This window comes from Poecilia mexicana, unplaced genomic scaffold, assembly GCF_051168715.1.
Source record: "Poecilia mexicana isolate PSO_F unplaced genomic scaffold, ASM5116871v1 scaffold_2, whole genome shotgun sequence".
In the NCBI taxonomy this organism is placed as follows: Eukaryota; Metazoa; Chordata; class Actinopteri; order Cyprinodontiformes; family Poeciliidae; genus Poecilia; species Poecilia mexicana.
Window position 1 is genome coordinate 28,885,270 of NW_028263371.1, and position 136,524 is coordinate 29,021,793.

The window sequence follows — 136,524 nt, forward strand, 5'->3', positions numbered from 1 at the left end:
CACATATGGAGGAGGCCTTAGTCCTCGATGCAGCTGTCGCAGGTTCAATTCCCGGCCTTGGTGACCTTTGCTGCATGTCTTCCCCCCTCTCTCATTACCCACTTTCCTGTCAATTAACTATCAAATAAAGCCCACTAGAGCCAAAAAAATAATAATAATTTACTTTGCTGTTTTGTTGAATAAGTTTTGAAATTTTGAACCCAGAAACTTAAACACAGAGCAATTGAATCAATAGGAGCTTAAAGTCCAAAATTGCCCGGCAGAAGCCCAAAAACCTGCAAGATCTAGAGATCTGGATGGAGGAGTGGGTCAAAATCCCTGCTCCTCGTCAACGTCAGTTCTCATCAAGAACTACAGGAAACATCTGATCTGGAATTGCAAACTAAAGTTCCTGTACCAAAAACGAAGCTTTGTTTTCCTGGTGTAAAATATGCTGATTTCCTTTTTGTGCTGAGCGCTACACACATCCTCACAAAAAGAGATTTCAAATTGTGCTGAATGATCACAAATACTAAGTTTGCCTAAGTCTGAAGGGTTTCTACACATGGCAAACACCAGCAATTTTCCACTATACTTTAAACCAAACCAATCGGGTGATGCTGTCCATGGTACTAAACAGTAAGTTTGACCTTGTTTAATCATTTAATACTGAAATATTAAAAGACACTATTGTGGAATTGTATCAGAATGAAACTAAATGTGCTTTATTAGCTATCAACAACATGTTATTGTATCATTTTAGATGTGTTTGTGAATGCACCATAAGGTTATGGCCGTTATCCAGCCTAAAAGTATAGTAAAAAAAAAAAAGTGGAAACCGTTCTCTTAATTGAACAAAGGTTACGAAATTCATTTAAAAATGGCAGCCACTTGAGCCGTATTCCGATAATTAACAAGATCTCAACAAAACATGGCTTCCACAACACCATAAATCTCAGCAATCCGTATTAAGATTACAATTGAAATCCTCCTGTCTTCAATACCATCAAAAAAGTTGAAAATATATGCAGTACGTAGCATGCATGAGCTGTTCCAAAACATAGCATACCTAGATATCTTGTAGGTGAGGCATTCCGAAAGAATTAAGAGAGTAAGAACAATTCCAAAACAGCTGCTGCTTGTTTCTAAAACTTATACTGTCAGTTCCAATATGCTTTGAATGAAACCGCAAGAAATACTTCCAGTATTCCCACGACCCCCAGCCAAATAAATATCCTCCCTCAGCTTGACACCAGTGAGAGCTCTTGTCTCCAGATGCTCAGTCTGTCTTGTAACTTTCCCCTCCACCCACCATCACCCTCCCCTTTCCACTCCTGCAGCCCACAGGAGTGCGACGCTACCTGCATGCAATCAGGGCATGCAGATGCGCTGAACGCGCCACCATAACCGGCACGTTCACGTCGCAGTGATGAATGGCCCCCTTCTCTCGCTAATGCAGGAAAAGCATTATCCATCACCACCCAGCCCAAAGGAAAGAGATGCTCGTTTAAAAGTGACATTCTGCTCCCTGGCAGCGTCCCCGACGAGCCATGTGGAAGTCAGCCCGGCTGCAGAGCTACTCATGCGGGAAGGTGCCTCCCTCCCTCCTTCCTAATCCTTCTCAAGTGGGGAATCATAAAGGCACTTCAAGTTCATTAAATACGCCTCACTTTATTCTGCATTATTTAGACCTGTTAGGGATAAATGACACCGAAATGGATGTATTTTTCTTAGTAGCAAGAAAGTGTGCATCCTCAAACGGCAGTAGTGTTAAATTCAAAAGAAAACCTTTTGGATTTTGTGGAATGAGTGGTTGACATGGTTGCAGTAGGTCTGTTACACAAGTCTTTTATAGACTCCTGTTCGTAATTTCTTTGGTTGGGGCATTGCTTTTCTGGCCAATTATTCCTTCTAGTTTTGGGTGCTGTGCAGCCCTTTCTTCTTCACTTTAGGATAGTTGTTGTGACGCGTAACCAGGCAACAAGGCATTGATTTTACAACAGGAAGCAGTGGATTAGCATCTCAAAAGCTCAAATAATAACTAAGTCGGGGATTTAAAAAATGAGTGGCAACAGCAAATGAGGTGGATTTGCAGTCCTTGCCAAAAACCTGATGCTCTAGGAGATCTTGAGCTGTTAGCATACAGCAGTCTTCAGTCAGAGGCCTCTTCTAATTCACTACAAGACTGACTGCTGCTGAGGATCCTTCATGCCCAAGCTATCACCATCCACAAAGAGTTTTGGACACACTTGATTGATCCGAGATACGACAACATTTACTTTCCCATCGGGATACATAAAGTATTTCTGAGTTGAACTGATTTGAATTTAATTTAATTTATAATTTTCCCTCCAGTTCACAATTTAAACATTAGCTGGAGCTAAATCTGAAATCTGTCACCGTTTCTAAATTGCTCGCTTGTGCCTCGTTTTTGGTAGATTTCAGTCAGTCATCAGTCAGCCTAAAACAAACCCTCCAAACTAGGTCACAGCACAGCTGTTTCCAAACTCCCTGATACTGCAGTTGCTGATTTTCCGTTTCATCAGCAGACTCCTGATGTCCAGAAGCAGCCATGGTCACATCGCTGCTGCTGAATATCTCTCTCTCTCTCTCTCTCTCTCTCTCTCTCTCTCTCTCTCTCTCTCTCTTTCTCTCTCTCCAGGGTTCTGGATTTGGCACAAGTTGAATGAAAGTGTTTGGAGGTCAACTGCATCCACCTTATGACATTTACAGCAGGCCGTCGGAGGCCATGAAGAGCTGCTCTCATTCATCAAAGACTTCATCGGTGCTGGTGCCGACCCCAAAATCCATGATCTTCTGCCTGCAACAGGAAGGAGTTTTACACCATCGATTTTCTTTTTTGCTTCTCTTTATTTAAAAACCTCATGCTTTTGCATCAAACGATAAATGATAATCTTGTGCAGTTGCCCCCTTACATATTTATCCCGTGCTTAAATGTTTCAGATATTCCAACTAATTTCGATATCAGACAAAGATAGCCCTAAGAAAACACAAAATAATCCCCGATTCTTTTGGAGAAAAGCCAGGAGCAAAAGCTCTGTTGCAGCTTTTTGAGTTCATATTAATTCAGCGGTTCACCTCAGAGCCTTGTGCAGCAGTGCATGCCTGTCTCGCAGTCTGAGTGCATGAGATATACAATAAGCAATTTAATTAATCTGCATAATATTAGTCCCAGGATGCTGCATTCTCACATAATGTTAGTTTGCCCTAAAGCTGCTTTATTGTGTGCAGAGATTATCACATAAACAGTTAAATATCAAAGTAGAAACAAAGTTACACTTTGTTTGAAGTCTGGCTCTGAGGTTCTCCAACTACACTCCTCCACTTCAGCCTATCTATATCTCCAAATCAACAAACGCCGATACCACAGAGATTCAATCTCATCTTTTTTTTCTTTTCTTTTTTTTTATCTCAGCTACTTCTTAATCAATTGTTCGCCCCCCCCCCCCCATTCTCTCTGTCTGTCTTGGACTGCAGCTCAGGTTCAGTGCAATCTCAGTGCAGAGGACCCTCTTTGTGTTTGTCAAGAGCTGGTTGACAGCAGATCTTATCCCCTGAGCTGTTCTCTTCGCGGCAAAGGAAAGGTGGATGAGTTACTCTCGCTGTAGGTCGGCAGAGATGGACAGTGCAGACTTGACCTCGGTAGGAAAGTGAGGTCCAGCTGGAAGTCTTTCCCGGACAGATACGCCTTTAGATTCTTAGAAAGCATTCGGCATTTATCTAAAGTGTGAAACCGGAGTCACTGGCGTTTTGTCACATCAGTTCTGCACGTTAAATATTTGAAATTTGTTGGAAAATAATTCAAATTCTGTCAGGCTCAGATGAAGAGTGTCTGCGAACGTCAGAGATTCAAATGATAGTGGACTACTGCATCAATATGCTTTAATTTGAACTACTCCAGAATTGTCCAGGTTCGCGTGTTTTCTTCCAGTTTTTAGCTCTGTTCATCTTCCCACCGTTTCTGACCTGATTTATGCTGCCACCACCATGTTGAACCAGAGGGCAGTGCTGTAGATTTGCTCTCGTTTACTGTGAAATTCAAGAAATCGCAAAAAGAGTGACTGAAATCACACAACGCATGGGACAAAAATGATCTGAGGGTTATATGACACTGCAAATGTTTCCCCACACGAAACGCTGTGCTTGAACTGATTAAACATAAACAATATCAAGAGCGACTGGCGTATATTAAAGGCAGCAAAGGCGATTCACCGGGGCGCTTTAATAAGAAACGAGCTCGAAAAGCCGAGTCTCCCAGTGACTTCTGTTCAGCACAATCGAAAGCTTTATTGATCGCCCTCGGTGCTAATAAGATTGGACGTAGCACTCCTAATGCCACCAGTGTTCCTTTCCCACTAAATCAAGAGATAAAATTGGCATAAGCATCCATCTTATCCCCACCTCTTACCGCCTATATGTGTCAGGCGGCAAACACAAAGAGGTGGGCGAGTGGAAAACGCAGCTCTGGGGACAAGAACAGACACACCTAAAGGACTTATAGGGCTCCAGCCGATGCTTGTATGCGGAGGGTTCCTTACAAAAGAAGGCGAGAGATGAGGTTTGTGATGGGCAGGCCGTCACATCTACAAGGGGGGACAAAGGAGCAGGGTGACAAGCAGCCAGTGGACAGAAGGTCCATTTCCACTCACACAAAAGAACCGGGGAGATGAAGCAGATTAGTAGCTCTTTATTCCCTTTGTGAAGGCTCTAAATGATAAGATTTAGCCTCTTTTTTTCCCTTTCCTCTTGTGTGTGTGTGTGAGAGCGGGTAAATTCACACAAGACATCACAAGCTCTCTTATTTATTTATTTTTCTTATCCACTCCACATCAGGTTATATGCTTCGCCTTCACCCTCTCTTTCGTACGCCGACTATTTCTGAGGAGTAATTTATTCCTCCAGAGAAAGCACAGCTATAACAGCTGGTGTTTGAGTCACTTTCCTTTCTTTTTGCTAACCCCCGAATTTACAGTTTGAATGGCGAGGCACTCAGCTTTAAGCCTCTCATCACTGCAGGATGATGTATTTCTGTGAGTTCCCAGAGCTGGAAATTACCCCTTTAAGTGAAAGACAAACCCTGTCGCTGCTGGACAATGTCATCAGCCAGTCAGTTGGGGGCTTTTATTTGGCTGTCAGATGATGCGCTGACGTTAATAACGTCTCATGTGTTGTGATGTGACTTCTAGAGGCAGTTTCTCCTCCCACCTGCATGAACGGGTGTGAAGATTTGGTGAAAAACTTGTACTCACGGGCCTCGTCTGTGTGACTGTTTTCAAACCTTTGCATCTAGTGCCATCTACTGTTCACCTCCCAGCACTACAGGGGATAAAATGGTGTTCAAGTGGACTTCAGAAAACTCAGAGGTTCAAAACCAATTTCTTTTTCACACATAAGCCACTTCTGATGTCATCTCTGGTTCAGAAGTAATTTATCACAAGGACTGTTACCGTTGTGGCTTATAGCCTGAATATGTTTGTGTGTGGTGGCTTTTGAAGCTCTGGCTCCAGCTGTAGTCCATGTCGTCTAAATAAAAGCTTTTCCTTCCACTCAACTTTTCAGAAATATGCTTGAATGCTGTATTCTGCCGACTTCATTAACATTTTCGTTTTGTGGCTAACACTTAGTTTGAATCTTTTTTTTTTTTCATCTGAAGCTTTAATCTCACTTTTTTATTTTAAAGATCTTTGCTTTTAAAAAAGCAACATAGAAAACCTACCATTTTAACACAATAAGCAGAAACAACTTCTGATTCTATAGATCTGCTTATTAATGTGCTAGTGTAAAAGCAAATCAACATGTGAGAAGCAAGGCATGCTAATTGTAATTAAGCAATTTTATGAATAAAAAACAAACTATTTGCTGAATAAATAGTGCAGGGCTGTGAAAAAGTATCCCCCCCCCCTCACTTTTCCCATAAGGCTTTTGGTTTTTGTGTTGTTGTTGTTCTTGTTGTCATGTCACACTTAACTGTTTCAGATAATCGAAAAATGCAACACAAGTAAAGACCATTCAAAAGAAAACATATCCACCCATCTGTCCAGCTGAACTGGTTTGTTATTGCAGGATTTATGGGATTTTGGTGTCTATCACTTGATTGAGAAGCTGGTTCCACTTTGGATACGTTGCCAGTCTATAAAATGATGGATGTATACATGACCATATTGAGAGGTCGGTAACTACTTACATTTATTTACTTCAATAACTTTTTGAAAGCGAAGATACTTTTAGGAGTATTTTTACCTCAATATCTTTGCACACTTGAGTAACGTCTGTACCCTGAAGTTGCTGGACTAACAATCACTGAAATAAGAACAAATGTTTCAACCAAAAATGCATCAGACACATAACTTTAATATAAAGTGACAATAGCTATTTCCTGTCTGCTAAGCCTGTGGTGTCATTTAGGGATCAAGAAGATACAATTAACTTCACAAAGGTGTTCTTCTTAAATTTGTTGCAATTATGTTATTTATTTATTTTAATCTTCATTTTAGCCTAAAATATCAGAATTTGCAGATTATATTTTGTCTGTCTGATGAAATAATTTTGAAATATTAAATCAGATGATCTGATCACTCAGTACTTCAAAAGCCTTTTTACTTTTTTACTCTTACATCTTTGACAGCTATTTTTTTTTTATTTGAGTAATAATATGTTAAATTAGTGGTACTTTTGAGTACTTTATCCACCTCTGTGCTCATCTTCTAATCTTAAATGTTGTGTTTTTATTCGCTTAAAGCAGAAAATGATCACAATTAGCAGAAATAAAGGTTTGGAATCACATTCAGTGTAACGAATCTATATATTTTGTATTTGACTTAGCGGATTAATATACTGAAATAAATAAACCTTTTAATAATATTCCAATTTTTCGAACGGATCGTTTTATTTTTCGTCCACTGGGGGGCGCGGTAAGCTGCCGTCCAGTCAGACGTCGTTGCGTAAGCGTCGATTGCCGAGTCATGGATAGCTGTTGTTTAACACCTGACGCTACAAGGACGAACTGTATTGGAGCTTTTATCCGGCCGGCTGAGAGCAGCAATGACAGAAACACAGCGTAGAAGAAGCTGAAGCTTCAGCTAGATACGGCTGTTTAGTTTTAAAACCGAGGGTGTTGGCGACAACAAACCGGTTAACCTCCCACCGGACGGCTAATCTCTGTTGGCGATAAGTGCAGGCTCTACTCTATATTATCTGAATTGGACGAGCAAGGTAAGGTTCACACATCAACAACAGCGAAACTGAACGTCAAATGTATTTGCAGAGCTGTAAATGCACGGTTGCTACTCATTTTTCTCAGTATGCCGCAGTTTAAATGTGAACTGTTTCCATATTTTGATGCACGTTACTATTGTAGCGGCTCTCGTGGAGAAATGTTGCGCACTTTACTGTGTCTCTTTTCTGTTTAGAAAGAAAAAGGAAACATATATAATATAACAGTTCCCTGAACGCAGCATGCTATGAATGTCAGCATTTATTTCTGTTAATTTTATGGGAAAATCCAAACATTATGTATTAGAATTTGAATACAGCATGACAGGGATTTAAAAATAAACATAAGTAGGTTAAAACACTGGATCTTCATCTTGCTTGTGTTCCACTTTTTAATTGAACGACTGAAATAATCAACTACCTATCTCCTATTGTTTTTCTCTTACATCTGTTCCACGGCTGCAGTGATGGTGTTCATCCAGAGCTACTGTGAGGGAAACATCTCCATCTCCCACACCTGGGTGGATTTGGGTATCTCCCCCTGCTTCCACTTCACCCTCATCTCCACCATCCTGCTCTCCATCTGCTTCTTCCTCGGCACCGTCCACTGCATCTGCTACCAGAAGTATGGCACCCCCATGGAGTCCAAATTCATCCCTCGCTCCCACCTCTACGGCCTCCAGCTGGTCCTCACCATTGTCCTCTTGCTCCAATTCCTGGCTGGGCTGGTGTGGCGAGCGGCCGACGGCGGGGAGCTCCCGGGTTACGTGGTGCTGTACGGCTGCTTCTCGATGCTGGGGTGGTCCTGGGCATTGGGCGTGCTCTGGGTGGAGAGGCGGAGGGTCCCCCTGATGGACCGGACGAGGGGTCACAGCACCGCCCTGCTGGTGTTCTGGGCCTTTGCTTTCTCTGCTGAGAACCTGGCCTTCGTATCCTGGTACAGTTCACAGTGGTGGTGGGCACTGGAGACCAGTCAGCAAGAGGTGAGGCAAAACCTAGAAAAAAAAAACTTGATTTCTTTCTCTTTTTTTTTTTTGTTTTTTAATGACTACAACCTGAAATCTTGTGGAATATCCATGCATTAGTCCCAACTGTCGCACTTAATCTGGTCATTATGATAAATCTCATTTTATTGTCAAACAGGCCAAAGGTTGGATAAGTATTTGCTTTGTGCGCCACTCCTTTTCGAGGTAGCAAACCTGCTTAACATGCAAAGCATTGAAAACAAACGGCGCATGCCGAAAGATGTTTCTCTTTTCTGCTGAGTCATGCCTTCATATTCTCATCTCTGCTCAATCAACTGCTTTTTTTTTTTTTTTTTTTTTTTAGAAAATCTGTAGCTCCACCCATGCTGAGTCAGAGTTAGTCAGCTCATAACAAAAGCTGCTTCTCTAGTTTGCCTGCTTATCGGTCTACTGTGTAAACACTTGTTTTTATTGAATCTCCATGTAACTAAACAAGAGCTGCAGCTAACTGATTATTCTATTGATTATTCTATATACAGTCTGTGTATATATATACACTCTGCTGAGTCATGCCTTCAGATTCTCATCTCTGCTCAATCAGAGCAGAGATGAGAATCTGAAGGCATGACTCAGCAGAAAAGAGAAACAACTTTCGGCATGTGTCGTTTGTTTTCAATGCTTTGCATGTTAAGCAGGTTTGCTACCTCGAAAAGGAGTGGCGCACAAAGCAAATACTTATATATAGCAAATATATATATATATATATATATATATATATAAATGAAAAATCTGATACATTTTATTTGATTAATCAATAGAATAATCAGGTAGCTGCAGCTTTTGTTTAGTTACATGGAGATTCAATAAAAACAAGTGTTTACACAGTAGACATAAGCAGGCAAACTAGAGAAGCAGCTTTTGTTATGAGCTGACTAACTCTGACTCAGCATGGGTGGAGCTACAGATTTTCTAAAAAAAAAAAAAAAAAAAGCAGTTGATTGAGCAGAGATGAGAATCTGAAGGCATGACTCAGCAGAAAAGAGAAACATCTCTTTTATAAACTTTATCTAATAAAGTTTATAAAACTTTATCTAATATGGATATATTTGTATTGTGACACCTAAGATCGGGGTAGCTTGTCAACGAATAAGCCATTTCCTCTGGCAGATCAGTAAAGCATTTTCTTTCTTGTTTTTTGTTTTATTCTATTCTCTTCCTTTCAGCCCCAAATTGACGCTCATTTAGATAAGTAAACATCTATATTTTCTTTGTAGTTTAAGATGTCGTTGAATCTTTCAGGTGGAGTTTGCTCTCTGGGTGATTCGCTACGTCTGCACCGGGCTGCTCTTCTTCGTTGGTCTGAAAGCCCCCGGCTTGCCCCGAAAGCCCTACATTCTCCTTATCAATGAAGACGAGCGCGACGTGGAAAACAGCGCACAGGTGGGAGAGTATGAGCAGCAAAAAAATTTAAAAAAATCTGATATTCAACCTTTTTTAAAAAAAAAAAAAAAGAAAAAAATCTGCATTTCTGTTCCATCCGCCTGAGTCCACAGCAGTGTTTTAGAAGAGGGATGGAAACTTTTTCCACTATTTTTTTATTTTTATTTTTTTTGCAAAACTTGCCCAAGTTCAATGTGTCAGAACTTTTGCATGGGCCTGTATTTCATGTTTGTTTTTTGTTTTTTTTCTGATTTTTAGAGCCTGTTAGGAAGGCCAGAGGAGAACCAGTCCACCTGGCAGGGGTTCAGGAAGAAGGTCCGCCTACTTGTTCCCTACATGTGGCCCCGAGGCAACATCATCCTCCAGCTGCTGGTCCTCTTCTGCTTGGGCCTGCTGGGAGTGGAGAGAGTTATTAATGTCTTTGTACCCATCTACTATAAAAATATCGGTGAGTGAGACCACATGTTTTAGGTGTGTGAGATTTGAGCTGGATGAAAATGTTTCTTTGTCGCCCTTTTTCACAGTTAATGGATTAACCGATGGCAGCAGCTGGCACACCGTGGCGTCCACGGTGGGTGTGTATGTCGCACTGAAGTTCCTGCAGGGTGGGGGAGCAGGTGAGTGCCACCTCTACACGTGTAAATGTTTAGAATCTGAGAGATTTCCTGACTTTGTTACGTATTTTGACGTATTCCACTCGTCCTCTTCTTCAGGCGCCTCCGGGTTCGTCAGCAACCTGCGCTCGTTCCTCTGGATCCGGGTGCAGCAGTTCACCAATCGGGTGGTGCAGGTCCGCCTGTTCGCCCACCTGCACTCGCTCTCGCTGCGCTGGCACCTGGGCCGCAAAACCGGCGACGTGTTGAGGAGCATCGACCGCGGCACGTCGTCAATCAACAGCCTGCTCAGGTCTGTGTATTGTTCGCATCGTGAAATAAACCAAAACAAAACAAACAAAAAAAAAAAACAACTAAAATAAATCTGTTTTTTTTTTTCGTTTCACAGCTACATTGTGTTTAGCATCTTTCCAACCATCGCTGATATTGTAATTTCCATCATCTACTTCGTCACTAACTTTAACGCCTGGTTCGGCCTGATCATCTTTGTTTGCATGACCTTGTACCTCGGTAAGTGCTGCATGTTGAATCGTAACCATGACGATGAACTGTGCCTACAGAGTCTGAAATTAAACTGCTGCGAAAAAGTATTTGCCCCTTAAATTTAATAACTGCTCCTGCCGGTTTCAGCTCACTCTTCATAGCAGAATTGTTTTAATTCAGCCACGTAGGAATTTTATTTTTAGATCAGAACATGCTGTGTTGCTTTTTGAGATCTTTTCGCCTGCTTCGTATTGTCAGACAGATTCTATTTAATGATTTTTTTTTATTTTTTTTTTTTTATTTTTTTATATTCACTCAGATTTGATTAAAAATCTGATTTGACAATCTGAAATCTTTATAGTGAGACAGAAAAGCATAAACTTGAAATCCGTATGGGGAACAAATATTTTTCACAGCTCTGCATCTGCAAAACAATCTTAAAGAATGCTTAGGATGACTTTAATTATCGATGTCTTGTAGCTCTGACCATCATCATCACTGAGTGGAGAACCAAGTACAGACGAGACATGAATCTGCAGGACAACGCTGCCAAGTCCAAAGCCGTGGACTCTTTGTTGAACTTTGAAACGGTATAATCAAATGAATGCAGATGTCGGTCGATTATGTTATAATTATGATGCGAAACAAATATTTGTACGCCTTAAAATCCCCCCACCCCACCACGAGTCAAATTTGTTCTCCTTTTGTCTTCTTAATAGGTCAAATACTACAACGCAGAGAACTACGAGGTCGGCCGGTTTGAAGACGCCATCTTGAAGTATCAGGTAGGTCTGAGGTAGTGACGGCGTTTTCTAAGCAATGTGATGAGAATAGTTTCTTTGAAAAGTTTTGTTACACGCAAACTTAGACGAGGTACCCACCTGGGATTCAGGAGAAGGATTATGCGTTCTCATAACATCGACTATATTAATCGTGTCATATCTGCTCCTGTTTTAGGCTTCAGAGTGGAAGACTCAGGCGTCCCTCGCCTTACTCAATCAAACCCAGAACGTCATCATCGGATCTGGACTGCTGGCCGGCTCTTTGCTCTGTGCCTATTTTGTTACAGAGGGGAAATTTCAGGTGCTAAATCGGTTCATTCTCACCATATCCTGATGCGTTTCTTTTCTTATTGTGACAACGGCAGCCTTCTGATTCTAGGTGGGAGATTTTGTTCTTTTCGGTACGTACATCATCCAGCTTTACACCCCTCTCAACTGGTTTGGAACCTACTACAGGTAAAAATGGGGCTCTACTGGGTTTAGATATCTCCTTATGAAACTGTTTATTTTAAAATCATTTTTTTGCCTTTTTTTGTCCTGCAGAATGATCCAGAACTCCTTCATCGACATGGAAAGCATGTTCAAGCTGTTTGAGGAAGAAGAGGAGGTATGTATGAACCTGCAGAGTGTTTGGATCGGTGGTGTAGCGTTTCTTCTAAATGTTCTGCGTGTTTTCTGCAGGTGAAAGACGAAGTTAATGCTGGAAATTTGCAGTTCAAACTGGGAAGAGTGGAGTTTGACAGCGTCTACTTCAGCTACACCAATGGGTGTGTTCACGTTTGCTTTCATTTTAGTGTAAAGTTGCGTACAAAGTCTGAAAATACTAAAAGATTTTGATCATTTTTACAGAAAGGAAATTCTCAGGGATGTCTCCTTCACCGTTCTTCCAGGACAGACTGTTGCACTGGTATGGTGAATTTAAATAGGGAATTTGTCATTATTAATATATTTCATGTGCTCTCTTATGATCTTCTTTTTTTTTTTTTTTGCTCTCCTTTTAAGGTTGGACCATCAGGATCTGGGAAAAGTACCATCATTCGCCTTCTTTTCCGCTTTTATAATGTTCAGGGAGGCTGCATTCGCATTGATGGCCAGGATATCTCAAAGGTAAGAGTCTGGTATGACACCAGAATTCTTCAAAGTGTTGTCCTATTTTTAAGGGCAAATATAATAAATTTCACAGCTTTTCATCTCAGCTTTTGCATGAGTAAATGTGTAAACTTACTCATGCGAGTTCATATGTTTGCATGAGTAAAACTCAAAAAATACACAGACAGTTTTAGCCAGGAGCACTGCCGAAAGCTGACCAAAAGCAGTAAAGTTATGTATGTAAGGAAAAACCTGGGCATCAACATATTCCACATTGTCAAATCTTGACATAAGTGTGAGCAAACCCACCAGCTTGAATTTGAATTCATTTGAATTTGTGGCCTGGCACAGAGTCTGCGCTTTAATTTAACTTTAGTTTATTGAGTACACACTTGTCTTGTGTTTCCTCAGGAGAAGCAAAGATCTCTTCGGGCGCACATCGGTGTGGTTCCTCAGGATACGGTGCTTTTCAACGACACGATCAGGGACAACATTCGCTACGGTCGCATCACTGCGTCCGACAGCGAGGTGGAGGAGGCAGCCATAGCTGCCGACATACATGACAAGATCATGACTTTCCCTGAAGGTAACCCGTTGAGCTTGCAAGTTACAATTCCTCCCCTTATTTTCTTGTTTGCTTTATGAGTAATTTGAAAAAAGTATATATATATATATTTTTTTTTTTTTTTTTTTTTTGCTATTTCTTTTCACCATGTTGTGGAATTTTCAGGCTATGACACTCAAGTGGGTGAGAGAGGTCTGAAGCTGAGTGGAGGTGAGAAGCAGAGGGTTGCTATTGCCAGAACAATCCTGAAGGCACCTCAGATCATCCTGCTGGATGAGGTATCAGAGCAAAGCTACACGAAAAAAACCTTGAATAAAATACCAGAAGACGTCTGTAGTTTTATAACCAAGTTTCTCTTTAGGCAACATCAGCTCTGGACACGCAGACAGAGCGCAACATCCAGGCCTCTCTGGCCAAAGTCTGCACCAATCGCACAACCGTCGTCGTAGCGCACAGGTAAGAGGAAAACGCAGGAATCAAGAGTTTGACTTGTATATATTTCACGTCTGGATAGGGAAACGAAAAAGTATGGCCCTGGCTTTATTTGTCTAAAAGTTTCATTCATCCAGCCGTTTTTCAAACAATCTAATATTATTTTTGTCACTAATGGACTCCCTTACTTTAAACAAAAAAAACAGGCTGTCCACCATCATTGGAGCGGATCAGATCCTGGTGATCAGTGAGGGTCGGATCGCTGAACGAGGACGGTAGGTTTCTCCCCTGATCCTGTCGCCAACGTGGAGCAAATTTCCCTGAATCGGGATTAAATGTCAACCCGCTCTTTTTCCAAGGCATGACGAATTGCTGTCCAAAGGGGGTCTATATGCAGACATGTGGCTGAAGCAGCAGCAGGCCCACGACTTGGATTCCTCCTCAGACACCGAAGCAAAAGATCGCAAGTCTGAGAAACTACAGCCACCGTCCACCTCTTCAGCCCATCAAGGGCATTGATTGTATTTATTGCTTGAGACAACAAAGTGTGTTTTTGTACTCTACTTGTCAGATTTGATGCTTTATTTAAAAGTAAAAGAACACCGAGCGACGTGGTGATGTTATTTATTTTAGGAAACGTTCCAAGTGTCTGTGCAATGTCAGGTCAGGTAGAAAAAGGGAAGGTGCCTTTAAAGAACTGAGGATATGACACTACTATCAGATGTATGAAAATACACACTCATGTTAAAGCTCATATCATATCTGATATGATTTTATATCGAGATACCGGGGCAAAAGGTCAAAATATTGCAAAAAAAAAAAGCAGCACTTCTGCTACTCGTCAGGGCTTTTTGTCTTTTTGTTCTTATATTTTGCATTTACTTTATGTTGTCTCTCTTTTCTCTCTTCTAACAAGCCATCCATTTTTGAACTCTAAAGAAATTAAAATTTAAGGGAATAAAACCATTCAGCTTAATCAAGAAATGAATAACTCAGCGCGACTGTTATGAATGACAGTGGGGCGAAGTACAAGCTGTCAGGAATTTTCTTTTGTATGTCAACATGTACAACGTTACTTGAGGTAAAACTTTTTAAGTGTACAGTTCAATCAGTTTAGCATAGTGGGGTGTAATAATTGCTTTATTCTCATAATGGTTTACAGAAACAGTCATGCATGTCTACTGCTGTACCAACCATTTCACACCGTCAGGATACACACAAACACAACTATTAGTTCTCAGTATGTGAAATGTAAACATACATTTTGTGCTGAACCATGTTATTTCAACTCTTTTCTTTCTTCTCAATCTACCGACTTGTGGATCTGAAAATGTATACTTGGTTCTGTGGAAATTATAGAAGTGTTTGCCTTGTTATAATAAACAATAAAAATCTATTTTTCACAAGTTCCAGGCTCTAAATGAAAAACATAAATTTCCATTAGATTTTAATGAGAATGTATTACCTTTAATAATTACTGAAGGATAAGGATTTTAAGCTTTAAGAAAAAAAAGAGTGATGCACTTCAAAGTTTGTTATGGGTGTTGGCCGTTGAAATAAAAAATAGTTTCTGAACATCTCCATATAATGAACTCAAATTTGTAAAAACTTAACTTTAATATTTAAATACATAAGCACAAAGATCAGAAAGTATTTTGGTAAAGAGTAGGTCATACCTATTTAAATGATATTTTATGTCTAATAGGGAGAAAAAATAATGGTAAATGTGAAGGATGTGGAGAGAGAAAATATAGAACATGTACTGATGAATTGTAAAACATGAGCCTTAAAGGAAAAAATTGAGAAGAATGGTTGGAAGGACAGGACAGGAATGGAGTCTTAAAAGAATATTAGGAAATGAAGGACACATAGTGGACATGTACAGATTAAGGAAATCATTTATCTTCAGAATACAAAGTTAAAAAATAGTTTTAAAAAATACAGTAGGTGGCGGTATGCACCTTAAAGTTCCTTGCGATCCGCCATTATAGATAGGAAGAAGTAGAAGTATTTTTGGTACGTTCTGGGTTCCGTACTCCTGTGTTCGCAGCGCCCCCTGCCGTTAAAAAGGCCTCAATTTGCCTGAAACGAAAGCAAACACAACACTAGGCGGTTTAGTCGTCACTGGCTATCTGCTGTCAGGGCGTGTTTTCAAGCCAAGTTAAGCTTGGCAGGGAGGAGGCACCAGGCCGAGCAGACTTTATTTCTCCTCCAAATTTGACCTACTGATGCATAATTTACAGTAACTATGGATTTCGACGCGTTATTTAATGAAAACACGTTTCAGTTTTCGGACTTCCAGGAGTTCACGGTATGTCGATGAGTTAGAGTCATGCTAGCAGATGCTAAGCTCGTTAGCTTGCTGATGTGAGTGACAGATAACGCGGAGTGCCTTTTATGGCAGGAGAGAAAATTGTGAAACCGCTATTCAACAAGTTTGAACTCAACTTTAGCACTAATTATTGCTATAAAATTAAAAATAACATGCTATAATCTTGTAACTCTGGTATTTCTTAGTGAGTAACGGGTGTTTATTAGCTGTTAGCCTAGCACGCTAACTAGCGTCAGAGTCTGGGTTGTGGTTAATTGTTATTACAGATGGCTTCCTCTACTGCTGCGGTGTAAAAGGAACATATATTTCCTAAATCATTAGCTTTGTCAGCTAATGTCGACTTTAAGCTGTTTTTGTGCTTTGTATGTGATGATTTTTGTCATGTTGCATTGAATAAAACATTATAGCTCATGTTGTTATTGCAGTTTCTTCCTGGACACCAAAAACTGAGCGAGAGAGTGAGAAAAAGACTGTATTATGGCCTGGACAAAGATGTTTCACTAGATGCCCTTTCTTGCCCTGTTACAGGTGAGTGTTGTCCAGGCTTAGCACCAGGAATACTTACGTGAGGCTTGCGAAAGGGAAATTCCACATTTTTACCTATTGAGTTTTTAATCTTCCCAGGAATACCTAGACCCTTCAAACTACATCTAGATAATTCTAAACTAATACCAAAAACGACTCATCTCAAAACTCATTATTTTATAACTTTATTATAACGTTAGGTTTATTGTATTGTGCTATTTTGCAATTCCACGTTGGCTTGTTATTAATGGCCATCATGTTGACTTTGTGCTTCCAGATATTGCTGTTGAAATTTTCCAAAAGTCTGCCCCGAGCCCAATCCGAAAGCTCCAGAAGAAGTATGCTGCTCATGTTGCAAGGTTAGTTCTTTCCATAATATCACTTGTTTCTAAGTATTACGCCTGTCGTCGTTTTTTACTAAAACACGCTTCTCTCTTGGCTTAGGGAGGCTTGCATCTCTCCGTGTGCCATGATGCTGGCTTTGGTTTACATAGAAAGACTCCGACACAGAAACCCTGAGTACCTGCAAAAGATCTCGTCGTCTGACCTTTTCCTGATCTCGATGGTATGCACTTCGAAGGCTGGGGGGGCTTGGGGTTTGTGGGGGTTGTGGGGGGTCATGTGTCGTTATAAATACGAAGTAGCATTATTAATAGCACGTGTGTGAATTTTAAGGTGATTTTAAATGTTCTCTCTGATTGTTTTCCAGATGGTTGCCAGCAAATACCTCTACGATGAAGGTGAGGAAGAGGAGGTTTTCAATGACGAGTGGGGAGCAGCTGGGAAGCTGGATGTCCAAACGATCAACAACCTGGAGATGAGTTTCTTGAATGCCATTGTAAGTGAGACTGTGTGTGTGTGTGTGTGTGTGTGTGTGTGTGTGTGTGTGTGTGTGTGTGTGTGTGTGTGTGTGTGTGTGTGTGTGTTAATGTTTAATGTGTGTATGATTTATTTTGACTCGTGTTTTTATTCTCTAGGAGTGGAGCCTCTTCACAGAGCCAAAGGACTTCTTTGATATACTCCGCCACCTGGAAACAAGGTGTGTATATCAGTTTAGGTTATAATTTATTGTGAAATATTTGAACGTTTTACTTCTTGTTGAGCCATAAGTAAAGATTGCAGAAGCATGAATCAATACAGTTTTTGACCGAGGGTGTGTGTGTTTTGTTTGAAAGAAGGAAAATAAATTGTAATAAGAGATTTTGGATCTTCATTGTTCTTTTGTTTGTTTGTTTCGCATTTTGGGGGTGGCTGTTGTTTGCAGCATTGCGGAGAAGCAAGGAATGAGACGTGGCTGGTTCACCTACACTGACCTGTGTGTGCTGCTGGATCACTCTGCATGGAGTCACGCCCTCGCTGCCATCTATCAGCACTTTCTAAAGGTTAGAAACCTGTTTAGAAGGGAACAGTGGAGTCAAAATAGAAGAGGCTTTTAATGCAAAGAGAGTAAATTTGTATTTCCCGTGTGTGTTTTCAGGTGTCCTGTATGCTCGGCCTGGTGTATCTGACCGGTGTAGCCGGTCTTATTGCTAGCAGTGCCGTTGTGCACCAGCTCAGTCTGTGCAGAGGCGACCAATCCGCGCTGCCTTCGCCAAACGAAATCGGCCTCCTCCCGACCCCCAGTCTCAGCCCAGAAGCAGCCATGCCGGCCCACCGCCCGCCATGTTGTGTTCTGACCAATAAGTCTCTAAACGGTCAAACCGCTTCGTTTGAAATCAGCCAGCAACACAGACAGAACGATTCCCCGTCGGGTTCTGCAAGAAACTCTGTTTTGTGTCTCTGGGGTTCTCTGTTGGCCTACGTGAGCCGTGCGCATCCTGTCAAAAATCCCGACGCGGAATCTCCCCGAGCCTGGCCGTCTTCCTCCTTCGACTGTTCCGGCTGTCTTCCAAACCTTCCTCATCTTCAGTGTGTACTTCGAAACACCTCGGCACTCCCTCACCTCGGTCCTGTCAAACCCCGTCCTCAGTCGACGTGGCTTTCCTCCGGCCTGATGGGAGCCGCGGGATCAAGCCTGGACTCACACTTTGGGGCGTTTCCAACTGTAGATCTGTTGCCGTGCCGACCTGAGGCTCTGCTCATGCCTGGCTAGAGAGGCGTCGCCCGTTGTCATGCTGGAAACGCCCCTGGAAACCGTAAAAGCTTTTGTTTTCATGACTCACCACTGTCATGTTAAGAGCGCAGACGTAAAGTGGCACTTTTATTTTTACTGAAGCGCTCTTAAGGGTGACAAATCTGCTTTTTCATATTGGGATGAACAAGATTTCTTCCGAATCTCTTGAGTTATACATGATAAAAATAAAAAATAAAAACCCAAGATGGCATCTCATCGGGGCGGTTAGCGTATTTGTTTAAAGGTTGCTAAGCATATCTACAAGAAAGCTTTCCAGCGAGCGCTTATCTTACTAGCTTTACAAGGAGGACGAATTTAACCAGCATAGGCTGTTTCCTAAGTTTTCACTTTGCTCATGCGTACTCTGTGTTACCATTTGTTTGTTCCTCTATCAGTTTGGGTCAGATTTTGGTCAAATTCGCTGCAAGCACTGATTTTGTTTTGTTCAGAGTAAGTAGTTGGGGTTCGATACCTGCAGAGGAAAGTGTCAAAAAGTGGAAGTAGACTACTGAGTGGAAGCTTTATCTGCATATCCAAATGCACCTGTCACTTGTTTCATTGAGATTAAAGACATGCTGTTGTCTCTGCAATATTTAACATTTCCTTCTCTTATGCACCATATTTCATGTTGGTAATAATCCCTGTCGAAGGTCAGTGTTGAAGATTTGGCTTCTGTGGGTTTTGTAGCAGGTTTATTGGCTCTGTGTCCAACACGTTAGAAGAAGGCTAACTGAAGTGTTTCCTTTTTTTTATGCAATCTGGAATTTGCACATTTTGCTTAAATACACCACTTGTCTTTATTATTGCTGCTTTGAACAACATAGAAGAAGAAAAACATATTTTTATGTGCAATTAAGCAAGGAATGGGGGTAAAAATACATTCAAGGTTTGGATTTGATACATTTTGGAGCAGAAAAAACATTTAATTTTGTAAATGGTGTAAAAACAAAATAGGATGAACCCATAATTAATAAATGCTTTTATAAAAAGTGTTTTTTTTTCCTTGTTTGCATTTATTTGAAGTTGAACTCTTAACTTTTTCTCTCTAAATATTCTAGCGTTTATTATATTAAAGCAGCGTATTCGCAGTGACTTAAAGTTGTCATCAGAGCTGATGAGGTGAAGTGAGCAACCCGAGTCCTACTGGTACAGTCAGGTGGAGGTGATGCTGTGGGCTTGATTTCTCTTCCTGGGAACCTTGTTACAGTGCCAGAAGGTTTCAAGTTAAACGGTGCAATCTCAATTGTGGTTTACATGATTTCATGTAATAAATGTTCTCAAATTACGCAGGTTCACCAGGAGAGACAATGGGAGTAGAGGGACACAATGTCCTGAAGGACAAAAAAGCAGATGTCTAGATTTGGGATAAAACAGACGGTCCCTCCCCTTGAACCCATGCCAGCTTCCTTTTCCCCTCCCCCCTCTACTCTGCCGCCACCAGCCTAACACCACTCTGCAGCTCCTAATATAGACCCAACTGGTTTGTAGGAAAGGGTAACAAACCAAACAGTCCCTGTCATTCGGGACCTTTTTGTTCATGGACAAGCAGGATAATGGAGCCTCTTTCACAGGTTTGTTTGCTTCTGAGCTGCCAATGAAATGGATCATTTACAGAGGTTGGATTTTAAGGTCTTTAGAAAATACTCGCGTTGTGTTTCTAGGTGTCGTGTTCAACAGAGGAGGCGAAGGTGAAGAAACAAGGTACGTTTACAAGGACCGCTCTGTTGCAGCTGTGCACATGCAGGCATTTGTACATTTCTTGGTATGTGTTAGTGCGTCACATATTGTTTGCATGCGTCTGACTCCACGCTGATGAACCGCTGTGGGTTCTCCCAGAGGCTGATACCACGGTCTACCTGAACTTCATGAAAAGTCACACTTGCTACGACGCCATTCCAATCAGCTGCAAACTGGTCATATTTGACACAACCTTACAGGTAAGCGTAGACTTTTCCAATAGAAACGTGGACGCCAGGGCTTCTCAATCTGAAACGTATAGAACATTTAAAGAGATTTTGTTGATATCAGGGAGCTTAGGAACTGCATCAAGCTCAAAATCCTTGTAATTCAATTAAAAATCTTCTATTCATCCCAAAGGAAGATTAAATGTTCTTGTAACTCATATTCATAATGTTGTGGATGCTGTGGGCAGGAAGGATTTCCAGTAGCAGTCAGTCTTGCAACTAAACTGAAGAGGCCTCTGGTTGAAGTCTGTTGCCACGTGACAATCTTGTTACTCAATGTTCAGGTTGCAGTAAAATGTCCTGGATGTCAGCGTCAGTTGTTGACAAGCACTTCTAATCCACCTCATTTGCTTTTGCTGCTCCCTTTTAAATCTCTGTCTGCCACCATGGTTGCCATGGTTATGTATCATAGCAACTGTCTGAAAGGAAAAAGAAAAAAGAGGAAAAATCCTTCCAGCTGCACAGCATCCAAACTCAGAGGGAATAATTGCCAAACAAAAGCCTAGAAACTCCATATACAATAATGATAATAATAATGATAGTAATAATAGATTGTCATTTCCATATTAGGAAATGTGTTGGGAACACTGAACATTTTATTCCAAACCAAAACATGAGACGTTTATCAATTCTTTGTCAATATTATATTACACTATTATGCTATTAAAGGAGCAGTCGCCCCTGTTTCTATACGAACTCTAACATTCAGGTACCATTTTAACTAAAAAGTGTTCGACTATTTAGCTTTCCGGTAAATTGCTGAGTTAATATCCAGTCATATCACTGCTTCACATCTGTGTTGTCTGGAGTTCATCAGCACTGAGCGTCCGTTAACAGGTATTCCAGCCCAGGGAGGTCGGACCGCATTCTTCTTTCCTGTTCTTGCAGCCGAAGAGCAACATCAAGATCTGAGGAATAAAAATATTTTATTCCTCAGCTAAACCTCAGCTAAACCATGATACCAGCATCATGGTTTAGCTTTCTGGTTTCTGTGAAGCCAGAAACCATGATGCTGGTATCTGGCTTCACACTCTCTATGGCACCTCTTTCAAACCACTAGTGTAATTGAAACATTACTTGCTTGCTATTGACTTTCGCTCCGTTTTCTCTAAAGGTGAAAAAGGCCTTTTTTGCCCTGGTGGCAAATGGCTTGAGGGCTGCGCCGCTCTGGGACAGCAAGCTGCAGAGGTTTGTGGGTAAGGCCCGTGTTTCCCCGTCTACAGTGTTGTTTAATGTTGGTTTGTGTAAGGTCAGGGGTGTAACTCCACTTCTTCCACAGGTATGCTGACTATTACTGATTTCATCAACATACTCCATTGTTATTACAAGTCACCAATGGTGAGCACGAATATACAACAACTTTAGTAGCTATTGGTGGAGGTATATTTTCTGCTCTTGGATCGTAATTTTTACTTCTTATTTGATGATTGTAAGTTTACATTATTGCTCCTCCACTCTGGGACTGGTGCAGAGAGTGAAACAAAGTTGCGTAAAGGGAAGAGCGGGAAACAGAGTTAGCATTTCTTATTTGTTCGTGTTTCCTCCCAAAGGTCCAAATGTATGGACTGGAGAGCCATAAGATTGAAACGTGGAGAGGTGATTCCCTTCAAAGTAAATAACAACCACTAACAATAACATTATCTTGATGCTAAAATCTCGCTGAATATCTAATTGAGCTCTCCCTGTTTTTGTTTGTTTGTTTTTTATCTAGATGTGTACTTAAAGTCTCCAACTCAGTTCCTTATCAGTATTTCTCCGCAGGCCAGGTGAAAACAAAAAGCTCTTCTTAGAGTAAATTCTCACAGACTTTTCCGCAAAGCATCAGCTTCCTCTCTTACGTCCCCTTTTCCTGTCCAGCCTCTTCGACGCCATCTATTCCTTACTCAGATACAAGATCCACAGGCTGCCTGTCATCGACCCAGAGTCGGGAAACGTTCTGCACATCCTGACTCACAAGCGAATCCTCAAGTTCCTGCATATATTTGTGAGCTAGCCACATCTGCATTAGTGCTGTTATTTTCTGAAATAAAACAACACAACCAGAAAGAGTCTGTATGGGGACAAAAGCGTTTTTCTTTTTTCACAGCACTGTACTTTATAGTTTCCGGGTGTATTTTCAGGGAAAAAATTTGCCCAAGCCTGCATTTGTAAAGAGGCCGGTCCAGGAGCTGGGCATCGGGACGTTCAGGAACATTGCTACAGTCCACCAAACAGCATCGCTTTATGAAGCCCTGTCCATATTTGTGGAGCGGCGAGTGTCGGCACTCCCTGTGGTGGATGGGCAAAGTATGCTTTTAAAGCCAACATTTTACATCTCATTGATATTATCAGCTCTTCATACTGTATCAGCATTCAAGCTGCTTGTTTTCACAGGCAAAGTGGTGGCACTCTACTCAAGATTTGATGTCATTGTGAGTACAGCAGAAAAGATCTGATCTAAGGCTCTGATTTCTGTCTTTCTGTGCCATTGTTTGCTGACTTCTTCTTTTTTTTATTTTCCATAACAGAATCTGGCAGCCCAGAAGACCTATAACAACCTGGACATGACGATGGAGGAAGCCATTCGCAGACGGACGTGTTGCGTTGAGGGTGTGATGAAGTGCTATCCCGATGAATCTTTAGAAACGGTCATAGATCGGATAGTTAAAGCAGAGGTTCGTGTTATTTAGGCTTGTGTTTTGCCATCAGATCAGGAGATCAGGTGCTTAAAAAAAAAAAAAAAAACTTTTTTCTTCTTCTTCCAGGTCCACCGGCTGGTTCTGGTGGACAGGTTGGACGTTGTGAAGGGCATTATCTCTCTGTCTGACCTCCTGCAGGCTTTGGTCCTTACACCTGCAGGGATTGATGCTCTTCTATCCTAGGAGGAAATAAAAGAAGTTCCTCTTTTCTGCCTTTGCAGGCTTGACGTCTGGCAATGTGCAGAAGCAGGTACGCTCTGAAGTTTTTCCACTCCCCTCCACTCTTAGCAACAACCGTCCGCCATCTTATTTAGTTACCATAACTATGGTGTATGTTTTTACTCAACTCCCTTCAGAAGTTACCTAAGATGATGTTTACATTTCTAAAATATAAAAACGTTCAAGGGGTATGAATATGTTTGGGATGCACCAGATATAGTTTGCTATGTTGATTTGTGTCTTTTAGAGAATGACTGAAAGGAGAGAAGATTACCAGGCGATGCCGTTTACAGTAAGATGATGAGTGTCTCCAATCCCATCTCTCATGAGGCTCCCCACAAGACTCAGTTTGCACAACGTGATCAATATGTTTACTCACTGTAATCCTGTGTTTGTATTAAATACATGTGGACAGATCCAGCTGTGTGTGTGTGCGTGTGTGTTTTTGTTTTGTTTTGTTTTATTGAACTGGGGTTCGTGACATGTTCACGCTGACTTATTGCTTTGTCATCAACAGCCAGTAGGAACCCTGACCGCATGGTGCCTCACTCTTGCTTTCTTTAACCTCCTCTGTTCCCCACTTTACACGGTAAACAAGGAGCACGTGACCTTTCCCCCCCCCCCTTATCTGTGACGGCGTTGATGATGCCGCCGCCCATCTGTGCTCCTGCCGTGAGGACGTCAAGTTGAAATGATAAGAAGCTACAGCGGAAGTAGATGTTTTTGAGCAAATGTGAATCAAATACAATGTCAACGATCCATTCGCTTGAAAGAATATTACATCGTGATATATTTAACTCTTTATTTATTCGTTATTTTCAGTTCAATTTAACAGTTAATTCCAGATGGAAATTTAATAAAAAATTTATTAATTACCATCTGGTACCGTTGTTGCTTTGCAGTACAAATAAGTCGAAAAAATTGTTACCTGGGTTCAAACTGCCAATTTATTAAATAATACATTGTGGTATGTAAAATATTCATCTTGATTTTGTTGTCCAAATAATTTTCACTATATAGCTAATTTTAATAAACATGTTTAGATCCACATGTACTGCTGCCACAGAAATAAGGTAAAATAATAATGATAATAATAATTAATTTTTGTGATTATTTAATAAAATAATTTTAATTAAGTACATGGTATAAATGTGTAATGCATATTTATTTTACCAAATAACCTTTTGTTTTGGAATTTATGAAGAAAAAAACATATATGTTCTAAAATGAATAAGTAAATAAACGCTGTTTCATTAATGGAAGAAGAAAATCGGAATAATTTTCCCAAAACCTCTTCCGTAGATTTACTTTTGAATTTGTATACGTTTAAAGCATCTCGCCAGTCTTCTAATCTTTGATTGCGTAATACCATTTTTTAAGTTTAGATTTAGTGTCTTTTATTTTGAAGGAGTCATCCGGAAGCTTTCATTTAGCGTGTTGTCTCGACAGAGACCGTTCCGTATACCCCGTGATCTCCAAAACAACATAACAAAAGTGGGGAAAAAACATGGCGAGCGGAGAGGAGGCCACAAAACGCCCCTTGGTAACCTCCTCTTCGGTCGGCCTGGAGGATCTCTTTCCTGCCGGGACCTCGGAGCAGGCGTGCGGGGACGGGAACCCGGAGCTCGACCGCTTGCGGGAACATCTCCAAGCTTGGCTATCGCCGTACGAGCCCCTGCTGCTGTGGGTGCAGAGGCTGCTGGTCTGGGAGAGGCCGCTGTATAGCGTTTCAGCCGCCCTGACTCTTAACACTTTATTCTGGTAACGATTGAATCTGTGTTTGTCCACGTTTTAGCAATAAAACAGCTTTTAATCGCATTTTAAGCTGATGTCAGCGTAGGTAGCACGAATAAATGTCAAGTGAAGTTAGCTAATCCCATGTCTTTAGCCTAATGCTAACTTAGCTTGTAATTTAAATACAGTTAGCACGGAAAGCTTTAGCCTTGTCTGTTGAGTAATGCATTGTTGAGTAAATAAATAAGTTGTTTCCTACTGAAACACCTGCTGCTGCTCAAACAGACATTTCTTGTCCTGCTGGTGTCGGAGCTGTGGACCAGCTGTCAGTGTCCGACTCGCTGGGCTCCGAGACCATAAATGCATCAGCAAGTTATAAGGACCTGTTTTTGGCTCCACAGGCTTCTATCCTCCACTTCCCTGCGGCCTCTGTTCCTGCTGAGTGTGTCCCTGCTGGGCCTGATGCTGCTAGAGAGATGGAAGCCCAAGTTACCCATCATTACAGGTGAGCCCAGGTCTAACTACTGTTATTACTGGCGGTCTTTTGGGCTTGGCTCTAGCCTATTTTACTGTGTTCATACTCCACAAAGTCGTGGTTCAAGTTTTAAAAAAAGTTTTGTGTTTTTTTAAAACTTTGGAGAGGCTAATCAACTGTAAAAACAATATTTTGTTGTCATGGTTACACATTAGAACTGTTTGAAAATAAAAAAAATGCAAGCGCAAAAACTTGATGGGATCATTCCGTAGTTGCAAAAGCATGGAAGACAAAAATAAAATCCTGATTTTTGAAATCTCCAGCTTTAATTTGAGTTCATAAAGTCATGATAATTGTGATCAGGAGGAAGTTGAGGGTGGAGGGGGGGATTAAGTGTGAAAGCTTAGAGACTTAACAAACCGGCAACCTACGACTGGATTTAAAAGGGTCCTCTGAAGAGCATTGAGAGTCCATCACTGTGACTTTTGTCCTGCACACTGTAGTTTAATTTTATTTAAGAATGTTGTGTGATACAAAAAAAATATTTATCAAACAATGAATCATATTAACTGCACCAGATTAAGGCAGTGTTGTACTAAGATAAGGGAATAATTCTTGATTTCTGATTTTAAAATAAAAATCTGGATAAAACTAACTTTGAATGCACCCATCTGTAAAATTAAGACATTTTTTATGTTTCTTTTTTTATCCCTACAGTCCAACATGCTGAGGCTGAACCTGCACAAAGGTCTGCTTAAAATCACATTTTCTGTGTGTTTTCAGTTTTTCCTTTAAGAAAACTATTTTTCATTTTTGTTTTTCTCTTCTGTATCTGTCAGTGCAGGAAGACGATAGCTTACCACGTTCATATTTCAGGCTGCAGTTTAAGGCAGATTTATTTTCTGCGCAGGTGTTAATTTTCTCTTTCTTTGCACGCCTTCTTTTTTTTTTTTCTCAATTGAAGCCCAACTTTGAGTTCGGAGCATCATCTGCTCAGCGTCCCGGAGCTCAGCCACCACCTCGCCGAGAGCTACCTGACCTGCTGCCTGTATCTGCAGGAGACGCTGCAGTACAAACGCAGAAACCATGGAAGGGTGCGCACAGACACTCTGTCCATTTTAACCAAGGGAATTTGTATATATAATTATAAAATGTTGGTTCTAAAATCATTTTTTTCTGGTTCCCAGTTCTGTGTGATGATGTGCAGCGGCTGCTTTGTCCTCGCTGTGGTTGGACATTATGTGCCAGGAATCATGATTTCATATATCATAGGTGAGTCACTTTGTGTCTAATTGTCATGCAGACACACAGTCGAGCTGTCTGGTTGTCGTGACGAACTGCCTGCAGGAAGATGAGTAAATGCGGTGTTGATAACAATCCGGTTAGTAGAAACAAAAACGTTATGTGGAGAATCCAGCTTTTAAACTGCTGATATCCTTCTAGATCACTTATTATACATTTCTGTCAACATTTATTTTCACCCCTGTTAAAGATGTCAGAAGCTGACTGTGAGAGTGTCTAGAAACTTTAGTCATATATACGACAGAGGTCCTATTTCGTATCGATAAATGGAAAAACAAGCAAACATGTCTTCAAACTAAGACATACGTGTGTCAGTTTTCATAAGCTTTGTGAAAATAGCATCTTGCCTTAATTGCACAGTCAGATCAATAAGAGGCTGCTTACTTGGCTTTATCAGGGGTTGTTATAAATTCAGGAGGCGCTGTTGGCATTTCCCTCACTTCTCTGCAGCGTCTTGCTTTATTAAATCTGTGAATGTTTTTTCTCCATGTGTGCATATTCTCAGCCCTCAGCGTGCTGCTGTGGCCCCTGGTGGTGTATCATGAGCTGATCCAGAGGATGTACACCGGCTTGGAGCCGATTCTGATGAAACTGGACTACAGCATGAAGGGCGACACTGAGCACCGGAAGCACGACAAGAGGAGTGAGTGTTTTTGAACATTTGTTACAATAAAACGGTTAACCTTTCTTTCTTTGTTTTTTTTTTTACTGTTTTTTGATAGAGTATCATGTGTTATTTATTGCATTTATGTCTGTAAATACTTTCCACAGAGGTAAAAAAGGAGCTGGAGGAGGGGGATGAGCCCAGAGCAGAAACAGAGAGTGAGAGTGAGGAAGAGGAGGAGGAATTGTCCTGTTTTGCTCCAACGGTATGGACTCATACTACACAGAAGTTTTTTATATATATATATATATATATATATGACTGTTAAAGGAAGCAGGAGAAAAGTGGAGCTTGGATATATTTTATGCTGAAATCAACTCGGTTGTGAAATTGAGGGCTGCGGTGAGTGTCTTCATTTCGAGTGTTTCAAGTACTGCTACATTCCTGCACCTGGGAGGCGTTTGAAGATGTCACGTGTTGTAATTAGTCACAGGATTCTTCCTAGATCTGATTCAGAGCGCTTAGCAGTTGTTTGATCTCCTGGATTAATTTACTTTAAGTCTCATTGATGTTGCAACCCGGCGTCGCCACAGAAGAAGTATTTTCTTTTTTTCCGTCAATAGTTTAAGGCAAAGACGAGAGTCACGTTTAAACTTTCTTTCTTTTGCTCTTGTTTATTGCAAGGTGGATGTGAAAACGACAGCACTGGCAATGGCCATCACAGACTCTGAACTGTCGGATGAAGAAGCGTCCATATTGGAGAGCGGAGGCTTCCCGGTCTCTAGAGCCACCACGCCTCAACTAACTGATTTCTCTGAAGGTAAGTCTGACTCCTTCAGTCGGTTCTGCAATTATTTTAGTAATCAATTAATACATCAATTATTCCGACAATGAATGATGAGATGTTTGTTTCTAAGGAGGAACTAAAAATCAGGTCGGTAGAATTCTATCAAGTAGTGAGAGATTTGTGTCACTTCTCTGATCCAGACCTGGACCAGCAGAGTTTCCATAGCGACCCGGAGGAGGCCTACCTGCGGGATCTTCCCGAGTTCCCCTCTGTGGAGGAGTTCCCCTCCATAGAGCACAGTCTGCTTCACTTCCCCCCACGACCTCAGGGCGATGGCGGCCAGTCGGACAAGGAACCGCTGAGCCCCGCCACGCTCCTCATCCAGCACCTAGCGTCGCCTCTGCACTTTGTGAACACGCATTTCAACGGACACGGACGGCCACCGGGGGGCGAGGAGGGCGCCCTGCCGGGAGCGGGGGTAAGGGAAGAGGCGGAGGCGAAGGCGAGTCAGGGCACACAGCGCTCCTTGGAGGCTCTGAGCGAGGAGATAGTGAGCACGGCCATCTCCACCGTCGTGCAGAACACTCTGTCGGCGCTGCTGCGCTCCGGCGAGGACCCCTCCCTGGCCGACTTCCTCCCGACTGAAACCCTACCGGGCGCTCTGGAGTCACCCAGCCAGTCCGCCGACACTACAGTGGGAGCGCCGGATCCGGTCAGAGATCCGGAGGACGGGGCTACGACAACAGAAAGCGCAGCTGGCGAAGAGCACCCGGATGACACTCTAGTAGCAACTGAGGAAGAGGACTTTGAGCTTTTGGACCAAAGCGAACTGGAGCAGGAGGACGAGGGTCTGGACAGAGAGGTGGGGGGAGCAGATCCAGATCCAGACGCACCTCAGCAACCACAGTCATAGCCCCACTGGTCCCCCTTCCATCTGCGTTTGTTTTTATTTGTACATCATATCCATAAAACCCCCTAAATATATATATGTCTCTCTCTCTCTCTCTCTCTCTACACATCTATATATATATATATATATATATATATATATATATATATATATATATATATATATATAATATGTATATATCCTGGGAGCTTGAGGGTTCTGCGCAGTTTACTAGTGAGACTCCATTCAGTAAAACAAAACTCTACTGTACCTTTTAAAGGGGACATATTATGGGATATTTAATTTAAGAGCTACCCATTCTAATGTGTTTACAGTCAAACTTCTTCTCTTTATTACTCCCAATATCTTTTCATTTAAAAATCAAAAGCTGGTTCTGATGAACCCGTTATTGATGCAAAGTCTTTAAATTAGCTCAAGTTGGAAAACAGCTCCAGTCTTACAGGTGGGAAGCAGCCAGCACTTTGTCGAAAAGTTTAAATTCATAACATGTTCAGGTAAAATCCCTAAATTTTCCCCTTTATATAAAGTGCTAGTCAGATTTTTACTCATCATGGGAAAGAGTCTCTCAGTCTTGGGACTGTATGTTTGTTACTTTTCATTAGTCCTGTCTTCATTCTAGTGGCAATGAAACCACACCATGATGCTGCCACCACCGTGCTTGGCCTATGGAACTATGGCGTTTAATGAAACTGCTTCCCATGGTGAGTGTACCTGAACCACAAATGTGTCCCCTGGTTGAGGCGGTACAGTAGAAGGTTTGTGTCGGTTTCCTCCTGAATATTTGAGGCAGAACTTGAATGAAGGATTATCGGTTACAGGTTGTGGTTGCCTGGCAACCAGAATCTGGCTCCTGATTACAGTAGCTCACTAGCTGAATCCGTCCGAGCATCAAGTTTATGAGAAGGTAAAAATGATGGATTTAGATTTCTAACTATTAATATATGCTATAAATTATTTAAATTAACAGCCAGCTAGTATAGAAAGACTGAAAGTTTATTTTTATCCTTTTGGCTACCATATTGATTGTATATAGGTGTTTTAATGGCACAGTGTACATCCAGGTGTAAATTGTAGGAAAATTACACGAATCCCTTACTGAACCTCTGCATTTTTGTTTTTTTAAAAAAAAAGAAGCAGTTTTTTTAGTGACTCATTGCCTGCAAATGGCAGCTTTGACATTATTGGATGTTATGAATAAAGAAATGGCACACAAGTGACTTTCATGCGTGGCGAAACAGAAGAAGGATGCAATTTTTTTTCTATTGTCATCTGTACATAATTGGTCCATTTGTGACTGAAAAAAATGTTATATAGGCCCTACATGTGTATAGCTGTCACTGTTTGTTACTGTTCATGCATGCGGTGCATCACGCATGTAGGAAAATCTTGTTTTCAGGGGACGTCGGCTTTTTTTTTTTTTTCTCCCTATCCTGTAACGGCTTGGGAATTGTTACAACAATTTGCTCAGAAATGATCAAGTCCATACAGAGGGGCCTTCTCTGCTTTCATAAACGACTCAGCATCCGACTCAGGTTGTACAAAAGCGAACGTAACACAGCAGAATATGTCTCCGTTTCCTGACCAGTCGTAGTGCATCGTATTTCTACTAATCTCTGATCTGTTCTCTCCCAGTTGTTAATAGTGTAGAAATGGAAAAAAAAAGATGGAAAGTGTATTTTCTGCATGTAAAAACAGCACTCTGTTAAAGTTCTCCTTGTCTTCAGACAAAGTACTGCACAACTTGTGATGGAAAAAAAAAAAAACAACAAACCGTTGAATGCTTCAGGTGAAAAGAGGTTCAGTTTGATATTTTGTTACTAATGATGGAAATAAAAGTTTAATGTTTAAAGACTTCTGTACATGGAGATGGGTTGGTAACATGTGATGCTAACAAAATAATTTTATGTTTAGCTACTATAAAATGTGACATTTAATAATTATGAGGGGGGCGGGGGAAAGAATATATTTTTAATAACTGAAACCAAATGAGAAGGCATTGACCAAACATTTTATTTGTTTTCACGTCTTTCAAACAGGATCTTGTAATTGGGTTTCCTTTTCCTGGAAAACGGAATGAAAAGAAAACACTGTATTAAGTTGGGACTGTATGTAAAAACATGTTTCAGATCGTCGGGGGGGGGGAACGGCATAAAAGATGACCTGAGTGCAGGTTTTAACAATATTTAGTCAACAGTAGGTCATTTGTGTGTGTGTGTTGTGCCAAACCTGCTGCAGCTCATTTGCACAAAGGTCGAGTTCCTCCAACATCTTTCCTTCAACAGTCACACCCTTCAGAAGAGACCATTTGCCCTCCGTACATGTGACCGGAGCTGAGATGATGATGTCATGTGGGAGACTGTAGAAGTCTAAGTACAGAAAGTTGCAACAGTATTCATATCGACGCACGTTTCGATTTCCTGCTGCGTGAATCCGTGCGCCCGGGTCCTAACCTGTGCAAGTTATACCGACTGAAAAAAACTCATCTGGACCATAAGCTCCATCCCAAGCCTTCAGCACTTGCAGGATCCCGTTGGTGGCTGATATTGCGGCTCCCCGCCCGGTGTTTGAAAGCAAGATCTGACGCTGCTGATGGACCAGGGGTTTAAATTCTGTTTCCAGCCATTTTCTGGAACAAAAGGAAGCTTTTACCTTTTGTTTTGCTTCATTGCACATCATGCATGCGATCATTCGGGGTAGATTGCAAGTCAAGGTGCATTGTGCTGACATTGTTTGCACAGGCTGAGCTGGCAGATGTGAACTCTGCCAACTGGGTGGAATTAAACTGAAATGTTAATTTATTTCACTACGATTTCTAATAATTTAGATAATTATTCCATGCAGCTAAAACAGCCCTTTTTCACTTTTATTTATTGATTGATTGATTTAAGTCAGGTACATTTGATGGCCAATCAAGGTCAGTAAAGCAGCTAATGCATTTTTTTCCTTCCACTCAACTTTTCTTTTACACAGTTACACACAGCGTTACGTGCAATTGCAACAGAATCACTTGAATATTTCACTGCGTGTTTAATGATCCTAGATTAAAAAGAAAAAGGATTATTGTAAAACTAGCTGGAGTCTTGTCAAACAAACCTGTCGTATAAAACCCTGAGGACTGGCTGGGAAAAGGAAGGCGGTACCCTGATCGCCCCTGGATAGTTGAAAACTTTCGCCCACCGCAGGTCAATGACGAACCTGCCACTGATGTTCCCCCACACAATGACATCCTTGACATCTGAAGCAGAGGAAGATCAAATTAGGATAACTTGTTTCTTGTTTTACTTTTCTTCTTTTTTTTATGCAGAAGAAGTATAGTAGACACCTGATGGCATCACGCACAACTTGTCTGCGAGCACAGCTCTAACTTCATTCACTAGCTGGGATGCTATGGCAACAAACTGGTGGCTGTTGATGGAAGGAGCGCTCTCCACAAGCAGCGAGCATCTCATGTTGACGAAAGACATCCCGGACACTATCACCTTCACCTCTTTGTCTGCGCGTCCGTCGATGAGGCGCCCATACTCTCTGTAGCGCTCAGATAGGTTTTTAACTCGCTGCTTCCTGGCCTCGTCGCTCTCATTCTCTGAATCGGCATTGAAATCGTCCAGCAGAATGACGACGTGCGCTTCATGGAAAGCCTGTTCCAGATCTGTGTGAACCGTCACCTGTGAATTCACTGTGTTGGATTACATTTTTAAATCTGCACGACTTAAGCTACGTCAAGGCGATGTACCCGATAGAGCAGACCGAGTGCCAAATCCTCAGTGTCCAACTTGAGCGTCTGCATGTCTTCCTCATCTCCGCTCAGGTGCAGCAGATGGAGGGCAACCGTTTGAGCGTCTGGGAACGCCTCATCGGACAGCAGGAATGGGATCAAGATTTGGGATGTTAAGCAGAGAGCGCTACAAACAAACAAACAAACAAAACAACAACAACAAACCCAGAAGAAATGTCAAGGCAAACAGATTGTAGGTAGGGGTATTTCCATTCTAAACATTCATCCTGACTTACCCTGTGATCCATACGTTGCAGGGATGAATTAGACTGAGGCGATGCTGTTCTTCAGCAATGAGGCTAAGTTGTGTTTCCAGATTCTCTGCTACAATTGTCTCCATCTCATCGTCGGGTATTTTCGACGTGACGCCATAGTAGACCTAAGCAACAATAATTGACAATTAATTTAATCTGAAGATTAATTCTTAACATATCCATGGAGTTTGGAACTACCCTTTAAAACACAGGCGTCAAACTCAAGGGCCGGGGGGCCAAATCTGGCCCTTTTTAAAAAAAAGATAAGTTCACAAGATGGTTTGAAAGAAGAGTAATAACATCTACAGAGAAACTACAAGTACTGAAGACTACATTTTCTAAGCATGATAAAGTGAGACCACAGGGGAAAAAAACACACTAACTTCAAAAATATAAAGGTATTTGAAGTAGATTTAAAAGTCAAGGAAGGAGATTTTGGGCTGACTTGAACAATAGCAGTTAATATAATAGTAGCAGTAGCAGAAAAGTCAATAGGTGATTTGTATGTTTAACCAGAGAACATGTCAGTTTCTACCTGGCAATGATCCACAAAGTCATTGTAACCACCCAAGATCATCCCTTTGCCCCCTTGTTCGACTAGCTCCCTCCAAATTAAGGGACTTTCCTCGTGTTTCCAGCCATTTTTATTGCATGTTAATTCAAGCCATCTCTGTAAGAAGAGTAAAAGCAGAAGTGTAGAGACAAATAGGGAAGGATGAACAAGAGTAAATAAAACATAAAAATGATTTATTATGGTGAAATAACAGCATTAGAATAGAATAGATTGGAACAGAATAGAAATAACATAATTGTCTCTCTGAAGGAAATTACCAGCGGCAAAGTGACAGTCAAATCGAAGCAGATTCACACAGAGATACAAGTATAAAAACATAACTGAGAAAAGGATAGATTAAAAAGTATTATTATTAAACATATTTGGCAGAATACTAATGTATATTAATCCATAAAAAATAACAGAAGACTATTACTAAGAAATGGGGAGGGGGGAAAAACTGTACAAATAACAGTAGGGACTGTTTTTGAGTTTTTTTGGGAACAATATAGTCCAACATCTGCTTCCGGAAAACGTCTCCTCTCGGCTTCCGTAATGGATGGCACGATACTTTTGCATTTCTTAATGTCCATAATGTTAACTTCATATTTCTCTCTTTTCACTTACTACAACAAAGGTGCCACAAGTCACATTAAAACCCTGTAAAATGGTAGAGGCATAACAACCTCCCACTCAGATGGCAGGACGGGGATCTTATGGACCTTGAAGTTCGGAAGGGTTCGCTGCAGAGTGTCTGCTAACCGCTCCGCTTGGGCATACAGAGGACAGTCCGCCTTACCTATAGATGTGGAAATTTTTGATACGTCCTTCATGTAACTATTATTATCATTAGAAATATATTCTAAAACTTAAAATAAAATAAGATAAAGGATTACCAGCGAGCACAAATTTTGCCATTTTACAAGGTACTTTCACATCTTAACCATTGAAAACACAAGGCGTCTGTTGCTTGGCAACTGAGGTGAGTTGTTGCGTATATTTGAATCCGTGTAGGTAACATTTTTCATAAATCCTTAAAATATATTTGTAAACTTTTTTCAGATTTCAACATGTGAGAAAAACCAACGAAGACATAGTTTCTGATATAAGCATATATTATTTTTAGGAATTATTATTTTAAATACTTTGACCAACAGCGTGACGTTGAAGTGAAGAGAAGGCGTTGCTGGGGGGACACAATACTGCAGCGCACGCGACTTTAAACTGCACATGGGAATGAACGCTAACATGAGTTAGGCAAGATTTATCTTATTTTTTAGCGTTATTCACTATCACTAAAAGAAAATTTATTTTCGACTCTTTATGGAGTGGCAAGTGCAAAGCCTACAGAACAGTTTTTGCTTTGCATGTGTTTGTGTTCCGTTTAAAAAAGGGATAGCTAGCGAGAGCTAGCTTGTCATTTCCTAACTGGAAGGAAGCATTTGACCTTGTTAGCCGAATACTTTGGTCTTTCCTACCAACACATAATTTCTTGTGCCTGGTTTCTATTTAAGAGTGTTACTGACTAAAATTGGAAATAAGTAACGTATTGCCTGTTTACGTGTCACCTGCTTGATATTAAAATATACATGACCTGCATATTATTTCAGACGAGCAAACAAAAAACAGTTTTATTTACATATTTAGGTAGTTAAACTCAATCTAATTCCACAATATGAATATATGGGTGACAAATGACATCATAAAATGGTGCCTTTGCTGCCGCAGGTTTCCATGGAAACGGACTAGTATCCCAGTGCTAGCATCAATTAAAGACTCCTCTTTATCTAGAAATGGTTTTACAGGCTTATGGGGCGGGAGGCTGAACCAAAGCTGCCTTTCTGGGACTCTTAGTACCACAAGATTCTATTCCTATGGTGAGAAACACAATGAAGGTCTAAAAGATAGCAACAGTCTCGCTACAGAGAATTCACTTTCTACTGATGAACTCAACAAGACAACCTCAGAGCAGAGTCAGAGGACTTCCCCGTTCCTGGAACTCCTGCGTCGCTGCAGCTCCCCATCAGACGTGTTAGACCTCACATCCAAGTACGCGCCCACAAATCGACAGATCAGCCAGTGCCTCAGCCGCATGTGGTTCTCTACAAAGAAGATGTCGGACGAACAGCGGCGCTACGAGTTGCAGCTGATGTTTGAGCATCCTGAATTTGAAAATCTTCTGCAAAGGGCGACGAGGTCTATCCAGTACATGGGTAACGAGGACGTTGCCTACTCTCTTTTGAGTGTGGTCAGCCTGGGGGTGGCTCAGCACAGCCGTGTGATCCAGACCTTCCTTCGAACTTGCCAGGTGAGCAGTCAGAGATTGTCTTCTTCAATTTAAAGACACTCTATTGTTTTCATGTTGACCCTAATTTGTTTTATTCATAAACAGGAGAGACTGAATGACTTTGATGAGAAAGCGCTGTCCATGTTGGCCTCTGTTCTGGAGCGTATGAAGGCTAGTCAGAATGTGAATGCATTAAAGGAAGGCATGAGGTATCACTTGATATTTTAATTTAAGTGTTAGGTAGGATCAGTTGATTTTTAAGCTTGTTTTACAGAGTTTTCTTATGCTTCAGGCTGGTGGTTGAGGTCCGTCTTCCTGAGATTCAAAATGTTTTGACTCTCCAGACCATGATGCGACTCCTGGGAAGAGATGCTCCAAGAGAGCTCAAACAGAAACTAGAGGTAAGTTTGAGTCTTCACCACTTTAGGTTTTCTGATTTTTCTCTTAATTATCTGAAATTGTAAATAAATGTACAGCACCTTGCAAATCTATTCGTTCTTGTTGAAATTTTGTTTTTACTTTCACCCACTTTACAGCCACAAATTCCAGTGTATTCTTGAGGTCATTTACACATAGTGAATTTGCAATAATGATATTAATTGAATATGTTTGTAGCTTTAATTTAACCATCCATTCGCCCATCCATCGTTTTCCAGTCAAAATGCCGAAAAAGTTCAAAACTAACCTGTATTTGTGAAGCACCTTATGTGTTATTTTCTGCTGGACCAAATCTGCCTCGTCAGATTTTCTGTACCCTGTGTGTTTCAGAGAAAGGCTTTATCAATGAGCGACCAGTTCAGCCTCCCCAACGCCCAACACATGACCTTCATCATGGCCGCTGTTGGGTTCCACTCCAAACCGCTGCTGAAAGTTTGTAGTGATAAAATCAAAGGTAACACCTTAACCACAAAGGAAGACTTGTGAATCACTTAAACTGTTGGCAAACTTAAAAAGGAGCTATATTCACTGGTACTGATTGTGTATTTTCTTTCTATTTCTGTGTTTTCTGGCAGAAAACCTTCATCACATTCCTTTTAACATTCTGTACAACATAATGCAGTCCTATAAGGAGCTTCTCTACAGAGACACAGACCTGCTTACTAGCATTTCAGACCATGTTGCCTCCACATTTGACATATGGACCGATAAACAGGTGCTGGAAGAGACATTTATCTTCTAAACTTCTAACTATATTCAGTTGCATAATGATATACCCTCTTTTTTTCAGCTGGTCTTCTTCCTGTCTGCATTTAAGGACCTTCTCTTCTGTCCTACCTCCTTAATGGAGCCTTACACTGAAAAAGTGATTGCCAACCCTGATGCGCTCACCCTTAAACACCTCATGTCTGTCTTAGCGACTTACTCCTCGCTTAACTACGATCTGCGGCATCAAAGACAGGCGTAAGTCACCAACTGTTCCTTAGCAATCAGAATTGTCTGACTAAAGATGTTTTTTTACTTTTAAGTATATATTAGCAAACAAAATTAGCAGATAAATTAAAGTTTAAGTTCAGGTGTAGACTGTGTACCAGTTTAATGTTCAGAGAGAAGTGCTAGATGTGATGAATTAGAAGAAGGTGCAGATTTGTTCCTCTGGTGTCTTGTCGTACCTGGATCACTATCTGACCTCTACAGTTACTCTGACAACAAAACCAAGTTTAAAAAAAAAAAAAAAAAAAAAAGCTAAGGTGAGCATGATTTAATAATTTTATTGTTTTGGACATTAACTTCACTTCATATTGTCAAAGCAAGGGAGCCCTTCAAGTTAAAGTGTGTATAAATGTAATGTGTACACACACACACACACACACATGCACGCACACACACACACACACACACACACACACACACACACACACAGCAGTCACCAAGCTCTTACCATTGAGGGAAAATGCTATGTGCCTCCGCATGTTGTAATTAGGATTTTCTCCAAAATAATAAGTAATATTATATTAAATCGCACATATAGAGCACAGTTCAATAATCCCAGGATGATCTGCACACACTGGGAATGCCAGCTGCTCTGGCAAAACAATCACATTAAGTAAGCATAAATTTCCTACTTTGTTCTTAAAGTTTTTCATAAAATGAAGATGTTACTGGACAATAAAACAGCTATGTCCTCGTATGGGCTGCTTTTTCTGTTTTTCTTTACATTGTTAGAGCAGCATTCTATGAATCAGGCTTTGGCTTTTGCCAACTTCTGCTTGTAGAAACATTGAGGCTAATATTTCAAACATCTAGGAGTTGTATATTAAGTGTTTAACTGCTGCTGTTATATATGAAGATAGATTTTTTTTTTCCTTTGTTGTTTTTCACATCTTTAGGTTTCTTGATAGTCTCAGCCATGCTCTCATCTCCTATCTGCCCAAAATGTCTGAGTTGGAGTTGCTAAAGGCTGCCTACTACCTGTGTGGAATGAATCACTTCCCATCTGCACTCCTGGAGCAGCTCCTGAGCAGTAGTACGCTGGAGCAGCTAGCATGTAAGGATAATCATCCCATAAACTTGCACTGTCTGACAGGTTAGGCTGTATTTCATTTGTGTGTTTGATTTTGCATTTCTAAATTAAACTGTTTTCTTCTCAGCTACAAGTCTCACAAAGAGCAAGGAGAGAATGTTTCAGAGAGTGGACATATGTCTCCGTCTGGACCGTCCTCCTCTTCCTCAGCCTTTGATTGTCCCCCCTTCCGTCCTGGGGAGCCCCACTCCCAACCCGTCGGTTAATCCGCGCCTCTCAAACAGCCTGCAGAGAGTGCTGGCAGATCAGGCGAATGCAACGCTGCAGGAAATGTTGGTGGTAGAGAACTTCTACGTCATAGGTAAAGATCTTGGTCTTGGAGGAAGGACGTTGGCGTGCACGAACTGGTTCAACACACGTGTTTTTATGTTCTCGCTCTCAGATGCTGTTGTAACCAAACCTCTTCCAAACCAGCCATGTGTGACGGAAACAAGTAGCGTTTCCCCAGCAGAGAGCAGTCAAAGGTAAGGAAACGGCAGCAGTAGACTGGTTGGTCTCGCAATTAAGCTCAGCTTTTTTTTTTTTTGGAAATCTGCAGTCTGTGGTAGGTTTTTCTTTTTTTTTTTTCTTTTTTTTTAGTAAACGCTTATGTCATATTGTAAAGTTTGCTATGAAAGTAGGTAATGATGTTTCCAGGCAATGATATCCTCTGTGATTTCTCACATGCAACTGCTGTCCTGCAGATGTTGTAATTTTTGTTCTGTTGTTTCCTCTATTGATTAATAGTTGACACCAGTTTTATTGCATCCATCATAAGTTTCTCCTCATGCAACTTTAAAAAAAAATGACTATAAATAACTCAAAAGACTAATAAAGAGTCAGTCTTTCTGGTGAGACGTCTTTTGGAGATTCAAGTCGTTTTTGAGGGTGTTTCATATCAGCAGCGTAACACGCAACCTTTTTCAGAAGTTAAACTTTATCGCATCTTTGCTGAGGACTTATTCCTCAACAATAAATCAAGTAGAATGTATTCATGAATATATTTGTCATTTTAAAGTCAAAGAACAGCTTAGAAGTTTAGTTTTTTAATGCGTGGGCAGCCCGAGCGTTTTTGTTGATAAAGGAGTTTTTCTTTTTCCGCTGATTGTGATGATTTCAAAAACATTTACCAAAAAACAATTAGTCATTTTTGAATTGTAGACTTTGCAAAGCAGTCTGAGTAGTTACACTGTACATCTTTTTCTGATTTCTATCTCATCATCTGCACTTTGACCCTGTTTTTAAGCTGTTTATTATATTTAGTTTTCGATACAGGGGAATTTAGTAAACTTTTATATTTACTGTCATTTAAGTGTTGGGATTTTATTTCTCCCCTGCTTTTATCTGGATTAATAATTCTACGCCAAATTACTGAAATAAAAACAGCTGCAACTGTTAACTTAGCTTTTTAATTGGAGTGATATTGGTATGAATATATGCGTCATAACACTTTATTAATACTGTCGAACATGAGTTTATTTTGAATTTAGACCGTAGTAAACTGGTAACATTTAATAAGAACACACATTAACAAAATCAACAATAAAGTGTCAGGAAAGATGTTCAGATGACTGCTGAAATGTTTTCTGATTCATTAAAAAGCGAAAACTTCAACAACTTAAAAATCCTGCTTGGGACGAGCAGGAAACTAACCTGAGCTGAACAGAGAAGAGTTGGACAAAGAAAAGCTTGGAACTTAAATAGCTGGGGTATAACTGAGATGGGGTGGCAAAGGTGGGTACAAGGGGCCTAATTGCAAAGACATAAAAGCTGAAGTACAACCAAATAGCTACTGGAGCTAAAAGGAGAAACAGGCCTGACAGGAACCTCAGAATATGAGGACAAATGCTGAAGCATAACACTAAGAAACTAATAATAAGGAACTATAGCAACAATGAAATGGTGCTGAACAAAACTAGACATAAGACTCCAAGCAAAATAAAAGAAAAGGGGAATAATCAAAGTAAACACACTGACTGGAATAACCTTGGCAAACTATTCAGAAAGGGTTTTAAAACACCCAACAATTGTTGCATAAAGATCATGAAAAATGTAAGTAATCATACCGAAGAAGTTTATCTTTACTTTTTTGTTTTCTCCCTCAAAGACATAGCCAAATCCAATTATGTCCAAATCCAGTTATTTTGTTTTTGTTAAAGCTGACACATCTTTTTTTGTATGTTTGCTTCATGTTCTAGAATTGCTGTTATTTATACACCAAACTCTAGTTATTGCTTTGGTACGTCACAGCCCCGGGGGCCCCTCGCTCTCCAGATCCGTCATCTGAAGATTCTGGGATACACTCCTGTCTTGGTGAGACTTTTGTCTTATTGTACCCATGAATCTTCCCTGTTGTCTCTCAGTAACAGTTTGGTTACTCAATTTCTTAATACGCAGCCCATACTTTAGCAATTTATTAAATGTATTGAATGAACATTGCTTTAAGTATGATGTGCTTTAAGTATGATGTGAATTCGTACGGTTTAAAAATCTGTAGGCAGTGTCTGTTTAACGTCTTCCTGGAATGTGACGTTAATAAAATGCGAGCAGGTTGATGTAGATGTGTATGTTGAAATAGCGGCTGGTATCAGATGAAGCAAAACTTAAATTTGTATTCTTCATCTGAAGGTAACGGAGGAGCTTCTACAATCTTTATCTGAGGAGGAGATGACAGAGAAGTTGCGAGGACTCATTTTCCCAGAAGACGCATCAGAAACACAACCACAAGTGGGACATGTGGAATCCTAAACACATCAAACAGGACTCTCTACAAGGCTCAGATTTTATTGTGCAAATTAATTCTTTGTCAAAATGAAAACGTGTATATAATAATATTAATAAAGTGTTTAAAAATGAAGGGCTCTGAATGTATTTTCTGTTTTGGTCGGCACGAAAGAACTGAGACGTTCCTTTGAAATGCAATTTTTTTGTAATAATAAAAACCTTTTCTATTTTTAAGATTTCAAACAGCTTTGTAATGGCATTACAGCAAATACCTGAGATGATCTTTTCTTCTGAGAGTTGCTTATTCAGTCAATATGGAAAAAAAAAACTGGCACGATAAACTGTCAAATGACAAATTCATACGTGTTTTTAGTCATCTGCTTAACTCCCAAATCAGTTTAAAGGCTTCACAGAAACGCTATGCTAATTCCGTCAGTGCTTGTGGTGACTGTGAAAAGAAACTTGCTACTAAATGAAACCAATAAAACCAGCGTGAGCGCTTGCACAGAAACTGCAAGGTGAGCACAGTAAAGGTGGCGCGCCTTTGAAGCTCCGACCTCTGCAGAAAGTACCAACAACCGAAGAGAGAGAGAGAGAGAGAGGGAAAAAAAAACATAAAAGTAGGGAGACAGGAAATGGTGCAGCTTGTTATTTTCAATCTGCTTGCAGCTCCTTGTGTTTATGCTAGTCATCAACCTCAGTTCGGTCTCTGTGTTGATTCTCAGAAAATGAATGAGGACACACGTTCGCAGGAGAGGCGTTGCGCCTTGTTAAACAATTTATTTAAGTTGTGGTCAGTGTTGATCCACAAGGTGTTGCACTGATTTACGAACTCAAGAGAACTCTTTAAATGTGGTTAAGTCCCCTCATTGAGGCACCACCTTCTGTTTCGACCACAAAGATAGGGGTTCCCAAGAACACATCTTTCTTTTACAGTGAGCGAAACAGGAAGTGAGCAAAACCTGACACTGTCTTTAATATACGCATCATTGTTTCAGACGCCCACATAAAGGAAGTGCTGCTTTTGCTAGAGATGAAGACACACAAAAAAAAATTAAACAAAAGAAACTGATTACAGTTATGTTATATTCATTGTAAGTCCTACAGATGAGGAATAGCAAGGAAAATGATCCCGGGCTGTCCGAATCATCAGAAGTGTTTTGGTATAGGATGCTGGACTCCTCTTTTCTTCCTGTGTTTCGCAGGAGGTCTGGGTTTGGTGTTCATGTAGTCGCTCTGGGAATCTGCATCCTTCATTTTGTACTGCGAGACATTCAAAGCAACTGAATCAGTGACTTGAAGCTGTAAATCTACACACGGAAAAGTAGCAGATATGATCGAAGTTTGAAGTCAAGTTGTTGCTTACGAGTTGGAAAAATGTTTTTAAAATGTGTATAATGTAGTTTTAATCCATTTTGGTTGGGAGACTTCTAAAACGCAGGAGATCGTGAACAAACATTTTCAAACTCTTACCATCAATGTGACATACGTCCTGTGCAATTCAGTCGAGAAATGTACAAGAATTAGGGGAACGATTTTTTATTTTTATTTTTTCAAGTGAAGCCATTCTTATTTTGGAACTGACTGATATCTGCAACAAGTCACAGTTTTATTTAACTTGACCTGGTTTTATCTGAGAAAAATATACCCCATATAACGTTGATACTGTCACCGTGTTTCACTCTGAGTCTGTTTGCCATGAGTGCAAAGCAGAAAGACATCTACGCTTTGCCTATTTATTTTTAGGCAATATATTGCTCTTGCAACTTTTACACATATTATTCCATCTTTTCCTAATGTTTTGTAGCCCTATTCAGACAGGCTTTTTTTTTAAATTAGCTTTAAATAAACTCTCTTCTATGCTTTTAGATTATTCCAGCCAGACCTGAATGCTTTCTTTGACGAAAAATACTTCTGCTTTCACATTTTTATATCGCAAATGTCTGACCATTTGACAGATATCTGAGATCCTTGTTTCATAAACCTTTCGTGTTGTCGACACTGTTGGTGGTTACAGCCTTAAAGCTGAGCATGTTAACTTTTAAATATGGTAAAACTGCATGAAAAAACCCTTTAACTGTATTTTTTTCTAGCAGCCATTAGCACCAAAAATGTTGTTTTATAATAAAGTACACATGAATATCAAGGATTTATGTTCCTCTCAGTTAAATAAATACATGCTTAAGCTTTTAATGTCAGGTTCTACAAAGTTACCACCAGTCAGATAATTAATCAAATAACTAACTAGTGGCATATTTCTTGAGGAGCTAAGTATTCCTAAAACATGGTTTTTAAAAATTACATATAATTTAAAGTTGCATTTACTTATTTTTAGTCGTCTGTTTCTAAATAGGATTATGTTTATAGTTTATCAAGTTGTTTCATCACTTATTTTCCACCGTCTTTGTGCGTAGCCTATGTAGATCCATGCAGTATAGATTTGACATGCTGCTCATCATTTGGTTCAGTCACACAAAAGCCGCTGCCAGCCTCATGTTATGCAAAGAAGGTAGATGTTGACGTCAGATATCGAAGAAGTTATTTTGCCTGAACTCTGGGGTTGCACAGCTTTCACATGTGCAAAAACCAAAGCAGAAACTTTTTTTGCTTGACAGCATAAATTTTGGGTGACTGATGTACAAAAAAAAAAAAAAACTGACCGAGCAAAATCTTGTCGTTTATCCTGGGTGTGAGATATTCAAATTTGGAGACTGGCTAGAAGTTACCTTCACGAAACTCCAAACATTTCCAGCTGTAATTATTCACTTCAGCAACTTTTCAAATCTTGTAAAAGAACTGAAGAGAAAGTTGAATGTTTTACCCGACCAGGAAACCAGACATTCTCTTGATTCTGTCAGCGTTCAGTTTTTCGTTATTGCAGTCAGTACACTGCAACCTGCATGCTTAAATTACATTACAAAATGCTTAATTTTTATGCTTAACATTTCTAAATTCCTTGTTAATATTTGCTTTAGAAACATTTGATAATGTTAGTTACATGATGCTGAATTACAATAAGGTTGTCTAACATTTATTAATACCCAATTAAGATGTACTATGGGTTAATTAATGGATAATTACCATTTAATAACTAACATTTAAATGTCTAACGTTTGTTTACGTCTTGGTAGCTTCTAAAGTGTTGCAAACGTTGTTGATAGACATTTTATTATCCAGCTTCTGTTTTTGGTGTTTTTGCTACTACCACAGACGCCTAAATGTTTAGTTACATGGTTATAATGCATATTAAAGCTATTCAAAAGATTTGTAATGGATTGTTAGCAGTGGAGAAACTTTTTTTTACTTTGTTCTATATAAAAAAAAATAAAAAAAATAAAAAAATATATATATACATAAATATATATATTTTTTTACTTTGCACTGGCAAAAAAATCAATTAATGGTTTAGTTTTCTCCTTGGGATGGGTGACATGCAGGAATTACTTACCCAGATAATCAAGGCAGTAATAGTAGCTGCTAGGCTGTAGGTGCTAAGAAGTGCAACAACCACTATCCAAATCCATACAGGTATGCCTGTTTTTTGCTCTTCTGGTTCGTCTGTTTTACATTCTTCTGTTTTGCGCGGGCATCCTTGTCCTGAAAGTACCATATGTTAAAGTTTTCTTTTAAAGTTAATCCTACAGTATGCACATTTAATATTGAAATGATGTCATCTCTGACATATTCACCTTCCTCAAGGATCAGGACTGTACTATTGTTGCTGATGACAGGAGGAGGGTAAGTAACTTTACCCTCACACTTGTAGATGGCTTGCTTTGGGATTGCTTTTCTCGTGAGCCTGAAACCAGTAAGTGTCCCGTTCTCGTCTTTTTCTGGGTGGATGTCTGGATCGGTTTGGTTGCACAGTTTTTGAGTTTTGGGGCACACTTGAATCAACTTCTCGTTCTTGAAAAGCTTATATGTCACGTCAGTGTCTTTGTGCGTGGCTTTGACTTGTCCAGCAGACATGTTTGGGCAAGGCACAAACACATACTTGGGGCTTTCTGCTGTTCTGCATTGCACGTCCCACTGTTGCTCTGAAGGGAAAAACGTGAACGAGATTAAGCATTAGTTCAGTTTTTAGGCCAGTGATCGTACATTTCATTCATGCTTGATTGCTAAATGTATGTTCTGAATTAATATTTTCAAAACATCCTTCAAAAAACTCAAAAGAGCTTTACTAAAAAAAAAAAAAAAGAGCTTCAGAAATCCACCCTTCTTGATATTTTTGGTTTAATTTTGTCTAACAATGGAAATGGTTGTTTCACAGCAACCACACGCCCACAGTGGAATCTGCTTAATATCAGCCATTTTAGGCACTTTTACCTCTCATAAGCATAATGAAAATACAAGTTTGTGAAGCGAGTGGCACAGTTGAGTCACCCAGTGTTGCTGCGTCTGTGCCACCACAAAGTTATGTGTCAAGTTCATTAAACTCCAACATAACTCTGTGTTTGCAGCGAGTGCTTTAACTTTGTTGCTGAATGGTATTTTGCTGCTTTTCTTGAATTTTCTGCTTTGTTGAACACTACATATAAATAAATTAAATAGCAATAATTCAAGACATGAAACCAGACATTATTGTGTTCTTTGGAATTGCCTAACTAAAGTTGATAACCGTTCCTATCGTCATTTTAACCTCTACCGCAAGTCGCAAACTCTTATATTGTGTTTTTAACTTACCGTTGCATCTGCCAGATGTCGTGCAGCTCAGCAGGATTATTAACAACCAGTAAACTCCCATCATGGTCCCGTCTTCTGCACGGACAGTGACGACTTGCTTCCAGCAGAACGATCTCCCCTCATCACCGACCAACTCTTAAGCTCCTGCGGCGAGCTGCATGAAGCCGTGTGCTTGCAGAGGAATCTGATCTGTCGCCTCGATATAGTCAACCCCGCTTCCACGCACGTGTTACATCATATCCTCGCTTTATCCCCGAACGAAGTTCACCCACAGAGCTGCAGTGACTGAAGCTCACGCGCCCTCTCAAGAGAAAACATCCTGTGGCAGAAAACGCCTCCTCTTATGAAGTTTCCGCTCTCTCCTGGGGTTTACGACCTCCCGTGACTTACAGCTTGTGATCATGAATCATGAATTAAACAAAGAAATCATCAGATGTTTGCCTTTTTTTTTCCTGCTTTCTTTTGTGTGTGCTGTTTAACTTCTGAGATTTATTTTGTCAGAGAGTTTATATAGGAGAAATGAAAGTCACAAAACAAACTGATACGTGTTGTTTTTATTTCCTGTATTTTCCCCAGACTTGTTAGAAATAGAACATATTTGCTGGAAAATAAAGCCATAAGGTCGTATGAGTGTGATTCCTTTAAATTTAACACTAAAATAACATGCGGCACAAATGGGTACGTAAATAATTTAAATATAAAATGTTGTGAGGTTTTATGTGGTATTTTATACAAAAATAACACGCATCTAACAAAAAATTATTGCAAAGTCCTGAAGTTGTTCCTGTTTGTCGAAACGTTTCCTTTTGCAGCTTGGATGCAAAATACAAGTTTAGCATCTCTAGTTTCCTGTAAACGGTGCAACATTTGTAAGGAAACTTGCAGATTAGTCTGCTACTGACTCTTGTTGCATGTTGTTTAGTGAATTTGGATGTTTGAAGTTAGCCTGCCACCACCAGCAGTTTGGTTATACGCTGCTGTGAGATGGCATCATGTTCTTCAGCCAACAGTTTAAGCTCCTAAGAGTGGAAATAAGGGATTACCAGAATCTAGTTTTAACATCTCGTTGCTTCGAGATTGGCTCCGTTTATGGCCAAGATTAACATCATCACACTCCCTCTTCCAAAATTTGTTTGGCCAGTGGCAGAGAAAGACTGGCAAGTTTTTTGAGAGTGCGGCTGAAGTTGGCCAGTGCTGTCACTTCTAAGAGTTCAAATTATGACCCTCCAGCATCCACTTCTCCCTTTTTAGTTTGATTTCTCGTAATGTAACATTGTGCAACACATCCAAACATCTCGACTGTCTAAAGTACCTTTCTGTGATTGCACAACTACAGAAAAAAAGGGCAGTGACCCGATCCGTGAACCAGGTGGAGTGAACCTTCTGGTTGACGGCAGCAAACACTCCGCTGACATTTATGTGCCTGACATTATGTGATTTCAGGAAACGCTGACAGGCAGAGAAAGACACATTGATGAGAAATGATTAAGAAACACAAAGTATTATGAGTCATTATCTAAGGAGCATGTACAAGCAAAGCATGTTCAGACCAGGGTGTAGGAGATGGTGACTTGTCTGAAACTTGTCAGCATAAATGTCTCGGTAAAAAAAAAAAAAGTGAGGAGAATCATCCACGTAGATCCACTAGATGGCAACAACTCACTTTATAATCATTCTGCTGGTGGTTCTCGCTCATCCTGTAAGCTTCATTATTGGTACCCAACAAGGTTTACCTCCTTTTAATACCCTGTCTTAACTTAAAAGTGAAAAGTTACTGTCCACGTTTCCATTTGTGTCAGTTTACTTACATTAATAGGTGTTAGAAACCTTAATTAGGAAGAAAATATCTATTTTGTTTGTAGCATTCAAATCAGGAAAGGACAGAGATCCATATGGATGATAATAATATTTTGATCTGCAACACCCACCTCAGACCTGAGGATAGCACCCTGTACATGAAATGATTCCTGCGTCTTCACACAACATGAAATTTTGTGTATTTCATTGAGAGTTTATGTAGTGTATGGAAAATTATACAAGATTTACCTCTCTTTCCTTTTTTGCAGCTATTTTTTTATTTTTATTTATTTTTTTGCAACTTAGCTCCAGATTAGACGGAGAGTCTATGAACATTAATTTTTGTTTCTCATCTCTGATTCTTGGATTTAGGTCTAGATTTTGACAGGGCTGTTTAACTAATCTTTTAGTAGTTAATTTGTATGTAGTACTCAAATAACTAATACAGAAATTTCACCGTAGTACCACTAAAAGCAACCCAAGTACTGCCAGTGGTACATGTACCGCAGTTTGAGAACCAGGGATCGAAATGTTGGGTCCCTGAATTAACACAAAAATATTTTCTGATTTTTATTTATTTTTATTTTTTTCGGCAACAAAAAGAAAAAAAGATTCATGCCCCCAAAAAATACTTTAAGGTTTGTAGGTTTAACGTGACCAGATGTGATAAAATATTTAGTTGTGCGTTAACTTTTTGCAAGACGATGCATCTCTATAGTAATTTCCGACGGCCCCTGAAGGCAGCGTCCATGTCCGTTCCTGGGCTGGACAGGAAACGACGGAGACGCGCAGCGTGTCTCCCCAGCAGCTGCGGGAGAGAAGAATGGGAATGGGAACAGATTTGTGGATTGCAGGCGAGGGAGCGCGTGGAAACATGAGGACAGTTTAAAATAGACTCATATTTTTAAATCGTTAATTATCCACATCGTAACAGGAGTTTGTCCCGATATTTTCTCCCGTTGAGGACAAGGATATTTATTTATTGTCTTGGACAGCACTGAGGGAAAAACGGGAAGCCTCTTTGTGAATCCCATTTCACAGTAAGTGGATTTAATTCTCAATTCTGGCACGTTGGGGACTTTAATCGCTTTTATTCTGTTTTATTAAAGCTATTTATATAGATAAAATGTCATAAATGTCGCTTTAATGTTGTATATCCACATTGTTAGCCCATCCCAAACTGTGACCTCGGGGAAAAGAAAACAAGAAGTAGCTTTCCGACTTTAAAGACACAAACAAAAAACATAACATACATAACATAACATACCAGCCTGTGTGTATGTGTCTGTTTGTTGGCTGTTTTCTGCGTTAGGATGTTTGAATGAGGGGAGTCCGTGTGCCTCATCCGCGGCCATTGAACGATCCCTTTCTCAGGGAGAAGGGCTGTGCAGCGTTTGGGTCGACTGGGAAAAGAGCCGCCGCTCTCCTGGGAGGGACAATTCAACATGAGCTCATTGTTTGGGAGCGTTTTGTCAGTTTTTGTTGGCAAAGCCCGGCTTTGACGCTGCCCGGGAGTATATCCAGGGTGAATTTTAGTTTCTCCCTCTGCCTGCATCATCCAGCTAAACAAAAAAGATGTAGTCTCCACCCTGTCACCGGGAGGAGGCTGGCTCAGCCTCTGGTAATGGCCGAGGAGAATGTCGAGCCAATGTTTGGGCTTTCGCTGCTGAATTTGAGGCAGCGAAATGATAGAAATGCTGTGAAATAACCGGGTTGTGGGTGTTATGGTTATGTTCAGCCGGTGATGAACCATCCCTCCTCTGCAGCTCATCACCACCGGTTTAATCCTCTTTGTTGGGTGACGCTGGCCGCAGCAGGCGCTGGCCGCAGCAGATTGGATAACATTCAGCCAGTTTGACCAGTGGGTCTCTTTATTATGTGCTCAGCTGTCATTGGAGCCTGGAGTGTCCATAAAATGATTATTTATGACTTGAAAATTGTCTTCCACTGTTTTCCACTGAAGTCTTTGAAGTGTTTTGAACAAGAAGAAGATGGTGACCCTGGGTTGACCTTAGTGAGTTGTCATGGGTGATATGACTTCCCACTCAGGGTGCCATGGCCTAAGGGGCGCCATAAGGCAGAGGAAAAGTTTGTTTCACAAAACACTTCAATGTGGGATTTATGCGGCATTTCAGCTACCTCTGAAGTCGTGGCTTTGACGTTAAAAAGTCGAAATTTCAACATGGTGACACCTGTAGTCATTGTTTGTAGTACCTTCAGATTCATTGCAAAACTGACAGCTACAGGAATGCCATGGTGCATCAGTTGGCGTCCTTAATACACGTTCAAGGTGTTAACCCTGCACTCAAACAGAGCAGATTACTGGACGCCGGCCTTGGATATTTTTATTAGAAGCATTTGAAAAAGCAACATTAAGGTGTTGAACCTTGGACAAGCTTTCCGTAAACAAAGTGACACGGAGCTGTGGCTACCTCGGTCGGTGGCTCAGTGATGCAACAGCGGCGGATTGATTTTAAAACCCATCCAGTTCTCCTTCTATATTACCCAGCATTCAGCGCTTTCTTTCTTTTGGTAGCCACCTCACTTCATTTACATCTGTTTTGCCTCTTATTTGGCTTGTTAAACACATGCATTTCTGTGTGTGACTCAAGCTGGCCTGACTAGTTTATTCCCTTCTCTACTGACATTTTTTTTTCCCACAATCTATGACTTTTAATTTATAGCTGAACAACACAAGAAAAAGCCACTAAAGAGCCACTTTGCCCTGCCTTTATTCCCCACAGTGGCATTATAATAGGCCGTCTGTGGCCTATAGCACGCTTGATTTGCATCAAGAAAGCAGTAGACTAGAAGCACATTATTCTGGGCATGGAGACAGTGCTGCAACAATGTAGACCATCCATTCGTTTACAGTGCAGTTAATGGGCTGAAAATAACCACTAGCCCTCTGCATGCTCCCTCTTCAAGTAGCAACGAGAGGAAAGTAGCAGCACGTCGGGATCACATTTCCCTCTTTGTCTTGTCAGAGTTGTGACGTAAAAGATGCCCCAAAACGCATCTGGAAAACTCGCTGATGTATTCCTTCGGGCGCTGTTAGCAGCGTCTGTTTCCTGCGCTCCATCCCAGTCCTGAAGTGCTCCCGAAGACTTTAATTACGATTGGTTTTGTAAATGGAAGGGTCTGTTGGATGTTTGCTGTGTTTTTTTTTTGTTGTTGGAGCCAACTTTTCTTGTCTTATTCAGGCCTGTGAGTTTCGCCTCAACTGGGTTATCGCAGATGAGGAAATGCATGCAAGTATATTGCAATAAAAGTCCAGTTAGGGTGGTATAACAAGATAAAAGCTGCTTGAAGGCATTTGTAAGTTTCACTTTCAGTCTGATTTCCTTCCTGAGGCTACAAAAAATTTATTTTTTCCTTGTTTTTAGCATTCTTGGATTCCCTGGAATGTCGTTGATAAGATAAGAACGACCCCTCTTATGTAAATTTTAAGCTTCAAGAATGATTCTGAAACACAGGATGGGTGATCCAAAAAGCTGCTCATGTTTTTGTGTGTGTGTGTGTGTGTGTGTGTGTGTGTGTGTGTGTGTGTGTGTGTGTGTGTGTGTGTGTGTGTGTGTGTGTGTGTGTGTGTGTGTGTGTGTGTGTGTGTGTGTGTGTGTCAGTCCCTCTAGACCACCCCTCACAAAAGATGAGGCTGGAGGTGCCGATGGTGGTCGGTGTAAGTTTACCCGGCTTGTGTTACAGCCAGAGGTGCAGCTATAAGGGGGATGGCATTTCAAACGCAGCTCAACTGGGAGCTGCGGTAGGGGGTGTAGGAGGGGACCAGAACCTGATACTGGGCCTTGTGAAACTATGCAGACCCCTTGAGCTTTTTCACATGTTTTCAACCAAAAACATTGATGCGTTTCATTGGGGTTTTATTTGAGAGATGGTGCACAATTGTGAAGCAGAGGGAGAAATAAGGTTTTACAAACCTGAAAAGTGTGCTGTGCGTTTGCCTTCATCCACATTTAATCCGACACCAATAACTAAAATTCAATCTGCCTTCAGTAGCGGTCAAGTAACTTTGTGTGATTTAATCTTCATTTAAATCCAGATGTTCTGCGAAGATCTTGGCGTTTTGATAGACAAAATTAGAGAACATAAAGACCAAGGAGAGAAAGGATGAAGCTTTGGAGATGAAATTGGGATGCCACAACCGCAGACCTAGCAAAACAGATCTGCTCAAGTGAGATTTGGGTAAAAACAGGCTGGAAAAGTGGGCGTGTGTCCTCAGCTTCTCCCAGGGCACGTGGCTCCAGCCTCTGCAGGGCCTCGCTCTGCCAACATTTCACTGACCTTTGGTGGTAGCTGCCCCTAATGTCTGCAAACAAAGACAAATGTCTAACCAGGGCTGCCCGTAGTCTGCAAAGCGTCTGTTGCTGCAGATAGCAGGTTGCTCTTCCTGTTGGCCTTTTCATATTCATATACACACACTCCGCTCATTCCCGCTTCTGTTGATGGAAATAAACACTTTGAGGTACAGTCACACCCCTTTTATGCTTTTGTTTGCGCTGTTGTCTGTCCTTTTCCAAGGCATTTACTTACAATAAGGCGCTATGCCTTAAAAAAAAAAAAAGCAGCACGGTTTAGGATCCTAATGCATCATCAGGAAGCGAGGTGTGTCAGATGACCTGCCTGCGCTGAGGCGGGGAATTGATGAACACTTCAGCCAGTTCTCCGCTGATTAGAGCAGGCAGAACGAGGCCATCATCTCGCCCTGCTCTGTGTTTCCAGCAGTAATCTGCAAGCTTGAGCGAATATTTTCTCCTGAAGATGTTTTTCTTTTTTCTTTTTTTTTTCTTTTTTTTTTGCCGTCTTCTGTTTTCTTCATGATCGATCTTTTTCCTGCAGTTTGTCTAAGCAGCTCAGGCAGCTAAAAACGACAGTTTCTCCAGCTAGAGGCAGGTGGCCGATTCTCTCTGCTCTGTGGTGGGTGACACTCTCCGTCCCCCTCCTCACCCTTTTCCTTTATCCTGTACTGTAGTGCAGATGGCCCGTTTCATTCCCGGCTGATTGTCGGTTGGCTAAATGTATCCACCTGAGAGAACATGAAAAACTAGACTTCATATGTGTGACAAATCAACACAAACTAGTGCATACGTTTGAAAAAGAAGCAGAATGATTCACAGTTTCAACATTTTCCCACTAGTAAAAATAGGAAATATTCTATTTTTTTCTTTTATAAATAGCTCAGTGTTTGTCGGATTGAATGTTTTCAAATCTTTCTACTAATTCCTAATTGGATTTAGGTCTGGACTTTGACTAGTCCATTCTGACACATGATATGCTTGGATTCTGATGTTTTAATTGTGATAAACTATATTTTGAAGTTTCTGGTTGCACCTCACCTTGTATGTTGTTAAATTTCCCACCTGCAGTCAGCATGATGGACACCTGAGACAGTAAACGCCTCAGGGGGTTGGCTTTGTGCACCCACCGACAAATGAAGTTGAGCAATCGCCCCAAATCTGATCTCTACATCCAAGATTAATAAAACACAAACCCACTCCCTGTGGGAGTTATCGTCTGGAATTTCAGCGGCTGTATCCAATATCGGCGCGGAGAACGCAGAAGATGTGATTTATGGCTTTTGGTTTCTTTCTTCACGGCTCTGGATTATGCTCCACCACAACAGTAGCGAGGTGGGATGATGTATGGCATGGGTTGTCTGTGGAGTCAGATTCGGGATAATGGCTCCTTGGATCGGAGATGACACGGAATGCTTAAGGCAAGCTGGAGCGCTACTGAGAGCGCGCAAAGTGCTAACTCAGAGGAGAAGCGTTTGTGCTGTCTGGCCGATGCTTATAGACCAGGTGATTCATGAGCTGCAGCTGGAGAAGCAGGATTTATACCCTACTCACTAGATTGCTTTACATCTTATAGTGAATTAAATGAAATGGCGATTACCCTTCCTATTGAGATGAACAGAAGCCGAACCCGAGCAGAGTTCACGTTCTTCTCACCAAACCACAACAGCTTTTCGTCGCTCCACCTTGTCGACTTGCGCAAGCTGCTTCTGTTTTTGTTTTTGGGGGTGATGGAGGAACCACACACAGCTGTAAACAAATCAAACTGCTGTCTCCTCCCACGCCACTGCGAAATGCCCGCCTCTCGGCCTGAAACTCTGAGGTGAGCGACCTCCGCTTGGAGAGCGGCGCGAACGGTTGCTGCGTGAACCGCTGACCTCGGGGTTGAATTCCAGTGAAATCCACCGAGGATTCAGCGTTATTTGTTATTTGGGGAAAATGTAATAGTGGCAGCATTATGAGGCTATCAGATGCAGTTTAATCTGGTGGTATTACTATTCTCAGAGCAGTTCATTGTGTTGGATTTTAGGTACAGTGCCCTCCAAACATATTCAAGACATTTCTTTGTTATAGAATAACTGAGGAAAACCACCTTATTTAAAACTCCCCTGCTGAACGGATACAAATGATCTATTTACAGCAAAAATCATTATCCAACACTTTTAGTGACTGTTTTGTGGCTAAACTTAACTGCTCAGTTAAACCAAAGCGCATCTAAAAAGTTCGATTTGTTTTAAACATAACCCCCAATTAGACCCATCCATAAATTATAAAACTGTAACAGATTCTTCAAGTTGTCCTCTTCTTTAACTGCAGCCACAGAAGCTGTTCTGCAGCTTGACACGCTTACTCGGGTGCAGCCATACATTATTGAAATCCTCCGACTGTTTCAAGTGTTTCTGTGCTTAGTTCAAGCTGCAAACCAGCTCTGATCCGAAAAACTAGGGCTGAGCGCTCTTTAAATATGCACTCCTTGCATCTTCTAACCACATGCGGGAAAGTTACCCCGCTCATGTCCTCGGCAGGCGGCACTTAAGCTGGCAGTGAAACCTCAAGGAAGTGTGGGGGAAGCTGGCTGATTGCCCTGCTCATTGGTGGGAACTCGATGTTAGCAGTGACCCCCGTCAGAAAGGCTGGAGGAAGCAGAGGCGCACCTGTTAGGAAAATGTGAAACACTTTGGGTGGAAGAGGCTTCATCCGAAAGACAACAACTTGGAAGCGGTGAGGTCATCCGTCTTTTTCCTCGCATCGGCTGCCAAAATCTGGAAGCCTCTCTTTCTCACACTCCTCTATGTAGTGCTCTGGATTTACTGTAAGAGCTAACGCTGGCAGGCTGCTCTGTTTTTGTATTTATTTATTTTTTTTTTACATCAGGGTTTATTGAGGACAGCGAAGGAATCTAGAGTTTCACTGCAGTAACCTACAATGCAGAAAGAATCCGGCCAATAAAGGCTGCCGTGCCGTGCTTGCAGTAGCAGAAGTGGATTGGCACAGTTTTTGCAGCAGAATCCCTTGACAGTAACTCAAACTTACAAGCTTAATCTCATAAAGCGATGTGTGTATGTGCGACTGTTTCTATCCAAATCTGTCTGACTAATACCCCAGCAGCTCTGAAAGTGACTGCAAGGTTGTATTGACCGAGTTTCTGGGTTAAGTTGGTGGCTGAGTACCGTTTGTAATCTCTTCTTGCTTGGCTGATCCTCACTCTCCAGTGATTTCTGATTATTTTGGTCCACGTGCCTCACAGCCAACTCCTCTTGGTGAGTAAAGTTTGCCCATTTATCTGCTTTTGGAGCTCAAGGGAAAGGTCGCTGTTGTGTCTTGACCCCCATGATAGCTGCTGGTGATAGCTGGGATTTGTAAAAGCAGTCACCAGGGTCATGCATCTAAAATTTAAGGCCTTAAAATTTCTTAAATATATTAGAAAAGATGTAAATTAGCCTTAAATATGTGGTGGTGGGACCATTTAATCTCATATTCTGTGTAGTTTATTTTTCTTGTGGGACTTTTCTGTCAGGATCTGAGACTCAAGGCAGTTTAGGCTAATGCTAACTAGCTGCTAGCATACCCTTGCTAGCTAGCTATCTCGCTTTTTGTGTCTATCATAGGTAAGTGTAAATTTGTCCCCTGTCTGCTGGACAACATTCGTCTTTACGTATACCTCACTTCTGTTGCCAACCTATCCAAAAAAAACTGTGCACTACTATTAAATACAATACTCAGTTTTCTTTGTATGTGATGCAGATGTCAAATATTATTCATAATAGTCTTAATTAGGTCTTAAATTTGAGTTGTTGAAACCTCAGCCATGAACCTTGAACTTTTTCACTTTTACGTTGACTGAATGTGGAAAAGTTGGAAGGGTGTGAACAGTTTTGCAAGACAGTGTAAATGAGTAGAGATGCGTGTCTTTAATAATTTCAGCTCTGCTCCAGAGCCGTGCCGGCAGTGAGGTTATAGAGTACACAATATTCCCTTGTCGTCAAGCAAAACCCAGGCGCAAATAAATCTCCACAAAGGAGCGGTTCTGATCCAGCGCGAAAGCAGCAGGTCCAAAACGTGGGCTAATACAAGAAGTATTTCACTGTGCAACGTTGCATGCGTGTTATTGCTAAACCCAACCGGCTGCCAACCAACCAGTGGGACCTCCATTAGATCCCACTGGCCATCGTGGGAACATTCCTGACACAGCATTATTCCATAATTCCCACCATGTGTGGTTTTTCCAGGGGGCGAGTGCTCACTAAGAGCATGGAGAATCCCACTGAGGAGTGGAGATGGGCTCACTGTAATCAGAACCAGACTGCATATTGTATGAGGGGAAACAGCTGAAGGTAAATAATAGTAGAGCTTGTCTCAATAACTTCTTCACTAATGGATTTGAGCTCTGATCTCGACAAAGAATCTCACTTTTTTAATTTTCTCTGGTTAAGCTCTACATGTAACATAATTATGTGGATCCTTTTTGTTAAAAAATATTGTTTAAATTGTTATATTTTGCATCTTTACTTAAAAAATAGCAAACGGCGGTGAAAAAAATCTGAAAAATAAACAAAGTTTCTAGAGGTGCTACATAAGTTTTCCACGGTAGGATTCACAACAATCATCATTTAATGACAGTTAAATGTGGATGTGCTACTTCAACAAATAAAGCTCCTGTAATTATTTTCTGCTGGGAGTTGATCAGAGGGCATAGTCGAAGAGTCGAGTGGCACAAATGAGGATCAGAACAATTACTGAAAATATGGTGAAGTTTAAAGACTTCAGAAAATAATATAAAATCTCATTAAGACAGTGGAACCTAAAGCATATTTAATTAAACTGTACTTTAACCAGCCAGTTTATGAGTTAGCTGCCTGTTTACACAACAAATTAGCCAGTCAGATGGGAGCAACATGATGGTTTAGTAGGGATGTGACGCGATATTTAAGTGCCTCAATAGTTCTAGTCAACGTGAAGCAAGTGATGATCTAATGCCTCATTTTCACTGAGCGGCTCGGTGCAGGTTGGTGCGTTTCGGTGCCAGCTTGTGGTCCGATATGACTTGAGAGCTTTTCCACCTCCAGTTGGACTCTCACTCAGTTTTAGCTGTGACATCTAGATGGTAATGTCTAGATTTTCGTGGTCTAATCTGTAGGGGAGGATTTTTCTTTGCACACTTTGAACCACTTACCCCCACTGATGGCCACTTCCAGAGGGATAATAGTCTGTCACAAAGCTCAAGTCCCTTTAAAACTGATTTTCTTACCAAGACAATGAGCTCCCTGTACTCTAATGACCTGCACAGTCACCAGATTTCAATTCAACAGAACCTCACGGATGTTCAGGTGACAAATCTATGGGCCAAAATCTCTGAGGAAAGTTTCTGGATCGAAGAATTAAGTCATCTCATCCCTGTAGCAATAAAGTGACCCAAGAGTTTTATTAAGATGATTTATCTTCATAATTACTCAGAAATATGGGACTACTAACGGTAAACTGAGATGCGGTGGTTGAGTAAATAGTTGGTAAGACATGAAAGTAGAAAGGTTCTGGGTTGACATGCAAACTCCAAGACCCAAAGTTGGTATTCGAGCCCAGCACCTTCCAGGCCACAGTGGAGCGACGACCTTAGCAGTGATTTTTTAAAATCTTTTTTTATTTATTTATTTTTTTGTATTGACCCAATGAAGAGGTCGACTGCACTTGACCTGAAACAAAAGCAATCCACTGATCAATACTAATGCCTTCAGATCGCCGGTCGACTATGTGGCACATCATCAAACGGCTGGCTGATGGTCGCCTTCTGCACCTTTTACAGGAAGGCTGAGGGTCACCGCTGAGCTTCATCTATTTCAGAAAACAGACTGTGGTCCAACTGGACTACAGTGTCTGGTTAAAACATTTTAAAGGGGCAGTATTATGTGTTTTTGATGTGCCTAGTATCATTTTATAGCACGATTAAGTAGCTGTTACCTTTTAAGTCATATGCCAGTTATGACTTCAAAGAAATTTGACTTGGTAAAGTTGATGCTCCTGCTCTTTCTGACACTCCGCCTTCAGGAAGTCATCTCAGCAGCGCTCCTCTATTAAAGCTTTAACAACATTTTTTTTTACCAGCGATGCACTGAGAAGTAGTTCCTATGAGCTCAGTAGATGCACAGTTCCAACAGGTGTTTGCTAATTGCTGCTGGCTAGTCTGAAGGAGCTGAGTGGGGGTGTTGCAGGGGAGCTCAGAAGTTTGGAAGCTGCTGCTCTGAGGTGGAGCTGCACATTGAAGGCGGAGCTAGGTTCACCCAGGCGTTTGCACAGCTGAATGGTTACCAAGAGGGATTAAAGGATTTCTCAAACATGCATCTAAAAAATCAAGGTGAGCCTCCATGTATGTTTTTGAGGAGGGAATGACATTATAACATGATATAAAGCCATAAAAAAGGTGATTTTACTAAAAACTTCCCCCTTAAAACAGAACTTTGGAGAATTGAGGATCATGTTTGATTTGTGTGCTGCTGTGTGAACGTCACCATCTTGGACATGCTTGTAAACCACTGTAGCGCTCTTTCTCTGCCATCATCTGTTTGCTGTACTTTCCCCCCCTACACAATCCTGCCTTTATTTCCTGCAGTGACATCATAACCGCCCCTGCTCTCTCAGAGCCCTTCCCTTCTTCCCACTTCCTGCTCCAGACAGGAAATGAGCAACCCAAAGGCGAACTTTTAGCCCGGGGAGACAAGGACACACCTGTGTCCACCACACTGAACCCTGTGTGTGACGTCAACTGATGACACAGGGGGAGGTGTGTATTTTTTTGGAGTGGGTTGCCTTCACTTTAATTTATATGGACACTTCACCTTCTGAATACACAAGCAAGCTCGAGCTGCTTTTTTAGCACTCCTGCGTCTCGACGGCAAGCCGGTCTTGTTTGTCTGCGCGTGTGCCGCAGAGCCGCCTTTGTTTTCAGCAGCGGAGCAGCTGCGAAGCGGCCCCTTCGCTGTTGTGACTGAGGCCACTGTTGTTCCCTGCAGCTGCGCAGACCCGTGTGTCACTGCCACACCTGTTCAATAGCCTTGTGTTGACTGAGCGATATCGCGCGTCGGCCGTCTGCAAATTACAAGAGCGGCCTGACCTATAATCTACCGGGGCAATTATGTTTTTTTTTTGTTTTTTTTTATGGCACGTGTGGAAGGATGACTCAAGTTGTCATACTATCTCTTTACAGCACTCTCTCTGCGTTGTTGCAGGGAGTCTGTTTGCTGTGAAAGCACACGCTCGGTTTTCTTTTGCCTGTAAGGGCCACATGCTGCGTCCGAACAACAGTTGGCGTGCAGGACGGCAAAAGAAACAGCTGAGGCCAGCGGGAACAGCTTCTCTGTAGTTAGCCACAACATCAGCTGCCTTACCTCTGATACTCCACAACTAAATCACAGTCACAGCTACATTATGATTGAGCATGTTGGTCCAGTATGAGTAAGACTGAGTTGTTTAGCAGTACTTTGTAAATAGATTTGGCACGAAAAGGAGCGCAAATGCACGTCATTCCCATTGTTACATACAATAGAGGATCTATCATACTTGGGGGTTCCTCTTGTCCTCTTCCCCACTTTTAAGTATGGTTGAGAATCTGTGATGCTGTGGGCTTGTTTCTGCTCAGAATGACCTCAGAACTGCCGTAGTGTGTAGAAATGCTTGTTTAAAACGCTTACTTACCCTGAACATGTAGGATTTTTTTTATCAACAACAACCTCCTAATGTATGACTCAGCACTGTAGCGAGTTAATGACCCACTGAAGTGCTAAAACTTGCAGACTCATGAGTCACATTGACACACACCTAACAGTTTGAGCAAGGCTTCTGCTTTGACTCATGTTAGAAATTACTGGGTAAGGCATGGTACCGTTTTCATCCAGCTGTGCGCATTTATCAGGGTAGTTTTCCTCCCTATCAGTTGAACTGTTTTGAGTTAGAAGTATTAGCAGGAACACTGGCTGACTGCTTTAAGAACTTCACAGGCAGCGTTTCTCCGACTATACGAGTCATTTCGTCTGAGCACAGTTAAGTCTCTCGCTCAAGCACCCTTCCCAGTTAATCCTCGGCATTCTTGTGACGGAGAACTCGCTGCGATCCGTTCCAGCTGTCGAGCGTCTCTGCTCCTCTGCAGCGCAAATAGAAACACAAAAGTCCGTCTGTAGCGTTTGACCAAAGATGCCGACTTCAGCGAGTTGACGTCAGGCTCAGTCAGAAACTTGCTCATGTCTGATCATGGTTTCCGTTTTGTTTTTTTGTTGTTTTTTTTCCAGGGGATAAAAGCCCAGCCGCAGAGTGGAGTGGTGGTCTGACCTTTACCCTCAGTAGGAAGAAAGGAAAAGCCACTTCAGAGGTAAGAGTTCCTGTAAATTATAGTTAATAAATGCTGGCATTGCTGTTTTTCCTTGTGGTGAAAGAAAGGGCAGGTTTCTGGAAAGCATCAAGCACAGCGTTCCTATACAGTGTTTTTTTTTTTTTAAGTATGGAATGGGATCCAAGTATTTTCCAGCTCTGAGTGAGTATGGATGGAGAAAATAGGAGTGAGGAAAAAATATTTCCACACCTTGGAAAGTGTGGGAATGGCACAACATTTGGGCAATGTTGTGCCCTTCATTCATGTCCTTGTTTCTTTCCTTCGTTTCTTCCTTGTGTTTTGTTTGTCTTGTGTCCTCCTTCCATTGTTCCACCCTTTTTGTGTCCCATCTTTCTTTCCTTCCTTGTGCCCTTTTTGCTCCTTCCTACTTTCCTTTTGTCCTTCCTTCCATCGTCTTCCTTTCATGGGTCTTGACTCCTTTTCATTCCTCTTTCCTCCCCTATGTCATACTTTCTTACTTTCATCTCTTTTGCCTCCTTCTTTCCTTCCTGATGTCCTCACCATCATATTTTGTCCTTCTTCCTCCCTTTTTTCTTTTTCTTGTCTTTCCTTTACTTTTTTCTTTCTTTTACTCTATTGCTGTCTTGAGTCCTTCCTTGCTTACTTGAGTTTCTTTCCTTTATTCATTACTTTTCTTGTAATCCTTTCCTGCTATCCTCCTTTCTTGTTGTATTTTCTTCCTTCTTTCCATTCATTTTTAGTTTGTTTTTTTTCAACGTTCCTGCCCGCTCTAGAAATATCTGCCATAATTTATAAGTGAACTTTGGTGTCTAATATTTTAAATAAACATAAATTGTGGAGTATCTACCAGATGAATGTGTAGGAATCCTGCAGACAGCTTCCTGTGAAGCTCTATTTCTGGTGGCCTAATGTCCTGGCTATATTGCAGTCTCTCCGACATGCGTGTCTGGGGCTCTACGCTCTCAAACCAGCACCATCAGTCATCTGACTGAGTTACATTTTTAACTAAGTGGCATTCCCCGTTGACAATCGAGATCTGTGTTGTTTGCTTGTTGTTGTGAATTCAGAGTTTGAGGAGCATACAGGTTACGCCCCAGAAAGCCTCCAGAAGGTTGTGTAAATCAAAGCTAAATGAGAGGGAAGGGGAGAGTCTTCCTCACCGAAGGAGCTAATTCTCGACTTAAGTGGAAGCATGTGAGGTCGAGTCGCAGCTGTGGTTCGCAGAAAGATGTTGCGCTTTGTAGCATTTAGAAGTTTCCTCGTTGCTGTCTATGTTTTTGGTTGTCAAACTGAACTTATTTCTTTACTAAAGAGACGGAGATTCTCACAGCATGACAGGACGTCATTCCCAGTTTTCACCAATAAATCTGTTCCACGGAAAAACCAATAAATATGCGCTGCACTTTTTTTTTACTATGGTTGTAAAGATACACAGCAATCACAGTTTGGTATGTATTAAGTCATGATCCAATACGCCATAAGGGAAATAAATAAAACATGATATTTTTTGTACTTCAATCAAAAGTATACTAATTTAAAAAAAAATTGGGAAAGTATAGAACGGACTGGCAATTGGGTTTGATTTTCTTAAAGTAGAATTCGAAGGCATTGTCAACGCCTGGATGAGTAGATTATACAACATTATAACCACTTGATAACAGTCAGTTTTAGGTTTAGACATTTTTGAATAAGATTATACCCATATTTGAGAATAAAACGTGTATAAAAGTTGCTTTTTAGTATCCCAGCTGTACCTGAATGTGTCATGTGCAGTAGTTAAAAAAAAAATCTCCTTTATCAAACTGCATTTTTTTTATATATATTTTTGATACAGAATTGCCCCAAATATTCCTACTTAAAAACAAAGTGACAGTAAAACATAGAAGCCTTCTTTCAACCAGCTGACCAGCAGTATGCAGCGATACTGTGTGCTTCATTCAGCCAGAGAAAAAAAGATAAAGCTGCTGCTTTTCTTCGTCGTTCAGACAGATGAATCTGTGTTTAGACTGCTGACTTAACATTGTGTGACTGTGATGAGCCGACGACTCACGGAGCACAAGACCTTTTGATGGGAGAAGCGAAACAAAACAAACACAAATAATCCACCAGGCCGAGCTTGTGGCTGCTCGCTGGCGATTCACACTGCTTCAGTGTCACTCACAGACTCCCACCAACACCTCCGCTCAGCTGTCCGTACCGCTCGGCACGCCCGTCGGCACGGCCGTGCACATCACGCACAGCTCATCACAGTTATCACGGCAGCTGTTTTCTTCAGGCGCTTTTAAAACGCCACCCTTGAGCCGATCTCTCCTGCTGGTTCTGAGATGGAGCCATGAAGGCCTTTTGGTATGCGATTGTGCGTTCCTGGCACATCGAGGAATGCTGGAGGAGGTATGGCTGGAAACGAGTCCGGCAAATTCTCTGGATCTGCCCGATGAGACGGATAAAACCAAACAGCAGCTGCAGGAGGGATATGGACAGAGAGAGACAGAGATATTCCTCCTAGACACTGACATTTGTTTGTCTTTACACCAACTTCATTGTGATGCACTGTTGCAGATTTCTTACTTTAAAAATGTATTCATTATTTGCATCTTTTATTGTATTTCTAATATTGTGTGTAAAAAAAAAAAAAAAAAAAACCTAAGTGGTTAAATGAAATATCTGCAGAATTTTTCAATTTTATCCAAATAATCATCAGAATACGTGATAAAACAATCGATTACTAAAATAATTGTTAGTTGCAGCCCTGAACTGAAAACATAATGGCACCAACTACATAATGCAGCTCAAATGTTGTTAATCCTTCTAAGAAGCTCAAAATGGCAGCAAAAGTAACCATGCTCGCTCGCTGTGATTAATGTAATTGTTTAATCAATAAATTTCTGTCCGCTTAATCAAACTGACTGCCTTCGCGGGGAAATGCTGACAGAAATATGAAGTGTCGATAAATAACTGTCACGTTCTCTAAAAGCTTTCCAGCGTATTAACATTGTCAGGTGTGTCACTTTTTAATATCTGTTTGCAGAAACCATTGAGTTGAAGCAGCGTTGGTGCTGATTCATTCACACTGCAGGTGCATTCTGGTTTATTTAAACCCTCCCCTGACCAAACGCTGAATAATCCCTGTGTTCCCAGCCTCAGTGCTGCATCATGTTTAAAAGTTGGCGTTAGTGTGTGAACATATTACAGCAGACCACCTGAGCCCCTCTGCATGTGTGTGTGTGTGTGTGTGTGTGTGTGTCTGTGTGTGTGTGTGTGTGTATGGGGTGTATGCGTCTGGACGGAACCTGATCTCTCAACAGGAATATTGATTTCGGCCTGTGCCCTACAGGGAAGCTGAAGCATCCTCTGTAATGTTTGTTCATGAGCGAACAGAGTTGACGTTCTGAGAGCTCTCACCGAGCACAGATCACCTTTTGCGTTTCTTGTTGATTTTATTGCCGATGTTTCCATGCAGACAGACAACAGAACCCAGCACATGATTGTTCTGTTTGTGGTTAGAGGAACTAGCGCAGCGTAGCGAGTGATGAGGCTCGTGTGGCAGAGATCTGTGCGTGTGTTGCCATGACAATTGCTGCTGAATTTCGCCTCGCCGTGATACTGGTGAGCTCGCTGCGTCCTCACACTTCCCACCCACCAGTGTGACCGTGCACTTCCACTATCCCCCTCCTCTCTAGGTTGGGTCTGTGCAGCTCCTGCTCTCCATCTGTCTGTCTCTCCTCTCTCCGGCCCCCCTCAGCTCTTTATGCACCCCTCCTTCTTAATTGGCTGTATAAATCGTCCGGGATCGCTGTGTCATGCCACGCTCGACTGATCCTGACTCCGTATGTGTGCGTCTGATTGGTGGCTGTTGCTCGTGCGTGACTGATGTCGCCAGAGCCGCTGCTTTGGCGATCAGCCCCCGACTCTATTCACAGTCTAATGGTAGCTCTTCCCCTGTTATTGTGTCCATCCATCAACCCCTTTCTTCCTCTGTTGCTCTTAACCAGCTCATCTGTCCTCCCAACAGTCCCTCCTTTATATGTGATCGATGTCGCTATTTTTTACTACCACAGTCCTGATATGAAAACACAGCGACATTAATATTCAGCGGAAGACGGGAGTGTTATTGCTTCTAAGATATTTACAGTATTTTCCACATATCAGAAATGATGCCAAAACAGACGTCAGTGACTCCTAAAGAAGCAACTGATCAGATATTTTGTGGCTGATTACAGTTTTTTTAATTTTTAATTTTATTTTGCATTACTGAAAATGATTACGATCCTCCAAATTTCTTTAAATAAAAGACAACTATACAAAAAGGACAGCATATGTCCTTCAAAAAAGGCCTGTGAGAACAACACAATTTGCTGGACAATAAATTGTCCCAGAAGTTACTGCAATAAATATAAAATTGTTGCTTTGAAACTATTTTCAAGTAATACAATGGCAATGGCAAGCACAAATTCTCAAAGATTAATAGACTTAAAATTCTAATGAACTTTTCACACTGGAACTGGAAGACATTTTAAATATCCAAAACAAATTAAAGAAACATACAATAAACTAAATTAATTACAAAGTCTATGGAAATAAAATTGCACTTTAAAAAACAAGAGTAGTTAAGACCAGTGCACCAGACTGAAGACTGTTTATTCATCCAGCTTCTGGTTTTTAATTTGTCATGCGATTAATTCATTTATTGCTTATTGCGACATTAATTAATTCATTTATTGCTTCTAAAGACAGGTTTCTTCTCACATCTTATATTTAGATTGAATTGTACACAAATACTGACATTTTTAACTTTCCTGTATTAGCAATTTAAATTTAGCTCGCTTAGCATTGCTTACTGTAAACTCCGTCTGGGTTTCCTTCAGAGTAGCGTGACCATGACTGTGAAGTTACCAAAAGACTGTCGTTCATGAAAATTTTGGCCACTTGTAACCGGAAGTCGCCATTTCTCACCTCCGTCTAATGAAACGCAGACAAACCGGCTAACAATGAACTGAGTTTATAGTCATGTTGTTGTTGTAACCACTTAAAGTGCGTCACAGTAGAGCCGCATTAGCCCAGTTGCACTCACAGATGCAAAAACATTGATGTTTGGTGCCTTGCCTACAGGCATATCAACATGTGGCGGGAGGAAGCTGGAATCAAACCCACATCTTTCTGATTGCAGGATGAGCCACAGTTACCCGGGGATTACCCAAAATTGTCATGTACAGAAAGTTGTCAGCAGAAAGTTTTCAGATGTAGGCTTCATCTTTGTTTTTCTAACTAGAATCAGCCCAATATTTATCCAACTCAAACATTATTATGTTACCTTTAGAGTGGCATATCACATTCACTACAGGTCAAAGGTTTAAGTCAGTCACAGTTAGTTAGAAGCTGGAGTTTTTTCAGTTGCACAGTGAGTGGGTAGGTTTGTACTGCCTTATACATTTTCTGTGTTGTTGTGGTTTGGATTTAGTCAGCAACAAAAAAGGAAAGGATAAATAGCTGCGGATATGAGCGAGTGACCATCATCTGTGTTGCAAACATAAGCCTGGAAGTAATTAGACGTTCTCACATTTTGCAGAGAGATCGAATCTGTTTTATATCTCGGTTGCAATGAGACCAAGCATTCAAGACCGGGAGGCTTTGTTCTTTGACGAAGGCCTCGATCTGACAGGCTCGTCACACGCGATATCACAAGATGGACTTTGCAGGCTTTTAAGCAGGCTCATTGTGATGCAGAATGTCATTTGTGATGTCTTATGTCTTGGGATTTCAGTGTCTGTTTTATGACTTCAGTTTATCCCATGCAGGCTATTTTGACAACTAGACGCATATATGTGTAAGTCATGAGTCATAATCTTTCTGGAAGCACATTTCATACTGGATGACATGAGCAGGAGGATGAAATTTATCCCGTCGAGGATGAAAACCTTCAAATTGGACCATATTGTAAATAAATAGCATGTATGTATATTTGCTTATTAGTTTAATTGATTAAACTGTGAGTGATATTCATCATAAACATGCTCAAATCTCCTGTCTTCTTAAAACTGTTTAGTGGCATGCCTTAAATAGTTGACGTTTTAAGGGATGAACAGTAGCACGGGCAACAAAAATATCTAAAAGTTGAGTCTGAAAACAGCAGGATTGCATTAATACAAAAGGGCAACATGACCAGCAACCAAAGAGGGGCCTCTTAAGCTAGCTGCTAGGTTAACAAAAAATTTTATAAACTAGATTAAGAAACTCTCAAGTTTTAATGGTAATTATTTTTTTTGCATGCAAAATGAAAAAAAAAATGCTCCACAACATCTTAAAAATAGTAGCCTAATTGTCTTCAAATGTGTTTAGGAGCATCAGAAGCTAATGTTAGCCGTTAGCATTGCTTTGCCCATATGTTTTCCCACCAGGAGGGTTAATTGCACCACTTTGTCCCCAAATGATTCTCCTCTGACTTTGTACTGGGGAACATCTTAAATGGCCTATTAGCTGTAGTCCTCAGACCTGGCAGATTTAAAGCCACTCCTAGCAGTGGTGAAACTCCTGCATCTGCTGCCAGCGACTTTAAGAGCTTTAAATGTTTGTATCCCACTAAACTCTGAAGAATTCCCAATCTGTGTTTACAGCCAAGCACCGCAGCAGCTATTCATGTTTTCTTACAGTTCAGTGAGTTTCTGTTAATGACCTCTTGTTCCCTACTCTCTTATTTTCCATAGTGCTTCCCTTTAATTTTGGCTCACTTTGCTAGTATTATATAATTTGTTAAGGCTTTTCAGTTGGGAGGTGGCATTGCGAGGGTAATATGAAGGGGGGGAAATGGATATTAGAACAAGATTGATTCAGTTTTCAGTTCATGAAGACAACATTTAATCTAGAAATAGCCTGTTTAGAAATACTTGATGGAAAAATCAGCTCAAGCGGAAGTATCTGGCTACCAAACTGTTTATTTAGTTATGTCAGTTTTCCACGTCTCAGCCCTCGTATTTCCTGTCTGTTTGAAATATGAAAGGATTTATTTATAACCCACGTTTATTGAGCTTTTGGTATTTGAATGTTAACTGGAAACACTGGTCATGAATCAGGCCAGATAGGACAGATACTTCTCTTTCCCAGTTCAGCGAACAGAAAGCAGAGTTACATGGTTACATGTTCAAAACGTTTTTTTGAACATGTAACCATGTGTTTTTTTTTTTAATGACTCCTCATAATGATTGTTCTTTGCTTACGAAAACCTCCAGTGACCCATGCCCGTTGCTAACTGAGACGTCAGCAACTTACCGTTCTTGTAAACTCCCCAGACCTAAGACTACTACTTGTCTGGAACTGAAAGCTGAATCATAAAACTTGTTAGTCAATCTCAAACGACGTTTTAATGGGAACCAAATGGTCAGGGATACTCTGTCGGCATTACACAAACTGAACTTAGCGAGGATTCAGCCAAGAAGACCCAGCCTGACCTGTGATGTAATTTCATGCATTTTTCTCCAACTAATGGAGAGAAGCAGGGAGATCTGGGGCCTCCTGGTGTAGATCTCTTGTTTTTTTGTTTTGTTTTTTTAAATGCACTATAAACTTGGCACAAAAGTAAGAAAAGTTGTTTGCTGTTATGCAGTTCAATCAATTGTACCGAACAAGCTTGATTGACACAAAGGGAGTTTTTTCTTCTGGTACAACGCATACAAATGTATAATCTATACAGATGTATTGCAATTTAATTGAAAGACTTTCTAATGGCGAGAGATTTATTACCAAGAAGCATTGTTATGACAAAGAAACAATCAACCAAACCCTTTGATCTGACATGATGTCAGTGGTTTGGCGCCTCATGTGTGTCAAGTTTGGTGTGAAATTATCCCGCAGGCAGGATAAGTCATTCCAAGTCATGTGACTAGAAGTCAGGGAGTTCGTCACTTATTAACCTACTTTCTCTGGTGACAAAAATACACTTGACCAAAAATCCAACACTTTTAAGCATTTTTTCAGCAGCACGATTCAAAATTTACATACACTATCTGTTCCTTTTGTTACACAGGCTTTACTCGGCGCTCTTCTAATCTTCTTGACACTCTTTGAACTGAACGGCTAAAGATAGATATCTGTTCTTTTCCTTCGCTTTTCCTCCTCCTACCTCTTTGCTGTTATCAGGGCTAAATGCTATACTTTCTCTAGTCTCATGAGAAGAGTTTTTCATTGTAAGAAGACGACCTTTCTGTTTCCGATTAGAGATTTACAAGTTAGTTGGTCTAAGTTTGGTCGGTTTCCCCTTGATCAGCTGTGGCCATGCAGTGACTGGCTGATAAAATTCAAATAGTAAAAAATTAACTTAATGTGTTGTTCAAAATATTTCGATTTCCTAACTTTTAGAAACTGTCAAAATCAGATTCTGCAGGCCAGACCTCAAAGAAAACCGATAATCGGTATGGGCCGGAAGATTGGTGCATCTTATTCTGACAAAAAACACACTATGCTTTCTTCTCTTTATTCCTTTTTTTGTTGATTCATCAGCTGCGGCAGCAGTCGTTCACAAAAAGACCTAGGAAAAGAGACTCCTCTGGGAAGTCCTTTGACCTCTGCTCATTCAGTTTAGACCCCTGACCTGTCCAGATCAGTGTCGGTCATGCTCAGACGAGACAGAATAGCGTAGCTCTGTATCAGGAGGGAAAAGGCCAAGGCTGGCATTCAGTGGTGATAATGCTCCAGCGCATACACACTCTCGGACACACAGCAGCTTCCTCCCAGCCCTGCATCTCGGCCAGGTCATGGTCCATAAGCTTAAAAGCTGGGCCGCAGGTGGTAATTCACTTAAACCTGCAGCAGGATCTCTGGCTGAGGCTGTGATTCCATTAGGATGACATAACTAGAGTCATTGTCGAAGAGTGCTTTGTTTTAGGTTATGCAATAATTTTTACTCTGGGTTTTTTTTTTTTTTGGGGTGGGGGGGTTACCTCATTTTTGTCTAGATTTAATCAAGACTGACACTTCATCTGCTGTAAATTAAATCAGGGTTACTATACAGTCTTAAAAGTATTGTGTCGCTAAATGTGCAGTAACCCTAAAACAAGTGTCGGTGAGTGTCGCTGGAGCCACATGTACCCAAATCAAGAAATGATAATGACTGAATGGTGAACTGGCAAACCACAAGGCCTCAGTAAATGGTCCATTTGATGGCTGTAAGGGTGGAGGAGTCTGGACCTCATTTTCAACTTGTCTTCCCACACCCTCAAAATCCCTCCCCTTCCCAGTAAGTGGTGTAGAAAACAGAAGGACAGCTGGAGTTTCCCGACTCGGAGCGGGTCATAAGGGAAATGAGGAATTCTGCACATCCAGGCCATTTCCTGTTCCGCCTCGCACACTCGCTTGCGAGGGGATGGATGTAATTTCAAACATGCTCGCACCCAGTTTTACTTGGTTTGTTTTTAGGTTGCACATGCATATCCCACCTTCTTATTCAAGCCGATGGACCAAGTCCCAATGCCAAGGCAGGAAGCTATCCATCATCGATGCTGTAATGTGACACTGTAACAAGTGTCTCCCAACTGCAGTGGGGTTTCAGTCTGAGTTGCCGTCCAGTACTGCTTTGCTTTTCAGCTCCAACCACATATATTTGAAGCTTTTACCTCTCTCCTGTAGCACAACAAGGATTTCAAACAGCTTTTCTTGTAGAAGCTCAGGAATTCCCATAAAAGCATAAAAAAAATATATATTTTGCCGGATCAAACGAATGAGGGGTCATCAGAGGGGTTAATCCTGGTTTGGTACAGACCCAGCTGGTGACTGACACTACATGGGTTGGGTAACTGGAGGCAGTGACACCGTCTGAAAACATCAATGGGATTACTGGGGCATATTCCATCAGACGACTCTGGAGGGAGATTGCTGGACTGTATCAAAGATTGACACACATTTACTGTCCATAGATCTTCATATTGTGATTGATAGCATCTCCTCCTCATGTTCTAGTTAAAATAGTCAGTCCTACGTATTAAGACGTTAATGTCATTTATTTGCTTTACGGGTTAAAGCTGTAAATAGTTGATTTTCATTTATGCCTCCAAGATTCTTGCTGTCAAATATAAGTTTATGTACACTGTGAAATTCTAAACTCCTAGGTTTTAAACTAATTCCTTTAATAATCTATAATCACACATATATGTGGTGGATTTTGTTTTGCATTTGATTTGTGATGTCACGTTTGCCAAAATTTGATCAAAAAGTTGTTCGTAAAATAAAAAATCTAAACTCCTGTTAAGAGTATGTGCCTACTCTTTAAGTTTTACTTTTTATTTATGCCATCAGTTGAATCAATGCTTCCTCTTGATTTAACTTTTTGCTGTACAATGAAATGAAAATGGTGATTTTGATTTCATTTATATTCAGCTGATCTACTCTTTTTGTCCACTTGGGGGTGCTGTATCACTAAAAACACCTGTGAAGTCCCTCAGTTTAACACATTTCAGTCCTTATTATGGCCTTAAATGTTGTGTGTGGCCTTTAATCTCTCCTGCATCACTTTCACTGGCTGCTCTGGGATGAACTGGTGTCTTCTCATCTATAATTATCTTCTATAATCTATAATATAGTAATTTCAAATTTTTGTGTGTGCAGATGGATCAGGTGTCGGACGACGAGCTGGACCACGGGGCGGAGGAGGACAGCGACAAGGAGGACCAGGATCTGGACAAGATGTTTGGGGCCTGGCTGGGCGAGCTGGACAAGCTCACACAGGTAGGTAGACAGGCAGGAGGAAATAAGGAAGAGGCTGTATCCATGGCAACCGTAACACTGCTAATCCTGTCTCTGTTTCCTAGCAACTCTCCCCTTCACTTTACATTGTGCAGATATGCAGCGCTGTGTGTGTGAGACACCTAGGAGCGTTGCAGTCAGACGTGGTTGTTATGATCCTCTGTCTTGGTTGTTTTTCAGTGTTTGCTGTTTTTTTTTTGTTTTTTTTCATTCATCACAGAGTCTGGATGACGGTCGGCCACAAAAAGCACTGCAGAAGCCGCCTCTCAGGCAGGAAACGAACATAGCCAACTTCTCCTACCGCTTCTCTATGTACAACATAAACGGTGAGACTCGGGTGTCAAAAAGCAGCACACCAAACAAATAATTTCCTAATTTATTGAGTTCCCTCCATAATGTACCTGCTTCCCCTTCCATCCCCTGTGAAATCTTTTCACAGAGGCTCTGAATCAGGGAGACACCGTCGACCTGGATGCCCTGATGGCCGACCTTTGCTCCATCGAGCAAGAGCTCAGCACCATCTCCAAACCAAACACGGCGTCTCGCAGCCAGAACAAGGGACAACAGAGAGGCCCCGGGGGCCGCAGTGCCAGCACCAAGCACCCTGGCACCAGTGGAGGGGGAAGCAGCGGAGGTAGTTCAGTCTCTTTACAGCGTGCTGCATTTTAAGGAGATTGTGTCATGAGTTACTCCCCTGCTTTGTGTGCAAATCAAAGGTCAGCAGAATTACAAAGACTTGAGTTTGACTCTCTCGGGATAAATAGGTACTTTTAAATGAGTCACTGCGAGGGGAGAATGAGCGCCGGCTTTGTTCTCCGCTGGTTCAGAATAGAAAAGGCCGACCAAATGAGCAGCGGCTCACAGGAAGCAGTCAGACTCTGTCCAGTCACAGAAAAATACACAAAAGGGTTTTTATGAAGGGACCTCTTGATCTTTCTCTAGATTTTGTGTTTTTCGATGAATATTAAGAATTGTTTTTCAATTTGAAATTTAAAAACGAAATCCCTCCACATCCATATTGGCTTCATTAAGGATGAAGTGGTTGAGTTGATAAAGAGGAAATGAAGTTGTGATCCAGTTTTTTTTTATTTCTAGAGATTAATTGTGAGAGCAGGCTGTGTTCATCCATCCGTCTATTCTTTTGTCCATTCATTTCATCGGTCCATCCTGACATCTGTAGATATATCTTCCTTGAACGTGTTTAAGTTTTGTGTTTTTATGAATGAAATGGACAAAAAGTCTAAACTCTACTTGTAAAAAATCCAAAGACAGGGATTTCTGAACTTGTCAAAGTTGACCGTTTTTGTGGTATATCACTTCTGTGTTCTCAGTGTTTTTATTTTTTCTTAAACATTTCCCTCAGGAAGCACAAGCAGCAGTGCCAGAGCGTCGCCGGCCAGCACGGTTCGGGGCGGCAGCACCAGCTCCCGACCTGCGGCCTCCAACATCTCCCTGGACGACATCACCTCCCAGCTGGAGAAGGCCTCCCTCAGCATGGACGAAGCGGCGCGTCAGACTTCCTCTTCGTCTTCTACTTCGTCTTCCTCGTCTTCGGTCTCCTCCACAGCTTTGCGGCGCCCCTCCTCCGGATCGTCCGGTGGCGGGCAGCACCGCAGAACCGGCTCGGTGGGCACGGCCTGCGAGCAGGAGGGCCAGTCGCAGCGCTCCAGCATTAATTCGGCGTGCGCCTCGGCTTCCAGCATGGACTCCCTGGATGTGGATAAAGCAATGACGGGAGGAGAGGCAGATGAGCGGGGCAGTCCGAGCTCGCAGGGGCAGAACCAGACCAGCACAGAGGTATGATGTTTGCACGGAAACCAAAAACAAAGCACACAGCAAAATAACCAAGGGGGATAGTTTGAGTTGCATGTTTTTGGTGTGTTATGCATCCTCTTGTGTAATGAAACCCACTGCAATCTACAGAGTTTTGGATTGCAATGTTAACAGCTTTTTCTGGGCTCCTGGATCTCGCCACTAAACCAGATGAACCTCTAAAGCAGTCTTTCTCAAACTGTGGTCATCAAGGTGCTGCATGTAAATAAGCGTTTATTTGCTGTGATGTGAGCTCAAAATGCGACACGTAGCGTGCTGAGTGCGAGGTGGTGAGCAGCGCTGTGCCCCACGTTGACTAACTGCATCTAAACACCTAAAATAAAATAATAGATTATGTTGGGCTTTCCTCAGACTGAAAGAAAATGTTTGTTTCTACCAAGCAACTCAATTTTCTTTTTCTTTTATCATGCTTCTAAATTACAAACAATCCTAAAACATAATTAATGCACACAACACTTGGAATTAAAAAAAATCATTTTTTGATGTTGTTTTATTGCGGCAATAATTTAAAGTTAGGTGGTCTGTGAGTGTTTAACCTTCAGCCTAAAAAAAGTTTGAGAAACACTGCTCTAAAGTGTTGGTAAGACTCATTTAATCTGGTTTTAGGCACAGCAAATCTCAGCTTTATTCCACGCCTGTAGAAGCTCGAAGAAAAACAGGCGTCCAAAAAAAAAAAAAAAGAAAAATGAAAAATAAGTCAGGTCACAACAACCATGTTATCCTGCATGTCTCCCTCCCCCTCCTGCATGTGTTCACTTTGTTTCTGTTTGCATCCTTTGATTTACCGTTGGCCTCTTCCCACAAACACACACGCACCCGCCTGCCTGCCTGCCTGCACCTTCCGACTTTTCCAGCATGTCACTCTGCGACGGGCCAGCAGTAGGCCGGCCAGACGCCAGCTTGACTTCACCTCCCGCGAGGGTGAAGTGGACCGGGCCACTGTAAGTTTGCGTGTGAGGAGTACAGTGAACTATAATCGTGGAAAATAATTTTTATGGTATTGAAAATGCAGAACATTGTTGTGTGTTCAAATTGGGGTTTGGGGGAATGTTTTACACCTGTTTAAAAAAAACAAAAACATTTAGCAGTTCTTATAAAAAAAAGTCCAATGGTTATTTGTGTATGGATGTGGTTTTCAGATTTTTTAGTCCAATTAAAACCCTTTATTGCAGAGGTACGATCGTAATATTTCAGTTTTGTTCATGAGACAATGAGATCTAGAAACTGCTGTAAAATGACGTGTGAAAGCAGCTGAACTGTAAGTGAAACTACATCTGAATTTTCCTCACACTTCACACAGTCTTTCCTTCAGCTCCCACAGCTGCAGCTAACGACAACCACAACTGCTGAGTGCTTTATTTAGACTCTTCTCTCTTTTTCACGCTGCCTTATTTATTTAAAAAAAAAAAAAAAAAGAATCACAACACCTGCAATTAATAAGCCTCAGATAATCATCTGGCACTGACTTCCTTGTATTTTGTCTCTTCCTCTGCTCTTTCTTTTTGATCTCCTGTTCCTCACCCAAGCATTCCTATCTGGACCGAGAAACCTCACTCATTCTGAAAAGCATAGCTGGGAAGCCTTCTCACCTCCTGACCAAGGTGACTTCCTTTTACACTCCATGATCGGTGTGGGTGTCTGTGGAGTCTCTGCATGCCTGCTGGGGGGGGAAAAAAAAGTCCATCTTTCCGGGTTCCGACACGGTCTGGAAAACTTTGAAATTAGATTTTAGTGTTTTCGACGTCTGGATAACGATGAGAGCATAGGCTCTGGAAAGTTGAATCAGGAAAAGTTTGGCAGTTTCCCATAACAATGTTTCGGAACCCTGATCTTTATTATTGGGGGAAAACCAAGATCGCCATATTCAGCGATCTGTATATGAAGGCTTTGATTACAGCTTTTAAGGATGGATAGCATCAAATTAATTTTTCCTCATTAACTTCACCATGAGTTGGTCTTTATTAAACCTTATTCAGATGCATGGGGGCTTTTGTCTTTGGATCTGTGCTGGGTCTCCTTTCCGTGTTTTTCTGCATGCGGCCTACTGTTGATTTACTTTCTGTTTTATGAGGAAATAATCTTGTCAAGCTAATTTATCAACCTTTTTGAGGTTTAATGTTTCTTGTATCTGTCAGTGTTATGGAGTAGTTTTCCGTTATTTAAGTTGAAACTGGGGCTAGATTTACAAAGTCTCTACCTCAGAGGTTTTTACAATTATATATAAATTCATCATAAATCAGCTGTCACATAAAACAGATCAGTTTGTGTGAGATACAGTCCAGTCTAGAGTGGAAAGACATCAAGTGTGAGGATGCCAAAATAAAAATAAAAAAATTAAAAAATGCAGAAGAGCTCTTGAAAGCTGGCTGGGTGTGAACATGTCAGTAGAGTAGGATCAGAAACAGGAGTTGTGCCGGTGTCGGAGGGTTAAATCTGAGGTTAAACCCATCCTGACCCCCTTACTCTGAACGCCGGCCGCTCCGAGTCGGCCACACCGACTCCATTAATGTTTGCTTGCTTTGAAGCTACTCATGTGAAAAAAGACAGTCTGGGTCAAAGGGAGGAGGGGCTGGTTCTCGTTTCTACCCTTCACCCTCTTTCTGCGAACACATCTGTAGACGTCGTCAAATATTCAGCACCTCATTCACCCAAATTCCGCCGCCGCACATCCCTGCCACTGTGGCTTAGCCTCTGGACCGGAGGCTGCCATCGTCTCTCGCCGATTGGCTGGAGGGTCCTGAGAAAGCAGCTCTCTGGTTGGCTGACCCCTTCAGCTCCTGCTATATTTGTGGGGATTATGCTCCATCGATTGGGCACGCTCCCAAAGCCTGGCTGCTGTTCTGAAGAGAGGAAGGGAAGAGGCAAGGGGGAGGGGCGTCTTCCTTCCTACTATCTCCTTTTTTTTTTTTTTTTTTTTTTTGGTTTGTCAAATTGTGCACATTGGGGGCACATGTGAATGTCAGTGAACCCCCACGCCGCCGCAGACTTTTACCCAGTTTCATCCCCGCCGACGATCGTGGTGGAACAACTTTACAATGTTTCCCACTTCTTCCGAGGATTTTGTATTTTTTCGGGATTCATAGATGCTCTTTGAAGTGTTCCTGCATCAATCTGCAGCCTCGCGCCCTTTAGGGATCTTCTAGCATTGTTTAAGAGGATCAAAGGAAGCTGCAGCAGCTTCCTTTGAATCCAGAATGATGGAGTGCCACGTTTGAGGGGATGCCACAGCTGCAACTGCAACGATTCACATCAGTTGTATAACATATTAATTACACAAGTGTAAGCGTTGCTAACCTGTAGAATGGAGATGATGGCATCTTGCTGGAGGGGGCAGGTAAGCTACGAAAATGGAGAGAAAAATCCTTATGCGGTTTGTGGCATTTCAACTTTAAAAAAAGGCTTAAATTGGATTAAACAGTGTGTGTGTGTGCCATGATGGATTAAACATGTTCCTGTGTGTCCATTAAGGAGGAGCAAGCCGCCAAGATCAAGGCAGAGAAGATCCGTGTCGCTCTGGAGAAAATCAAGGAGGCGCAGGTCAAAAAGGTAAATATGTTTTTTTGGGGGGGTTTTCTGAACACTTTCAGACTCGATCTGTCTTCATGAAACTCCTTCGACCTTATGAAACGCTCGTCGTCTTGTCAGATACGCTTTTGAACTTCATCCATGGCGAGGCAGCGAAGCGCAGGGAAAATAGGTCAATGCAGCGTTTGATTGTGGAAGCAAGAAGTCGGTCTGTGCATTGAAAGACAATGCAGCGATTTTTCTTTTTTTTTTTTTTTCCACTTCCACCGTAACCTGCTCTGATGTTTGACTGGACGGCTGCAGCCTCTGTCTCCATTTATGTGTCGATACTGGACTCCACATGAATGAACCGACTGTGTGAGTGAGGACCAACGCATTTTGCAGAATGGTGTTCCTATGTTTTTAATATGCGATGAATGGGTGAAGCCCAGCAGTGTTCCAGCTAACAGGGCTCTCCTCTGACATGACCAGATAAAGGGAAGCTTGGTACAGCTGCAACATGAGCTGCAGTGATTCGCTGAATGCATGCAATTCCATCAGCTTTGTTGTATTTGAATTAAAAATTCAACATTTCTCATCAACTTTTATGCAGTAGAGATTCAGAAGTGGGGGTGGGTTGGTTTGTATTCTGAGAAATGTAGGTCAGGCTCCCCATGTCTGAGGCTCCGTCGTAGATCCTTCACTGGTTTGGGTTTCAGCTCAATCATCCTTAGTGTCGTAACGACCAGTTGGTGTCGGGATGCAGTTATTGGCTTTATCGGTGGGGATTCAGCGATGGGGAATTAGAACTTGCCTCCAGATATTGTAAAGTTTTAATCTGGTTAGGTTTCAAATTTTGTTTTTCAGGCACTCCTAAAGTCTTTGTTTTAATAACTTTTTCCAGGAGTAGTAGAGATGTCGTCAAGCTACAAAACAGAATCAAATATTGTAACAAATACAAAAGAAGTTAATATTTTAAGGTGTCTTTAGCTTTTAAAATTAGCAATTAGCTTGGGAACCCCTAGCTTTTTAAACGGGTATCAATATTTTCAAATTCAGCATGTTTGTGAACAGATGGATACTAAAAGCTGTTTAATGTTCCTGTTATCTGTGGAAAGTCTTGCTCTCTCTCACTTTCATGCAGCCTTGATGCAGATTGAGTTTACAAACGGCAACTCAAGGTCGATCAAACTGAATATAGTCCAAGTTCAGTCACATGCTGACCTTTCGGTGCCTATCTGTGTATAACAACAAACTTGTCGGTCAGACATGAGGATAAAATGGTAATTTTTGGAAAAAGAGGGATTTTATTCATGTCAGTAACTGTAAAATATGCAAATATAATAACGCATCACCTTTGAAAGAGATTAGATCCATAACGACTACCAAACAAACAGTTCAAACTCAAATATGCTCGCTTACCAGTCCACTAAACTTTCCATCAATGTGCTTGGAGCAGCCATATTTTATAGCATCGGAATTTGGAGCTTACCGACTAAGTGTAGGTGTAAGCTGTCAGCAAACTGTCTGCTGAAAAATGTTTTTAGCAATTAGCATTTTTAGCATTTTCATCATGATTATTTAGGTTGTAACATAAGATTTCAGCTTATTGGGCTTATACATCAACACTTAGTTAATATTCTGATGTATTTAGTTGAATATATCTGATGTCTGTATTTTATTGGTCACAAAAAGCAATAAATAGCTTTAGTAATTGTTTCTAACACTCCTGTTCTTTCTCAGCTGGTGATTCGGGTCCATATGTCGGACGAGAGCTCCAAGACCATGATGGTGGATGAGCGGCAGTCGGTCAGGCAGGTGCTGGACAGCCTGCTGGATAAGTCTCACTGTGGCTACAGTCCAGACTGGTCTCTGGTGGAAACCATCACGGAGCTGCAGATGGGTAAGCCAGCAGTCCATCCCGACTCAAATGAGCACGCTTAATGATGTTGACGGCGGGTTTTTCGTTGCGCCGTGATCTTTTCCAGAACGTATATTTGAGGACCATGAGAACTTGGTGGAGAACCTGTTAAACTGGACCCGGGACAGCCACAACAAGCTCATGTTCATCGAGCGCATCGAGAAGTACGCTCTCTTCAAGAACCCCCAAGTGAGCACCCATTAATCTGCTCGTGCCGCGCACGCAAAACACATAGTTTATGCATGCTGAGTGCTTACAGCTGCCAGTCAGGGAGGGAACTTGAAAGTAGGTCAAAACTCTAAAGCGAGTTGAGGTGAATAATTTATTTAACGTAAGACGAGGTGTGTTTCCAGCTTCACTTTCCCTCCTCGTTGTCATCGACTCACTTTCCTGTTCCCGTCAATCCCTTTCAGAACTATTTGTTGGGGCGGAAGGAGACGTCAGAGATGGCTGACCGGAATAAAGAAGCTCTACTAGAGGTAAAGCCGTGCAAAACAACCTTTGTTTTTGTTTCTACTGCTGGTAGAAGGAAATGAAAACAGAGAATTGCACTATTTTATTTTATTTATTTATTTATTTATTTTTCATTTTTGTCTTTCAGGAATGCTTCTGCGGGGGATCGGTGTCGGTGCCAGAGATTGAGGGGATTCTGTGGCTCAAAGAGGATGGAAAGAAGTCGTGGAAAAAGCGTTACTTCCTCCTCAGGGCTTCAGGGATCTATTATGTCCCAAAAGGCAAAGCAAAGGTCAGCTTAGACTTGTTTACCTCTGACCCACAGTCTCTCTGCCCTAGCAGAATTATGAATAATCCTATGACACAACATATTTTTGAGGCCGCTACCTTTCTAATAAAGTTACCACTTTTATGACTATCAAAAGTGACACTAGCAAATTTGGAGATGCACAAAAAAAAACTTTGTCCTCAAAACTTTGTTAAAGTGAGATTTCAGAAAATACTAAGGCCACTGCTTCTTTAACACCTTGTTACTTTCTCCAGAAACCTGCTGTTCTCAGTGAAAATGTTGCTAAGTATTTTTGGACATTTTGTATGAAAAAAAAAATTAATGGGAGGAAATTTTCTGTTTTCTGATAATTGCATAATTGCAAAAGCCTTATGTATCAGTTAAAAAAGAGTCAAGCAATGTTTCGAATTTTGAACAGGTTCACTTAGAAAAATCTGAATTTTACATGCCAGACTTTGAAGGGTTAAACAGAAATGAGAGTTGGGATCATGAGAACCAGATTCACAGTCTGCTCTGCGGTATTTCCTGTTGCGTGCTTAATCACTTTGAAGAACAGTTGCAGCAAACAACGCATGCCATTTATCATGTACGGCTCTAGATCTGAAGTGCACATGTGCTCTTATTATTGTAAGCATGTGTGCAACGTGCATAATTCCCTAAATTATCTTCCTCTTCTAACCTTTTTCTCCATCAAAACTATCTTCTTGACATCTGAACATTTAGAAACATGCTCTGTGTTCAAAAGCCCCCATATAATCATCATTTAATTAGTATTTTGTGGAATTCGTTCTGAATGAGTTGTAATCTAGATTACAATGATGTAATCTTCAAATTTCTATATGTATTTTTCAGAGTGATAGGAATTATTTTACGAATTCATCACTTAAGAGTTTTTTGTTGTTATAATTAGTGAAATATGCATCAATAATGTTGTATCTTGTGTCTCTGAAGGCGTCCAGAGATCTGGTGTGCTTCCTGCAGTTGGATCATGTTAATGTGTATTATGGCCAGGACTACCGCAGCAAATACAAGGCTCCTACTGATTACTGCCTGGCCCTGAAGGTAAGAAAATCACCTTTGTAGATAGTTGACAGGTATAGAAGAAGCTCTTGATAATCAACACTTTTATACAATTAGACCTAAAGAAAAATCTGTGCTTTATTTGTTATAGTGTTCAAGTGTCCTTTGTTAGCAAACAAAAATATATATGTGTACACCTTTAAAAATTTTCAAAGATGAAAGAGAATTAATTATTGCTACCCAGACGTAAACAGAACTGCGAGCGTTGGTCAGATGAAACTAACATAAAGCTTTTTTGTCATCAAACACTCCGGTTAAGAGTTAAAGTCTGATGTATAAGTAAATCAAACTTTATCTATAAATGTGGGGACAAAAGTCTTTACAGATGTTTAAAAATAAAAAAAATATTAAAAAGAAACAACTAAAAACTACTTGAGAGACACATTGGAAATATTCAAACTATGTAAACAAACTAGAAAATTATGTTATTGTTATGGAGAAGATAAAGTATTAGGAGAGAAATAAATCAATCAAAGAGGATGAAGAGGCATGAAAATACATTAAAAAAAACTAGATTTTCTAACCTTACGACCAGCGAAAGATTTATCTACCTCATTTGAAATCTAGATTAAAATGGATCAACATTGGGTCTTTCAACAGTATATCCTGATTCCTTCCGATTTTTACTGAGCAGAATTCAGATTGACGGGAAATGTTTTGTCCTTTTATGCAAGACGTAGCCACTAGCTGGGGCTGTTTATTTATTTTTATTTGCTTTATTAGCATCCCCAAATCCAGAAGAAGTCCCAGTACATCAAATACCTTTGCTGTGACGATGTTAGGACCCTGCACCAGTGGGTGAATGGCATCCGCATCGCCAAGGTGAGTCCAAATCTGTTCATTTTGGGCAGTAAGCAATGTTTTTATATGCATTTTCATAAATGACTTGAAGTATGTGCTTATCTATAGTATGGCAAGCAGTTATATGTGAACTACCAGGAAGCAATGAAGAGGACAGAGGCAGCCTATGATTGGTCATCTCTGTCTACCTCCAGCATTCGGTCAGGCTCCAGTTCTGCCAGTATACCTGGTAAGTTTATTTTCTAATCACAGACTCCACTCATAGTGCAGCATGAAGTTAAAACCAAGATTCTTGTGTTTGCATCCTGTCAGAGTCCCAGTCCAATCATTCAGGTCATTCAGACAGTGGAGTGGACACAGCCTCCTCTCATGGCCGGTCCCAGAGTGTGGTGAGCTCCATTTTCTCTGAAGCCTGGAAGAGGGGAACCCAGATGGAGGAGAATTCTAAAGTATGACTTTCTGTCGACAGACATGAATATGCATGTTAAATAAGAGATTGTGATTTATTTATTTATTGCTTATATTTGCTCAGCAGACCAGGATGGAGGCGTCGCGTGGGTCGACGCATTCCTCCCACAGCCACCGGCATCACAGCCAGCATTCAGTGGACCACCCCATCCTCACTCCCCCTCCACAGCAGCAGCAGCAGCAGCAGCACCACCCACCTCAGCCATCTTTAACGCAACAACCGACAGTGATCCAACCACATCAGCCTCCGTCACCTCCCCAGATGCTGCCACCTCCACCCCCAGAGATGGTACAACCTCCACCTCCGCCACCCAAGTCTCCAGATCCGCAGCTCAGCATTAGTTACGATCAGCAGGAACCAGCTGCTGCTCCCAGTCCACCTCCACCCCCTCCACCACCACCCCCTCCGCCTCCTCCACTGCCTCCAGTGCAAATAGTGTCGCACCACTCGCCGGCCCCCACCATGTACAAGTACAGCACCATCACCCGGCTGCAGAACCAGAAGACTTCTCTCAAGCTACCGGCGACGGCTAAGCAAGTCCTGCCTCCACCTCCGACGCCACCTGCGCAGGCCATCAAGCCCAACGTAAATCACATTGCTGCAAGGACCAACGTCCCACCTCCTCCTCCGCCTCCTCCTCCACCTCCGCCATCAATGCCAATCCCAGGGTCCGCAATGGCAGTTTTGCGATTTGGCCCTTTCAACTCGGCTGCTCCTCCTTCCTTCATCCCACCGCCTCCTGCGCTGCACGCCAGCAACATGACGTTTCCTCCTCCTCCACCTGTTGCACCAACCCCCATGAGACAGACAGTTCACGCCAATGGGCTGAAGCAGGCGCTAAAGGAGCGGTTTCCCAGTCCACCACGAGAACTGCTGTCTCACAACGGAGATCTTGAGGACTCCCCACCACCTGCTCCAGCACCACCACCACCACCTCCTCCGCCTCCACCACCGCCCCCACCTCCTCCTCCGCCACCCCAACAGTGCCCAATACCAGCACAGTTTCCGCCTCCTCCCGGACCCCCCCGAGCTCCACCCAAAACATTCACTCCTGGTTTTATGCCTCACACTGCACCCAAACCTATGTCCCCAGTATCACCATTCCCTCCTGCTCCAACTCCACCGCCTCCGCCCCCACCACCTCCACCCCCTCCTGCACCTTCTCACCTAAAGAAGCAGCTTAGCCTCCAGCAGAGTCACACCCATCCTCCGCCTACCCTTCCCAAGCAGCACAGCCTGACTAAAACACTGAGTGTTTCCGCGGGAGCTGCACCTACCATGTCTTTGGTGAAGCAGTTGGCAAGTCAGTTTCCAGGAGCTTCATCCCAAGTCAACCATACAGAGTACCCTAAAGCCCCACTCTCCCCACCAGCTGTGAAAACGAAACCAAAATGGCAGCCTGGCGGTAACCAACAGCTGCCGTCTCCAGAGTTCCCCCCTCCTCCAGCAGAGAGCAATAACAGCTTCCCTGCACCACCACCGCCGCCGCCTCCTCCTCCAGCACCCATCACTGGCCCAACGCCACCGCCCCCGCCGCCGCCTCCTCCTCCCCCAGCACCCATCACTGGCCCAACGCCACCACCGCCGCCTCCAGCACCCATCACTGGCCCAACGCCACCACCCCCGCCTCCTCCTCCAGTACCCATCACTGGCCCAGCGCCACCACCCCCGCCACTTCCTTCTGGAAACATGGGCTCTCCATTGAGGAGATCGCCGTCTGGCTCCTCCAGTTTCGGTGGTAAGAAGCCCCCTCCAACCCCTCAGAGGAACTCCAGCATTAAGGCTAACTCGTCAGCCTCTTACGAGGAATCCAGGAGGAATTTGCTCAGCAAGTTTGCTCCCCAGGGCAATAGCACCCCGTCTTCCCCATGTCCCGTCTCCTCCTCCATTGGCTCTCCTTCAAAGGACCCTTCAAATGGGCCTCCTGCACCTCCTAAACCAGGAAAGCTCAACCTGTCTAACCTACCTTTGGCGCTTCAAGCTAAAGTAAGCCAGGCCAAACAGGCAGGTGGTGACTTTCCGTCTCCTCCACCCGAGTGCGCCTACTTTCCACCTCCCCCCCCTGTCTCTGAGCTTTTCCCTCCTCCACCGCCTCCAGGCAATGATGTCCCGAGGGTAGCCGTGGTAAACCCTCAACCCCAAGCTCCCCCTCCTCCGCCGCCTGTCTCCCTTGTTAGCAACTCAATATGGGCAAAGAACTCCCTAAAAAAGACTCCTCCGCCCACCCTAGGGCGGCGAAGCAACACTACCCCAGAACCGCCTGGGATATCTCCACCGCCGCCCACATCTCCAAAGGGTAGCTCAGGTCAGCCCAACTTCCTGGCGGATCTCAGCCAGACTTTGAAACGCAAGTCGGTGGGTCGCCAGGCTCCAGGCCTCCCCGGCAAACTAGACCCAGCGGGGACCATGGACGACATGGCGCTGCCTCCGCCGCCCCCGGAGCTGCTCCTGGACCAGGGGAAGCAGAGCAACGGAGGAAACGACGGCTATATGTCCGGAAACATCTCAGGCTATGCAACGCTGCGAAAAGGACCACCACCCGCACCGCCCAAACGGGGGGACGCAACCAAACTTACCGGATAACGTCAAACTCTGAGATCAGGACACAACGCAGCTGGCTGAACAGACGTTATTACCTAAATGGATATGAAATCCTGAACTTCTTAAATTCTCTTGTGATCATTGATGAATTGGTGATCTTGTATATACAAAAAGCCAAATCCGACCACCGAATCCAAACAGTGCATTTTGTAAAACAGTACCAAGACTGTTAAGACTGGACCAGGTAAGTATGAAGGATCCAGGCCTGAGCCAAATCATGTTTGATTTCCTTTTTTTTTTTTTTTTTTTTTTAATTCTCATAAAGCTATGCCACGTACTTGATACAACCAGAGAAACGGATCGGAACCACATGTTTCTGTTTTGACCTTTGACCACTGCATGAACCACATGTGATAACAAGCTGGAGTTGTCCTGGGTTGAGTGTCTGTCTCTTTGTGTATGAATGAGAGGGAAACATGCATTGTCTGCATGCATGATTACATATATTGGTGAAGTAGTTGATCATTAAGGAAGGCTGCCATGTTTTCTTTTGTATGAAATAATTTAAAGACTGATGAATTTAACATTGTTTTGTTTTTTTGTTTAACGCTGGCCAACAAATCTTGTCTAAACCGGAGAAAGGTTTGGTCACTACGGCATGTAGGATTGAGGCGAATAAACACAAGGAAGGGATTCTGCTACACTAATGAATCTCCAAAAAAATTGGGAAAAATTCAGTTTCTCAGAAAATTTGAATGTTACATAAGACAAATAAGAGAAGGATTTTAATACAGAAATATTATGCTGAGCATCTCCACAAGGGTGATCCACAAATGCTAAAGGAGTTTGCTCTATCCAAAGATTTTTAAAGGAAAGTTGAGTTCTGCTATGTTCAAATCCAAAATCAGCACAGTGGTACTTCATGCTTCTCTAAGTTAGTTTTAATTTCAAGCAGGACTTGGCGCCACCTGAACTCACTTGACGTAAAACCGAATGGAGATTCTGTGGAGTTCTATCAAGAGGAAGATGAGTTAGTGGTCATTATCAAATCAATCTTTACTTGCTTAGCTCATGAAAAAAGGAGTCCCAATCACAGATTGAAGTCTTACGTAGCAGTACGCTAACATTTCTGAATTAAAAGTTCTTTTTATTGCTTTTATGTAACATTTCTGCAACCTAAATTTTGGGGTTTAAGCCATAAGCAAAATGAACAAAAATAGATACTTTTCTATGTGTAATTTCACTTTCTGAACTTACTGAAGTAAGCTTTTGGATGGTATTCTAATGCACTCAGATGCACATGTAGTATTTGCAGAACCTTCTCAGTTCAAAATTCATTGATCTTTTTACCAAAATGCAAATGTAAAGGAAGCCTCATTATGAACATCTTGGAAAAACTTTATTATTATTTAATGCAAAATTAGGAGGAACTGTGTTTAAATGGAGGTGAGGCCCGTGTTTATCTGTGTGAGTTCCTTGTGTGTTGGCTTGATTTTTTTATTTTTCTTGATTTCACCACTGGTTCCCAGCGCCTTTTGAAATCAGGAATACAAACTGGAAATCTCATCTTAGTACACACAGAAGGAGACGTATTCGCCTGATTAATGTACAGAGCATTACACCGTGTATTTAATAACCCACCATCAGACTTGCATTAGACCGAATGTGCTTTGAATCCCGTATTGTTTCTTCATGGTGCCATTGCTGCTTAAGCCGACGGCGCACAAGGACAGCAGTGCCTAGAAAGCGGAGCATGAAGGGGTTTCCTTGCCTTGCAGCAGTACTTTTATTTTCCGGGTTCTTGTGCTGTCCATGAAGTCCCCCATTCCCCACGTGTCCTTTTGTGCCATGATGACATATCGGTAATATTTCCACATAATTTAACTGGTGTTTAAAGCAGAGGGAGTTGGTGTCGGCTTCCCTGCAGGTTGCCTCCGCTGAAGGACTTCAACATGCTTCTCATTTGTCTGAGTCGGCATATCTTAAACCACCTCGACGGGACGTTTGCTAGAGTGCAGTTTGTAAGCTATTAGTGTGGTAAAGTGTGAAGTAAAGGCAAAGAAGGTTGAAGTCGATGTTTCCTCTTGCATATAAACTGAAAATCCCAATATACATGTTCAAACCAGACCTCAACCCCGTCTCAGAGTCCTTATTTGTTCGCATCTCTTGGGGTTTGGCGTTGGCTGGAAATACAGGGCTACTCCGCCCTCTAGTGGTCACATTTTACTCTACACCCTGTGGATGAGATGGCTTATTATTGTATTCCAGCTACACAGTCCTGAAAATCGAATTTAATATGACGTGAAAAAGTTTTATGATGTGTGCAACAACAATAAAATGTGGTAGAAAATATCCAATATTTTTTTTTTTTTTGCATTAACCCATCAACAGAGGAGGTAATTGTAGTACTCGTTTTAATTCTGGCTCAACAACACTTGGAATGTTTTCTGCTATATGTCTGTTTTTACCTATTAGTTTCTGTCTCATTACTGCATAGAGATCATTCAAATAGTGTAGAAATGAATCTAAATTAACTTCCAGGGTTGTAGGATTATCGTATTTATGTTTAGTAATTATATTAGTAATTTCTGTAAAATAAATATGAAACCACCCTTAAAAAGCAGTTGTTTCTGCAGGATACTTTATTTTTTCCAAAGCAAAACTAAATGTTATATTATCCAAATATCCAGAATTGTTGATGGTAAGACTAGGCAGAAAAGATCTCCAGTAACGGTCAATCTTGCAACAAATATAAAGGCCTCTGACTGAAGACTGTTGCTGGATGACATGCTGACAGTTCAAATCGGGAAGCCGAGACGATATTTCCTAGCAACGTCCTGGATGACACCTTCACCAAGAAACGCTTATCCACCTCATTTGCTTTTGCCGCTCCTCTTTAAGTCTGTCTGGGTTATATGATTAGAAAGAGAGTTCAGAGTTCCAACAGAGGTTGGAGAATGTAAAAAGTATATAATCCTGTGAAAGATGAACCTCTTTCCAGAAAGAACAAACCATTCAGAGAGAATCAGCTACTTTATAATCAACACAAACTGTGTAAATTGCTTTACTGTTTTACAGATGCCTTGGAATATATTTTTCTACAATGTACTCAATTTAAAATAAACGGGGCAAAACAAAAAGGCAAAACTAAACATACTAAAGCTAGTTCCAGTGCATTGTTTATTACAATTCAAGATCTCCTTTTAAACTGATACATGAACATAAAATCCTAATGCACACGGTATCTTTGTTTTATTCACGTTTAATATTAATAGACAGAAATATTTTTTTGTAAACAATTACTTGAACCCTCTTTTTCCAGGTTTTAAAATCAAGGGTAATTTGTTCCCGCTGAGAATTTTACAAAATGTACACTACAGACGAAAACGTCCAACATCACACTGCAGCTCCTTATGCACCTAAATACCTCACTGTAACAAAACGGTTTCAATTCAAGACACATTTTCTACACGAGACAAGAGATTTAATTGTGTTTGACACAAGTCCTGCATGAAGCCACGAGTGCATTAAGGTGAAGGTGCCTCAGCTGGGACATTTAAAAAAAAAACAACAAAAAACGAAAGCTGGTCATCGCTCCAGTGTTCCCATCAGAGGCTCCATAGCTGCCAGGAAGCAGGCTTCAAACTCCTGATCCGAGAAGCGTGCCACCGACTGGCGTGCGTTGCGTCTGATCTGCAGGCGGCTGTCAGGCGGCAGAGCCAGGATCTTCTCTATGGCTTCTGCGTAACTGTCCTCATCTTCTGCCAGGAATCCGGTTTGACCCCCGTCGAAAGGTCTGACGATGTCCAGTTTCGGACCCCCCGACTTGTGAGCCAGGATGACCTTCCCTGCTGCCATGCACTCCACAACGCCTAGAAGAGAAAACGGTAAGCGCACGCTGGCCAGCACAAACCTAGCTATATTTTAGCAGCTAGTTTACTAGTAGCCACAACTGCCTCCCTCAAATGCAGTGAAGATGTGTGTGCAACTCACATTTTGGCATAACAGTAAAGATTAAATAGTCCTGGCACAACAAAATATAAGACAAACTAGCAGCCAAATTATTATTTTGAATGAATTTAATACTTTTAAGGCATTCATTTTAGATTAACGATATTGAGGCATTTTGAGGACGTGCTGACATTTTGCATGATCACTTTGAAGACGGTGATCAAATTTTTGTTTTTTATTTTTTTACCTATTCCAAAGTGCTCGTTCCACATGGTGTGCAGACCAATGGTGGCTTCGCTCATCTGCCTTTTCAGCTCCTCGAAAGATACGTTCAGTTTAAATTCCACCCTGTCTGCGACGCCCAGCTCCTGGCAGAGTCCCCGGAGCATTAGAACCCTGTCTTCATCTTCCTGGTTCCTGCATCCGCCTATCAGGACGAGCTTTAACCCCTCCCTGACACCCGACCTCTCCCTCCTATCCAAAACCTTCTTAAAGGCCCCAATCTGCAGCCGGTGATCCTTCTCTGGCCTGAACTGGCCGACGGAAACGATGGAGTGGCACCTCCTGTCCCCGTCCTCCTCCAGCGGGATGTCCAGGAAGGCGCTGACGTCGCAGGGCGGGTACACCACGCTGGTGCGGTTGGGGGAGCGCCACAGAGACAGGATGTGATCGAGGGTCCAGGAGGAGTTGACCATGATGACGTCGCTGCAGGAGCCGGCCATCCCGTAGAGAACGGCGAAGAGGCAGTAGTAGACCAACTTAAAGGCGCTCAGGAACAGACTGTTTGAGATGAAGTCTGGGTTGTTGAACCTGAGACAATCGCACTTTGTTAGCTGAGTGCATAGAAAGCAGCATCAGTTTGGCAAAAGCAGGTAGGCATTACCTTGGGTTCCTCTCCCTCACCACAGACAGCATGTCAGTGCTGATGGTGGGATAGTGAACGTAGCTCCCAACGCTGCAGCCTCCCAGGTAGCGAAACAGCGGCAGGGTGAAGGCGTAACCCATGGAGTCAATGTAAAGGTCCGGGACCAGTTCGGTCAGGGCCTCCCATCCCAGGAAGATGGACCCCACGCTCTGTCCCAGCAGGGTGAAGTGTGGAAACAGACCGGGCTCCACCAGGACCCGGTGCTGCAGGAAGACGAAGCGGACCGGCCGAGGCAGCACAATGTTGAAGCGCTGTCGGGCTCCCTCCAGGATCTGCTGGCCCGTCACGCCCAGGTCCCCGGTGTACACCACAAAGTTGACGTCCACGTACCTGCAAACAGCCTGGTTGCGTTAAATGCTAAGGGCAACGTTCATGAAATAAAAACACAGAATTCAGCACTATTTTCTTTACATTTTATCCCACTGAACAACTATATCTTTTACATTTCTATGCTACCTGCTTTGTAGAGCCCTGATAGCACACCAGAGCACCCTCTCTCCCCCGCCACCAGCGTTGCAGTAAGGGTGGAAAAACGCCACCGTGGGACGACCTTCCCGCGCCCGCCGAGCATTCCTGCTGCTCTGCAGCCAGAGACGGACGGCCAGCACCAGCAGGACGAGGACAGCGACCAGCAGCACGCACAGAAGCAGCAGCGGGAGCAGCAACTTCCACAGCAACCTGAAACAAAGACATGCACTGTGTGTTTGGCTCATCTTTGTTTGTACTGCACTGGATGCAGAGTGGTTTACAGGAAGAGAGAAATCTGCAAAATCGGCACAAAAAGGTCTGAAAATATCCATCCGGTCCAAAGTTTCATAAAGAAAAAATTAAAATTTGTTTTGCAGCTGTATGTTGTAATTGTTTTTATCAGACTGAAGACTATACACTTGTCTGCAGCTAGTATTGAGCAAGCTCTGCACTGGTGGCAACACGATTCTGTTCAAAACTCATTTATCTTTTAAGGCTATTCCTTCACCATTTAAATCAACACAGAAACACTGTCAGAGTTTTGGGGCATAACTTTACATCAGGGATACAAAACTAGCATTTTAACGGATAGATTTCACGAATTAACAAAGGCTTGCATATTTTTACAATTGGAATGGATTAAATAGACTAATGATGCGTAGAAACACAAACAATATCAATATTTTTACTGTTTTTCCCATCATATTTTTTGCACAAAGTGAAACGGGAACCAGTATAGTTCATATTTAAATTCATAATCATTTTTATCCTCCGGTTTTAGCCGTTTGTTTGCATCTTACCTCGTTATTTCACACAAATACAACACCAGCTGATCGTGAGCCGACATCTTTGCGTCAGCCCGGTCCGTGCGTCACAACCTCTTCATCTCTGCTCCCCTCATTGAGTTAGCTGTCTGGCGCCACCAACAGGCGAGGTGGTATCACTGCGTCAGCGCTTCAGCGTGAACTAAGATGAAAACTAAAAAATGTGTGGATTATTTTACATATATTCAGATTACACGGCTTTATATGACACCTGGTTAATAACTAATTAAATAATACTGCTTCTGCTGATCTCTGCCCTGCTCGTTGTTTTCTCAAAGGTAAAGTTTACTTGAACAAACAACAGCTTCAATCAATAATTTTGTTCCTACCCCCACAGTTTGGACAGAGCTTGGACATTCATCATGACGACTCTTTGGGTGTTGTTTATTTTTTTAAATTTCGACCTGCTTCTAAAAACAGGACAATGCACAAAAACACGGTAAATGGCTTTAGTTGATCTCGATTTTAAAAATGTATGCATTTTATTTCTACAAGCTGTAGAAAATAACGCTTTGTCAGACATGAACATTCTTATGTAAACGTAAGGAGCAATTGTGAGTTATATACATTCCTGTCAAAGTATTACAATTTAATTCTGCTTTTGTGTTTTTGGCACACTTCAATGCCTTAGATCATCAAGCAAATGTTATTACCTGTGTAAATGTGAAATCCATGTTTGTTAAGTTGATGTTTTTTTTACATTTATTTCAGTGGCCAAGTTTTATCAATCACCCCTAAGACTCAAGAACAAGTGGAGATTTTGAAGAATGTGTCCACCCAGTATGAGGTAGCACTGTTCTCATCTTTACTACCGTTGACTTGCCTCTTGAGGTTATTTTCTTTCAGTAGACGACAACGTTGGACATTTTCTCTCAGACAGGTTTATGGCAGCCCGTTTCACCTCACAATATCAAAGAGCTAACACAAGTCCACCTCTACCTTCCTGGGAACAGCTCCGAGACGGTCAAGAACCTGCTGCAGAGACACAACATTGCACACGAGTAAGTGGCTCCTATTGTAAAGCACAGCTACTTGTTTGTGTCACATTTGACCGTGTTGAAATCTTCATTGCAGAGTGATGCTGCCCAATGCTGATGAGATCATTGAAATGCAGATGAGGAACGACTCCGGCGACCCAAGAAGTGGCTCCACGTTTTACTACAGATACCACACTTTAGAGGACGTGAGACTCTGTGGGAGATCCTAACTCAGTATTTTATTTATTTTTCTTTTAATAACTGTGCTATTCTGTTGTAGATCTATGACTGGATTAACAGAACAGCCAATGACTATCCGGACAAAGTTAAAGCTATTCTTGTTGGCTCCTCGTATGAGAAAAGGCCACTGTACGCTTTAAAGGTAATCCTTTAGATATAAGGTTAAAACATGATGAAACCACTAAAAACCCAACGTTTAATTTGACTATAAACGTTGTTTTTTTCAGTTTACTAAGTCTTTTTCTTTTATATTTTGTGTGATACATGCAGAGAGAGTTTTAGGGGTGGAAGTAACTGTTTCCATGGAGATTTAGTTAAAAGCTAGTTATTAGATGTGCTCAATTTAACAGTTAAATAAAATTTTCATTGTGAGACGATGCTACAGCCATAGAAGTTAAACCTTTTTTTAAAAAAAATTTAACACATCTTTACAAAGCGGTGTATTTAAGAGCACAGGGTTCCATATCTGTAATAATTTGAAGTGAGTCTGAGACGTCTGGAACTAATGTCGCACTTTTGCCTTTCAGCTGTCTCTAAATAACAGACCAAACAAGAAAGCCATGTGGATCGACTGTGGGATCCATGCCAGAGAGTGGATCTCTCCTGCTTTCTGCTTGTTTTTCGTCCACTACGTGAGCACGCTTTATTTACGATTCCCCCCTCGAAAACTATCTGACTGTTTTTGTTCCAGAGATCTGAAAGCCAGCTGCTCTTTTCCTTCACAGTCGCTGTCATTTTACAACGTGAACACTGAAATGACTCAGATCCTGGACAACATGGACTTCTACGTCCTGCCCGTCATGAACCCAGACGGATACAAATACACCTGGACAAACGTAAGAACATCTGGAACACGTATTGTTTGCTGAGTCTCCTAAACGGTTTGTAGTAAACTGTTTCTTTTTTTAGTTTTTATTCTTCAGTAAAGCTCAGATTTTTAGTGTGTCACCCACCTGAGCACTGGGTCGTTGCAGCCCCTCCAGAGTTTTGCAATTCATGCTCTTAGTTTGTACGTTTGAGTCTTTCGTGACAGTAAATTAGATCTCTTCAACAATGTTTTCTGTTTTTTAAGTCTCTTTATCATTGATTTACTCTTTTTAAATGTATTCTGTGTCCAGTTAGCCCTCTTTATGAACCTTTGATAAACATTTTATTTAATGTTTTTGTTGTAACTTTATTCATTCTTATGGAATATTTTCTTTTACCTTGAACCATTGTGTGCTTTCCTGATTTTTCCACATTATTTATTGTGATTTAGGATGTAGTTGCATCACGTGTCTCTGGGGTGACTTTATCTTTGAGAATGCCTGAGAATTTGTGCGATTTGTTCTTTCAGAGAAGAATGTGGAGGAAGAACCGTTCCCCCCAAAAGGGTACGTCCTGCATCGGAGTTGACCTGAACAGAAACTTTGACGCCAACTGGTGCAGTAAGTTCAGAAAAATTCAAATCCCTCTCATGTTTTACAAAGGTAAATGGAAAGAAAAAAGAACACATTATTTATTCAGTTTGATCATCTGTTTCATTCAGCAACAGGAGCCTCTTCCAATCCCTGCGACGAAACCTACTGCGGCTCCTTCCCTGAATCGGAGCCAGAGTCTCAGGCTGTCGCCAACTTCCTGCGCAGCCACAAGGAATCCATTCAGATCTACCTGAGCATCCACTCCTACTCTCAGATGCTCATCATCCCGTATTCCTGCTCCGTGGATGAAGCCGAGAATCACAGTGAACTGGTCTGATTCATTTATTTCAGCTGAAATATAAAGTTCCCAAAATCCTGAAACCATATGGATTTTTTTTCTTCCTTTTTTTATAGTACGAAATGGTCAAAACAGCTGCAGATGAAATCAGGAGGTATTACAGAAACACCTACACATATGGAGCAGGAGCACAGATCATTTGTAAGGAATATTTATTTCTTGACCTTTGACTTGCTGAAGGCACATATTACCTTTACCTTTTCTGTCTGCAGACCTGGCTCCCGGTGGCTCTGATGACTGGGCGTATAATCTCGGCATTAAATACTCCTTCACTTTTGAGCTCCAGGATCGTGGCAGATATGGCTTCCTGCTGCCGCCATCCCACATTCAGGGCGCTTGCAATGAAGCTCTGCTTGCGGTGAAGACCATTGTTTTGAAGGTCATGGAGAAACCCCAAGCTGCAATGGGTTCCCGTCAAGCTGGACCTGCAGCTTGAGTTGTGAATTTAAATTGTTTCAGGAGTTTTTGAGTTACACCTTCTGTCACTGAATATGCTGAAGCATCACAACATTAGCCAAAATGTACAAAAGCGTTGGAAAATGTTTATATCTATAGAAAGAAGAGTCGCCAGATGTGAGGAATTCAAACCTATTTCACAATAATGGATAAAAATATGACACAATTGCAAGTAAATAAATAAATGTAACTCATTGAAGTTTGTTTTCTCCTCTTTTTAAATGCAATTTTATTATCTTTTATATGCATACATGACTTTATGGTGGATGGGTCTACTGGTCCCCTGTTCAGTGGTGCCACTGTTGATCAGCAGCTTGTTTTTCATGAAAAAAAAAAATAATAATGTGTAAATTTTTTTTAAACAATAAATTACATTTATTTATAGAGTAATAAACCAAAATTGAATTTCTTGGAAATTTTGAGAAATTTTCTGTGGGATTTTTAATAAACATGTTATGATTTTTGCTTTGTCGGTTGTTCAACACTCATTGATACAAAGGGGTCGTTTCTGAGAAAGCTTTCTGAAGTGCTGCATCAAAACAAAAATGGTAAGTTGAGTGGAAGGTAAAATTGCGGTTGAAAAAGGTGCACAAATTATAGAGATAGCCGCAGTCACTCTGAGATTAAAGTCAGGATTTTTAGATTGAAGCCGGAATTTCTATTTCTTGTTCTAAGAATTCAGATTTAAATCTTAGAAATTACTTTTTTCTTTTTTCTCTGAATTCTTAGATTAAGTCTCCAATCCTCTTCCGTAGAGTGAAGGTATTAGAAAGTCGCTGGTGGCGGTATCGTCAGCTCGCTACAGAGTTCCTCTAACTATACCATAGAAGAAGAACGGTGAGCGACTCTCCGCCAACATGTCGCCTGTCAGGGCAGCCTTCGCATTTGATTTGAAAGAATAAGCCTTGTTATTTTAACAAGCGCTCACTCCGCTAACTAGTCTAAAGTAGATGCGACACCAAAACAATATCCTGGGTGAGACCTAGTTTATATATCCGCATTATTAGCCTGTATTCTGCTGCAAATTGCTCCAGGGCCTATGCTAATTTTAGCATTAGCCTCAATTTGCTAGGATTCTCCCGTATGAAGTAGTCAAAAGCTATGGCTTCGAAACGGCTTAATATTTAAAATTAATTTTCATACAGATTAAAGGAGAATATGGTGCAGTATTATGACTATATATTTAGATAAAAACTGACTAGAAAACCTTGAGCTTTGCAGCATTAATGCTAACTTGTTTGAGCCGCAGAGCAGTGTTGATGCATCTGTTGCTCATTCATTGCTGTTTTCCTCACTAACTCGATCGGCATCAATTATGTAAATATTAAAACCAGATTTACTGGAATGTCATTTATAGTGTTATAAAATCAGCAGCATTAAGATAAAAACTCAGCTACCGTTCAGAAAAATTAGAATTTAACGCAAATCGTTAGATTACAGAGTGTCAATCAAGGGAATATTTAAACATTACTTAGCTTTTTTGCCATATGATTGTATTTTTGTTTGATTTGTTGCTGTGTTATGTTGGATGCATAATTACGGCTTCTCAGTACCAATAATAATAATAATAATGTGATGATATGTAACATAATTAAATAAATGTCATGCAGAGCGGTGGGCGATACGGACCCTAAGGTTTCATCACAATATTTTGTGGTACTATTGTGAAAGCGATAAAAGTACTTCTGTGTGTAATTTTAGTTACCGCTGTGACTGCATGACACAGGAGTCCATAAACAAATACTTTCAAACTTAACATTTATTGATATTCTTCAAGAAAAAAAACAGTGGAGAAAATAAAGTAATAATATCGCCATTTTTGTTGTGTGTTTTCTTTTAAGCATTAATAATTCAAATTTATCTTTAGGTAGATACTTTATGGAACTAAAATGACTTAAAAATATAAAGGTCTGTCCTGTGCCTTACTTATCACCACTCTGGTGATGGGTAAGACATTATTTGATATGAATGTGACATAGTACAGCGACAGTTTTTCTTTTGTTCTTTGCTTGTTTGTGAAAACACAAAACTAATAAAACAGTTTATATATATAAAGGTCAAAAATAGAATAGATTCCAATCTTGACTGATGTAGAGCATGTACTGCTGAATTTTTGATAATTCATCAAAGCTTCTTATCCTTGATCCATATCTGATATTTTTTGCAAAGCGCATCATGTTGACAGTCGATTCATTTCGACACTAAAAATGTGAGTTCAACATATAAAAATCGGCTCGAACCAACAATCTATCCGTACTGCAATCTTTCCCAGTCCTGCAGAATGTCCAAGATCAGGCGGAAGGTGACAGTGGAGAATTCTAAAACCATTTCGGACAGCGGGAGCAGCAGCAGCGCCACGACCAGCAGCACCACCAACCCCGCCGCCCCCTCTCGCCGGCCCAGCGTGTTTGAGAGACTCGGTCCCAGCACCGGGAGTAATGCTGCTGATGTAAGCGTCATTCACTTTTTCTCTTCACCTACATCGATAAGTCTGGTTATCCGTATGTTGCTTTTAGTGGTTTTATATTTAATGTATCGCCTGGATAGAAATTTCTGCTTTAAACACCAAAGGAAAACTAGCATTTATGCCTTTGAATGTGACAAATTTGGATTTTAAGACAGTCCTCAGGTTAACCCGTGCGTTTCTTTTCAGAGTCACTGCAGAAATTGGCTGAAGACCGGTACCTGCAGTTACGGCAACACTTGCCGCTACACACATGGAACTCAGCCACGAAGCAAAGGATTCACCTTCAGCCGGTAAGACCTGCACGCAGATTAGACCCGCATCGAACCAAACGCTGAGCATGTCCGTTTGTGTGAGCAGGACAACCGAGAGGCCCACAGGTGACCTGCGGGAGAGGATGAAGAATAAAAGACAGGATGTTGACCCGGAAAACCTCAAGCGAGACCTAGACGAGCCCACATCCCCCACAGTGAGAGTAAGTTCTGCTGCGGAGAGTTTTTCTAGTAGCAGTGACTCTTTCTTTTGAGAATGGAACCGTGAGATGTTGTTTTAAGCCCAGATTAATCAAAAGCAATAAATGGAACAACTTATAAACTTACACTTTGAGTGATTTGTAAGTTTTGCCTTTAATAGCAGAGAGATCCCTCTAGAGGGCGACACAGAGAGAAGGAGGACATAAAGATCACAAAGGAGCGTACCCCGGCCAGTGAAGAAGAGCCTGCAGAGTGGGAAGCTAATCGTGAAGGTGCATTAAAACAATAATAGCACAAAATGTTCATAATTACGTCTCATAAAATGCTATACCTGGTTTGTTTCTGTGCACTAAACATTTATCTCCTCCCATTTTGACGTTCAGATTCTGATATCGGCGACTACGACTACGAGTTGTCCCTCGAGATGAAGCGGCAGAAAATTCAGCGAGAACTGATGCAGCTGGAGCAGGAGAACCTGGACAAGAGAGAAGATATAGTCATCAAGAAAGACGAGACCCCCGCCAAAACCAGAAGCACAGGTTTGCCGAAGGTAAGAGGCGCCTGATTGCGCACAGATTCAGACGCAGGTTGTTACTGTGGTTCTCGATTCGATCCGCTCCATCCAACAGGTCTCTGACGAGCTGCTGAGCTCCAAAGAGTCGCCCGTGTCCAGAAAGTCCAGCGGCTCCCCAAAACACAAGAGTGGAGTCAAAGGGGCCGCGTCTGGGAAGAAGGAGAAGAAGTTAGCACTGGCATTAGCCGTTTCAGAAACAACCAGGTATGCAGGAATCTCTTTGAGAAGATGGGTTTTATCCTCCTTGCAGTGACTAAACTTAAGTTGAAATCACAGGACGTGATGGTTTTTGTATAAATTTGTATTTTATGTCTTACTAGACCAACAAAAGCGAGTCACAGCAAGAAAAAAGGCCCCCGCACGCCGAGTCCTCCTCCCCCTGTCCCGCTGGACATTCCCGTGGTCGGGAAGAAGCATAAAGGCAAACACAAAAACAAGGAGAAGACCGAGGAGAAGCAGCAGAAGGAAGGGAAAGACCGGGGCAGAGATACGGAAAAACACAAAGAGAAGAAGGAGAAACGCAGGTCAGCTGTTGCAACCAAAGTTTTCTTACTGTCTTCTTTGTCTATAATTTATGAAAACATACATTAATTTTCTTGTATTATGTGAAATGTCAACACAAATTGGTGCAGAAAGATGACATGGAAGAAAAATGCCACTTTGTTAAAGCTTTTTTCTACTAAGCATGATGCTGCCTCCACCGAATGCTTTGTGCATTGGCCAAGCTGTTTGATTTTGTTCTAATTTTCCAGAACAACCCAAATATTTTGTATCTAATATGCCGTGCAAACCAAGTTGATGCAACAAAGCTGGTTCACGTGTTTGCAAACCCACATTTAAATTCACACAATTTACCAGATTTGTAAAACAAAAGTGCTTTTATTATCATTTTGCCTCAACCACTTTGCTTCCTTCTGTTTTTCTAGGGATCGTTCAGAGAGTTCCCACAAGGCCAAGCGTGCGCTGACGTCAGAGGAGCATTCGGGCAGCGTGTCGTCTCCCTCCAGAGACTCTTCGCCTCCAGCCAGGAAGAAGTCAGCTTCTCCCAAAGCTTCCCACAAAGCCTCGTCTCTAGCCTTCCCCCCCCAAAGGTTTGTCCAAGTTCTCTTTTTAGCGTCCCCTTAGGATTGCTTGAAATCCTTGAAAATGCTTGAACTTTATTTATAAAGACCTTAAAACTGCATGATTTTATTATGAAGTTCAATCTATTGTTTTGTTTAAAAGTCTAAATTTGGAAAGCGTGATGTACCGTTGAAACCAGATATTTAAAGATAATAAAAAGACACCTGAATTGTCTTTTCTGTAGACAATTCAGAAAATTGTCACTTTCTGTAGTTCAATCAGACCAAACTTCTCTTGTTTTAGGTCAACTAGAACCACCAACATTTTTTTCCACTCGGTAAATGCCAGATAATTTGGCAAGAACATTTTTTAGAGATTTTTTTTGCAACTTTCTCAGACCAGTCAGGTGTATAGAATGAGTGCCGATCACCAAAACGGATCACTTTTATCTCATTTCGCAGTCTGCCTGTGCAGCTGATCTCCTCTTTCCTTCACACTGCACAAGCACGTATTGTGAGGAACTATGAACGGGAACGGTTGCGTGTTGCGGTGGAAAATTACCTCGGGGGTGAAGCAGGTCAACATGCATCAACACAACAAATCTAATGTGGCATTTAAAAAAACACAAGCACTTGAAGTTTGGCTATATCGAGGCTCAGTGCAGGAAAAAAAAGGACATCCGGAGCGGCCAGATAGCAGGTAAAGCAGCGCACAACTACCAACACTCACCTGGATTAGCATCACGTCAGAAAGCTCAACACATAACCTGAAAAATGATGAAAGTCCTGGAGCTGGCGGTGTAAGACGCTGGTTCTGCCCTCGCTCGTGGACCGCCGCTGCGCGCTGTAGTAATATTTCACAGACGGTGCGCCGTTTCTGCTGCACCCAGCCGTGAACTCTCGTACCAAAAGTCTGCTTAAAGCTGCAGCATGTAACTGAAGAATAAAAAGATTTTAGATATGTATTAAAACATGTCTATTATGTCTAAATCAGGTGAATTTCTTGCCAAATAATTTTTTCCATTTTGCCAGATAACATAGCATCATTTATACCTAAACCAATCCAGGCGATCAGCAGAGATCGTCCTCATGGATGATCGATATCTGAATCGGCAGCAAAAAAACCTGATCGGAGCATCCCTATAAAATACTATTATTATTAATAGCAGTAATAACGATATGTGATTTAGTTCCTTTAAATTGGTTTTATCTCCAAAGTGGTGATGGAGAAGTTTGAAATTGTACCATAAAAATGCTTGAAAAGTGCTGAATTTTACCGTGGGAAAGTGTTCTTCCTACTTTACCCGATCTGTTATTGAAACTTGAAAAACAGTAGTGCTGAGGGATTGGTTTTGTCGCTGCAGGTCTCCTTCCCCGCTCCGCCACCAACGCAGCCCCACTCCCCCCCGCCACCACTCCCCCTCCTCCCAGTCGGGCTCCTCCGCCCATCGCCTTTCCCCCTCCCCTCGGCGGCGCCGCTCCTCCTCCCCCTCCTACCACCGGAGCTCCGGAGCGCAGGTCGGCGCTTCTTCGCCTCTCCACTCTCGGCGCTCCCGATCGCCTCCCACCTCTCACGACGCCTCCTCTCCACACCGGCGGTCCAACAGGTCCAGCCCCGCCCGCCACCACTCCAGGGGCAGAGAGCGAAGTCGCGGCGACCGAGAACGGACCCCGCCCATCCAGGAGCGCAGGCACGACCACAGAGACGGTATCTTTTGCTTTTTCTGTCATATCTCAAGGCCAGAGAGATGCGGCCTTGACAAATTCAGCTGTAGTTAGAATTTCCTCTTGAATGCTCTTAAACTTCTGCGTCTCGTCGCAGAGAGCCGCAGCAAACGAGAGAAGGATCGCGACGATCGCGACTATGACTCCGAAGTTCGAGATGATCGGGAGACCAGAGAGGCCCGGGAGCGACGTGACACTCGTGAGCGAGCGAGAGAAGCAACCCGAGATTCCCGCGACAACCGAGACGGCAGGGACTTGAAGGACTCCAGAGAGATCAAGGCGGAGACTCGCTCCAGCCGGGAGTCACTGGAACGCCGCGACCGCGAACGGGAGAAGGAGCGTGGGAGGGAAAAGGAGCGGGGCGACGCCTACAGGAAGGAGGAGCCGCCTCTGGACGACAGGGCTTACGGGCGAGGTCACGGGCGGGACGATGGAGGGAGGACGGAGAGCAAGATGGACAGAGCTGAGAGGAACGGCAGAGGGAGGGGGCGGGCCAACGAAGCCTCTGATAAAGGTCAGACAAAACGCAGACCTCATCATGTGATTCACTTCCTTCATTTTCAGGATGTCCAGGATGTTCAATTCATGTTTACAAAATGATGCCTTTAAAATATCTTAAACTCATTTTAAAAACTTAAGTTGGCCTTAAACACATTCATCACAGGTCTTACATTTTATTTTGGCAGCAATATTAGAGCTTGTATTGGAGTTTATTTTTGTCTTGGGGGATTTTCTGTCAGGCAAATCTTTGAGACACTCAGACATCCGCTAACCAGCTGCTATTATACCACTGCTAGGTAGAAGGCCTGGGCAATAAATCAGTAACAGTAACTCTGATCCAGAATCACACAGCATTTTGGGAGATGTAAGCAGAGGAAAGACTTTAGCTGACTTTGGCAATATTTCAGATATTTAAAACAAGTAATTAATCATTTTTGACATCGACTGGTCTTAAAAGTCTTAAATTTGAGTTGGTGAAACCTCCAGAAACCCTGAATTACGTTTTTTTGTTCTTGCACCCAGGCTCCAACAGAAACTCCCGCAGCTCCCAACTGGACAGCGGCTACGACAACTGGGAGTCGCGGAGCAGCGCGGTCCGGGACCGGAGCGTGGAGCGGAGCGGCAACGAGAGAGGCTCAGACAGGACTTCGGATCGGGACCGCTACGAGAGCGACCGCAGAGACCACGCTAGAGACTCGTCCTACGACCGGAGGGGGGGGCATGGAGAGAGGGATCACCGGGACAACCGAGACAGAGGTGGGGGTCGCCGTGGGAACTGCAGGGAACGTCATCTTGATGTCTGGAAACAGTTATCTGCTATTCACACTCAGCCTAGGCTTAGGAATTTAACGAAAAATCAGAATATAATGGGGAACTAAATGTATTTAATTAATTCAAATCAAGAAATGAATCTGATGTATTTCTAGTGGTTATTTCTAAATTTCTCTTTTGATTAGATATTTTTTCCTATCTGCAATAACACTTCAATGTCAGGTTTATCTTATTGTTTCCTTCTGCCTTCTTTTTCTTCATGACTTTTTGCACAAGTTGGAGAAGATTTTTATTTTTCCCTCTCTTTTCTTTTTTTTTCAGGTTCTCCAAACAGATATCAGAGGAGATCCGAGGAGTCAGAGAGGGACGAGCGGAGGACGGACCGAGCGGAGGACAGACGGGACGACAGGGCCCGCGAGAGGGAGAGAGAGAGGGAGCGGGAGAGAGACAGGGAGCGAGAGAGGGAGAAAGAGAAGGAGCGAGAGAGGGAGAGAGAAAAGGAGAGAGAAAAAGAGAGAGAGGCAGAGAGGGAGCGGGCCAGGGAGAGAGAGCGAGAGAGGGAGCGAGAACGGGAAAGAGAGAGAGAGCGGGAAAGGGAGAGGGAGGAACGAGAGCGAGAGAGGGAGCGGGAGGAGAGGGAGCGGGAGAGAGAGAGGGAAGAGCGGGAGAGAGAGAGGGAGAGGAAGGAGAGGGAAAGAGAGAGAGAACAGAGGGAGCGGGAGAGGCAGCGGGAGTGGGAGGAGCGAGAGAGAGGGAGGGAGGAGAGGCGGGAGAGGAGAGAGGACAGCAGGGACGAGCGGAAGATGAGGCACGTCTTAATCTCAGTCTCCGCTTTAATCTGCTTAATCTGATCAATACAGTAAAGAGCTGCAGAAACATTCATTCATTTTTAATAAATATAATTACATTTTAATGAGTGATGCTGCAGGAGGGTTGATTGGCCTAAAAACAAAATCTTGCCAAGTATTTTTATCTACCCTTGGAATATGACAAAACTTACAAGTAACTTTTGAGCAACATCTTGTTTGAAATAAATAATATCTTAAAACTGATCAAAAGTGTTTGTTCCTCTGGCAGATTGTTTTACTGGAAACCTGGAAAAAATGTCTTGTTAAAATAATATTGAGGAATTATTTACTTAAAACGAGGTCCTGTTTCTTGCAAAAATGTTACTTATAGGTTAGTTTTTTTCCCATTTCAAGTCTGCCAAGATATTTGCGCTTAAAATGAGATCAAACATACTTGGTAAGATTTTGTGTTTTTGCATCGTATATCTCTACAAAGTAGAGGAATATTAATTTTGATTATGACGTGTAATTTAAAAAGCAAAATGGGATAAATACCTAAAAAAAATCATATAATTTGGAAATTAAAATTGAGTACTTTTACATTAGGAAAGCACACTATAAAATTATCAAATTTTGAAGGTGAAATGATGAAAATTAAATAGTTTTTATATTTTCTTGGATTCAGCATTTGTTACGCTGCAGCGTTGAACTATAAAATTATTTTCTAAAATAAAAATTCAAAAAATAACTCAGCTTGACTGAATGAAAAATATTTGGATTCAGTTTTAAAATATATATATAATATAGATGAATTCTACATTTAAATAATTATAGTTTAAAAAATAAATCTTAGCTGAATTGTACTGCTTTTTTTCCCCCACGCATTTCTAATTTTAATATTTAATAAATTGGGTCCCTTTTACCCGCTCTGGCTCATGATTGTTTTCTTTCTCGCCGCCTCTCTGCAGCCGTAAAAGGCTCCGGGTGGAGAGCAGCCCCAGCCCCCAGCCTTTGCCCAAGCGAACGGCGCGGGACTTCAGCCCGGCGGACAGCGACGGCTACAATAGCGGCGAGGACAAAAGTGAGCGCCCGGCCGGCCGCGGGCAGGCCAAGCTCCACCCTCAGCCCCTCCTCCCCAGCCCCGTGTGTCTGCCTCCATCTGACAGTAGGGAAAATCTTTTTGAAAAGGACACACTGCTGTTTGATTTGCTTGTGTAAGGCAAATACGCCCTTCTGTTTATCGGCCAATCAGACACATCCGTTTGCTGGCGTTCTTGGTAAACATGCATGAAAAGCCTTGAAATAAATGCAGCTTTTACTGCAGTGGTACAAACCCACTCTGAAAAGTGTAATCGTTAACCTATGTGTTAATTTATTCAGTTAAGGGGAAAAGAGGAGCCATAATTATTGGAGGTTTTATTCTAGATTTGCTTTTGCTGCTTCTCTTTAAATGGGCCGTGATTCAAGTTTTATGCGAGTCTTTGAAGATCCTTCTGGCTGTTAAAACAAACCAAAAAAAAAACTCCATTTGTTGCCATGGATACACATAACTATGGTCATCCCTGTCAGCTGTGCACATTTTTTACCAGCAGTCTCTCCTTTCCAGCTCAAATTCAGCACTAGAAATAGACATCATCTTTTATCTGAAATCCCAGCAGAACTTAGGAAATAGAATAAAATATATATTTTTTTAGGCTTTGCTTCCATAAAACACGTCAGTGTAGAGGCATCTGATGGTTGCTATGGAGACTGGGCGACACTGAGATGCTGTAAATGTTTGAGTCAGTTTTTGTCGCTGCAGTAAAAAGAATGTATTTATTTACAGGGGTGCTAAAACATTTCTACCCGTCTGGAAATATGTAGCTTACCCCCCTAAAATAGAGTGTTTAATTTCTGACATTTTTCCCCGTCTACGTGTTTTATGTGCAGGCGGGGATAAGCACCGTCTGCTGAGCCAGGTGGTGAGGCCTCAGGACCGCTTGTCCCGGTCGCCGCCACGGAGCGCCGCGCCCAGTGAAAAGGCCGCTTACTGGAAAGACGAGGACCGCCGGGGAGCCGGGGACAAGCGGGACGCGCGCGGCCGCCACGACGAGCTGGAGACGCGTGCAGATCGAGGCCGAGGAGGCGAGAGGCGGGCGGAGTACATTCCCGATGCTACGTCAGACTCACGCGGCCGAGGCCGAGACCAAAGAGAATCAACTCCACCGCCTCCACCTGCAGCGACTCCCACCGGCAGCGAAGACACCGCCGCCGCCCAGTCCCACGAGGAAGGCAAAAAGAAGACGAAGACGCAGAGGAAGGGAGTGAAAAAAGGGCGTAAGGAAGAGGATATTCCTGTAGGGGCCGCTCTTGCTCCCTCAGAGCCTCCAGCTAGCGTGTCTGCAGACGTCCCTCTGCCTCTACACTCACCGAGAAAAGGAGCCAAGAAGAAGGGACATGAGAGGAAGAGGAAGCGGTCGCCAGGCGGGGAGTCTGATGCATCAGAGGAGGAGACGGCCGTCCAGGCGGCGCCCAGCAAGAGAAAGAGAGGCCCCCGGACGCCACCGCCGTCCATGAGACCAGATCGTCATGCAGCCGCCACCACAAACACCGAGCGCTCCCCGCTTTCCAAAGCGAACAACTTCAGCGATTGGTCCGATGAGGAGGAGTCAGACAGAGGAGGAGCAGCGGCAGACACACAAGCTCCGCCCCCTCCTGCTGAGAGGACTCCGTCCGAACCGCTGAGGAGGGGCGCCGGACACAGGATGGGCCGAGACCGGGAGCGGGGGGGCGCGCCACCCATCGCCCCGCTTCTCTCCCCGGACCCCCCCATGCTGCTGCAGACTCTGACGCCGCAGCCGCTCATGTCCCAGCCGCTGCTGCGGAAACCTCCGCCGGAGCCGGTGCGCAGCAGCAGCATGGGCAGCAACCAGAGCCGGGCGTCGTCCCGCCGCCCGCGCTCGCCTTCCAGCGAGTCGGCCCACCTGGACGACCCTCAGGGGCCCCGCTTGCGCCGCGGCCGGCTACAGGGCTCCAACTCCAGAGACCGAGACCGGGACAGAGAGCGGGAGAGGGAGAGAGAGCGGCCGATGGTGGGCGATCCTCCTGGGGGCGAGAGGAAATCCAGAATCGATCAGCTGCGGAGAGGGGAGCCCAGCCGCAGCACTTCTTCAGGTCAGGATTCATAACCTGTCTGGAGCCAATAATCAGATTAATCACGATGAATCAATTGTTGAAATATCGGCAACTAATTTAGTAAACAATTAATTTTTAGCTGGACTGTACAGACTCAAAAAAAATGCCATTTGCTGAAAGAACATCATAAATAGAGTAGTAATGAAGACAAGTCAGCCCTAAACTTCTGATCTGACTTGTTTTGCAGACCGTCAGGATTCCCGCAGCCACAGCTCCAGGCGCAGCTCTCCGGACTCTGAGAGGCAGGCCAGGTCAAGGTCGCGAGCCGGCTCCTATGACAGTCGAGAACGGGAGCCTTTCGAGCGAGAGCGGGATCGTAAGGACTTCCGGCCCCAGCAGAACCAGCAGCAGCAGCCGCCGCCGCCACTGCACCTCCAGCAGCCCGTCCAGCCCCAGAGAGACTGGGAGCCAGAACCCAGGGACTGGGCGAGCCGGGGTCGCGACCCCATGCTGATGCGTCCCGGCCGGGAACCGCTGCTAAGGGGCGAGAGGGACATCCGGGAGCGCGAGCGGCTGCTCCCAGAGGGCCTCATCCAGCAGCACGAACGAGAGAGGGAGCGTGACCGAGACGGCCGGGGCGATCGAGGTGCAGATCGAGAACGGGAGAGGGTGATGATGGACCTGCCGCCGCACGGCGACCCGAGAGCTGCGGTACGAGGCGACGCGAGAGGCGACATGGTGAGGAGCGACTTTGAGCCTCTGCTCCCGAGAGAAGCCTTCAGCCCTCTGGAGCCAGAGAAATCCAGCAACAGTCACCATCCAGCTGGAGATCAGCGCGAGCCGGAGAAGACAGAAAGCATCGACGGTGAGAAGACAAGACGGAAAATCTTGAAATGAAAGATCATGAAATCTTCTTCATGTGACTTAAAATGTAATATTTTTCTAGGAGAGGATGATGGGAAGGAAGATGAGCAGTCCATCGCTTCTGTTGGAGAGGAGTATGAACCCATCAGCGACGATGAGCTGGATGAAATTCTGGCCGACAGCCAGAAAAAGGAGGATCAGCAGGAGGAGGAGAAAATCACAGGTATTTGGCTGCAGTACTTTTTCTAGCTTCTGCAGTCATTCTTTGAAGTAATCCCACAAAACCTATTTAACCTCACACATGTCCACAGGTCCCCTGGATGTGATCGATGTGGACTGGTCCAGCTTGATGCCCAAGCAGAAGCAGGAGCCGCGGGCGGCGGGTGCGGCTTTGCTCCGCTTCACGCCAGGCGCCGTCCTGCTCAGGGCAGGCATCTCCAAGCGCCTCGCAGGCCCAGAACTCTTAGAACAAGTCAAAGAGGTGTGCAGGTCGGAGCTGGACGATCCCAAAGGTGTGTGTGTCTGAGATTTCCTTGAGCAAATCTCAGGAGGCCTCTGACTGAAGACAGTCTCCTGATTCTGTTTCCGGGGCAACAGAGAAGATGCTCCACAATAATCTGACTAGAATTACACTATGAGTTGTTAGTGAGCACTTCTAATCCACCTCATTTGCTTTTGTTGCTCCTCTTTAAATCTCTGTTTGGCCTTGTGGTTACAAAACCTGGCAAAGAGATTTTTATTTTATCCTATTCTTTTATTCTTTCAAATGATTTTATATTGATTTGCTCCTGGTTTTAAATTATTTTGTAATCGATTACGCTCTTGTTTCTCTCATATCAGATGCTGACAAGCTCTTTGAGCATGACCTGGGAGCGCTCAACATGGCTGCCCTGAACAGGCGGGTGGAGAGGGCCGGTTTACTGAGCAACCTGGGACCCTGCTGTAAGGCGCTATGCGCTCGCAGGGACTTTGCCATTCGCCGGCAGCTGTTGAAAAACGAAAAGGTAACTAAATGCTCCTTAACTCGTAACTAATAAAATGTCACGCGTGTGTAAAAGAGAAAATAAAAAATATTCCTTTCAATAGGGTCAAACGAAGCAGTACCCCACTACACCTGTGGTGGACAACGAGCTGCTCCAGATGAGCATCCGTCTCTTCAGAAGGACCGTGGCCGGTCAGGCCTCGGCCCCGGAGAGGTCAGAGAGCGGGTCTGCTCCGGCAGGCGAGGCTGCCGAAACGGGCAGCAGCAAGCTGAGCGCAGCTCAACCAGAGGTTTGCGTGTCCTGAGAGTAAAACGCATGAAAAGTCTTCATCCGAACTTTTACTCTTCATCACTTTTCTTTACATAAGAGCCCTGTTTAGTAGTAAGAGGGCGTGACCATGTGACAGTACTCTAGGACCCCCTGCTGATGAGCCCATAGAAGTGTGTACTCTGTATTCAACATGTCTAATTCATGTTTTTGTGCTGTTTTAAAAGTCATTTTTAATTTACGGATCTTCTCTCGATTAACAAACTTCGTTTGTTTTTGTATGTTCTGCATTGGTTGCTATAAATGTGCATTAAAATGGTTAGATCTTCGGGGTTTTTTTTTTTTTCTTCTTCTTCTTCTTTGCTTTGTGCAAAACTGACCGTCCAGTCGTGGAAAATATGGAACATTTCATGTTCATAACGAATGAGCAGATTTGGTGAGGGTAAAAATCCACATCCTGCAGAGACTTGAACGAACTTACGACAAAGCACTGCCAAATTATTCTGTTGGTCTGTATAAACAGTATATTGTGCTTCATATAGCTGAAATGAATGGCTTGGCAGTGACTCCATGACTTGAACTGAAGAGTGTGCAGAGCACTAGCAGGCAAACACTGCCATGTTGAGTTTCCTTGTCAACCCACAGAAAAGGAAATTCCCTATAGGAAAAAGCCTGATGCTTAGCGAATAATCAGTGAGGATGGGAATGGTGCAGGCCGTGTGTTCTGGCTCTGTTGGCACAGCGGAGGCCTTGGATTCAGTGCGACTTCACCCTCGCACCACCTTTGTTTCAGGATTGCGTTACACCCGACATCATGAAGACGAGGACACATCTGGTTGTAGTGTTGGGACTGCACACGTGAATGCTAGAAAACAGTTCTTTCTGTGTCATTTCAAAGTGTACAAGTAACATTTGGTGTGGTGTTGACTTGTTTTCTATTGTAAAATAAATGTAGAATAACATCCTTACGCTGTGGTTAAACTGGGACAAGTCTGAAGAGCTGAAAATACGTGTCTGACTTCTTCCTTTTGTACTTTTCTTCATTCCTTGAGTCCAACCTTCCAAGTTTTCTAACTCATTTCCTGCCTTGCATCCTTCCTTTTCCCCATCCTTCCTTGTCTCCTGCCATATGAAGGAGCCATTTCTTTGTATTCTGATGATCATTTCTTGGTTTGTATTTTATGAAAATATCAGTGACGTACAATTTATACAGCTTTAGTTTTCTCGGAAATACAAAGGTTCTGGAAAAAATAAGTGCCTTGGTCATCCTTACAAGAGGGAAATGGGTAAGTTTCGCTCTTGTTTGTTTTCGGGTTATTAAATTTGAAAATTGCAATTGATATATTTCCTTACCTTTTTTTTTTTTTCTTATACCACAAACATGGTATCAGTGTCAGATGTACCCATACCTGAAAAAGTCGTCCCAGGCTCCTTCCAGACATACAGAAGAGACAAAAGAAGAAAACAAAAAGAACATTGGCCATTAGGAGTTTTCCAGCAGTTTCAGATTGTTTATCATATCATACAGTTCTGCATCTTGTTGCTTGTCCATGAACCTCTGGGATAAGAAGAGGTGGCAGAGTTCCTTCTGAAAAATGGGGAAAGATGGTTTTGTTTTAAGAAAATTACATTTGTGAAGAACTTGCCCATGATAATTATTACATTTAGTTGCCTTTCAAATTTCTTTTCTTTTCTCAGGGTCCCAAAAATGTCATTCTTAGAAAATCCAGGTAAGTTTGGAGTTTTAGGGAAAAGCCCGTAGTGAACATCATCCCACAAAGCTTTACAATTCACAAATTCATAGAAAAGGTGTTCAGTCGATTCAATATCACCATTGCAAAATAAACTAGTGTTATCATCAATAGCAAATCGAACCCTGAGGAATTCCTTCAGGGGTAAACACCTGGAAAGATTCTGGAGTTGACTTCCTTGGCTTTTGGAGGAACTGGAAGATTTAAATAATTTGTTCTAATTTTTCCCTTTGAAAAGAAATGTAATATATAATTTGGATTTGATACAAAAGGAAACAAAGTACTAGAGAAGCATTCCCTAATTTTTGAGTTTTTTAGTTTATTATCTGAAATAAACTTCTGGTTAATAGGAAGTCCATTAACCAGAAGTCCAGGTAGAACAGGGGTTTTGTAATCAGGGTTCTCATAAAAACATTTAACTTTACATAAAATATTTGGGGGAAATGGCTCTAATAATTTTTTGAAATTCACTTTTATTTTAAGGTTATATTTAACACTGAAGTCTTCAAAAGACATAATGCCTCCATTATTTAATAAATCCATCACAGACCAAACACTTTGTTCTAGCCAAGTATGTGCAAAGATTAATTTTTGCAACGGCAGTTCCACAAGGAAGTATTGTGTGGGCTATAGTTATGTTTATCTCCAATGTAAAACTTGCTGGTTAAAGAAGGAAAGTTTAACAGGCAGTTTTTTTAATTTCGAAGTCGCATCTAAGAAGGAAACTAACCACCCAGATTTGAAAATATTTTACATGGAATATGGAACCATATTGCATTATTATTTGTTATAAAAGACCGAAGCCAGTTTATTTTTAAAGTGCCATTCATGCTGTCAAATTCAATAGCTTGCACACATTACTACACTTTTATTAATTACTCTTTCACAAAACAATTAAAAAACCAAAACCTGGACAGTTTTTAATATCAGGGCAGGGGTACTTTTTGGAAGAAAAACAAAAACAAAACAAAACAAAAAAACGACCCCATTATAATTTAGATAAATAGGGTGTATCTGATTGGTTAATTTCTCATGTAGTTATTTAATAATTATGTTAAAAATACTGGTTCCTGGTGTATGATTCAATAAAATGATTAATAATTAATAATCTACTGTTTTTTCTGTTTAGTTGACTGTGTTTGATTATAAGGATTTACTCCTTGTGATGAAATCAACAAAAACAAAAATAATTACTTTCATGGGATTTTCTGCTTTTATTATATTAATAATTAAAGCCTTTTGATGAATTAGGGTTAGGTTTTTTTTTTTAAAAAACAAGTTTGGTAGTGATCTACCCATTATATATAATAGAAAGTTAGTGAAAAACCACTCCATGGGGCTTCATTAAAGTCATTCTAAATAGTTATAATATAAGTCTGTCTGGAGAGCAGAACAGTTTTTCTCGGAAATACAAAGGTTATGGATAAAATAAGTGCCTCGGTCATCCTTCCACAAAGGGAAACCGGTAAGTTCCAGCCGCAAAAGTCCTTGTTTGTTTTCGGGTTATTAAATTTATAAATTAAAATTGATTTATTTCCTTAACTTTAATTAGTTGTTTCAAATGTTTTTATATGTGTTTATCAATGTCATTATTTGCCAAAAAAAATGTAGTTGACTCTAAAGCATTGGGAACCACTATTCATCTATCTGTTTCTAGTGTATTTTATTTCCAACGGACCCATTTCCTTCAACCACTCCGCTCTGATTTTGGTCCGTCCTTCCGACTTCCGCCTCAGCTACGAGCCGAGGTGAGTACTTTTTTCAGGATCAAAACCATCTACAATCCATCACCATCTTCTGTTTTAAAAGCAAAAAAATTATGCTTTAGCGTTATAAGTATGTATATAAGGACAATATAAAATGTCACATTGTGTTTTAGATAGTTTAACGTATGATTTGGTAGTTACAACGATGAGATGTAGCAGGGGATCGGGAGATGTGGCTTCAGCTAGCGTGGCTAATCCAAGTACAGTTACTCTGTTTTAGAAACAGAATTGGTCCTTTATCAAATTATTTTTATTGCGTTTTCAGTTTATATAAACTGTAATTTGTGTATTATTTGTAATAATGCCATAGTTTGCCAACTTAATGCTAACGTGGCGGTTTTCTGTGTAAGATTGATGCGAGTTGAGGTTGAAGCTGCTTTGTAGTTTTAGCACTTGTTCCAATAGCAACTAAATCGGTACTGTAATATATTAATAATGTTCTCCAGATGGCCCCAACCAAGAAAGGAGAGAAAAAGAAGGGGCGTTCAGCCATTAACGAGGTGGTGACCAGAGAGTACACCATCAATATCCACAAGCGCATTCATGGAGTGTGAGTACTGCAGAAAAACAGAATATTTTAAGCGTAGTTTGCCATTTGTGAAACTTATGTTTGTGTTTATTGTCAAGCCAGGTAAATTCCAATATTTGGCATATTTTTTTAACATTAGGACAGGTCAAAATACTAAAATGTATTGATTCCTTCTAAATATTTTTGTTGATGGAGATTAGAAATTCATTAAAAATCAAAACTGGCTTAAACGTGTTTTTCTGTCTCTGTTTATGCAGATTTCCATCACCGTTTAATATTCTTGATTGTGCATAGAGAGCAAAAAGTTATATTTAATTGCTGATAAACTGCAAATGGTTGTGTAAACAATCCGACAATGTGTGAATTTCATTTCGTCCCCCTTTCTGCTGTTAATGTGACTGAAATGTCTCGTGCAGGGGTTTCAAGAAGAGGGCTCCCCGTGCCATCAACGAGATCCGCAAGTTCGCCATGAAGGAGATGGGAACTCCTGATGTCCGCATCGACACTCGCCTCAACAAGGCGGTGTGGAGCAAGGGGATCAGGTCAGTCAGTCTGTCTGATTTCCATTAATGAACAAAAAGGAAATTAATAGGCTTAACATCAAGAAAATCATTATTTGAATTTCCCACTTTTTTTTTTTTTTTCATTTGAAATGCATGACGGTGCATTTAATGCATTTCACTGCGCCAGGAGGCCCTGGCCTTATGGAATATGAAATTGCACCTAAATCATAGTTTAATTTTGCCTGCTCTCTATCCACTAATGTGTGCAATGTGTTTAAAAGCTCTACATTAATATTTCTTTTTGTGGTTGGGATCATTGGAAAATATTGGACGAATTTTAACTCAAGTTGGTGACAATTGTACGTAGGATATATTACATACATACTGATCTGAATCTGCTACCTGTATAGCTCCAAATATTGTTTTTGTGCTTTCTGGAATTGATACATTCTGCTGCAGAAATTATTCTTACTATTTTTTGCTGATTTAATTGGGCTGTTGGTTCTGATGAAAAATCAAGATGTCATTAAAACTGAACTTGGACGTAGCGGTGCAAACAGATGACACCTATGAGGTTTTATTCCAGCTTGTTTGGCACTTGAAGCAGCCGTTCAGTCGACTTCTCCTGATGTGTTGTGCAGGAACGTGCCGTACAGGATGCGCGTACGGCTGTCCAGGAAGCGTAACGAGGATGAGGACTCTCCCAACAAACTCTACACCCTGGTCACATACGTTCCTGTCACCACATGCAAAGGTAAATCCTCAGGCCGCTGGCTCTGAAGCGTCTTTACTAGCAATATAGATGTTTAATCATTTGTTTCTCCTTTTTCCAACAGGTCTGCAGACTGTCAACGTTGATGAAAATTAAATTTGTGGAATAAATGAAAAATAAAAAATAGAAAAAGCTTGTCTTTGTCTTTTGTTTAGCTCATTCTTGTCACTTATTTGTTCCCATAATAAGGAACATGGTGAAAAGGCCAGATGCATTTCTTTATAAAAATGACCTGAAAGTTTACAGACTGAACTTTCTCAAATCTCGTGTTACAACCATGGAATTTTAAATGTATTTTACTAGAGTTTTGTGAGGCCAATACAAATGAGAGCATGATGGGAAATAAGACATTTTCTTCTCTTTATATTTGTAGGAAAAGTAGTTTCCAACTTAAGATTTGAAAATTGATCTAAAGAATATGTTTAATAGTCATTTCATGTGGAAATTTCATCAAAGTGAAAAATATGCCAAAACAGGCATTTTTGTTTGTATATGTTTTAACCAAAAGTTAGTAAGAGTTTTGATTAAATATGGAAGACAAAAGTCAGAATTGGACTTTAATCAAATAATTCTGAGAAAGCAGACAGCATTCTGACTATTAAAGCTAGAATCATCCTTTTCCACAAGTGGGAAATTTAGGCTGTCAACATGACAGTGGACAGAACAAGAGAAGCAAATAAAAAAATTAAATACAGTAAGGTGTAGAGAAAACACAAGATAGACTGAAATAGATATGAAAATATTAAATAGAAAAATACATATGTGTGTATATATATATATATATACATAATTATGTAATTATCTTTAATCAAAAGTTTACATTTTCAAGTGAGAAGCTGGAAATAAAAACTGATCCTGTTTTGCATCAGTTTGGGAATCAAGGGTCAGTCATCCGCAGACTACAGAACGAAAATGTTTCTAAGCCTTTTAAAAAAAATAATTTAGGTCCCTTGAATATTTATCCATCTATCGACTTCATCTCCACAGCTTGTCACATGAACACATTCATTCAAGTCTGAGCATTTAGAACAAGAAAAACAGGAGACGCTAAATCTAGGGTGCAGTGACGCGGTCCCGTCGCTGGGAGGAGCTGTTCATTTTGCCTGCACTTGGATCGGACGGAGTGAAAAACACATTAGCTTCGATAGCAATGGCTAATGTTTACTCCTTATTTAGCTTAGCTGTGCGCTTTCTATAACTCAACATAAGGTAAGAGGAAATGCTTTACTGGCTCACTATCTGCTTTGTCACCTTTTATGAACATCGCAGAGATAAACTAAGGGATATGCGGGATGTCAGGGACGAGCAGGCGTGGCTTGCTAACTGGCTAGATACCTAGTTAGCCAATTAAAGCATTTTTATATAAACTACTGGAGCTACAAATGCTAATATTTTATAGAAATTTGTACCACCCAGCGATTTTCTCAATGACACCTCTTTGAATCGCCTTTCGCATGATTTAAGGCGTCTCATTTTGCGTGTTGCAAACCTGTCCAGGTGCGAGCTTCTGTTTTCCATGGCCGTGGGCTGATGTGCACATCATGCGGCACCAGTGGCTGCTCCTCGGGGCTTGTGGCTGGGTCCTGCTCGTCCTCATGTTTGTCAGTAAATTCATCAGCTTTAAAACTATTGAAGGTAAGATACTGGTCACCGGTGCTATATCTTCATGCAACACTGGATGGAAAACAATCAGGAGACATTTCAGAAGCTTATCGGTCACAGAGAATGGTTACTGTTATTAAAGCTAAAGATTGTCAAAAGAAATATTAGATGTGCAACATTTTGTTCATTCTACCTTTGCTTTTCATGCAAATTTTTTAAACTCTTCTATTTACTTCTTTTTTTTTCAGCTACCTCTTGTGTTAAAATACAAAACTGTAGTGATAAGACTCCAATATATATTTTCTTTCAATACTGATGTTTGGGCTGTTTTTTTGGTTATGATGGCACACTTTGATATTAGAAATATTTCAGGACGATAAGCGGATGATTTATTTCATTTTATTCTGCATGTTTAGTATTCAGATTAACATTTGTTTGTGCTTTCCCAGGTTACAAGAAGCGACCTGCTCAAAGTTGGACTGTGGGAGATACAAAGGTGGGGAAACTGGCATCTGTGCCGAGCACATTAAAGCAAAATCAAACACCATCACATCAGGTGAGAAATTCATTTCAGATATTTTTTATTTATTTATTTTTTACCTCTTTCCTATTCACACAAAAAAATTGCTGTGAAATTCAGTCCATCAGTCATGGCAGCTCTTGTGTGATTGTCTCAGCCCTCAGTTGCGGCCACCGCGTCAGACTGGCAGGAGGTCTCCGAGAGCCGACTCGAGCATCTTTCAGCCGTGTGCAAGAACAGCAGCCTGAGGAATTTAACTCACGTCTCGATCAGCAAGTTCGTCCTCGACCGCATCTTTGTCTGCGACAAGCGCCAGATCTTGTTCTGCCAGACGCCTAAAGTGGGGAACACACAGTGGAAGAAGGTGCTCATTGTGCTCAATGGTGAGTACAGGATGGACTGCTGCACATTTTACTGGAGTTACAGTGGGAATTTACAAGGATGAAGCTTAGAAAGTTTCTGGTTTGTCTTGGCTGCTGCAGGAGGTTTTCCCAGCGTGGAAGAAATCCCAGAAAACCTCGTTCACGACCACGACAAAAACGGCCTGCCCCGCCTGTCGTCATTCTCCCCGCAGGAAATAACTGAAAGGTTGGTTTTGTTTGTGTGTAAATTGCATACTGCAGACAATCTTTTTTTTCTTTTTTCTTCCCTGCAAGTGCAATGGATCAAATTTAATGAAATTTAACATGCCTCGTAGGAGTTTTTCAAATTTACTTGTTAATCCTTGCTGTCTGCCTCACCAGATTGAACTCTTACTTTAAGTTCTTCATCGTGAGAGATCCCTTCGAACGCCTCATTTCTGCATTCAAGGACAAGTTCGTGAAGAACCCGCGCTTCGAGCCCTGGTACAAGCACGACATCGCGCCGGCCATCATCCGCAAATACCGCAAGGTCCACCGCGAGAGCGACCTGGCCGCCTCCGGCCTGCACTTCGAGGACTTCGTCCGTTACCTGGGAGACGCCGAGGGCCGGCGGCGGATGGACCGGCAGTTCGGGGAGCACATCATCCACTGGGTGACGTACGCGGAGCTGTGCGCGCCGTGCGAGATAAACTACAGCGTGGTCGGGCACCACGAGACCCTGGAGCACGACGCGGCGTTCATCCTGAGAGCGGCCGGCATCCACCAACTGGTGTCGTACCCGGCCATTCCTCCGGGCATCACGCGCTACAACAGGACCAAGGTGGAGCACTACTTCTCAGGGATCAGCAAGCGGGACATCAGGCGTCTCTATGCACGATACCAAGGCGACTTCCAGCTGTTTGGCTACCCGACGCCAGAGTTTTTACTGAACTGAATGGGAAAACTGAACTAGGGTGCTGGATTTTAGCATCCTTGCTGCCATAGGAAGAGCAGACTTTAAAATAAATTGTCTACTTTTACTCCCATGGTTTTGTTGGAATAATTGGTGTGAGCTGTGTTGAATTATCATTTTACTGAAGGAAAGTAGTCAATATAATAATTGATGAGAGGTGTAAATCAAACGAAGAACACATTTAACGGTTTTATATTTAATAATCATGTCTGACTTCTTATCTGTTATACAGGCATATAGTCCTGTAAATGTAGCTATATTGTTGCACTGTTTGGATCTCCTGATTCAGGGATTCGTTATGGATGATGCTGCAGGTGCATCTCAGTAAATTAGAATACCATTGAAGGGGCAGTATTATGTCAAATTGACTTTTTTTAATATATCTTTACATCATGTTATAATGTTACTCCCTCATCAAAAACATACCAGGAGTGTTGCCTTGATTGCATGTTTGAAAAACCCTTCAGTCTCACAAAAGAAAAAAACACTTAACTGCCCATTTCAAAGTTTATTTTAGTTGAACCATGTGTACTATGTAGATTAATTAAACAAATAATTTTTGCTAAACTATTTAAACTCCTTGGTGACGTTTTCAGATGCGCCTGCGCAGCTGCAGATCCTGTTCTGTTATAATTGAAGGTCCTCTTTGAAGAACAAACTGAGCACTTGTGGTTTTTCATTAAGGTTTTTATGACTTATCGAACAGCATTAACTTTTTTACATTTTTATAATAATGAAGTATAATAACGAGGCAAGCAAATGTCTTGTCAAGGAAAAAAATAAAACCTGGGTAAGGTTAATATAGGTGTAATAATGAACTGAAAAACTGACTCCCTTTGCGCCGACACTGGATTTTGAAAGCTACTTTTTTTTTCTACAAGAAGTGTAACACTTAAATGTTCTTAACATGACTTGCAATTAAACATTTTTATTAAATGTTGATATTTATATTAGGAATTTGGTGACGGGTGGCTGCAAGTTTTAAAGCATTATTGGCTCCCTGTGGGTAGTTTGTGTTTCAGAGACCGGGTTTAAAATAAAGGCGTAAAATATCTGTGTGGTGGTTTCCATTTGTTGTGCTTTTGAATTTTGTGCAAACAATTTAAAGGGACGTACGACAAACCTTGTATATCTGCTTTGGATTCACTTGACATTTCAGTAGTGTGGTTTCAAAGAAACAGTGACGTCTTTGTTTCCTTTCTGTTATCCCAATAACTTGCTGTAACAATTCACAAAAAAAAGTGAACAACTTGAAGAAGCAATTTCTGCCTAATAAATATGACAAGCTAGCATCTTCTTAGATATTGCTTAGAATGACCCAATCTTTAAAAAAAAACTATCGAAACAGCGACGTAATGATCAACTCTGGATGCAGTGATACCAAAGATCCACGAGGTGGCGGTAAATACTTGAATTAACAGTGACACCAGCTTTGAACTCCAATGAATCCTTGATCTAAATGCCACTACTCGAGGCTGTTACGGTGAAATACTGGATTAGTAAATGTCACCTGTTGTGTGTCCAAAACAAACATGCCAGGTATAAGATAACAGTAATCACATCAACACAAGGAACAGAGTTTACATTTATTACCTGCTGAATGTTCGCGTTTGATTTCTGGTATCTTTTTTTGAGACTAATTTACTAAGCGTTAGTCATGTTTTACAATGTTATACTCATAAATATTGAATGTTTCCCCATTTTGTCATGTTGCAACCACAAGCTACATTGTGTTTGAATTGGAATTTATGATACAGACAACACAAAAAGTGTTTAATTGTGAAGCAGGAGGAAATTATGCAAACTTAAGCTAATTTTTCGTGCAAAAATCAGCCAGATTGTACGTAAAACATCTGTGAACATGTAAAAGAAACAGAATAGTGGTTTTTGAGGACTGAAGTTGCAGTTCTCTGTGTCTAAATCATTCATTTGCGACACTGATTATATGTTTTGGGTCTCTGACCTTACGGAAGGGAAACCTCCACCCCAGTCTCAAGAGGGGTGGAGGATGTTAAGGTTAAAGTAAAGTATTTGGTATCCACAACACAGAGTGTATGTTGTAACATACTCTTTCCATGTTCAGATGATGGATTGGACAATGCTCAGCAAGTCGTTGAAAGCTCGGGTTGTTAATTGTGAATATAGAAATGCATGTCACACTTTTCAGATTTTCTTTCACTTTACATTTGCAGACTACTTTGTGTTTGTCTACTAAATAGATATATTGAATGAAAAGTTCTCTGCATTTTCTCCCTCAGCTTTGTTGCTTTCCCCCCAGCCTGCCCAACTGGTTCCTCCTGTCTTTTTATTTGCATGTCTTGGTAAAGTTTGTTCAAGCAACAGATTGTCTGTCTCTGTTTGGACCTTTCACTGTACTGTGGCGGTAATTAACTGACATCCTGCCTTTTGCTTTTGCTTTGTTAGAAAGCATTCAGAGCATGACGCCGTGTAGCGCGCTTAAAGGATTTATGATTATTGGTGCAGCTGCAGAATGGCTTGAGATAAAGACGCAGAGCCATGATTGAACTACATCAAGTGAGGTTTGCAGAAATTACAGCTTTTAGTACAACTGACTCACCTGCAAAACTGTACTGATTTTTAACTTGTTTACTATTAAGATAGCAATCAGTTCTGGAAATTAATGTAGCAAAAAAAATCCTTACTTATTTTTCTCCTAAAGCTCTCCGGTGTGCCAACTGTCCAGACACAACATCCCCTCCTGATTCTGCTCATCTGCCACACCCATGCTTACCAGTGTGAACATTTTAGGTCAATGTGCACACGTCCAGGCCGGCATCTGCCCTTGTCTCACCTGTCTGCCCGCTGAGGTGCTTTGTGTAAACACCACCATGCGGGCTGATGTCAGTTGGACAGTTTAGGCAGGAATTGTGTGTTATCATCACTGTATCCACGCTCACTGAGGAGAGACCCAGCCCTAATCTCTCTGTGTGCAGCCAACCGGCTTCCTGTGTTTGAGGGATTCTCTTCTAAATCAGCGTGAAGCCAGAGGAAAGCAAACAGAAGAGAAGCTCTGCTGGGGTAGCTTCACCTTCAGCGTAAAAGAAAGACAGATAGAGTTCCTGATGTCACCGTGACACAATAAAAGAGGAAAAATACATTGATACGTAGGAAAATAACAATAGATTGGTTGAAAATCTGTCCAATATTACTGTAGATCTAACCTGGACACATCCTTATATAGATATATAAAATGATAAATCACCCAACACAAGGAGGAAATGGGCAAAATCATGTGCAAAGTGTGGTTTAATATAAAGATTTTTTTTAAAATGGCAATATGATGAACAGATGAACACAAAGAGAACAAGAGGGAGTAAAATCACATATTTATGAAAAAACATATCTGAGCATATAATTGAACAAAACAAACAGGGAAACGAGAAAAAAAAAAATAGCCCAAAACAATATCAGAACACTCACAAAAATGCATTTGAGGTCTTATGGATTATGGTAAAATACCAATCTGATTAAAGTAATAAATTGTTTTGAAGAGGCAGGAAACTGAAAATAAATTGCTCAAAATTATTGGATATAAGCAACTTGCAAACTCCAAAATACATAAATAAACAAATACATTTGAAAAAAATGAAAGAAAGTCAAAACATCCAAAATGTACAAACTTTTGTTTTTCAAAGATTTATATTTTGTTTCTTTATGTGGTGACTAGCTCTTTGATATACTTTCTACTTACTTTATTCAATAGACCATTTTTCCGATCTTATAGTGACTTGATTTTTCTCAAATTTCTCAAATATACACAAAGATCCTCTTCTAAACAATACATGAACTGAATTGTAACTGCTTGAAATAAGCAACAAATAACAGGCATAAATGATCATTGGAGGTATTTGTACATACGTAACCTGTTTATTTTCTATTTTGATTGCAGTAAAAGCAACAAAATACCAAGATATCTATATGCTTATCTATACAGTTTCCATACATATATAAATGTTGTCTTTCATGAACATTATTTTGGGGAGGACAGATTAGATGCTTTTATTTTGAAGCGGCCCAGCGGAAGTCAGACAATGACTGCTAGCTTGACCACAGCAGCGAGGCAGCAGCAGCAGCAGCACACAGTGAGCCCGCTGCCACCTCAACATGGAGTAGCTGGAGCCGAGCGCCTACTGCCGAAGAGCGGATTCCTTTGACGGGAAGACCCGGCGCCATATATTTAATTTATCTGCCTAGAAAACCCCCCGCAAATGATACAGCGGCCATATTTAGTAGAGTCACAGGGAAGCCCGGCTTTTATTTGAAAAGATGGCGAACGACTCTCCAGCTAAAAGTCTGGTAGACATAGACTTGGCTTCATTGCGGGTGAGTGCTGGGGACCCGAGACGATGCTTTCCCTGCTCTTTTTTTTGCCTCTTCTTTATTTCACATTTCTCTGTAAAGCGTCCTCTGTTTAAAGCGCATTACATGGGCAGGTTTCAGGCTGGGTTTCGGCGTTTCTTTGTGCTAAAGATGCTTTAAAAACGAGCGCTGAGGCTCATCGAGGTGTTGCCAGTGTCTGATTTTCCTTTGTTCGAGATGCGTTTGGCATGTTGGGGAGACCAGGGCGCAACAGCTGGCGGACACCGGACAATGTTATCAGTTTTAAGATGAAACAACACTTGTTATTGAACCACCCTGTCCTTTTTCTCTACTGCAGGATCCGGCTGGGATATTTGAGCTGGTGGAGGTAGTTGGAAATGGCACCTATGGACAAGTATACAAGGTTGGTTGGAGGCATGGCCTGTCCTGTTTTCATCTAATCTGTTTTTCTGTTTTAAACTCTAAGAACAAAGGAAGGGGCATTAAGGCTGGATGGTTAGGTTGGACCACATGGTGGGAGAACGAGCAGCGCTTCCCCTCTGGTGTTATTGTTAAGAGTTGGCCTGGGAGGTGAGGGTTAATGGCTGAATCAGACCATGTAAACTCTGATGCATCACCCATCTTGCATCAACAAAAGAGTAGATAAGAAACCCTTGCCTTAATGTAGGGAAAACCTCCAAGAGTCATGTCACAAACTAACAGAGCATTAAAAGATTTAAAATCGTGCCAAGATCACGTAGATGCAACATCCTGTGGTGAAACATGATTTATACTTGAACAGTAGATTGATCAGATTATGAAATTTCAACTTTAGAAGTTATATTGGCTCATCATATATGTGTATCTAAAGACTTTGTTTGTAGAACATTTAGATGTTCTGGGAAAAAAAATAATATATATATATATATATATAACACATTTTTCAGTGATCAATGTTGCTGGGACAGAAATTATGAATTCACTTTTTCCCTGCATTTGATTTAACTGTATGCCATATTGTCATGACAACTTCCTCCTACATTATCGCATATTTGATCTTTCCTGATATCAAGCATTTGTCAGTGAGAGTTGTGACACTGCAGCCTACAAAGCTGTTTTTTAAGAACCATGTAATTGTGGATTTTTGTGTGTGTTCCAACTAACAAATGTTCGCAGGTCAACGCACAGCGTTGCAAAGAAAATGGTTTTCCACTTCAGGATTTCAGAAAACACAGAGTTTCTCAGAAAGTGCGCTGAAACAAAACAGCAGATTTTTCTTTATATGTGTTGTGTTGATGACATAAGAGGCACAAGAATCAAGCTGATCAGCTGGGATTGGAAAAACAATATGGCGGAGCAACATTTGACTGATTTTGTTTTTTGTATCCAGATGCTGAAGTTGGATTTGACCAGAATAACCTTTTGTTTTCACTATGTGGTTTTCAATCTAACAAAATGGAGGAATAGAAAGATTAGCCCCGCTTATGTATCAAAGCACATGTTTCTAACCTTTTGGCTGATTTATTTCAAACTCAAAAAGTGCACTGTGGCACCTGCTGTTTGGTGAATCTCTGGGTTTTTACCTTGCAGGTTTAAACCAGAGTTTGACTCAAACCGTCTCCCAGCTGGGATTGTCTTCAGAACTGTTAATTTTTCCAGTTTGAACCCTTCCATCTGATTTGGTTTCTGTACAAATTCACCCCAAAACGGCGCCTCTGCATGTAGTCTTAACTTGTAGCTTCCTGTGTTGTGTTGGCATGGCAATGGTGTGGGTGGAGCTGCAGGTGCATGCAAGGTGGGGTCAGCTGGGTCATTACAAATCTACCTGCATCACCTTTGGCAGCGGCAGCATGTGATTCAGCGGTGCTTGAACGTCATCTCAATGGACAGTTGCTCAAGATCTTTAATGATGAAAATCAGTCTGCATTGGTCAAGAACTGTTTTAATCGTTGCCAAATATTCTTCAAATCCATTCTGTGTTCCCTCATGCGGCTCAAACACGCTGATGCAACGATACAGATTAAAAGTGAAGAATTTTGACAGAGAAATTTGATTTAAAAAAAAAACTCGCAAATAAGGAGAATATGCTATAAGGAATGATAAACAATAGGATCTGTCTTTGGGATGCCTGATTTTCTCTCAATTCAATCATTTAAAAAAAAAGGGAAACAAATTGAAAACATGTCAGTAACTGAAAAACTATATACAAAGTCAGTTTTTTATTTTTATTTTTAAACTAAAGTCTGGTCACCAAAAGCAAGAAAGTTAGACTTTTTCCTGATTTGGTGACTAATTCCGTTTCTCTTGTCCATCTCCACTCGGTGTTGCATTTCCATGCCTTAAACTACCACTGCTTACTGCTGAAAGACATCGCCAAGCAGGAATGGAGGCAGACGGATTCATCTTTCTGTGCATGTTTGGTTTTTTTTTCTTCTTCTTCTTGCAGCTGGATCACTAAATGGCATTACCCAGCAGATATGTCCAGTTCAAAGCGTGGTATTGCGGGTTAATGCCGTTTTGTGCAAGCTTTCAGCAGTGCTCCAGTGACCTGCATTCAGTCGCTCCAGCATAATAAACTCCCAGTCTCTCCCCTCCTTGAAATTGTGCTCATGTGACTACTTGGAAGTCAACTCTTTCAGTGTGGATCCTTCCATGTTATCTTCTCACCACATGCTTTTAAACTCAACATATCATGGGGAAGGGAATTAGAGCCTCTCTCTCTCTCTCTTTTTTTTTTGACCATTTAATCTCTTTCTACATTCAGCGTTCAACGCTAATTCTATTTGCGAACGCCGCCATGTGAGAATGGAGCTCACAGTTGTCAGATTAGCTCGCAGTTGACACAAAAGATGTAGTAGTTGCAGGCAGCCTGCACGAGATAAGCCCAAACCGTCTCCAGTGAAGTCGCTGCCAAGTGCTGGGGCTCTGCCGCAGCGGCTTCCTGTCGATCGGCTGTCGATTAGCGAACTGGCCGGAGGGATGTGGCGTTCGCGACTGAGAGAGGAGCAGCTGTCCGGCTCCAGACAGGAACCCACAAAGCTCGGCTTGTCTCCGCGGGCCGTTTGGGTCTCTCGCTCCGTCAGTCGCTGGGGTCTGTAGAAAGGAGGCGTTTGTCTGCAGCGTTTCAAAGTCCAACCGACTGAATAATCACAACAGACTCCTTTCTAACTGAAAACTGGGAGGAGTTTTGTCCTCCATCTGAGGCCTTTTCTGCTTTGTCCACTGCTTGGTCACACTTTGCAAGCCACCTTTTTTACCCCGGATTTGTTTTCTTTTTTTTTTTTGTCACAATGTGTTTGAGCTTATTCTTTCTGGGACTTGTTCTGAATTCGTCAGGCATTTATCATAGTAATGTTCTTGTAATAATTTTGATTCATTGTCGTGACAAACTCCCATTAATGATGTCCAAGATCCTCAAAAGTATCAGTATTGCCAGGATTGTTACTTCAATGAAAGCAACAATAAATTTGAAAATATAACTATAACAGCTGCCACACTTGTGGCTACCTACTTTAGTCCTTCAGAATAAAATCACTTTAATAGAACCTGACGGACAACCTGAAGTAGGCTAGATCTCCAATAGCAACACATACTACTTTAGTCTAAAGAAATTTAAGATCAGTTTGGTTATAAGGTCATACCTAAAGGGCAGCACACATCTGCAGCGTTGCTCGACCCCCGTTTTAATTTTGTCTTGATGGCCGACGCTTAAAGCGATCCTTTTCAAACATGTACTATTCAAGAAGATGAAAGCTACTGAATAAAACATGAATGCCACTCCAACCCTACTCCCATAGCTGCTACTCTTCTGCACTGCTTCCGTAGTTCTTCTTCTTCTGTTGTTGTTTTTATGGCACCGATTGCAGCGGAAGAGAAATAATTTAAAGTGGTGGTGAGAAATCTGGTTTAGGTGGAAATATAAAGAAGGAATACAAAGCTCCTGTTTTGAAGATGTGGAAAAGACTTGCATAGTAAAAATTAGTAAGTAGTTTATGTTCCATATGGAAGACTGACATCTGCTGACATAAATTGATAAATGTATTTAAAAAAATTCACTGATCTGACGTGGGTCAAGATCCAGATATTGACAAGATTTCATAGCCACTTTAAATTCTAAAATGTGCAACTATTTTAGAATAAAGTGCACAACCTCTGTTTTCATATTTCTGCAAAACTGGGTATAAACAAGAACACAGAAATCTGTGAAGACATCATGACTTTACACTGTGAAAACGAAGGGAGAAGCTGATTTCCTGGTCTTGAAATGCCATGTAAATGTTTTCGTGGCCACGCTGTGCTCCTGTCTCTCTAAACCTGCTCGGTCTGTCAGGATAACGGCCATCGCCCCTGGAGAGGTGCCAGATTACAGTCAGCTTCTGAAAACACAGCAAAGCAGTTTTTCCCCCCTCTGTTTTTTTTTGACAGACAGGCTTAATGAAAATTGCTTTAGGGTGAAAAAGCGCACTTTAAATCACATATGTTGGTTTGGACAGTTAGCTGATTGGTATGTAAGCCGACGGAGATTAATTTGAATTCAGGTTTTGCATTAATAAGCTTACAAACTAATATTTAAGGTGTTTTCTAATCGGACTGCGATCTGCTCTCTTGGTTTCACAAGATTTTCTGATGTCATCCTGATTATACATCTGTCGACACTTCTATCATGTGTAAACTATCCAGTTGTCTGGAAGTTACATTTCATACTCTCTTCCATTAGTCACCGTATTTCCAAATATTTGACCTCGGTGTTTTTACATGCTCGTGTGTTAGACAAAGAGCTTCTTACTAAGCTCTCCCTGCTTATCAGTGGCACTGACCGACAGAGTGTACCAAGTCTGGGGCCCCTCTTTAGTTATCATGACTCGAAAGAAGGAAAAAATGACCCAAGATAAGCCCAAGAGCGAAACATGAATCCTTGAATTGCAAATGGCATGCAGAGAAGATTCTCCCTGCCGTACTGAATCACCATATATAGTCGCGCCCATGCCGACCTGTGTGGGGTGTGCCAACTCCTGTGCCCTGTTATTTTCACACTCCTCCCGCGTTTAGAAAATTAACATCAGAATGCCCAGTTTCAGAAGAATAGAAACAAACATCGTTTCCTGCAGATCTCTGGTTAAATCTGGAGAAGCTTGTTCTGAATCTCCGCAGCTTTGTAGCTTGTGTGGTCCATCTTTTCCCTTTGTTTACTCTGCCAGTCGGAGTGGCAGCCTCGCCCCTGCCCTCAGAATCAGACGGTCGTCCTCGGGGGGCAGGGCAAGCTCTGCCTGATGGGCACAAAGGCTCTGAGCTGCTGCTGAACCTATCCTTCAATCTGTTTAAAGGCCCACCAACTACATGGGCTGTGTGATACTTGTTTTGTACCACAGGGCAGTGTTTGGAGCAAATTTTGTATTTATTTCCAATTTGAGCAAGCTTGCAATGTAGTTTGCATAATAAGCATGGGAAAAAATGTTGCTTCCTGTCCTTTTGTGTCAATGTTGGTTCATCCATCTGTCCACATGTCCTTCTGATTGATTATCCATCTTCTGCTCATCTAGCCATCCTCTATCAGACTATCTGGGTGTCAATAGTTTGACTTGTGTTGGTTATGAAAGTCCATCCAGTTGTCAGTCTTTGTCGTCCCTCCATCCTTCTGGACATCCATCAGATTCTCCAGAAGGATATCAATCAGTCTGTTCCTCTATCCATCGTCTCTGTCCTTCCAGTTGTTTATAATCAGTCCATCTATCTGTCCTACCCCATTCAGCGTTCATTTCTCTGTTCTATTTTAATAGTTCAAACACCAAATTGATCATATCATGCACAGAGTAAACTTTCTTGCCAGAAGCTAACAATCAGTCTTCCTTACAGGGTTACAGCCAATCCACACCAAGGAAAATGAATGGTTCTCCTCAATTGGCTGCTTTTAAAACCTCAGCCAATATCTACATAAAAATCTGCGACTAGGTGAATTTTCCACGAATAATTTGGAGTTAAATTCAGAAGAAAAATCTGCAAATAAGTGGGGTTTCAGAGTTTGATTGTACAGTTAGGGTATATTTTGAAAAAAATTAATTGTATCCATTGCGATTATCCAACATTTTCTTCAATCTTTCTTGTCTACTGTCAACTTCAGCCTCTTGGTCTCTAAAATCAACATCAAATTGGAGCATTAAAGACAAAACCAGATCAGGTGAAAGGCCAATAATAGTCTATAACTGGCAAGCAGAAAGTAACCTACCAAATATGGTGCCTAAGCAGTCTACTGTGATTACACTCTTGCACACACTGAAACTGCAATTTCAGTGTAGAGCAAACATGTTTGGGCTTTCTAATGCCTGAAGCATCCAGTGCAGATGCGTTAGTGCTGGGGGGGTGGTAGATGTCACCAGACTGGAGGTTAATCCTCATCGACCCCTCTGCAGCTGCATGCAGGATTTCCTCTCACAGCCCTGAAAAGTCATGCTTTCTTCAGCAGTTTGCAGAAGTGTCCGTAAGATGCAAGAACTTTGTCAGTAGAGAAGTATTGATCCATCTGCTGTCAATAAGCGGTCAAGTTCAGGTAATGTTACATTCTAACTAGGATTCAATAGGATACAAGAGAAGATTTTCTGTATTTTACAATGCAAAGACAAATTACATGTTGAATTGATCTTTATTACTCACTAATGGGTTTGGTATTGTGACCGTTGTGTTGCAAAGCGGTGGTCCAGAGGCCTTTGCTGAACCCAGCAGCTCGTCTTGCCTGCTTGCCTAATTAATTTTTGCTGAATAGAGCTCAGTTGTAAAGATCCTGGCTGCTGATTGGCTGCGGAGGCTTTAGGTCAGAATACGGGGGTGTTGGCTGGCTTGGTTCGCTGCAACCAGGCCTGGTGTCTTGTGTTAGAACTACTTTACTCTTTCTGCTGTCCACATTCCTCATTATTGCAGGATTGTATCTGATCTCATTCTTTTTCTTCTTGTGACATGTGAACATGTGAAACATTGTGAGAAACTCCTCTTGTTTGCACCCTGCACACTGTGCATCCCTTTTGTCCTCGTCGCCCCCACAGTGACCCTTCTCCCTAATTGGTGTCACAAGACGTAGCGTGTCACCTGACGGGTCACTCTGCCCGAACAGAGCTCTCTGTGTTTGTCTGTGTGTACATGCTACTGTCCCATTGAGACGCCTCATTACCAAAGTGAACTTGCGAGGTGGTGGGAGAGGAGATGCTCCTCTTCTGGCCAGAGAGGAAACTCTTCTGTCAGCAAAGTTGGATGTTGCAAGAGGAGTAAAACTTTTGTAAAATGTCAATGTTTCTGCTCAGACTTTGAAATAAGTCTAATGACAAAATCAAAATAATAGAAGAAACATTTCTTAATATTACCAGAAAAAAAGTGTCAATATTTGGGGAATGATGTCATTTTTGAGAACTCGAATGCTTAAAAAAAAAAAAAAAAACAACAAAAAACTTAATTCAAGCTTTTTTTCCCCCCCTCCTTTTTTCTCATCATTTTAAGACATTCTTCTGGTAATATTGTGTCTTTATTCTGCTTATGTTATTGCTGTATTCTCCTAATTAGACAAATTCTTGTAGCCTGGCCCCCCGTCACACAACTCACAGGAAGGATGATTGAAATAAGCCATTTTTTGAAAATATTTTTGTTTTCATTTGTAATTTTTTTTTTTCAGAAAAGAGAGAAAAAAATCAGATCTGATATGCAAAAATAAAATGTTTATTTTTAAGCTGTATCGCCCAGCCCTTATATGTAGCCTGATTTAAGCCTTAAGCCTTAAAAATGTTAATCAGAATAAAAATTACCAAGCTTATTTTAATTTGTTATGTAATAATTGCTTATTACCACTGGCTTTAACCTGTAAATAACCAAGATCACATATTTGACATCTACTTTTTTTCAGCTGTTTTTCATTGTTTTTTTGTTTTTTGTTTTGCTGGCACCCTGATTGTTGCTAATTTGCTGTATATTCAAGATGCTGAAGGACGACACCATGAATCTTCTCGGCAGCAAGCTGCTGCAATGCAATCAACCGATCAGTCAGATCAATCGGATCAATCGGCCTCTTGTTCTGGTTCTTTCCCAGCCCTCCATATGTCTGTTTGCTCATTACATCCAACTGTTCTGCTGGTCTCACGGCGCTGTCATCCTTCCCCTCTGTGCCTCCTTCCCCTCTGTGCCTCCTTATCGCTGGCTCTGTGTCTTCAGGGAGGCAGTCTGTGAGAACTGGGTCAGTGTGATGTATGAGGCAGCGGAGAGAGAGTGAAAGAAAAAAAAAAAACCCAGTCAGATCCAGCGACAAGCACGGACCTGTGCGTTTCTACCTGCTGTGACCTGATCATTTCTCTCCTCCGGATTTATTTGATGCATGTTGGAAAAGCTGTAGGCAGAGGTGCGAGTGTGGGTGAACGGTCTGAAAATAGATACGTCAAACTTCCCAAAGGCAGATGGATGCTGCGAGTTGAATCCCACCTACTTGCTCTTAAAGTTCAAAATGTCACCTCAGATGTTCATGCAAACCCCTTTTAGCAGTAACCTTCTGGAGAATTCAAATTAAATTAAAAAATAAAGGAAAATTAAATATTTGAAGTATCTTTGAAGAGGCGTTGTGAATGGTGATGCTGTGGACAAGAGGATTCTCCAGTAGCAGTTAGTCTTGCAACGAATATGAAAAAGCCTCTGACTGAAGACTGTTATGATGGTTTCATGCAAACGACTCAATTTCTGAGCAGCAGAGAGCATATTCCACAGTAACATGTCCTGGACGACGGCATTAATTGTTGGCTAACACTGCTAATCAACCTCATTTGCTTTTGCTGCTCCATATTAAATCTCTGGTAGTATTGCTAGAGAGACATGAGAGTGGGGAATATGATCCTTTCCCATTAGGATCGATGGCTTGAACTTCCTCCTCACTCCCTCTCTCATCCGACAGTTCAGTCCTCAAACAACAGCAAATGTTTGAACAAACAATGTTTTCCACCTGCTCGAAGATCATTTAGCTAAAAATTTGAAGTCTTGAAGCGGGACCGAGAAAACTGATAAGCATGAAACATTCTGCATGGTTAAAACAAACTGGCTGTTTCCCAGCACCGATTTTCAAGGATTATATTTTATGCGTCTACCTTACAAATTTGCCATTAGTTCTCTCATGGTGAAACAATCCAGACACTTCGTCTGTTTTCTTCTAAAATAACTTGAAAGTTCATATTCTCCAAGACATTCATGTCAGCAGCTTTATTTTAGAGCAGCCTTCTTATCGCCGTCCTAGTGCTGAGTGAGATTTCTCCCCAAATTTAATGACTGGGCTCTCATAGAAGAGGGTAAATTCAATTTTTTTTCTGTCTTTTTAGGCTAATATCTTTGGCTCTTAAGACTCTAAGCCATTCAGTGGTCTAATGCTGAGCTGGAGAGAGGCCAGCAGCACATCTGGCCATGGTTAAGAGGAGTTATGATTGAGGGAGTAGAGATGGAGGCCAGGGAGGGCTGAGTGATAACTTAGTGCCTCAGATAACCCTCTCCACAGCCACGCCTTGCTTTCTGCTTCAAGAGGCCCTTCAGTGCCTAATAGCAGGGCTCTGACGAATCTCTGTGATTCTGAAAGCTAATACAGCATCGTGAAATAGCATTAGCCCCCTTTCAGATTTCTTGTTTACCTTTTTTGTGCAAATATTAATAGAAAAAATACCCTGAATGCGTAAGGTATTAGCTTATTACTGCGACACTTCTGAAATCATAAAATGTTGCTTGATTGATTTCGCCATAATTTTTAGAAGAGTTAAATTTTAATTGACACACCCAAGACTGAGTAATCAAAATGTTGCATCATCAAAAATATATTGTAAATAGGTCTTGTCTGATAACCTGAAGTAGGTTAAATCGCACGCCAAGCTAGGACTGAAATGATTAATCGTGATTAATCAATTACTGACATAATCGTCAACTAATTTAGTAATTGATTAATCATTAGCTGGAGTGTACAGACTTGAAAACGTACATTCTCTGAGAAAACGCCAACATTTTCAGAGCAATACTTGAGCCAAAGCTAAAAAAAAACAAAAAACCAAACATACCTTTTGCATTTAAGACAAAACTTAAGCTCTAGCTTCACCCAATTCGGATCTACTAATGGAATGCTTCTTATTGCATTTTAGACATAAATATTTATTGTTCATATGTAAAAATAAAAATATGTTTTCATTTGCTTTTTTTAATATAGCTCTAATATTTTATAAAAAAAGAAAGTGGTTCAGTAAAAAATCTGGAGACGTTTCCTTTTTTTAAATCGATTAATCATCACAACAACCGATTAAAAGTAAAAAAATAAATAAATAAAAAATCCATAAGGCAATTTCTTAGACTTCAGGACTCCATTGAGCCATTAACCACAACTAGTGAAAACATGTGACAGTGGTGAACCTCCCCAGGGTCTGGACGATTTGTTTCTTCAGTATATTCCCACAGCAACACTGAGAAGCTGGCCACTGCGTCTTATCATTTGTGTACTCCCACTCCCAAATAAGTTTTCCTCGCAGAGATTCCTCCTTGATTTCACAACACAACATGCTTTAATTTTTGATCGACTTATCATTTAAGCCTGTCGAAGTTCCCATGTCCCGTCTTTGATGGCAGACGGTGGTAAAGTACAGCGTGAAATACAGTTTTTAGTGCTAATTTTGCCATGTTCGGACTACAACCAGACCGATACTCATGCAGAGGCTCTTACTTAAAACTAAAACATGTAATTAACTTTAGTTACTCAATCGTTTGGATTTGGGTTGCAGCAGAGGGGATGACACTGATGTTAATCAGCAGTGACATGAAATTAGTCGGCTTTGTTGACCAACACTATTGAAGCAGGTTTCTGCTGCATGACTCACAGCTTCAAGATTATGTCACTCACACCAATCAGAGCAGAGCATTATGATTGCAAGTTTTTTATTAAAGGAAACTTTATTTTTCTTATTTTTCTTTTTGTGTTAATGGACATAGCTGTACTCTTTCTTTCAGTAAAACAATGCTAAGCTATTATTGACATGTTAACAAGACGTTAACAACCTGTTAACGTATATTAATATGTCGGCATGTTAACATAACATATTGACAAGTTTGCTCTCTGTTTTGATGGGACCTGTTGATATTTTGATGTCTACCACTCTCACTTTGAGCTTCATTATACTGGGAGAAATTTCACTTAAAATAGTTTGGAGCCAAGAGTCATTTGATGCAGAAAATACTATGCATGAACTTCAAAAAAAAAAAAAAAAAGTCCAAACCTTCCACAAAAAAAATAGCCTGAGTTTAAAAAAATTAGTTGCACAAACAAAACAAACTGGACAAAGAATGAAACAACATAATTCAAGTAAAATTTGTTTAGGGACTCGACCAGAATCTATAAACCGTATCTGTGTAATCTGATCAGACTACTTCTACAGGTTATTTAGGTTTTATGATTAGCTTACTGATGCTGTATTTAAACTGATTATCCACCAAGGCAACTACAATTTATTCTAGCTGATTTACTGTTGATTTCTTGTGCACTATGGCTCTAACTTCAAAGATGGTTTAATCTATTACAGGGACAATAAATAAATGTGGGATGAAAAGGACATTTTTTTGTTTTTTTTTCTAACATTGAGCACGACTGTAAAGTGGACTATTTCGTCATTCGTTGCACTAATGAAGTGTAGCCCCCCCCAGTTGCTTTGTGGCATCAGAGCAATAACCTTGAGGATCGGATAGCCGTCCCAGACGCTAGAAAACATTTGGAAACATTATGTGACCATAAATACTTCAGTTTCACGGAGGCGGGATTGTTGGGAGGGAGAGAGGCAGACGAACATCCTGACATCCATTCCAAGGCACAGATTTTAGCTATTAGACTTTTTTTTTTTTTTTGCTAAACTGTCACAGCTTTGCGTAGTAAAATATTTGAAATTTTACTAGTTTAATAAAATGATCATTATTAAAACCATTTTTAATGTTTTTACATGGCGTACGATGGTCCTAGACTAAACATCAGAGGTTGCAATCAAATGTATCGGATCAGATTTGGCCTTCAGCAGTCACCATGTGTTGAAATCAAATTAAGATTTTCTCATCCTGCAGATGCCAGATGTCAACCATAACCCTTGCATGATTGGCTGATTGGTCATTAAATACTCTTACTAGATTTGGTCATTTGTTGAATATGTATTGAATGCACATATAATGTCTGCTTTAATTGATAAAACCTTTGACAACGGTTCATTATTCATGGCAAAACGATAAATCTGGTGGTTTATTCAATATTCATTCATTCATTCATTGAATGATGTAGGAAAGCTAAAGTTCTTTACAAAGATGTTTTCAAAAATACAGTATTGGGATTACAATGATTTCAAAGTATTGCTTGTGTTTGACTTTTTGATCAGCTCTCCCACGTGATTTTTTTTTTCCTTTTTATCTTTGTGTTGATAGACCTCCTTTTTATTTATTTATTTATTTTTTGTATTTCTACCTAAACAGACAACATTAATACATATTGAATTATTGCTCAATGGTTAAATTATTATTGGAAAATATTTTATACATAAAAGCAGATTCTTTCAAACTAAATCACAACTCTCAAAACAATCCGTTTGATTTTAGAAGTTGCTGAACGTTTTGAATTTGAAGAGCATTTTTAATTTTTATTCATCTGAAATACACATTACTTTTGTTTGTTTCTCACAACAACGGCGCTGCCGGGGCTGGTTGCTCACTCCAGTATGTGTCTGGAGTGTCCGACAGTGATGCGGTATCACTCCAGTGTCGTCTCTAAGATGAGGGGAATACCGATGTGACCAGAAATGTCCCGTGTTTTATCTCCTCCCAGGGTTCGGTGAAGGAGGGGGCTGATGTAAAGAGGCCTCTATTTCTGTCCTTTGTTTATGTAAGGAGTGGCAGCAGGGTGCTGGGAGAACAGAGAAGTCTGGGAATGTTGGACTCATACGCTCATATCTAGGGCACTGTTGGGCTTTAGCTGTGGAGATTTGATATCAATAGGGATCGCCATATGAAACAACTGATTGCAGCACTTAAATAAGTAGACACCTATAGTCTGCGTCTTATTTTTTGGTGGAACAGCAGAAAATGTTTCTGCTAACTGTATTATCATTTTTTTTTGTAATTCTTTGAAAATGTTTGACCAAAGCTCATCTCCTTTAAATTCTTTCCAACATGTTTTGTCATAAATATACAACTCGGTGGTATAAAGACAAGTGAAGATGCGTATTTTTTTTTTTATTGTAAGTTCTCTTGATGCCTAGCTGAAGTGGGGGTATCAACAGATTAGCAGCAATTTATTTCTAAACAGTTTTTTAATGTGCAAAGCTTTGCAGAATTAGGGGAAAATTTTTAATTGCAATTTTTGTGTATTGGAATAATGCATTTTTAAAGTAAACTAACTTTTTCTTTTTCTCATAAATTTGCAACTTTTAAACATCAGAGAATATCTGGGATTTTACTTGTGAAAATTTGTGCAAAAATGTAGATGTTTTTTTGGGTGGGAGGAGAAATGTACTCATCCTTGGCCAGTTTATTTTAATTTTTTTTTTACTTCAATATCTACAATGGCTCTAATACCTCATCTTCATCCAGGGACTCAGAGTGAAAGATGAACAATGAAGCTGTTTTTACGAAACTAAGTGTTCAGTTTATTCGACAGAAATCTCACATTTTTACTTTTGTTTTTTTACTCTCCTCAGGGACGACATGTCAAGACTGGACAGCTGGCTGCCATCAAAGTCATGGACGTCACAGAGGTAAGGCTCAACAGGACCCATTGAATCCCCCTCATTTCAGTCCCACAGCCTCAATGATCCCTGCTGTGATCAGCACTACTCTGTCAAAAGTTATGATCCGACTTCACAAGGCCCTGACTTTCCACCTGCCACGCCTTGCTTGAGTCGGCAGAGCGATGAATCAGAAATCTGCTCGACTGATAATCGCATCCGGTTAAGGAAAATGTTACCCAACCTCCACCTGGACTTTCTGACTACACTGTAGGAGTGCCTTTCATGGTGTGTTGTAACCTAAGGCCAACAATGCTTCTTTTAAAATGAAGCTCACCTGTCACGTAAAGCGGAAGGCATGGTTCTGGCATCTCTTGACACCAGCTGATACCAGTTGTGTAGGTTCAGAACAAGTGTGAACAGGTGAGTGTTCCCAGACGGTGATCGCAAAAATGACACGCATTGATTACTTTTCTGTTCCGTGAATAATTTATTGACTGATCATGTTCTGGCACGATGAAACTACCGTGTGGAGCTCACATGGTGTTTTTATAAACTATAATCCTTATTTACAACTTTGTCTTTCTAAATATTACACTATATACACGTGATATACGTTTAGAAATGTGGAGTTTTAAAGATTTAAAACTGTTGATGTGTTTTTAGTTGGTCCATCTTCAAGTCTGGGGTCAAGATGACCCAATTTCTCATCGCTGCTCCACATTCTTAAATCCAGCCATTTCGCCCAAGAGGTAAAATCAGATGACTGAAAAATAGTGAAAAAACACTCTCTTGAAAAGTAATGAGACACAATATGAAGTAGTTTGTACTTTATTGTTATAAAATTTCTAACTGGCATTGTTGTCTGTTTTAGCCATTTGATCCTAATTATATGTTTCGGAGGGTAATTTTGTCTTCGTCAGACTTTATCATCCTTTTTTTTTTGTTTCGGTTGTTTTGTGTTCATTTTCAGTTCATTGTAGTATTTATGGCTAGGGCCTAGTTGAAACCCAAAATTAGAATAGAGAATAACGGCAATAAAAAGGAACATATTATGCAATATGTGTTTTTTTTAGTGAGCCGAAACAAAAGGTGGACGATTGATTTGTTTTGAAGCTCTTTCTTTTGCCTACATCTCCCAGAATGCTGTGGAGTTCAGTGACTATTCTATACATGGAAAACCCTATCAGACATATTATCTGTTGATATTGATCATGTGTCTATAGTGATTATGTATTGTTATTGACTTGTCCAGCCCTAGGCTGAAATGATGCCAGTTCTTGGTTGGTGCTCCTTTTACATGAGTTATTGCATCGGTGCAGCTTGGCGTGGAGGTGATTGCATGCTAATTAATTAACTGTGAGTTTGTCCAAGAAAGATGGTTTTAATTCTAATGCTGACAAGAAAGAACAAATCACTTTGACTGCTCAAAAGGCAGTGAAGTTACTGGATTTTTTTTTTTGATGCTTTTATTTCGCTTCAGTTGTCTGAGCTGTTACCAGATTAATGCCATCTTCAGAGAGCGTCGCTCTATTGTTCCTCGTCGTTCGACCACAGCCTCTCCGCCTGCGTTTTCCTCCTGCAGACACATCGCCGTGCGAGTTTCTTTCTTCCCCCTCGCCATGTGACTTGTGGCAGCGGGGCTTTCGCAGCCGGGGGTGTGATAATTCAACAGCTGCGCGGCAGCACAGAGGGAAGGGATGGGGAGGGGAGAGGGGGGGGGGGGGGGAGCGGCGAGGGTCTCGCTCGGCAGAAACGCTTACGTCAACTCAAACGAGTCATGCAGCAGCAGTATGGCCGCCTGCATAGATGCTCATCTGCCATTTTGCTGCAGCTGACAAAGACTTGCGGGAAGAAGTCGTGTCTGCGCGGATCATTGCTTTTATTTTGGTTGTATTCACTTTTCAAATGTAAAAACCATCACCGTTCAGCCCCCCCCCCCAGCCCCTCCACTCTTCGCTTTGTGCTTTTTAAGAGAGGTCATGTACGCATACAGCAAAGCACTCACAGGCTGCTCTCTGCATGTGTTCAATTAGTGTGTCACCATTAATCAGTGTCAAGTTGCTGTTGGGTGAAAGCAACGAGTTTGCACTGTTTTTATGAAGAGTTGGTAGTGGAGGTTATTAGTACGAAAGGTCATTTCCTGCGGAGATTAACTGCAGCATTAATATGGAATTGGCTTCATCGCTGCTAAAAACAACAAACTTCGACGCTGCATTCTTTATATGATACATCACTCTTCTTCTTTGTTCCATTTCCTGCTGATTTATCACTCCCCCCCCCCCGTTCTCGTAATCCTTCACTCATCACGTTTCAGGTAGATTTTCACATCAGTATTCTCAGCTTTCAGCTCCGTCGAGCCTCTGATCAGGATAAAAGTAGCTAAAAAACTGTTGTACATATTTCACAGATGTAACCGTCAATCTGTTTAACTTGCTACGTGAGTCACTCATGCGTCATTAATC

At 41.6% G+C, this 136,524-nt stretch overlaps 14 protein-coding genes and 1 long non-coding RNA gene across 25 annotated transcripts in view; 11 read left to right on the plus strand and 4 right to left on the minus strand.

The window, feature by feature from the left end:
• The first annotated feature begins 6,845 nt into the window (after positions 1–6,845).
• abcb6a (ATP binding cassette subfamily B member 6 (LAN blood group) a) lies at positions 6,846–14,988 on the plus strand. The gene is made up of 20 exons (XM_014969694.2): positions 6,846–7,212; positions 7,678–8,195; positions 9,477–9,617; positions 9,876–10,065; positions 10,142–10,234; positions 10,331–10,523; positions 10,620–10,741; positions 11,195–11,304; positions 11,434–11,499; positions 11,672–11,797; positions 11,876–11,952; positions 12,040–12,103; positions 12,178–12,263; positions 12,346–12,403; positions 12,499–12,603; positions 12,997–13,171; positions 13,316–13,428; positions 13,512–13,606; positions 13,789–13,857; positions 13,942–14,988. The coding sequence occupies exons 2-20, from the start codon at positions 7,680–7,682 to the stop codon at positions 14,099–14,101; spliced, it is 2,559 nt and encodes an 852-aa protein (XP_014825180.2). The 5' UTR covers positions 6,846–7,212; positions 7,678–7,679; the 3' UTR covers positions 14,102–14,988.
• Positions 14,989–15,671: 683 nt separating this feature from the next.
• Positions 15,672–19,544, plus strand: cnppd1 (cyclin Pas1/PHO80 domain containing 1). The gene is made up of 8 exons (XM_014969706.2): positions 15,672–15,893; positions 16,340–16,442; positions 16,717–16,798; positions 16,884–17,004; positions 17,149–17,277; positions 17,417–17,478; positions 17,704–17,821; positions 17,917–19,544. The coding sequence occupies exons 1-8, from the start codon at positions 15,831–15,833 to the stop codon at positions 18,529–18,531; spliced, it is 1,293 nt and encodes a 430-aa protein (XP_014825192.1). The 5' UTR covers positions 15,672–15,830; the 3' UTR covers positions 18,532–19,544.
• Positions 19,545–19,747: 203 nt separating this feature from the next.
• Positions 19,748–23,833, plus strand: prkag3a (protein kinase, AMP-activated, gamma 3a non-catalytic subunit). 2 transcript variants are annotated; one of them, XM_088013791.1, is made up of 13 exons: positions 19,748–20,123; positions 20,214–20,253; positions 20,389–20,489; positions 21,631–21,712; positions 21,796–21,854; positions 22,067–22,112; positions 22,228–22,282; positions 22,374–22,500; positions 22,637–22,802; positions 22,890–22,927; positions 23,024–23,170; positions 23,261–23,444; positions 23,661–23,833. In XM_088013791.1, the coding sequence occupies exons 1-12, from the start codon at positions 20,106–20,108 to the stop codon at positions 23,375–23,377; spliced, it is 996 nt and encodes a 331-aa protein (XP_087869917.1). In that variant the 5' UTR covers positions 19,748–20,105; the 3' UTR covers positions 23,378–23,444; positions 23,661–23,833. The 2 variants fall into 2 exon arrangements, with proteins under 2 accessions (XP_087869917.1, XP_014825213.2); XM_014969727.2 differs by having other exon boundaries at positions 19,753–20,123; positions 22,067–22,127.
• Positions 23,834–24,841: 1,008 nt separating this feature from the next.
• Positions 24,842–31,076, plus strand: retreg2 (reticulophagy regulator family member 2). The gene is made up of 9 exons (XM_014969739.2): positions 24,842–25,174; positions 25,549–25,652; positions 26,340–26,370; positions 26,587–26,716; positions 26,810–26,894; positions 27,430–27,567; positions 27,696–27,793; positions 28,213–28,348; positions 28,516–31,076. The coding sequence occupies exons 1-9, from the start codon at positions 24,921–24,923 to the stop codon at positions 29,226–29,228; spliced, it is 1,689 nt and encodes a 562-aa protein (XP_014825225.2). The 5' UTR covers positions 24,842–24,920; the 3' UTR covers positions 29,229–31,076.
• Positions 31,077–31,412: 336 nt separating this feature from the next.
• On the minus strand, positions 31,413–34,743 carry mdh1b (malate dehydrogenase 1B, NAD (soluble)). Its single transcript, XM_088008127.1, has 8 exons — positions 34,494–34,743; positions 33,790–33,924; positions 33,237–33,379; positions 32,959–33,127; positions 32,548–32,890; positions 32,319–32,460; positions 31,676–31,851; positions 31,413–31,591 (listed from the first exon to the last, which is right to left on the minus strand). The coding sequence occupies exons 1-8, from the start codon at positions 34,638–34,640 to the stop codon at positions 31,413–31,415; spliced, it is 1,434 nt and encodes a 477-aa protein (XP_087864253.1). The 5' UTR covers positions 34,641–34,743.
• Positions 34,744–34,917: 174 nt separating this feature from the next.
• Positions 34,918–41,451, plus strand: fastkd2 (FASTK mitochondrial RNA regulator 2). Its single transcript, XM_014969749.2, has 11 exons — positions 34,918–36,115; positions 36,200–36,303; positions 36,387–36,495; positions 36,863–36,986; positions 37,108–37,247; positions 37,323–37,495; positions 38,422–38,579; positions 38,683–38,916; positions 38,998–39,079; positions 40,793–40,907; positions 41,223–41,451. Exons 1-11 carry the CDS (start codon positions 35,483–35,485, stop codon positions 41,340–41,342), a joined length of 1,992 nt encoding a protein of 663 aa, XP_014825235.2. The 5' UTR covers positions 34,918–35,482; the 3' UTR covers positions 41,343–41,451.
• A 612-nt stretch (positions 41,452–42,063) lies between these two features.
• Positions 42,064–46,298, minus strand: LOC106905151 (uncharacterized). Its single transcript, XM_014969787.2, has 4 exons — positions 46,002–46,298; positions 45,008–45,355; positions 44,767–44,915; positions 42,064–42,581 (listed from the first exon to the last, which is right to left on the minus strand). Exons 1-4 carry the CDS (start codon positions 46,063–46,065, stop codon positions 42,468–42,470), a joined length of 675 nt encoding a protein of 224 aa, XP_014825273.1. The 5' UTR covers positions 46,066–46,298; the 3' UTR covers positions 42,064–42,467.
• Positions 46,299–47,836: 1,538 nt separating this feature from the next.
• Positions 47,837–86,198, plus strand: raph1b (Ras association (RalGDS/AF-6) and pleckstrin homology domains 1b). 4 transcript variants are annotated; one of them, XM_014969798.2, is made up of 18 exons: positions 47,837–48,838; positions 60,385–60,464; positions 71,037–71,156; positions 71,395–71,500; positions 71,614–71,808; positions 72,538–72,971; positions 73,862–73,948; positions 74,534–74,608; positions 76,476–76,553; positions 78,255–78,414; positions 78,500–78,621; positions 78,846–78,911; positions 79,034–79,177; positions 80,126–80,236; positions 80,978–81,076; positions 81,164–81,284; positions 81,368–81,504; positions 81,588–86,198. In XM_014969798.2, exons 3-18 carry the CDS (start codon positions 71,037–71,039, stop codon positions 84,105–84,107), a joined length of 4,575 nt encoding a protein of 1,524 aa, XP_014825284.2. In that variant the 5' UTR covers positions 47,837–48,838; positions 60,385–60,464; the 3' UTR covers positions 84,108–86,198. The 4 variants fall into 4 exon arrangements, with proteins under 4 accessions (XP_014825284.2, XP_014825290.2, XP_014825298.2 ...); XM_014969804.2 differs by having other exon boundaries at positions 81,591–86,198; XM_014969812.2 differs by lacking the exon at positions 74,534–74,608.
• Positions 86,199–86,689: 491 nt separating this feature from the next.
• Positions 86,690–90,314, minus strand: alg11 (ALG11 alpha-1,2-mannosyltransferase). The gene is made up of 5 exons (XM_014969841.2): positions 90,210–90,314; positions 89,398–89,619; positions 88,900–89,271; positions 88,264–88,826; positions 86,690–87,937 (listed from the first exon to the last, which is right to left on the minus strand). The coding sequence occupies exons 1-5, from the start codon at positions 90,254–90,256 to the stop codon at positions 87,654–87,656; spliced, it is 1,488 nt and encodes a 495-aa protein (XP_014825327.2). The 5' UTR covers positions 90,257–90,314; the 3' UTR covers positions 86,690–87,653.
• Positions 90,315–90,555: 241 nt separating this feature from the next.
• cpb2 (carboxypeptidase B2 (plasma)) lies at positions 90,556–93,858 on the plus strand. Its single transcript, XM_014969855.2, has 11 exons — positions 90,556–90,672; positions 90,945–91,020; positions 91,110–91,234; positions 91,308–91,416; positions 91,491–91,592; positions 91,978–92,082; positions 92,176–92,286; positions 92,787–92,877; positions 92,979–93,181; positions 93,265–93,349; positions 93,421–93,858. Exons 1-11 carry the CDS (start codon positions 90,596–90,598, stop codon positions 93,642–93,644), a joined length of 1,308 nt encoding a protein of 435 aa, XP_014825341.2. The 5' UTR covers positions 90,556–90,595; the 3' UTR covers positions 93,645–93,858.
• Positions 93,859–94,479: 621 nt separating this feature from the next.
• zc3h13 (zinc finger CCCH-type containing 13) lies at positions 94,480–108,217 on the plus strand. 2 transcript variants are annotated; one of them, XM_014969867.2, is made up of 20 exons: positions 94,480–94,639; positions 95,937–96,113; positions 96,318–96,421; positions 96,489–96,603; positions 96,762–96,873; positions 96,985–97,151; positions 97,231–97,379; positions 97,496–97,699; positions 98,102–98,266; positions 99,601–99,944; positions 100,059–100,475; positions 100,985–101,218; positions 101,555–102,041; positions 102,990–103,186; positions 103,951–105,174; positions 105,383–106,000; positions 106,082–106,222; positions 106,311–106,511; positions 106,840–107,003; positions 107,086–108,217. In XM_014969867.2, exons 2-20 carry the CDS (start codon positions 95,946–95,948, stop codon positions 107,284–107,286), a joined length of 5,412 nt encoding a protein of 1,803 aa, XP_014825353.2. In that variant the 5' UTR covers positions 94,480–94,639; positions 95,937–95,945; the 3' UTR covers positions 107,287–108,217. The 2 variants fall into 2 exon arrangements, with proteins under 2 accessions (XP_014825353.2, XP_014825360.2); XM_014969874.2 differs by having other exon boundaries at positions 102,990–103,102.
• Positions 108,218–110,646: 2,429 nt separating this feature from the next.
• rpl31 (ribosomal protein L31) lies at positions 110,647–112,705 on the plus strand. Its single transcript, XM_014969898.2, has 5 exons — positions 110,647–110,748; positions 111,213–111,316; positions 111,712–111,837; positions 112,440–112,552; positions 112,635–112,705. The coding sequence occupies exons 2-5, from the start codon at positions 111,213–111,215 to the stop codon at positions 112,664–112,666; spliced, it is 375 nt and encodes a 124-aa protein (XP_014825384.1). The 5' UTR covers positions 110,647–110,748; the 3' UTR covers positions 112,667–112,705.
• An 801-nt stretch (positions 112,706–113,506) lies between these two features.
• On the plus strand, positions 113,507–117,060 carry chst10 (carbohydrate sulfotransferase 10). 2 transcript variants are annotated; one of them, XM_088013860.1, is made up of 6 exons: positions 113,507–113,779; positions 114,068–114,205; positions 114,622–114,728; positions 114,850–115,075; positions 115,175–115,280; positions 115,436–117,060. In XM_088013860.1, the coding sequence occupies exons 2-6, from the start codon at positions 114,112–114,114 to the stop codon at positions 115,986–115,988; spliced, it is 1,086 nt and encodes a 361-aa protein (XP_087869986.1). In that variant the 5' UTR covers positions 113,507–113,779; positions 114,068–114,111; the 3' UTR covers positions 115,989–117,060. The 2 variants fall into 2 exon arrangements, with proteins under 2 accessions (XP_087869986.1, XP_014825373.1); XM_014969887.2 differs by lacking the exon at positions 113,507–113,779 and having other exon boundaries at positions 114,049–114,205.
• LOC148160743 (uncharacterized) lies at positions 114,737–118,773 on the minus strand. Its single transcript, XR_015765608.1, has 2 exons — positions 118,670–118,773; positions 114,737–115,027 (listed from the first exon to the last, which is right to left on the minus strand). It is a non-coding gene; the product is annotated as an uncharacterized LOC148160743 (long non-coding RNA).
• Positions 118,774–120,056: 1,283 nt separating this feature from the next.
• LOC106905226 (mitogen-activated protein kinase kinase kinase kinase 4) overlaps positions 120,057–136,524 on the plus strand; it is a 35,184-nt gene continuing 18,716 nt past the window's right edge. For 2 of the 5 annotated variants that reach the window (XM_088013833.1, XM_088013839.1), the window contains exons 1-3: positions 120,062–120,350; positions 120,685–120,750; positions 134,033–134,089. In XM_088013833.1, the coding sequence (XP_087869959.1) occupies positions 120,294–120,350; positions 120,685–120,750; positions 134,033–134,089 (180 nt within the window). In that variant the 5' untranslated portion in view covers positions 120,062–120,293. Of the gene's footprint in view, positions 120,351–120,684; positions 120,751–134,032; positions 134,090–136,524 lie in introns of all 5 variants that reach the window. The other 3 variants (XM_014969923.2, XM_014969973.2, XM_088013831.1) reach the window with 3 other exon arrangements.

Bases quoted from the DNA above. Each gene is read 5' to 3' on its own strand.
- rpl31 (XM_014969898.2), top strand. From the start codon at position 111,213: ATGGCCCCAACCAAGAAAGGAGAGAAAAAGAAGGGGCGTTCAGCCATT. The intron at 111,838-112,439 runs GTCAGTCAGTCT...TGTGTTGTGCAG, and splicing joins GTGTGGAGCAAGGGGATCAG to GAACGTGCCGTACAGGATGC. The intron at 112,553-112,634 runs GTAAATCCTCAG...TTTTTCCAACAG, and splicing joins TCCTGTCACCACATGCAAAG to GTCTGCAGACTGTCAACGTT.
- fastkd2 (XM_014969749.2), top strand. From the start codon at position 35,483: ATGAATATATGGGTGACAAATGACATCATAAAATGGTGCCTTTGCTGC. The intron at 38,917-38,997 runs GTAAAGATCTTG...TCTCGCTCTCAG, and splicing joins AGAGAACTTCTACGTCATAG to ATGCTGTTGTAACCAAACCT. The intron at 39,080-40,792 runs GTAAGGAAACGG...TTCATGTTCTAG, and splicing joins CCAGCAGAGAGCAGTCAAAG to AATTGCTGTTATTTATACAC.
- raph1b (XM_014969798.2), top strand. From the start codon at position 71,037: ATGGATCAGGTGTCGGACGACGAGCTGGACCACGGGGCGGAGGAGGAC. The intron at 71,501-71,613 runs GTGAGACTCGGG...ATCTTTTCACAG, and splicing joins CTCTATGTACAACATAAACG to AGGCTCTGAATCAGGGAGAC. The intron at 72,972-73,861 runs GTATGATGTTTG...CGACTTTTCCAG, and splicing joins AGAACCAGACCAGCACAGAG to CATGTCACTCTGCGACGGGC.
- chst10 (XM_088013860.1), top strand. From the start codon at position 114,112: ATGCGGCACCAGTGGCTGCTCCTCGGGGCTTGTGGCTGGGTCCTGCTC. The intron at 114,206-114,621 runs GTAAGATACTGG...GTGCTTTCCCAG, and splicing joins CAGCTTTAAAACTATTGAAG to GTTACAAGAAGCGACCTGCT. The intron at 115,076-115,174 runs GTGAGTACAGGA...TGGCTGCTGCAG, and splicing joins GGTGCTCATTGTGCTCAATG to GAGGTTTTCCCAGCGTGGAA.
- prkag3a (XM_014969727.2), top strand. The intron at 20,254-20,388 runs GTACGTTTACAA...GGGTTCTCCCAG, and splicing joins GGCGAAGGTGAAGAAACAAG to AGGCTGATACCACGGTCTAC. The intron at 21,855-22,066 runs GTGAGCACGAAT...TTCCTCCCAAAG, and splicing joins GTTATTACAAGTCACCAATG to GTCCAAATGTATGGACTGGA.
- alg11 (XM_014969841.2), bottom strand. From the start codon at position 90,256: ATGTCGGCTCACGATCAGCTGGTGTTGTATTTGTGTGAAATAACGAG. The intron at 89,620-90,209 runs GTAAGATGCAAA...TCTTTGTTTCAG, and splicing joins TATTTGTGTGAAATAACGAG to GTTGCTGTGGAAGTTGCTGC. The intron at 89,272-89,397 runs GTAGCATAGAAA...GGCTGTTTGCAG, and splicing joins ATCAGGGCTCTACAAAGCAG to GTACGTGGACGTCAACTTTG.
- LOC106905151 (XM_014969787.2), bottom strand. From the start codon at position 46,065: ATGATGGGAGTTTACTGGTTGTTAATAATCCTGCTGAGCTGCACGACA. The intron at 44,916-45,007 runs GTGAATATGTCA...TGGTACTTTCAG, and splicing joins AGTCCTGATCCTTGAGGAAG to GACAAGGATGCCCGCGCAAA. The intron at 42,582-44,766 runs GTAAGTAATTCC...AATGTCTCGCAG, and splicing joins TTACTGCCTTGATTATCTGG to TACAAAATGAAGGATGCAGA.
- retreg2 (XM_014969739.2), top strand. From the start codon at position 24,921: ATGGCGAGCGGAGAGGAGGCCACAAAACGCCCCTTGGTAACCTCCTCT. The intron at 27,568-27,695 runs GTGAGTGTTTTT...TACTTTCCACAG, and splicing joins CCGGAAGCACGACAAGAGGA to AGGTAAAAAAGGAGCTGGAG. The intron at 28,349-28,515 runs GTAAGTCTGACT...TCTCTGATCCAG, and splicing joins ACTAACTGATTTCTCTGAAG to ACCTGGACCAGCAGAGTTTC.
- abcb6a (XM_014969694.2), top strand. From the start codon at position 7,680: ATGGTGTTCATCCAGAGCTACTGTGAGGGAAACATCTCCATCTCCCAC. The intron at 13,172-13,315 runs GTAACCCGTTGA...TGGAATTTTCAG, and splicing joins GATCATGACTTTCCCTGAAG to GCTATGACACTCAAGTGGGT. The intron at 13,858-13,941 runs GTAGGTTTCTCC...TCTTTTTCCAAG, and splicing joins CGGATCGCTGAACGAGGACG to GCATGACGAATTGCTGTCCA.
- mdh1b (XM_088008127.1), bottom strand. From the start codon at position 34,640: ATGAAGGACGTATCAAAAATTTCCACATCTATAGGTAAGGCGGACTGT. The intron at 33,128-33,236 runs GTAAGTCAGGAT...GTTTGTTTGTAG, and splicing joins TGCAACGTATGGATCACAGG to CGCTCTCTGCTTAACATCCC. The intron at 31,592-31,675 runs GTTAGGACCCGG...TTCTGTACTTAG, and splicing joins AGTCGGTATAACTTGCACAG to ACTTCTACAGTCTCCCACAT.
- cnppd1 (XM_014969706.2), top strand. From the start codon at position 15,831: ATGGATTTCGACGCGTTATTTAATGAAAACACGTTTCAGTTTTCGGAC. The intron at 17,005-17,148 runs GTATGCACTTCG...ATTGTTTTCCAG, and splicing joins ACCTTTTCCTGATCTCGATG to ATGGTTGCCAGCAAATACCT. The intron at 17,278-17,416 runs GTAAGTGAGACT...TTTATTCTCTAG, and splicing joins TGAGTTTCTTGAATGCCATT to GAGTGGAGCCTCTTCACAGA.
- zc3h13 (XM_014969867.2), top strand. From the start codon at position 95,946: ATGTCCAAGATCAGGCGGAAGGTGACAGTGGAGAATTCTAAAACCATT. The intron at 101,219-101,554 runs GTGGGGGTCGCC...TTTTTTTTTCAG, and splicing joins CCGGGACAACCGAGACAGAG to GTTCTCCAAACAGATATCAG. The intron at 102,042-102,989 runs GCACGTCTTAAT...GCCTCTCTGCAG, and splicing joins AGGGACGAGCGGAAGATGAG to CCGTAAAAGGCTCCGGGTGG.
- cpb2 (XM_014969855.2), top strand. From the start codon at position 90,596: ATGACGACTCTTTGGGTGTTGTTTATTTTTTTAAATTTCGACCTGCTT. The intron at 92,083-92,175 runs GTGAGCACGCTT...TTTCCTTCACAG, and splicing joins GCTTGTTTTTCGTCCACTAC to TCGCTGTCATTTTACAACGT. The intron at 92,878-92,978 runs GTAAGTTCAGAA...TGTTTCATTCAG, and splicing joins CTTTGACGCCAACTGGTGCA to CAACAGGAGCCTCTTCCAAT.